At 40.0% G+C, this 121,896-nt stretch overlaps 4 protein-coding genes and 1 long non-coding RNA gene across 22 annotated transcripts; 2 read left to right on the top strand and 3 right to left on the bottom strand.

The window, feature by feature from the left end:
- Positions 1-11,071: 11,071 nt before the first annotated feature.
- On the bottom strand, positions 11,072-55,004 carry LOC308330093 (uncharacterized protein). 18 transcript variants are annotated; one of them, XM_080784770.1, is made up of 53 exons: positions 54,588-55,002; positions 52,809-52,964; positions 52,509-52,685; positions 50,772-50,960; positions 49,909-50,052; positions 49,377-49,520; positions 47,871-47,990; positions 47,649-47,759; positions 47,222-47,269; positions 47,108-47,134; positions 46,242-46,373; positions 45,982-46,140; positions 43,754-44,854; positions 43,058-43,189; positions 42,798-42,956; positions 42,502-42,609; positions 39,903-41,906; positions 39,109-39,183; positions 38,936-39,019; positions 38,486-38,575; positions 38,240-38,323; positions 37,825-37,911; positions 37,635-37,715; positions 35,812-37,227; positions 35,298-35,387; positions 35,040-35,126; positions 34,617-34,703; positions 34,084-34,146; positions 33,712-33,777; positions 32,807-32,851; positions 32,679-32,726; positions 32,474-32,521; positions 31,983-32,024; positions 31,781-31,828; positions 31,651-31,692; positions 31,472-31,540; positions 20,879-20,920; positions 20,555-20,593; positions 20,064-20,111; positions 19,830-19,904; positions 19,707-19,748; positions 19,548-19,616; positions 19,355-19,402; positions 19,193-19,234; positions 18,544-18,588; positions 18,409-18,459; positions 17,594-17,638; positions 17,435-17,494; positions 17,204-17,242; positions 16,773-16,814; positions 15,128-15,172; positions 15,015-15,044; positions 11,072-14,883 (listed from the first exon to the last, which is right to left on the bottom strand). In XM_080784770.1, the coding sequence occupies exons 1-53, from the start codon at positions 54,595-54,597 to the stop codon at positions 14,804-14,806; spliced, it is 8,415 nt and encodes a 2,804-aa protein (XP_080640896.1). In that variant the 5' UTR covers positions 54,598-55,002; the 3' UTR covers positions 11,072-14,803. The 18 variants fall into 18 exon arrangements, with proteins under 18 accessions (XP_080640896.1, XP_080640897.1, XP_080640894.1 ...); XM_080784771.1 differs by having other exon boundaries at positions 33,712-33,774; positions 34,084-34,143; positions 38,936-39,022; XM_080784768.1 differs by having other exon boundaries at positions 34,084-34,143; positions 38,936-39,022.
- Positions 55,005-58,865: 3,861 nt separating this feature from the next.
- Positions 58,866-78,736, bottom strand: LOC308329847 (uncharacterized protein; the record flags this gene model as incomplete). Its single annotated transcript, XM_080784349.1, has 13 exons — positions 58,866-59,036; positions 59,173-59,247; positions 59,404-59,508; positions 59,760-59,828; positions 59,921-60,009; positions 61,331-61,563; positions 61,694-61,856; positions 62,572-62,681; positions 62,813-63,014; positions 74,684-74,903; positions 78,235-78,340; positions 78,426-78,480; positions 78,673-78,736. The coding sequence occupies 13 exons, from the start codon at positions 78,734-78,736 to the stop codon at positions 58,866-58,868; spliced, it is 1,662 nt and encodes a 553-aa protein (XP_080640475.1).
- Positions 78,737-85,590: 6,854 nt separating this feature from the next.
- fyna (FYN proto-oncogene, Src family tyrosine kinase a) lies at positions 85,591-109,614 on the bottom strand. Its single transcript, XM_080783677.1, has 13 exons — positions 109,464-109,614; positions 99,163-99,239; positions 96,317-96,573; positions 94,537-94,633; positions 92,691-92,789; positions 92,320-92,423; positions 92,047-92,196; positions 91,436-91,600; positions 90,801-90,980; positions 90,120-90,196; positions 89,786-89,939; positions 88,119-88,250; positions 85,591-87,510 (listed from the first exon to the last, which is right to left on the bottom strand). Exons 3-13 carry the CDS (start codon positions 96,561-96,563, stop codon positions 87,302-87,304), a joined length of 1,614 nt encoding a protein of 537 aa, XP_080639803.1. The 5' UTR covers positions 96,564-96,573; positions 99,163-99,239; positions 109,464-109,614; the 3' UTR covers positions 85,591-87,301.
- A 4,745-nt stretch (positions 109,615-114,359) lies between these two features.
- Positions 114,360-117,545, top strand: LOC308329090. The gene is made up of 6 exons (XR_013965362.1): positions 114,360-114,443; positions 115,435-115,574; positions 115,720-115,915; positions 116,008-116,086; positions 116,237-116,313; positions 116,491-117,545. It is a non-coding gene; the product is annotated as an uncharacterized lncRNA (long non-coding RNA).
- Positions 117,546-118,982: 1,437 nt separating this feature from the next.
- Positions 118,983-121,141, top strand: marcksb (myristoylated alanine-rich protein kinase C substrate b). The gene is made up of 2 exons (XM_080783974.1): positions 118,983-119,311; positions 120,295-121,141. The coding sequence occupies exons 1-2, from the start codon at positions 119,225-119,227 to the stop codon at positions 120,829-120,831; spliced, it is 624 nt and encodes a 207-aa protein (XP_080640100.1). The 5' UTR covers positions 118,983-119,224; the 3' UTR covers positions 120,832-121,141.
- The last annotated feature ends 755 nt before the right edge of the window (positions 121,142-121,896 follow it).

Genomic DNA, 121,896 nt, shown 5'->3' on the forward strand with positions numbered 1-121,896 from the left:
ACCCATGCTTTTTGAAATTTTGAATTTTCTTCAAATCCTCAAAAATGATGAAAAACGGCGTGCTATAGTATGCCGTACGGTAGGGGCTATAGCCCATGTTCAAAAATGATGAAAAATGAGGATAACATTTTTTTCAAAAATTCAAAAAACGATGGGCTATAACCCATGTTTTTTGAAATTTTGAATTTTCTTCAAATCCTCAAAAATGATGAAAAACGGCGTGCTATAGTATGCCGTACAGTAGGGGCTATAGCCCATGTTCAAAAATGATGAAAAATGAGGATAACATTTTTTTCAAAAATTCAAAAAACGATGGGCTATAACCCATGTTTTTTGAAATTTTGAATTTTCTTCAAATCCTCAAAAATGATGAAAAACGGCGTGCTATAGTATGCCGTACGGTAGGGGCTATAGCCCATGTTCAAAAATGATGAAAAATGAGGATAACATTTTTTTCAAAAATTCAAAAAACGATGGGCTATAACCCATGTTTTTTGAAATTTTGAATTTTCTTCAAATCCTCAAAAATGATGAAAAACGGCGTGCTATAGTATGCCGTACGGTAGGGGCTATAGCCCATGTTCAAAAATGATGAAAAATGAGGATAACATTTTTTTCAAAAATTCAAAAAACAATGGGCTATAACCCATGTTTTTTGAAATTTTGAATTTTCTTCAAATCCTCAAAAATGATAAAAAACGGCGTGCTACAGTATGCCGTACGGTAGGGGCTATAGCCCATGTTCAAAAATGATGAAAAATGAGGATAACATTTTTTTCAAAAATTCAAAAAACGATGGGGTATAACCCATGTTTTTTGAAATTTTGAATTTTCTTCAAATCCTCAAAAATGATGAAAAACGGCGTGCTATAGTATGCCGTACAGTAGGGGCTATAGCCCATGTTCAAAAATGATGAAAAATGAGGATAACATTTTTTTCAAAAATTCAAAAAACGATGGGCTATAACCCATGTTTTTTGAAATTTTGAAATTTCTTCAAATCCTCAAAAATGATGAAAAACGGCGTGCTATAGTATGCCGTACGGTAGGGGCTATAGCCCATGTTCAAAAATGATGAAAAATAAGGATAACATTTTTTTCAAAAATTCAAAAAACGATGGGCTATAACCCATGTTTTTTGAAATTTTGAAATTTCTTCAAATCCTCAAAAATGATGAAAAACGGCGTGCTATAGTATGCCGTACGGTAGGGGCTATAGCCCATGTTCAAAAATGATGAAAAATAAGGATAACATTTTTTTCAAAAATTCAAAAAACGATGGGCTATAACCCATGTTTTTTGAAATTTTGAATTTTCTTCAAATCCTCAAAAATGATGAAAAACGGCGTGCTATAGTATGCCGTACGGTAGGGGCTATAGCCCATGTTCAAAAATGATGAAAAATGAGGATAACATTTTTTTCAAAAATTCAAAAAACAATGGGCTATAACCCATGTTTTTTGAAATTTTGAAATTTCTTCAAAACCTCAAAAATGATGAAAAACGGCGTGCTATAGTATGCCGTACGGTAGGGGCTATAGCCCATGTTCCAAAATGATGAAAAATAAGGATAACATTTTTTTCAAAAATTCAAAAAACGATGGGCTATAACCCATGTTTTTTGAAATTTTGAATTTTCTTCAAATCCTCAAAAATGATGAAAAACGGCGTGCTATAGTATGCCGTACGGTAGGGGCTATAGCCCATGTTCAAAAATGATGAAAAATGAGGATAACATTTTTTCAAAAATTCAAAAAACTATGGGCTATAACCCATGTTTTTTGAAATTTTGAATTTTCTTCAAATTCTCAAAATTGATGAAAAACGGCGTGCTATAGTATGCCGTACGGTAGGGGCTATAGCCCATGTTCAAAAATGATGAAAAATGAGGATAACATTTTTTTCAAAAATTCAAAAAACGATGGGCTATAACCCATGTTTTTTGAAATTTTGAATTTTCTTCAAATCCTCAAAAATGATGAAAAACGGCGTGCTATAGTATGCCGTACGGTAGGGGCTATAGCCCATGTTCAAAAATGATGAAAAATGAGGATAACATTTTTTTCAAAAATTCAAAAAACAATGGGCTATAACCCATGTTTTTTGAAATTTTGAAATTTCTTCAAAACCTCAAAAATGATGAAAAACGGCGTGCTATAGTATGCCGTACGGTAGGGGCTATAGCCCATGTTCCAAAATGATGAAAAATAAGGATAACATTTTTTTCAAAAATTCAAAAAACGATGGGCTATAACCCATGTTTTTTGAAATTTTGAATTTTCTTCAAATCCTCAAAAATGATGAAAAACGGCGTGCTATAGTATGCCGTACGGTAGGGGCTATAGCCCATGTTCAAAAATGATGAAAAATGAGGATAACATTTTTTCAAAAATTCAAAAAACTATGGGCTATAACCCATGTTTTTTGAAATTTTGAATTTTCTTCAAATTCTCAAAATTGATGAAAAACGGCGTGCTATAGTATGCCGTACGGTAGGGGCTATAGCCCATGTTCAAAAATGATGAAAAATGAGGATAACATTTTTTTCAAAAATTCAAAAAACGATGGGCTATAACCCATGTTTTTTGAAATTTTGAATTTTCTTCAAATCCTCAAAAATGATGAAAAACGGCGTGCTATAGTATGCCGTACGGTAGGGGCTATAGCCCATGTTCAAAAATGATGAAAAATGAGGATAACATTTTTTTCAAAAATTCAAAAAACGATGGGCTATAACCCATGTTTTTTGAAATTTTGAATTTTCTTCAAATCCTCAAAAATGATGAAAAACGGCGTGCTATAGTATGCCGTACGGTAGGGGCTATAGCCCATGTTCAAAAATGATGAAAAATGAGGATAACATTTTTTTCAAAAATTCAAAAAAACGATGGGCTATAACCCATGTTTTTTGAAATTTTGAATTTTCTTCAAATCCTCAAAAATGATGAAAAACGGCGTGCTATAGTATGCCGTACGGTAGGGGCTATAGCCCATGTTCAAAAATGATGAAAAATGAGGATAACATTTTTTTCAAAAATTCAAAAAACGATGGGCTATAACCCATGTTTTTTGAAATTTTGAATTTTCTTCAAATCCTCAAAAATGATGAAAAACAGTGTGCTATAGTATGCCGTACGGTAGGGGCTATAGCCCATGTTCAAAAATGATGAAAAATGAGGATAACATTTTTTTCAAAAATTCAAAAAACGATGGGCTATAACCCATGTTTTTTGAAATTTTGAATTTTCTTCAAATCCTCAAAAATGATGAAAAACGGCGTGCTATAGTATGCCGTACAGTAGGGGCTATAGCCCATGTTCAAAAATGATGAAAAATGAGGATAACATTTTTTTCAAAAATTCAAAAAACGATGGGCTATAACCCATGTTTTTTGAAATTTTGAATTTTCTTCAAATCCTCAAAAATGATGAAAAACGGCGTGCTATAGTATGCCGTACAGTAGGGGCTATAGCCCATGTTCAAAAATGATGAAAAATGAGGATAACATTTTTTTCAAAAATTCAAAAAACGATGGGCTATAACCCATGTTTTTTGAAATTTTGAATTTTCTTCAAATCCTCAAAAATGATGAAAAACGGCGTGCTATAGTATGCCGTACGGTAGGGGCTATAGCCCATGTTCAAAAATGATGAAAAATGAGGATAACATTTTTTTCAAAAATTCAAAAAACGATGGGCTATAACCCATGTTTTTTGAAATTTTGAATTTTCTTCAAATCCTCAAAAATGATGAAAAACGGCGTGCTATAGTATGCCGTACGGTAGGGGCTATAGCCCATGTTCAAAAATGATGAAAAATGAGGATAACATTTTTTTCAAAAATTCAAAAAACAATGGGCTATAACCCATGTTTTTTGAAATTTTGAATTTTCTTCAAATCCTCAAAAATGATGAAAAACGGCGTGCTATAGTATGCCGTACGGTAGGGGCTATAGCCCATGTTCAAAAATGATGAAAAATGAGGATAACATTTTTTTCAAAAATTCAAAAAACGATGGGGTATAACCCATGTTTTTTGAAATTTTGAATTTTCTTCAAATCCTCAAAAATGATGAAAAACGGCGTGCTATAGTATGCCGTACAGTAGGGGCTATAGCCCATGTTCAAAAATGATGAAAAATGAGGATAACATTTTTTTCAAAAATTCAAAAAACGATGGGCTATAACCCATGTTTTTTGAAATTTTGAATTTTCTTCAAATCCTCAAAAATGATGAAAAACGGCGTGCTATAGTATGCCGTACGGTAGGGGCTATAGCCCATGTTCAAAAATGATGAAAAATGAGGATAACATTTTTTTCAAAAATTCAAAAAACGATGGGCTATAACCCATGTTTTTTGAAATTTTGAATTTTCTTCAAATCCTCAAAAATGATGAAAAACGGCGTGCTATAGTATGCCGTACGGTAGGGGCTATAGCCCATGTTCAAAAATGATGAAAAATGAGGATAACATTTTTTTCAAAAATTCAAAAAACAATGGGCTATAACCCATGTTTTTTGAAATTTTGAATTTTCTTCAAATCCTCAAAAATGATAAAAAACGGCGTGCTACAGTATGCCGTACGGTAGGGGCTATAGCCCATGTTCAAAAATGATGAAAAATGAGGATAACATTTTTTTCAAAAATTCAAAAAACGATGGGGTATAACCCATGTTTTTTGAAATTTTGAATTTTCTTCAAATCCTCAAAAATGATGAAAAACGGCGTGCTATAGTATGCCGTACAGTAGGGGCTATAGCCCATGTTCAAAAATGATGAAAAATGAGGATAACATTTTTTTCAAAAATTCAAAAAACGATGGGGTATAACCCATGTTTTTTGAAATTTTGAATTTTCTTCAAAAATGATGAAAAACGGCGTGCTATAGTATGCCGTACGGTAGGGGCTATAGCCCATGTTCAAAAATGATGAAAAATGAGGATAACATTTTTTTCAAAAATTCAAAAAACGATGGGGTATAACCCATGCTTTTTGAAATTTAGAATTTTCTTCAAATCCTCAAAAATGATGAAAAACGGCGTGCTATAGTATGCCGTACGGTAGGGGCTATAGCCCATGTTCAAAAATGATGAAAAATGAGGATAACATTTTTTTCAAAAATTCAAAAAACGATGGGCTATAACCCATGTTTTTTGAAATTTTGAATTTTCTTCAAATCCTCAAAAATGATGAAAAACGGCGTGCTATAGTATGCCGTACGGTAGGGGCTATAGCCCATGTTCAAAAATGATGAAAAATGAGGATAACATTTTTTTCAAAAATTAAAAAAACAATGGGCTATAACCCATGTTTTTTGAAATTTTGAATTTTCTTCAAATCCTCAAAAATGATGAAAAACGGCGTGCTATAGTATGCCGTACGGTAGGGGCTATAGCCCATGTTCAAAAATGATGAAAAATGAGGATAACATTTTTTTCAAAAATTCAAAAAACAATGGGCTATAACCCATGTTTTTTGAAATTTTGAATTTTCTTCAAATCCTCAAAAATGATGAAAAACGGCGTGCTATAGTATGCCGTACGGTAGGGGCTATAGCCCATGTTCAAAAATGATGAAAAATGAGGATAACATTTTTTTCAAAAATTCAAAAAACAATGGGCTATAACCCATGTTTTTTGAAATTTTTAATTTTCTTCAAATCCTCAAAAATGATGAAAAACGGCGTGCTATAGTATGCCGTACGGTAGGGGCTATAGCCCATGTTCAAAAATGATGAAAAATGAGGATAAATTTTTTTTCAAAAATTCAAAAAACGATGGGCTATAACCCATGTTTTTTGAAATTTTGAAATTTCTTCAAATCCTCAAAAATGATGAAAAACGGCGTGCTATAGTATGCCGTACGGTAGGGGCTATAGCCCATGTTCAAAAATGATGAAAAATGAGGATAACATTTTTTTCAAAAATTCAAAAAACAATGGGCTATAACCCATGTTTTTTGAAATTTTGAAATTTCTTCAAAACCTCAAAAATGATGAAAAACGGCGTGCTATAGTATGCCGTACGGTAGGGGCTATAGCCCATGTTCAAAAATGATGAAAAATGAGGATAACATTTTTTTCAAAAATTCAAAAAACAATGGGCTATAACCCATGTTTTTTGAAATTTTTAATTTTCTTCAAATCCTCAAAAATGATGAAAAACGGCGTGCTATAGTATGCCGTACGGTAGGGGCTATAGCCCATGTTCAAAAATGATGAAAAATGAGGATAAATTTTTTTTCAAAAATTCAAAAAACGATGGGCTATAACCCATGTTTTTTGAAATTTTGAAATTTCTTCAAATCCTCAAAAATGATGAAAAACGGCGTGCTATAGTATGCCGTACGGTAGGGGCTATAGCCCATGTTCAAAAATGATGAAAAATAAGGATAACATTTTTTTCAAAAATTCAAAAAACGATGGGCTATAACCCATGTTTTTTGAAATTTTGAAATTTCTTCAAATCCTCAAAAATGATGAAAAACGGCGTGCTATAGTATGCCGTACGGTAGGGGCTATAGCCCATGTTCAAAAATGATGAAAAATAAGGATAACATTTTTTTCAAAAATTCAAAAAACGATGGGCTATAACCCATGTTTTTTGAAATTTTGAATTTTCTTCAAATCCTCAAAAATGATGAAAAACGGCGTGCTATAGTATGCCGTACGGTAGGGGCTATAGCCCATGTTCAAAAATGATGAAAAATGAGGATAACATTTTTTTCAAAAATTCAAAAAACAATGGGCTATAACCCATGTTTTTTGAAATTTTGAAATTTCTTCAAAACCTCAAAAATGATGAAAAACGGCGTGCTATAGTATGCCGTACGGTAGGGGCTATAGCCCATGTTCAAAAATGATGAAAAATGAGGATAACATTTTTTTCAAAAATTCAAAAAACGATGGGCTATAACCCATGTTTTTTGAAATTTTGAAATTTCTTCAAATCCTCAAAAATGATGAAAAACGGCGTGCTATAGTATGCCGTACGGTAGGGGCTATAGCCCATGTTCAAAAATGATGAAAAATAAGGATAACATTTTTTTCAAAAATTCAAAAAACGATGGGCTATAACCCATGTTTTTTGAAATTTTGAAATTTCTTCAAATCCTCAAAAATGATGAAAAACGGCGTGCTATAGTATGCCGTACGGTAGGGGCTATAGCCCATGTTCAAAAATGATGAAAAATAAGGATAACATTTTTTTCAAAAATTCAAAAAACGATGGGCTATAACCCATGTTTTTTGAAATTTTGAATTTTCTTCAAATCCTCAAAAATGATGAAAAACGGCGTGCTATAGTATGCCGTACGGTAGGGGCTATAGCCCATGTTCAAAAATGATGAAAAATGAGGATAACATTTTTTTCAAAAATTCAAAAAACAATGGGCTATAACCCATGTTTTTTGAAATTTTGAAATTTCTTCAAAACCTCAAAAATGATGAAAAACGGCGTGCTATAGTATGCCGTACGGTAGGGGCTATAGCCCATGTTCCAAAATGATGAAAAATAAGGATAACATTTTTTTCAAAAATTCAAAAAACGATGGGCTATAACCCATGTTTTTTGAAATTTTGAATTTTCTTCAAATCCTCAAAAATGATGAAAAACGGCGTGCTATAGTATGCCGTACGGTAGGGGCTATAGCCCATGTTCAAAAATGATGAAAAATGAGGATAACATTTTTTCAAAAATTCAAAAAACTATGGGCTATAACCCATGTTTTTTGAAATTTTGAATTTTCTTCAAATTCTCAAAATTGATGAAAAACGGCGTGCTATAGTATGCCGTACGGTAGGGGCTATAGCCCATGTTCAAAAATGATGAAAAATGAGGATAACACTTTTTTCAAAAATTCAAAAAACGATGGGCTATAACCCATGTTTTTTGTTTTTTTCTTCAAATCCTCAAAAATGATGAAAAACGGCGTGCTATAGTATGGCATGAATTGAACAAAGGCCATTGTTCAATTCATCAAAACATTTAGAGACAAACAAATAGACACTTATATGTAGTTAAAGCAACAGAGTTAAGCAACAGAAACAAACAACAATGGATTCTACAGTGTAAAGACACCAATTTAATTATAAATGTCAATAAAGTTGAATATCAAATAATATCAATTTAAAATGTATTATCCAATACAAATTTCCTTACCATTTTTAATGTTTTAGTTTTGTATTGCTATTTTTATTTGCTAATTGTAGATTGACCTACTTTTTGTTTCTGGCATTCCGCTGCTTGTTATTTTTTATTTTATTTTCATGTGAAGTACTTTATGCATTTTATGTATGACATGTGCTATATAAATAAAGTTTAATATGTGAAGTACTTTAGTTGTCAAGGATGCAGACAGAGTTGAACCCAGGAGCAAAGTCACAACAAACTAGAGTATAATAATAAAGTATTTAATAAAGAATTACGAGATATCTTACACAGGGGAATGCAGGTAGGAATCAGGCATGAATCAGAATGACATCAAAGTCAACACATGAACAGGCAGGACATCTGTGACACAGGTTATGAACTGACAATGAGTGTTTGTACTGAGTCCAGTTTTATAGTGAGCAGGTTGATTGGAGAAATGTTCACTGCTGGGCTGATTAGGTAGTTGACAGGTGTGTAAATGGAACTGGGTGTGCTGGAATGGGATATGGGAGGCCAGTGTGGAGACTGAGGGAGAGACAGAATGTGACAGAGTTGCATTTTATGTATGAAATGTGCTATATAAATAAAGTTTACACCACTGACTGTCCCTCCATATAAAATAAAGGCGAAAGTCACAAAAGAAAATTGATCAGTTACAATTCCAGACTATGAAGAATCATTTAATAAAGGAATACTTCCAGATTCAGTTAAAGATTAGCTACAATAATTGTGATAAGAGTATACAAATGGAACCAAATTGATCTGCCCTATCTTCTACAGAGCATAGGAGCAATACATTTCTAACTGTTGTAGCATTTGGCCTATATACAGCATCAAACTCATTTTACCCATTATAAAATGTTGCCTAGTTTGCCATTATCTAGGACCTAGATAATGGCAAACTAGGCAACATTTTATAATGGGTAAAATGGGACATTCACCTAGATTCTAGGTGAATGTCCCATGCACCTGTCATTAATGGCTATGAGTCATTGAAAATTTGATTGGGGTCAGGGGACCCCCAGGGGTTCTTAAGTCAGTTCCAAGTGGTCCCCAAAATAAATATAGCCTACATCAGAGCTATGTGAAAATAACCGATCTACAAGCTCACAGTGTTGGGTGAACTATTACAGGCAGGGTGGAACAAAAAAAATAACATGTTAATAGACCAAATCTGCTATGTGAAAATAGCCAATCTACAAGCTTCTAGATTTGATTATTATAGGCTATTTGTCTAGCATGGACAGCCTGTAAGAGATGGCACACAATTTATAGCCTATTATAAAAAAATCCCAGGTTGATATAATACACAATCCTCTGTGATCACCAACTCACCAGAACATCTCACATTAAAAACGTTTGGATTGTCATGTTTGAAAGTATTCTAGTAATGCAACACTGAGCCTGTAAACTGTGTGATGCTAACACGCTAACACCGTTAGCATGGTCTGCCTTGGTCAAATAAAAAACGGGCAATCTAGACACACAAGGTTACATGAGTTTATAATGTTACATCGTGTGTTTCTGTGGTAAACAACTCACGTTAAGTCTGCGCACACTGTACGTTGCTATGGTAACCACTAACCTGTCATCAAATGCTGCTAACGTTGTGGTCGCCATTGTTAGCATTTGTGCTATCAGGCAAAAGCTGAGATAGATATAAAACTACTGGCCAAAATGTCATACAAAACACAACACCTAAAATCGGATTGTTATTGTGACCCATTGAGCACAAACAGACCATCACGATTTGCTTGCTGGACCTATAAACAAATAAACTCATACAGTTTTCCCCCATCAGCCTGGGAGTCATACGGTTTTCTGTACCTCATTTGACCTGCTGAAATCCGGTTCCATTTGTACACTGTCAAAGTCACTAACTAATACTATCAACATCCATCTATTCTATATACCCTCTACAACAGTGGTTCCCAAACCCCCTTTCTTGTCAAGGATCCCAGAATTTACACTTTATTAGCCCGTGGAACCTAACCCTAACCCCAACCCTAACCCTAACCCGGCTATAATCCATGGTCAAAAATGATGAAGTGATTTTGTCTTTTTTACAAATCCCCGTTTTTACAGGCCATGGGCTATAGTCCATGGTCTCGGAGTGATTTTCGTCTTTTTTCAAATCCTCAAAAATGATGAAAAACGGCATGCTAGTGTACCCTAACCCTAACCCGGCTATAATCCATGGTCAAAAACGATGAAAAACGAGGATTTGAAAAAAAGACAAAATCACTTCCTGACCATGGGTTATAGTCCATGGTGTCGGAGTGATTTTCGTCATTTTTTTCAAATCCTCAAAAATGATGAAAAAACGGCATGCTACAGTACCCTAACCCTAACCCTTGATCGTAGGAGATAGTAATGTAGGACTCTACAGATCAAGTGCTATCCAGTCATAAAGTTTGAACACTTGAAGAAACTTATACAGAAAACTGGAAACACTGCATCCTATCTGTAGGAATGAACAATCGACAGCAGGGGAAAACAGAAACAGGACGGAAGACAATGAGGCACAAGTGTGGCCTACATGGGTCACATATAATTCGCCCAGCTGGTACCCACTTAAGGCCCAATCAGATCCCAGTTCAAACCCATATAGGCAAACACAGGTGGCGCACACATGGTTCTGAAATAAAATGGCCCATTTGGATACCACCTAAGACCCACTTAGAAACCCGCAAAAGCCCATATGGGCTAACACGGGTGGGCCCTTTGTGAAAACTGGGTGCACGGCCCACTCGGAACCCATGCCCATAGCCCATGTCAAAACCCAAGTGGGGCCCAGATGGACATGTTAGCTGGGGGGTGAGGATATGAATACCGTATTGTTACTCAATATTGCCACCAGCTGAGAGCATAGCTGTACTACACTTTCCTACCTGTAACTGATGAGAAGAATAGAGAAGCATCACTTGCATTCATGTTTATTAATGTCAAAGCACTATTCATACACAAACAACACTAGTCAAAAGAGAGTATGGTACATATATAGTGGGAATTTGATTTGATTATAGTTGACCACAATTTCATTGGTATTTGTTCAGGGATAAAAAATATATATTACAGACATTATTCTGTATTGTATTAGAAATTTTGGCATCCATTTTACTATTTACACAGTTCTATGACAAGTGTATGTGTATGCTATGGATATTTTTACACTTACTCATCAATAATATTTATACCACAAATATCTTCTTGGACAATTAATAGTCATGCTCAGACTTTTGGTGTCAACATGTTTGAGCTTCAGATGGAAAACAAAATATATCTCTGACATCACAATGTTTGATGACAGAAAACATAACAAGAACACACATCATGCATAGTAGTTTCAAGGTCAATCAGAGGTCAGACAGACATACAGAGCTATGACCATAAAAATGATCTAAAAAGGTTTTTTCTGTATGCGCTTTCCTCATTAAGGTGACTCTGTAGTTCAGTGAATTTGTCCAAACTCATAATTCAGCCACATGAACATGCACAAATTGTCTTTTGTTACACACATATATCACATAATCAATATTTAAATACAGATGTTACGATTATACATATTTTGGGACCACCACTTTTAAATAACTATCAGGGACACAGGAACATTAGCAATCATTATCCACAGACATTGTGACTGCTGCCACAGATCCATTTAAAAATCAATGCACTATACAGGTTGGTTATTGAGGAATATAGGCATTGTTCACCCATTTCACTCAATATATCTATTAAATGCAACAAGCTGTTATAACTGCCTTCTACACAGCATATGGAGCTAATTGTAAAGAGCCATGTAAACAACAGCTGGTACAGACTCATTGAGAAATATTAATGCATCCCAGATTTGTACTCAGATGAAGTCACCTGTTCGGCTATTCATGATTAAATGACATGCAGAGAACTTTACGATGTTGTGTAAATGTTTCAACAATCATTGTGCTTCGACATCAATATTCAATTTGTCAAATAAACATTGACAAGTTGACCACTGTCCACATACTTGAACTGGACTATCACAGTAAATGGTAAATGGTGCATTTATATAGTGTCTTTATCCAAGGCGCTTCACATAGATTGTTCATTACATTCACCCATTCACACACATTCATACACCGATTGCGGCAGAAGCCATGCAAGGTACCAACCAGCACATCGGGAGCAATGTGGGGTTCAATGTCTTGCCCAAGGACACTTTGACATGTAGACACTAGACAGGAGGAGCCGGGATTCGAACCGCTGACCCATGGATCATTGGACGACCTGCTCTACCTCTTGAGCCACAGCCTCCCCACAGTATTCTGAACATCACAGTATCCACAAATTTGATACGACTTTTCCACCTTTTCAGTATTTTGACTTTAGTTCAATAATTATTAGTATAACTATACTTTATTTGTATAGTTATAACTTATAATATACACAAGATATCTTTTACTAAATAGATATGAAGTATTATACACTGATATTTAATAGTCAAATATTTTTCCTTGAATAGACAAGGAGACAAGGTTAAGAAATTGCTTCATTATAGTAGTAGGTAGTCTAGAAAAAGGTCTTCCGTCTTCACTATAATTGAGAAATATTTATTGGAAATGTCCCGATCACGTGTTTTTGCTTCCGATCGAATTCCGATCATTTGATTTTGAGACATACCGATCTTTCCCGATCCGATCTTTATATTTTTATATAACACTTGCCATATCACAATAGCAAATATCCTAATGTAATGTCTGTGTTGCCTTTCAATTATTGAAAGGCAAAATGTGACTATACTTTTATTAGAATGACTGTCATTGTGTTCTTTTTCTTTCTATGAAAGCATGGAATCATAGATGTATCAATAATGATGTATTAGTTAATATAGAACTGAAGTCAATAAAGTGTGACTAGTCTTTGTTTGATGATCTCTGACTGGGACCAGAAGGAAAACAACTAGCATAAACACAACTGTTTTTACAAAATCTCATTGCTTATACATCTTTCTTTGAGATTTACATTAGACAATTAAAAATCAGATATTTTCTCCCCGATTCCGAAACATTTTGATACACAGACCTTCATCAGGTTGGTGAGATTATGTGTACCGAATTGTCCCCAATAAATATTTCATTTTATTCTACGACGCATCTGTTGATCTACAGGTGTGCTGTTCTGTTCTTTTATAATGGTCTATTCTCTGATAGAAAAGTATTCGTTTTTGCATTGTGCACATGGACAAATAGCCCATGGCTAATGTCCTTAACGAAAACATCTTTGGTCTATCAATGAATAGCTGTTAGCCACAGCAAATATCCTTTTTGATTGACAATATTTCATCAGATGTGCCCTACTTTTCATGTTTCAGTTCCTAAAACACTGTTGATTACATAATCATAATACAGTGCAAAAAAGGACTCCACGTGTCACATGCTGTACATGACATGATCAAAATGGGTTACATCAAATTCAAATAAGTTCTGTAAAGCAATTGGCACAGGTTATAGGAAACCATTTAAAACAAGTTTGCAATACGAAATTAATTTGATGCTTGAAGTTTCCCACAAAAAGATAATAATAAAGTTGATCTCATACCTCATTCTGAGAGATCAGACACCATAATGCTTAAAATTAGCACCCTTACCAAAATGAGGAGCTGGTGCTGTACACTTGAAGAAATGGTACAGACTCATAAGACTTCAACACACCATCTCTGAATCTCTCACACAGTGTGAGGTAGTCAGGTAGTACTGGTCTTGTGTTGTTTGGGAGCTCTAATAGACAGTGCTAGGTCATTCCTTTCAACTTGTAAAAAAAAGAAAAAAATAAGAAAAAGTTGGTACTGTAAGAAGAGGAACAACTTTGTAAAATGACAATGAGTTTTCCTTTGACCAACAGCTCTAATTCCCTATATTTACAAATGCAGACAAATACACAAATAAATGAATTAAAATTCATAGAAATTAACAAAATAACATTAGTAACAATGGAATTATCAGTTATCAATATGAATGCTCAATTTTAACTGAAGGCCATTGAAAGCATGTATGAAAGCATACTGTAGGTAGTGTGATTCAAGTCTCAGTAAAGTAAAAAGACACAAAGGTAACACTCTAAACCGCCTTTCAAGTATTTTCAAAAGTTGGAGAATTCCCATCCTCTACCCAACCTTTGTGGTGAATCATATATGTATGTACAAAATAATGGATGCTATTCTGTTTGTTGGTTGAAATTATGTTGAGATATTAAGAAGATGAATGAATTCTGAATTGAATTACCGTATTATATGCAAGTACATAGATCCCCATAAATAAATGAAGAAAAGAAAGACACAGAGAAAATATAAATTGTTCCATTCAAATACTGATATGCCTGCATAGCATGCATATACACTTTTCACAAGATTCACAACAAAAAATAAAACAAAAAAATGGAAAGGAATGACACTGGCTGTCTGTTTTAGCTACGAGAGCTCAACCAATGTTGGAAAAATCAATAATGTGACTGCCAACCAAGGTCACCTGTCATACTCTGTCGTCCGGGACTGAGACTACTGTGGGACAGCAGGCTACACTTCAGCAGCAGACGTCATAACTAGGCCTTGTTGACAGTAATAATCAGACTCAACACTAAAGGTTTCGTCCCAACTTGTCCTGTGGTTCCTCCAGACTCACTGCGGTGAGAAAGAGTAGAAGGGAAACTGGCCATCATCCTCGTCCACGAAGAAGCACTGGAAATAGGGCATGTCATCTGTGGAAAGAGCCCGTTTATATACATTATATAGACATTGTTTTCCTTGTTAGACATTGACAGAAATGTGTGTGGTAATGAGACTTTTCAGATTTCTGTGTAAATATTTTCCATGATCAAAAGAAACGCACCTTCCATGATATAGGGGTCTGGTGGAGGAACTGTTTTAATAGACAAAGATTAAGGATTAATGTGGCACATTGTCATTGGGGATTTTTCAAAGAAAGGGTAATTCCTTTCTTACCTTCTAGTTTCTCTTCTTTAGTTGTTTTCTTCGCAACAGCTTTTTCTGTAACAAACATAACAATTTAAATTAATACATTTTTATGTTGGTCTAGGCCTCCAGGCCTAGAGATTAATAAATTCAATATGCACATATTGTCGATATTACTAATTAATTCATGTTTCTTATTATTCAACGACAGGTACCTTTTCTCAGACACTTGTTTCTCTTAGTATTTTTCAAAACAAATCGCCATTTTTCAGTTCAATTCTGAACGGAACCTTCTGTTTTACTTTTTCTTACCAATTACATGATGAATGAACATTGGATTTGACTTAGGGCTAATCGTTTTACATTATGCAAAACACATGCCTCAGGTATTAGTAGTTGCATGTTGAGACACATTTAGCAGCTATAAAATCTGACAAGACAGCATGATGTATTATGCTGGGAATAATGACAGAGAATGATAAACGATGTGATCTTCAATTGTGATAATTAATGTGGCCTTGACAAAAACGTAGTCCTTAAAAACATGTTTGGTATGACAGAAAAAAACCCCATGGCACCTTTCTTCACATCAGTTGTTTTGACTTTCTCTTTTGCAAAGTCAGTTTTTGCGCCTGAAGGTCACAGTTTACTATGAAAACCTGAATCTCCCGTCAGTCACGCATCCATATATGGTCACGCCTCGTGACATCACGCCTCCATATATGGTCACGCCTCGTGACATCACGCCTCCATATATGGTCACGCCTCGTGACACCATAATGGCCGCCCCCGGCCCCCATATATGAAGATCACGACACTGACCTCATCAAACCCTGGATAGCCAATCATGGAGAAGGCTGGATCATCACCGGTCCTAGATCATTCTGCATATATGGAGCCGGCCAGCAACTCTACATCTGACCTCAAAACCTCAAGCCCTTAGATCTCCATATATGGAGCTGACCTGTTCTGACATTCCATATGTTGATCTGACCTCATCAAACCCTGTACACTCAAGACACAATCCATATATGGCCAGACCTCATCAAACCCTGTACACTCAAGACACTGCCCCGCTGCCACCCTTAGATCTCCATATATGGAGCTGACCTGTTCTGACATGTTGATCTGACCTCATCAAACCCTGTACACTGAAGACACTCCATATATGGCCCGTACAGAATTAATTCCATATATGTTGATCTGACCCCCCTTGCCAAAGCGCCAGCGCTCGCCGTCAACGAGGCAGATGTGTGGACACCAGCTTTAGGGCGAGGTATTCATGGCATGGAGCTTTAGGGCGAGGTATTCATGGAATGCCATTCAAGGTATTCATGAAGACCACTGCTTTGCACAGGTATTATTGCTTACACAACAATAAAAATATTACTTAAAATCCATTATTAACAGTGGTAAATAATCCCTTCAACACATATTGAGATAATGCATGAAAAAACACGAGTTGATTATTTAATCAACTGGTATTTTTTCATGCATTCTCAATATGTGTTGAAGGGATTATTTACCACTGTTAATAATGGACTATAAACTGATTATTTACCACTGTTAATAATGGACTATAAACTGAATGGATTATTTACCACTGTTAATAATGGACTATAAACTGATTATTTACCACTGTTAATAATGGACTATAAACTGAATGGTAGTTTACCTTTCTTCACTGTGCCAGGTTTGGCCTTCTCTTTTGGCATTTCTGAAAGACAAAAAGTGGTCAAACATGGCCCAAAAGCACAAACAACCATAGATGAAAAACCACAGCTTAGTGTTTTCACCGGTGACTATCTAATATATATTGCAATCATGGTAGTATAAAAAATAGCATATGGATGGTTTTCAATTGTTAATAAAGGCCACCAACCACCACCGGTTAATAGCTCGCCTTCGGCAATGGATTTGCAGCTCCACAGCTCAGAAACATCATGATAGCAATGATCTGCTTTCAAATAAGCAATGCGCAATTTGGGCCAAGAGTGACTATATGATTATTTATTTTAAGTCTAAAGTAGCTTGCAGGACAAAAAGCATAGAGAGCTCAAAACCAGTTAATCAGCACTCTTTCACAGTGGCAAAACACATCTGTACCTCTCAGAGTCACTGGTTTGGGCAAGTCTTCTAAGGGGTCTGTGCAAGAAATAGTGCAGATTACTACAACAACTGCACGTATTAGCATTCTGTTAATCTAGATTGAGATAATTTGTAATTTATCCTTTGCATCATTAATGCAAATAAAAAAATACCCAACTGATATTTTGTTAAGTAAATAAGAAGCAGAATACTGACTAATGGATGTGCAGTATTTCATTACTTTTGTACCTTTCATCTTTTTTCTTTCCGGTGATTTCACAATTGGCTTCGTTTTTGGCTTTTCAGCTTCTGTACAAATACATCATGGATGTATGAAGCCAATTCTTTTACATTTACGGAACAGGCTTTGTACATCTATCTCTATGATTAACAGCAAGAGAAATTTACCTTTCTTCTCGGCAGATGGCTTAGCCTCTTTTGAAGCTTCAGGCTCTAAATGATGAAAGAAAAATATAAAATATTACATACTCATAGTCATAAATAAAAATAACCGAATTATTATGTGAAACATGCTATTCTAAACTGTATAGCTTTTTCAAAACCACAGGTTTGTCCTTCTCTTTGAGCACCTCAGCTACTCAAACACAGTAGCATCTAAAATACTGTAGAATGCATTGAGCCATTCACTTAGTTGAGACATACAACAATCACATAATCATGTGCAAAAATCCTACTTTTATTTGCCGTTGTAAATGTGGATGTCTGTTATCTATAAGCTTGGGTTCTGAAATAATCACATGAGTAAAAGAGAACATTTTCAACAAATGTCTTGCATTGGTAATGGCAAGTGAGGCCACCTCCACTGATTACTGTCCCCATCCAGAGCCATAGAGTAAGACAGAGTTAGGACAACTCTGTTCACGTCATGGGGCCAGTCCAATGGTGGCTCTTTTACATAGACTTCTATTGGTTAACCGGAAGTTACGGAATGCATTGGAGTCTATGGGCTCGCGAGTACTTGAACGATGTTACCAGGCTGTTTTCTGCCCCTCAATGTCGTAACTCTGTCTTACTCTATGGCTCTGCCCCCATCCATGTAATTCTACAGAGCACTGAGATGCATTGCTTTATCTCTAGTTAAGCAAGTTAGTTACTACATAAGATATGCTTTCATACTAATGTTATCACTAATGTGTCACCATCCTGTAGTGCATTTATACAATATTGCAAATGAGCAATATCACACTTGTTGTGTCATATACCTTTTTTCTTTTCAACAGCTGAGTTAGGCTTTTCCTTGGAAACGACAGGTGCTACAGTATTACATTGATAATTGTTTAATTCAACATAAGGACAATAAATTAACAATCCAACAGAAACATCCAACAGAAACAAACCTTGTGTTGGAGTCACTGGTTTGACCTTCTCCTTAAGCTCAGGCTCTAAAGACATAAAATCAACAAATCATCAGTTAATTTGACAACAATCCTCCTAGTCATTGCATAATATGAAAGACATGAACTGTATATACCGGTATTCAACATTTTATATATGCCATTGTCTGCAAAAAAACAATATGTTTTTTTCCACAATAATGAATCAAGCATTGATGCTTTGATGCATCCCTCCTCAATGTGCAGGGTTTTGATTTTTTAAGGGCACTTTTATTCTACCTATGAGGGTGGATTCTGCCAATGCATTTCGATGGGAATGGAGCGTTCTTTTCAGCAGCAAACTGCGCCATTCCCATTGAAATGCATTGGCCGAATTCGCCCTCATAGGTAGAATAAAAGTGGGGTGTGAGCCAATGTTTTTGTTGCCATCACAGTGTAGCATATATGCAATATAGATGACATATATGACATAATACAATAGAATAAGTAGGATTTAGGCTTTTACAATAATATAACTAGCAACTTAGGCCACAAGCTACTTGCTACAACAGGTATGTACTCAGTAATGTTGACAGTTTGTGTATTACTGCATATAGTGCATTTGTACATTTTCCAAATTAGCACTACATATCACACGTGTCGTATACTTTACCCTTCTTTTCTGCTTGAGGCTTTTCCTTGGAAACCACAGGTGCTAGAATATTATATTAATGAATGTGTCAACCGGATTGCATACAATGAAGTAATGATATAAAACTGATTAACAAGGAAAAATAAAAATATTTGTAAGAATCAACATTGTGTTCAAACAAACCTTTTGCTGGTGTCACTGGTTTGACCTTCTCCTTAGGAACCTCAGGCTCTAAAGACATCAAATCAACAGCAAATTCAATAATCTGGTTTAATTACGAATGGTATATTACGTGAGCTAAATCAGAGGTGGAATACTACTCCATTGGTGTGTCTGTGCATGTGAACACTGAATTTGGTGTCACTATCACACATACCTTTTTTCAGTGGCACAACTTTGACCCTCTCCTTTGTTAGACTAACATTTTTCGGTGGGACTTTAACCTCTGCAAAAATGGATACAATTACCTATTGTGCACTTGCAAAAAATACAATTAAAAAAAGACCTAAAAGTTACTGGATAATGTTCCCTGTACCTTTAATCACTGGGGTTGGTTTTGTCCTCACCACTGGTGCCACTAGATAATTGAATTTCAATATTATTGCACATAAATCATAGCCTAGTAGAGTGAATTCTTGAAGCTGAATCGATCAATTACCTTTCTTAGCTGGAGTTGCCTTGAGCTTCTCTTTTGTGACAGCTGCTTTAGGCGTTTCCTTGGAAACCACAGGTGCTAGAATAGTATATGAATGATTGTGTAAACTCAAATGCATACAGTGAAGTAATGATGTCACATATATATTACCATCAAAGGTGTGGAAAAAAACACCTGATTAACAATAAAAGGAAAAACAAACAATAATAGAATAAGCAACATCCTCCACAAACCAACCTTTTGCTGGAGTCACAGGTTTGGACGTCTCCTTAGGAACTTCAGGTTCTAAAGTAATAAAATCAACAAATGCTGAGCTCATTTGATGCAACAGTAAGCCAAGTAATTTTGATCAGTTAACATAATTTTACAACATAGAATCTTTGCAGGAAGGTTGAAAACAATTAAAGTTTGAATAATTTGAAGCATCGCAGATATAGATTATATTAAATCTTTACATTCATTGTATAGGTTTTACTGTGGCGTTTATCAACTTGCAGTTGGATTAGCATAAGCTACTTATCACACATTTTACAAATTAGCGTTATAAATATCACACATCATCGTCTCATTACTCTCATATACCACCTTTCTGCTTTTCAACAGCTGCTTTAGGCTTTTCCTTGCTAGAAAAATATTAAAGATTGTAACTCATGCAGTGAACTGATTAACAATAAAAGAGAGAGAAACAAAACATGTGTAAGAATCACCAACATCGTGCCGAAACAAACCTTTTGCTGGAGTGACCTTCAGTTTAGCAACCTCGGGCTCTAAAGACAAGAACTAGCTGTCAGTCAATTTGCTGTAACAATGTTTTACAAGCTTTTCACAATAATTTCAAGCACCAGAGATGTGTTCACTCACTCTTGTATTGGTTTTAGATACAGACAGACAGACAGACAGACAGACAGACAGACAGACAGACAGACAGACAGACAGACAGACAGACAGACAGACGCACATGCACACACTTTTTACTATTTATAATGTCTCAGTCTGACATATGACAAATGACAAAATGTATGCATTTAACAGGTTTATGTTTTAGTATTGACCTTTTGCGGCAGGTTTGGCCTTCTCTTTTGGAGAAACAGGCACTGGAACAAAAATAATCACAGTGTAAATAACTAGTATATATAAATGATTTCAAACAATTTAAAGATTTTAGTATAAATAACAAACAAGAATTAATTTAAAGTAAGTAGCCTACAACAAATTAAACTTTTACTGTACATACACACAATATGTATTAGGAATGATGCCATACTCATTGTACTGTATACCAGATAAGTTATTAGAACAGTTTATCTTCATAGATCAATCCACAAAATGTAAATATATTACAGACCATGGCAGTAATTGTGATTTTCATCACATTACAGTAGCTTGCCATTTGCCGGCTATTGAGAATCATACTAACTGCAATTATGGTCAAACTGTATCATGTAAGATTGTCATCTTTGACAGACCGATAAAATTAAGCCTAGAGGGTAGACATCTGGGCAGCTCGATGTAAAATTGTCTATTTTGTCCAAAATTGAAAACAAAGAAATATTAAGTATTTTTTAAAGTACGGTAATTGGTAATCCCACATATTGGTAGCCTATTGGTAGCCTATCCCAATATTGGCGTGACGCATTTCACTTGAATAATGTTGTGTGCGCTCGTGCGGAGAAATACAGTTATTTAATGAATCGCATGATGTAAGTAAGTGATTCGCTGTGTCAGTGATATTTTAAATGCAGACATTTAGAAGGAATAAGCAAAAGCGTGAGGCTCCAATTCCTCTTCCTTGTTTCTCTTCTCCTGCGTGATATGAGATTCTGAGACTGTGAAAGCTAGTGTGGGCTGAGAGCTAGTGACGGGTGAGCACATGTTGGCTCTGATTGGCTAGTGGCCAGATTTTATGATGGGCACATCTTTTCATTGGCTACATGGGCACAGAGCGACATGGGCACAGCCACGTGACAACTTTGCAAATGTTTAAAAAAAATAATATATATATATATATATATCCTGCTACCCTAATAGACAGGGGTACATGAGCACCTGGCCGTTCATTCGTGCTCTATCTCCGACCAAGCCACACTTCCACCACACATCTCTCTATGCAAAATAAAACCTGCACACTCCCACAAAAGACATAGACTACATTGCATTCGCCAAAAATGTCTTCTTTACTGTTTAAATATTACTTTTCTGAAACACGCTATTCTTGCTCAACCTCAACAGCCTACGTCAGAATCGTCATGTTGGCGTCTACTACGCCAACTACGTTCACTTAATGGGGCCAGTCCTTCACAGTGACACACGCGTTAGATCAACCACGCGACCGGGATGGTTTCTACCCCTCAATGTCGTGCCTACTCTACACTGCCATCCCAAGTCCCCTCCCCCTTTCACTGCTCCTGTGTGTGACCTGTGAACTACTCTCTGACTGCACTGTGGCTTGATTTATATGTGCGAGGTTGAAATGTAATGCACATAAATTAATTATAGGTCCAGCAAGCAAATCATGATTGTCTGTTTGTGCTCAATAGGTCACCATCACATTCCGATTTTAGGTGTTGTGTTTTCTATGACATTTATTTGGGCCAGTAGTTTCATATCTATCCTTTTTCCGACCAACACAGAACATGCTAACGGTGTTAGCGCGTTAGCATCCATCTTGCTTTTGATTTATATGTGCGAGGTGGAAATGTAATGCACATAAATTAATTATAGGTCCAGCAAGCAAATCATGATTGTCTGTTTGTGCTCAATAGGTCACCATCACATTCCGATTTTAGGTGTTGTGTTTTGTATGACACTTTGGCCAGTAGTTTCATATCTATCCTTTTTCCTTTGACCAACACAGACCATGCTAACGGTGTTAGCGCGTTAGCATCACACAGCTTACAGCGTCAGTGTTGCATGAATACTTTCAACCATGACAATGCCGACTACTTTTGCTACACACACTTCCCAAGGATTATGGAGATGTCTTTATTTATTTTTTAAGGTTGAGAAATGAAATAATTATGGTCGTTTCTAATCTCAGCATTTCACAAGAGAAAGACGTGGATGCCTTTCGCTGCGCTGTTGGCGTTGCCATGTCTCATAGAAACAAGTAAATAGGTCTTTAAAAAGAATCCCAAAACAAGCGCATATAACAGGGGTCTGTAACCTATTTTAAATGAAGTGCCATGTTTTTATTTTCTAGATAGTGAGTCAGCCACAAGCTCACATCACAACAATAATCCATGTAATAATCACAATAACAATACTAATAATAATAATCATAATAATCCTGCTACCCTAATAGACAGGGGTACATAAGCACATGGCCGTTTATCCAACAGCTTTCTCCGACCCAACCACACTTTCACCACACATCTCTATATGCAAAATAAATTCGGCACACTCCCAGAATACATATAGGCTACATTTCATTGAAAGAAATGTCTTAATTACTGAATAAATATTACTTTTGTCAACCACGCCATTGTTGCTCAACATCACCAGCCTACGTCAGAATCGTCATGTTGGCGTCTACTACGCCAACTACGTTCACTTATTGGGGCCAGTCCTTCACAGTGACACACGCGTTAGATGAACCACGCGACCGGGATGGTTTCTACCCCTCAATGTCGTGCATTTGCTGCGCCCTTCTAATGCTGCGCCACGCCTACTCTATACTGCTCCATGCGACTCGAACAGCGTCAGCAGCAGCAGCTCCGAGCCTCCGTCAGAAAGGCTGCCCACAGCACTGCACAGCCCCACACCCAAATGAATCGAATGAATGAATAAGGCGCTTATATCGCTATTGCTCAGTGGATGGGACATTTACATTAAAAGCAATCGGATGGACGCGTGGATAACGGCATGGTTGTGTGCAATCGGAGGGAAAGCTTCCATAATCCATATAGCTTCCATGCTAGCTGCTTCAGACACAGGGGAGGGGAGGGAGAAATAGTGCGAAATAGCGCTTATGCAACAATTACCCTAAAACACAAACACCTCAACTCGATGTCATTGTGAATAAGAATTTCGAGCGAAATAATAATTTTTGGAAGGACACTTTCACCCAGTATGAAGCTAAATGTGGAAGCCGTGTGTGTCACACCAAAACGGCTGACCTATAGAATCCTGTAACCAGCCTCTCGCACTGCCTGCGAGTTGGCTCCGTCTAAGGCTCCGTCTTATGAGCAAATTTAGAACTTCCGGTCTGACAGCTAGCAGATTTAAGACATCCGGTTGCTTTCAGAATAAAATAAGATTATTTAATTCGTTAATTAAATAATTTTTACATTACATTATTAGTATTATTATTACATTACAGTTATTGTAAAGACACACATTATGTTTCTGTGTAAAAATAAGTAATTAAATAACATAAAAAAGTTATCTAAATGGATAAATGCTATTCACTGGAGTGCATGGACTTTATAAAGTGGACACTGGACAAAAGACGGCTCCGCCAGGCAACTATCTGGACATACCCACGCGTTTGGGAAGATGTCCTCTACCACCCCACAGTCTCCGCTAAGCGGGAGAGGTGTAAAATTCACAGCAGCAGAGCTTCTACTGGGGTCAATGCAAAAAAATGTACCGTTTCCGGACCCAGAATGGACACTGGACAAAGAGGCCTCCGCGAGGCAACTATCTGGACATACCCACGCGTCCGGGGAGATGTCCTCTACCACCCCACAGTCTCCGCTAAGCGGGAGAGGTGTAAAATTCAGAGCAGCAGACCTTCTATTGGGGTCAACACTCAAAAAAGTGCCGTTTCCAGACCCAGAATGGACACTGGACAAAGAGGCCTCCGCGAGGCAACTATCTGGACATACCCACGCGTCCGGGGAGATGTCCTCTACCACCCCACAGTCTCCGCTAAGCGAGAGAGGTGTAAAATTCAGAGCAGCAGAGCTTCTACTGGGGTCAATGCAAAATAAATTACCGTTTCCGGACCCAGACTGGACACTGGACAAAAGACGGCTCCGCGAGGCAACTATCTGGACATACCCACGCGTCCGGGGAGATGTCCTCTACCACCCCACAGTCTCCGCTAAGCGGGAGAGGTGTAAAATTCAGAGCAGCAGACCTTCTATTGGGGTCAACACTCAAAAAAGTGCCGTTTCCAGACCCAGAATGGACACTGGACAAAGAGGCCTCCGCGAGGCAACTATCTGGACATACCCACGCGTCCGGGGAGATGTCCTCTACCACCCCACAGTCTCCGCTAAGCGAGAGAGGTGTAAAATTCAGAGCAGCAGAGCTTCTACTGGGGTCAATGCAAAATAAATTACCGTTTCCGGACCCAGACTGGACACTGGACAAAAGACGGCTCCGCGAGGCAACTATCTGGACATACCCACGCGTCCGGGGAGATGTCCTCTACCACCCCACAGTCTCCGCTAAGCGGGAGAGGTGTAAAATTCAGAGCAGCAGACCTTCTATTGGGGTCAACACTCAAAAAAGTGCCGTTTCCAGACCCAGAATGGACACTGGACAAAGAGGCCTCCGCGAGGCAACTATCTGGACATACCCACGCGTCCGGGGAGATGTCCTCTACCACCCCACAGTCTCCGCTAAGCGAGTAAATGGGTGCTTATATTTCTATGTGAAATGTGGTGATGCTGGCATCACAATAGATGCCAGCATCACGCTGCCTCCGTCTAATAAGCACATTTACAACTTCCTGTTTGGAAACCGAAACAGATGCTTCTGACATTTGCCTGTGCGTGCTTAATCGTTGTACTTCTGAACACATTTCCCAAATCTCAGTGATTTATCCACACATCGCTCTGTGTGTGTGTGTGTGTGTGTGTGTGTGTGTGTGTGTGTGTGTGTGTGTGTCGCGTCGCCCTCCAGCTGCAATTGCGAGTGTGCGCTGTGTGCAGGGCACACTACTGAGTTTAAAACCACAGCTGAAACATGAAGTGGAGTCTGTCAATTCCCGCAATTTCCTTCTTCCCATATTGCGCTGCAACGACACTAGGATTGAGCCCCCCGAAGGGGGGCGAAATTCTAGTATATATATATATATCCTGCTACCCTAATAGACAGGGGTACATGAGCACCTGGCCGTTCATTCGTGCTCTATCTCCGACCAAGCCACACTTCCACCACACATCTCTCTATGCAAAATAAAACCTGCACACTCCCACAAAAGACATAGACTACATTGCATTCGCCAAAAATGTCTTCTTTACTGTTTAAATATTACTTTTCTGAAACACGCTATTCTTGCTCAACCTCAACAGCCTACGTCAGAATCGTCATGTTGGCGTCTACTACGCCAACTACGTTCACTTAATGGGGCCAGTCCTTCACAGTGACACACGCGTTAGATGAACCACGCGACCGGGATGGTTTCTACCCCTCAATGTCGTGCCTACTCTACACTGCCATCCCAAGTCCCCTCCCCCTTTCACTGCTCCTGTGTGTGACCTGTGAACTACTCTCTGACTGCACTGTGGCTTGATTTATATGTGCGAGGTTGAAATGTAATGCACATAAATTAATTATAGGTCCAGCAAGCAAATCATGATTGTCTGTTTGTGCTCAATAGGTCACCATCACATTCCGATTTTAGGTGTTGTGTTTTCTATGACATTTATTTGGGCCAGTAGTTTCATATCTATCCTTTTTCCGACCAACACAGAACATGCTAACGGTGTTAGCGCGTTAGCATCCATCTTGCTTTTGATTTATATGTGCGAGGTGGAAATGTAATGCACATAAATTAATTATAGGTCCAGCAAGCAAATCATGATTGTCTGTTTGTGCTCAATAGGTCACCATCACATTCCGATTTTAGGTGTTGTGTTTTGTATGACACTTTGGCCAGTAGTTTCATATCTATCCTTTTTCCTTTGACCAACACAGACCATGCTAACGGTGTTAGCGCGTTAGCATCACACAGCTTACAGCGTCAGTGTTGCATGAATACTTTCAACCATGACAATGCCGACTACTTTTGCTACACACACTTCCCAAGGATTATGGAGATGTCTTTATTTATTTTTTAAGGTTGAGAAATGAAATAATTATGGTCGTTTCTAATCTCAGCATTTCACAAGAGAAAGACGTGGATGCCTTTCGCTGCGCTGTTGGCGTTGCCATGTCTCATAGAAACAAGTAAATAGGTCTTTAAAAATAATCCCAAAACAAGCGCATATAACAGGGGTCTGTAACCTATTTTAAATGAAGTGCCATGTTTTTATTTTCTAGATAGTGAGTCAGCCACAAGCTCACATCACAACAATAATCCATGTAATAATCACAATAACAATACTAATAATAATAATCATAATAATCCTGCTACCCTAATAGACAGGGGTACATAAGCACATGGCCGTTTATCCAACAGCTTTCTCCGACCCAACCACACTTTCACCACACATCTCTATATGCAAAATAAATTCGGCACACTCCCAGAATACATATAGGCTACATTTCATTGAAAGAAATGTCTTAATTACTGAATAAATATTACTTTTGTCAACCACGCCATTGTTGCTCAACATCACCAGCCTACGTCAGAATCGTCATGTTGGCGTCTACTACGCCAACTACGTTCACTTATTGGGGCCAGTCCTTCACAGTGACACACGCGTTAGATGAACCACGCGACCGGGATGGTTTCTACCCCTCAATGTCGTGCATTTGCTGCGCCCTTCTAATGCTGCGCCACGCCTACTCTATACTGCTCCATGCGACTCGAACAGCGTCAGCAGCAGCAGCTCCGAGCCTCCGTCAGAAAGGCTGCCCACAGCACTGCACAGCCCCACACCCAAATGAATCGAATGAATGAATAAGGCGCTTATATCGCTATTGCTCAGTGGATGGGACATTTACATTAAAAGCAATCGGATGGACGCGTGGATAACGGCATGGTTGTGTGCAATCGGAGGGAAAGCTTCCATAATCCATATAGCTTCCATGCTAGCTGCTTCAGACACAGGGGAGGGGAGGGAGAAATAGTGCGAAATAGCGCTTATGCAACAATTACCCTAAAACACAAACACCTCAACTCGATGTCATTGTGAATAAGAATTTCGAGCGAAATAATAATTTTTGGAAGGACACTTTCACCCAGTATGAAGCTAAATGTGGAAGCCGTGTGTGTCACACCAAAACGGCTGACCTATAGAATCCTGTAACCAGCCTCTCGCACTGCCTGCGAGTTGGCTCCGTCTAAGGCTCCGTCTTATGAGCAAATTTAGAACTTCCGGTCTGACAGCTAGCAGATTTAAGACATCCGGTTGCTTTCAGAATAAAATAAGATTATTTAATTCGTTAATTAAATAATTTTTACATTACATTATTAGTATTATTATTACATTACAGTTATTGTAAAGACACACATTATGTTTCTGTGTAAAAATAAGTAATTAAATAACATAAAAAAGTTATCTAAATGGATAAATGCTATTCACTGGAGTGCATGGACTTTATAAAGTGGACACTGGACAAAAGACGGCTCCGCCAGGCAACTATCTGGACATACCCACGCGTTTGGGAAGATGTCCTCTACCACCCCACAGTCTCCGCTAAGCGGGAGAGGTGTAAAATTCACAGCAGCAGAGCTTCTACTGGGGTCAATGCAAAAAAATGTACCGTTTCCGGACCCAGAATGGACACTGGACAAAGAGGCCTCCGCGAGGCAACTATCTGGACATACCCACGCGTCCGGGGAGATGTCCTCTACCACCCCACAGTCTCCGCTAAGCGGGAGAGGTGTAAAATTCAGAGCAGCAGACCTTCTATTGGGGTCAACACTCAAAAAAGTGCCGTTTCCAGACCCAGAATGGACACTGGACAAAGAGGCCTCCGCGAGGCAACTATCTGGACATACCCACGCGTCCGGGGAGATGTCCTCTACCACCCCACAGTCTCCGCTAAGCGAGAGAGGTGTAAAATTCAGAGCAGCAGAGCTTCTACTGGGGTCAATGCAAAATAAATTACCGTTTCCGGACCCAGACTGGACACTGGACAAAAGACGGCTCCGCGAGGCAACTATCTGGACATACCCACGCGTCCGGGGAGATGTCCTCTACCACCCCACAGTCTCCGCTAAGCGGGAGAGGTGTAAAATTCAGAGCAGCAGACCTTCTATTGGGGTCAACACTCAAAAAAGTGCCGTTTCCAGACCCAGAATGGACACTGGACAAAGAGGCCTCCGCGAGGCAACTATCTGGACATACCCACGCGTCCGGGGAGATGTCCTCTACCACCCCACAGTCTCCGCTAAGCGAGTAAATGGGTGCTTATATTTCTATGTGAAATGTGGTGATGCTGGCATCACAATAGATGCCAGCATCACGCTGCCTCCGTCTAATAAGCACATTTACAACTTCCTGTTTGGAAACCGAAACAGATGCTTCTGACATTTGCCTGTGCGTGCTTAATCGTTGTACTTCTGAACACATTTCCCAAATCTCAGTGATTTATCCACACATCGCTCTGTGTGTGTGTGTGTGTGTGTGTGTGTGTGTGTGTGTGTGTGTGTGTCGCGTCGCCCTCCAGCTGCAATTGCGAGTGTGCGCTGTGTGCAGGGCACACTACTGAGTTTAAAACCACAGCTGAAACATGAAGTGGAGTCTGTCAATTCCCGCAATTTCCTTCTTCCCATATTGCGCTGCAACGACACTAGGATTGAGCCCCCCGAAGGGGGGCGAAATTCTAGTATATATATATATATACTAGAATTTTGCCCCCCTTCGGGAGGCTCATCCCAGTGTCGTTGCAGCGCAATATGGGAAGAAGGAAATTGCGGGAGTTGACAGACTCCACTTCATGTTTCAGCTGTGTTTTTAAACTCAGTAGTGTGCCCTGCACACAGCGCACACTCGCAATTGCAGCTGGAGGGCGACGCGACACACACACACACGCCCACACACACACACACACACACACACACACACACACACACAGAGCGATGTGTGGATAAATCACTGAGATTTGGGAAATGTGTTCTGAATGGGCCTGAATATATGTGTGTAGGCTGCAACAATGATTTCATAAAGTGTAGTTTAGTTTTGAACAGGCAACTAATGTAGTGATAGATTAATTGAATGGGCCTGAATAGATAGATAGATAGATTTCTTTATTTGTGTGTCATGCACCAAAGGCGCCCAGCCCACATGGGCTTACAGAACACACCATATCATTGCATTCAATATTGCATTGTGTACAATAAACAGATATGTTTTGTTGATATTCCCTTTTATTTTTTTACACAAACAAAACATTCTGCCTTATTTCCCACGCCCTGCATAAAAAGTCTGCCAAAGCAAAAGTACCTTTCCTAAAACATAATTCCAGTTTTTCATAGTCCTCCAACCAGAAAAAGTCTGCACAGATGGTTGTCATTTTACAAAATAATACATGTGTTAATGCTTCATATAATGGGCAGTAAAACAAAAGATGATAGATTGAACAGGCAACTAATGTAGTGATTGATTAATTGAATTCGGGGGGCTCATCCTAGTTACGTTGCAGCGCAATATGGGAAGAAGGAAATTGCGGGAGTTGACAGACTCCACTTCATGTTTCAGCTGTGTTTTTAAACTCAGTAGTGTGCCCTGCACACAGCGCACACTCGCAATTGCAGCTGGAGGGCGACACACACACACACACACACACACACACACACACACACACACACACACACACACACACACAGAGCGATGTGTGGATAAATCACTGAGATTTGGGAAATGCGCACGCAAGCACAGAATGCACGGCGTTACAGGACTCTATAGGTCACCAGTTTTGGTGTGACACACACGGCTTCCACATTTAGCTTCATACTGGGTGAAAGTGTCCTTCCAAAAATTATTTTTTCGCTCGAAATTCTTATTCACAATGACATTGAGTTGAGGTGTTTGTATTTTTAGGGTAATTGTTGCATAAGCGCTATTTCGCACTGGAGTCCCGTGAGCCGGGCCATCTCCCTCCCCTCCCCTGTGTCTGAAGCAGCTAGCATGGAAGCTATATGGAACCTTTCCCTCCGAGTGCACACAACCATGCCGTTATCCACGCGTCCATCCGATAGCTTTTAATGTAAATGTCCCATCCACTGAGCAAAAGCGATATAAGCGCCTTATTCATTCATTCGATTCATTTGGGTGTGGGGCTGTGCAGTGCTGTGGGCATTGTGACGGACGGAGCTGCTGCTGCTGTTCGACTTCGAGTCGCTGTCTATGGAGCAGTATAGAGTAGGCGTGGCGCAGCATTAGAAGGGCGCAGCAAATACGACATTGAGGGGTAGAAACCATCCCGGTCGCGTGGTTCATGTAACGTGTGTGTCACTGTGAAAGACTGGCCCCATGAAGTAAACGTAGTTGGCGTAGTAGACACCAACATGACGATTTTGACGTAGGCTGTTGAAGTTGAGCAACAATAGCGTGTTTGCCAAAAGTAATATTTAAACAGTAAATAAGACACTTGAACGGCTAAAAAATGGCCTATGTAAATTTTGCATATAGAGATGTGTGGTAAAAGTGTGGTTCGGTCGGAGAAAGATTTTGGATAAACGGCCATGTGCTTATGTACCCCCTGTCTATTAGGGTAGCAGGATATATATATTTATCACAGATGTGCGCACTTTTATTATTGTGTGTTGGAATATTACTGTAAAAACAATAGTACTATCATACCTGTTTTCAGTGGTCCAACTTTGACCCTCTCCTTTGTTAGACTAGCATTTTTCGGTGGGACTTCAGCCTCTGTGAAAAAACAAATGATCAAGATATCAATTATCTCTTGTCATGTTATTAATTATCCCTTGATGCTCAGCAAAACAAGGACTTAAATTACTGGATTTAGTTGCCCTTACCTTTTATGACTGGGCTTGGTTTTGTCTTCACCACTGGTACCACTAAATAATTAGATTTCAGTTTTATTATTGCACACTATAAATCATAACCTTGTACAGTACTTTCCTTGAGGTTGAATAGATTAATTACCTTTCTTTGCTGGAGTTGGTTTGAGCTTCTCTTTTGTGACTTCAGGTTCTAGATCAAACATACATTATGATGACCTCTGCTCAAAGTTGAAACTCTGAATATATACATGCACATTTTTGGTCCTTGAAAAATGAATACACTGGAATACACAAAGGACCGAAATAAATCATTAATTCAATACAAATTGAATCAAAAGTTCTACCTTTCTTCACAGGGACTGCTTTCTCTTTGGGAGCTACAGTTACTAAAAACAAAATATTAAAAATATTAAATTGAGAATTAAATATTAACATACTGTACATGTTTTTGTTGTTGAAAGGACTAGGTAGATTAAATTAAATTTACTCTGAAGATAAATGTTTGACTGAGAGACTGTCATCGCTCAACCTCCAGCTTTTTTCCAGAGGAAAAAAACGTTTTGTTCCTTTTTTATCCAAAATGAGTTAATAGCATAGACAGACTCTTCACATACTAGAGAGCATGTCTGAAATACTTGTCAGAGCTGAAATCGACATGTAAATATGAAATAAATGCTTAAACATGTAGCTAGGTGTAATGTTAGAGTCCACAGAAGTGAACCTTTCAAGCCTGTTTTCTCAACTCGCTGTTTCTCTGCAAGACATTATTCTATAAGCCAAAACTGGTTGGTCAAACTGAACAACCAATATGTCAATTTGAGGCAAACATCCTTACCTTTCTTAGCAGGAGCTGGTTTGGTTTTGTCTTTGGAAGCCTCTGCATCTACAATAGGAATTAACATGGCGGTTGACAAAAGTCCCTCATGAGCATAAAGCTGCTTTGTTGTTTTATTGGTGGAAATTGGTAAACATAATAAAACGTTTGACAAAAATAACTGTATAATAATAACTGTCAATTACAATCATAATGGCTGCACTACCTTTCTTAACAGGAGCAGGTTTTGCCTTTTCTTTTGAAACTTCAGTTTCTAAAGGGGAAAGTAATATGTAATGTGTTGCTTATGCTGTTTATTATCTAACAGTTTGAAAATGTGTTTAATAAGCATACCTTTCTTTGGAGTTGGTTTGGTCTTTTCTTTCAGTGCATCAGTGTCTGCCGAAAAAAAGACTGGTAAAACAATTGTAAAGTAATACATAACTAATATTATGTACTTCACTAATAAGACTTCCAGCAGATGTGTGGAGATGTGGAGAATTGTACATCTTTAATGCTTACAGCTCATTTATTCAGTTATTAGTGCCAGCAGCTGGCAAAAAAATAGAGTTCTCAACAGGCCCGAAAATTAAGCCCCGGTCCTACCTGGGCCCTCATCAAACCCTGTACACTCAAGATACTGCCCCTGCTGCCAGCTCCATATATGGAGCTGACCTGTTCTGACATTCCATATGTTGATCTGACCTCATCAAACCCTGTACACTCAAGACACCCATATGGCCAGAAAGGTTTCTATTTTATTCTATTCATAAAATGTAATTCTAAATAATTTACTTAGCATTTGTTGAATATTGTTAAAGTATTCTCAATGGTATATTGTATTGTGTATTAAATTATGTCGGAATACCTTGGCGTCTTTCTTTTTCAGTGGTTCAGTTTTTGGTTCTCTCTCTTCTTTCTCTTTAGAAACCCTGTACACCTTGCACACTCAAGACACTTCCCCCGCTGCCCCTGCTGCCACCCTTAGATCTCCATATATGGAGCTGACCTGTTCTGACATTCCATATGTTGATCTGACCTTATCAAACCCTGTAAACTCAAGTCACGCTCCATATATGGCCAGTACATAATTCCTTCCATATGTTGATCTGACCCCCATGCCAAAGCGCCAGTGCTCGCCCAGCAGTCTGCCGTCAACCAGGCGGATGCGTGCACATGACCTCGCCCTCAGGGCGACTTACTGGTATACCTTGTGTCTAATAAAAAAGATCATGTTTACTGTAGTGGTAGTACTGTACCTTTCTTTTCAGGCTCAGGTTTAGCTTTCTCCTTGGGTTCTTTGGCCTCCTTGGGAGCTGCTACTGCTGAAAAACCAGAATGAAAATGTTTTTCTCGCAAATATAAAACCTTCAGTATCGAATAATATTTATACTGTTGTTGTAGTACTACTACTACTGTACTACTACTGTAGTACCTCACAGGTCCTGGTGTATAACATTCATATAATATCCAGGCGTAATGACAATAAATTGTAATAAAAGGGTATGTGGCAGTATAAGGTTTTCTTTTTTAATGATTTGGTTCAAACTAACATATGAACAAAGTTGATGAAGAGCAACTTGAAATAAATAAAAACCTAAAATATTAAACCTGTTCAGACAAGGAAATACCTTTTCTAGCCGTTTCTGGTTTAGCTTTCTCCTTGGGTACCTTTGGATCCTCTGCTGCTTCTGCTGAGAAAACATAAATCCTCAACACTCATCTGGAATATGAAATTACATGGTAGGCTATATAATATATAGGCTCCATTTTAGTTTTTACAAGTCTGACAAACAAACAATGTACCTTTAATAACATATTATTATTATTCTAAAAAGAACTTTGCTTCTCAAGTATTTGTTTGCTTTGCTTCTCAAGTTGGTTCTAAATGCTGGTTTTTATATATTTTAATAGTTAATTGCCCATGAAGCCCTACTGTATAATATATATTTTTTCCTTTTACCAGTTTTTGTAACGTTAAGATGTGTCTTTTTCTGAACTGTAACAGCTTCTTTCTTTTCAGCTAAAACAAAAACACAGCATTGTTAATACATCAATAACTTCCTGCTGTTTTGTTAGAAAAAAACATCCCTTGCCTATGAAACAGAACCAAAGTCTTTGTTTGGATTATGCCAGAGGTTGTTACATTTCAAGTTACCCTGACCTGCTTTTTTGATGGTTGTTCTTTTCTCAGGAAGCTCAATCTTCTTTTCTTTCTTCACCTCTTCCACGGGTTTCTTTTTGGCCTCCACTGTAAAGGCAACCAGATATTAAAGACTGTCATATTGACATTTCCCAAATGGAAAACCTACAATCACCGTCTGAGTGTTTAAGTGATATTTACTAATATATGCCTTTTTATTATTATCATATCTAAAGTTTAAATAAATAACACTGAGGTATGTAACTTAAATGTTTACTCAGTAATACACACCATTATCATCTTGTGTGTGTGTGTGTGTGCGTGTGTGTGTGTGGGGGGGGGGGACAATTGATTAAAAATAATAGATGAATAAATAATATGAATATGAATAAATGAACTGCAGTTGGCATTGTGATTAGATCAGTGTTTCCAGTGTTATCTAACCTGCTTTTGTAACATTTAGATGTGTTTTTTTCAGGACAGAAACAACTTCAACTTGAACCACCGTGTCAGGCTTCTTTGGTACATTGTCTGAAATTGGGAAAATATTAAACGGTTATTTTAGTTATAACAGTGGATTTTATGTTTTCGGTCATCTGTTTAAAAATTACCAGTATAATAATTCCAATATATTTTGTACAATGAGAAAAAGTTAATATTCAAATAAATATTCAAGTATAGATTTATTTTGTTTCATTCTACCTGTTTTCTTCACGATTTCAGCCTTCTTTAGTGGTTTTTGCTTCTTTGCTTCATCCTTTTTGACCATCTCCTTTTTGGGTTCCTCCTCAGCTTTTAAGGATAAGAACAAAAATAACATTGCATGGATGCACCTGGGACGTATCCTCAGTGATGTATCCCAAGGTCATTGGGGTTTCGTGTCTCGCAACATCATACCCCTCACTCAGAATAGAATATTCCAATAAGACTACTAGGTTTACATTTATCAATTTCCTTCAAATGACACAAACACAATTACTTAAAGAAAGTGGCATTAAAACAGCAGTTAACAATTAAAATGGAAGAGTGATTAACTGAAAAGACATCCCTGCTAACTAATTCAAAACTCGGTGATAAACCATTGCTTGTTTGAGAATGCAAATGACCCCTATGAACCTTTGTTATCCAATTTACATTCTTCCATTTTCATCAGAGGCGGATTTACCATTGGGCTAGGGTTTACAAATTGTTAACATATTCAATGATGTCGGAATACCTGTGTTGGTGTCTTTCTTCTTCAGTGGTTCAGTTTTTGGTTCTCTCTCTTCTTTCTCTTTCGGAGGCGGTGATGGTTCTTTCCTCATTAGAGGTTTTTCAACCTTGGAAGGCTTCTCTAGCTCTTTCTCTGCTGCTTTGGGAGGCTTTGTTGGCTCTTTCTTCTCTTTAGAGGGCTTCTTTGGTTCTTTCACTTCTTTTTCAGGCTTTTTCACTTCTTTCGCTTCCTTAGGTGGCTCTGTTGGTTCCTTCTCTTCTTTGGGTTGTTTATTCAATTCTTTCTCTTTAGGAGTCTTTGTTATGTCTTTGACAACCTTGGAGGGTTTCTCTTGCTCTTTCTCTTCCTTAGGAAGCTTCTTTGGTTCTGTATCTTCCTTAGAAGGCTTTGTTGGTTGTTTCTTTTCTTTGGATGGCATTGTTGGTTCCATCTCTTCCTTGACAGGTTTCTTTACTTCTTTCTCTTTAGAAGGCTTTGTTGCTTCTTTTTCAACCTTGGAAGTCTTATCTGGTTCCTTCTCATCTTTAGGAGTTGCCATTAGTTTTCTCTCTTCCTTAGAAGGCTTCATTGGTTCCTTCTCTACCTTCAATTGTTTCTTTACTTCTTTCTCCTCTTTAGAAGGCTTCTTTGCGTCTATGTCACCCTTTGTGGAAGGCTTCGCTGGTTCTTTCCCTTCTTTAAGAGATTCCTTAGTCTCCTTTGTAGGTTCCTTCTCTACTTTGGAAGGTTTTTTCACTTCTTTCTCTTTAGAAAGCTTTGTTACTTCTTTTACAACCAGCTTCTCTGGTTCTTTCACTTCTTCAGGAGATGGCTTTGGTTCTTGGGGTTCCTTAGTCATCTTTGTAGGTTCCTTCTCTACTTTGGAAGGTTTTTTCACTTCTTTCTCTTTAGAAAGCTTTGTTACTTCTTTTACAACAAGCTTCTCTGGTTCTTTCACTTCTTCAGGAGATGGCTTTGGTTCTTTTTCACCCTTAGACAGCTTTGTTGGCTTCTTTTCTTCAATTTCAATCCTTGAAGGCTTTGCTGGTTTTTCATCTTTTGGAGGCTTTTTAGCTTCTTTCTCCTGTTTAGGAGGCTTTCCTGGCTCCTTATCTTCTTTGGGATGTTTCTTCACTTCCTCTTTTTTAGAAGGCTTCTTATCTTCTTGTTCTACCTTGGAAGACTTCTCTAATTTCTTCTCTTCTACGGGAGGTTCCATTGGTTCTTTAACTTCCTTCGAAGGCTTTGTTGGTTCTTTCAATTCTTTGGAAGGTTTCTTCACTTCTTTTTCTTCCTTTGAAGGCTTCACTTCTTTTTCAACCTTGGAAGGTTTCTTTGGTTCTTTCTCGTCTTTAGAAGGCTTTGTTGGTTCTTTCTTTTCTTTTGAAGGCTTCTTTACTTCTTTTTCTTGTTTTTTCTTGTCCTCCATTGGCTTTTCATCTAAAGAAAAACACAAAACAAAATAAATAAATATGAATCCATTTACTTTACAAAGATAGCCTGATGAAGGCCGCACAGGCCGAAACGTTGCTTTTTCCCTATTAAAAGTTGGTCTGCATTTGAAGACAGTGTGCGGGCATTTGTTCCTTTTTCATTGTTGGGCACCGTACCCTCTCCTACGCACCTGTCGCCTGTAGGTATGCAAAAGCCTTGCTTTTTATTTACTCAATTATAAAAATCCATTAGAACCTTTTCATCGTTGATATACAAGATTGTATTTTATATATTATATTAAAACAGATTTGGTTACGCTACATGTGCAAGCTTAAGTCAAGTTATTGGTTCTAAATGTTGGTTTTGATAGGCTTTCTGTAAAGGTCCTACTATAAATGTATATTTTTCTTTTACTGTTTTTGTAATGTTAAGATGTGTCTCTTTCAGGACAGCAATAGCTTCTTTCTCTACAGCCTTCACCTCCTTGAGAGGCTCTAAAACCAAAATACAGCATTGTTAATGAATTCCCTTGCCAAGGAAACAGAAGCCAAAATCTTTGCTAGCATTATGTCAGAGGACTTTACATTTCTAAGTTACCCTGACCTGCTTTTTTGATGGTTGTTTTTTTCTCATGAAGCTCACTTTTCTTTTCTTTCTTCACCTCTTCCACATGTTTCTTCTCGGCTTCCACTGTAAAGACAAACAGAATTAAAGACTGTCATATAGTTCCATGAAATTTTCCAAATGGCAAACCTGCAGTCACCATCTGAGTAATTTGTTGTGTGATATTGTGTGATATTTCACTACAATATGCATTTTTATTTGCATCTGTTCAGGTTAAATAAATAAATAAAGTATTATATTAATAAATAGTGATGTACAGTATGTAGGTTTACTCAAGAATACACAATATCATATTTGAAGAAAAAAAAGAAAAACAATGCATTCAAAATAATAGATACAAAAATAAACTGCAGCTGGCATTGTGATTTAACAACCATTTCCTGGGTTATCTAACCTGCTTTTGTAACATTAAGATGAGGCTTTTTCAGATCAGAAACAACCTCAACTTTAACCATGTCAGGCTTCTTTGGTACATCATCTGAAACAAAATAAATTAGGAAATTATTAAACTGTTCTTTTAGTTATAACAATGGATTTTATGTTTTCGGCCATCTGTTTAAAAATTACCAGTATAATAATTCCAAACTTTTTTGTGCAATGAGAAAATCTTCAAATAAATATTAAATGAAATTGATTTTACCTGGTTTCTTCACAATTTCAGCTCTCTTTAGTGGTTTTTGCTTCTTTGCTTCATCCTTTTTGACCATCTTCTTTTTGGGTTCCTCCTCAGCTTTAAAGGATAAGAGAATAGAATATTATATTCTACTACTATTATTACTACTAAATTTACATTTCTCATTATCCTTCAAATGACAGACATGAAAACACAATCACTTAAAAGGGAAATGACCTTTTTCTCTTTTGATTACTCACCCCATGGAGACTTTAATTCCATGGATATTATCTTTTTGGATTTGGGTAAAGTGGTGATGCAAGTATCTGACTATATATAGTCACAACAATACCAACATGAGACAGAATTGCCTTGTTTTAAAATTATGTGGTTTTACTAAATATTTTTGTTTGTTTCCTGAAATGGTTTACATTTTGGATTCAACTGGTTTCTGCTCGATACGACTGACTGTCCTACCTATCTTGTTAGCCTCTTCAGCCTTTGTGGGCTCTTTCTCCTCCTTGGGAAGCTTCTTAAGATCTCTCTCCTTTTTGGGTTCCTCTGCTAAACACAATGATATAGCATGTGCTTATGGTTTTTTCATTTTTTTGTACAATAATGAGAAATCCAATGTGATATTTTAATTTTACCTATCTTTGTCATGTGTTTTTTCGGTTGAGGTTTAACTTCTTTCTCTCCCTGTTTCTCCTCTTTAGGCTCCTCTTCTGTAAAAAATGTAAGAACAAATATCAAAGCAAGCAACACTAGAAATTTGTGTATAACTTGAAATAACATCAGAATCAACACATTGCAATGCAATTGTTCAGTGAGATCAGTGTGTTATGGCAAGGCTTTACAGTAGGGCAAGTATAAACTAAAGCTTTTAATGAAGCATTAATAGTATAGATGCTTTATAGAGCATTCAAAAACAACATAAATGTAAAGAATAGTTCAATAATTTTATTAAATGTTTGTTGTTTATGAAAACTTGTTTTGATGCTCTAGAATGCATTTTCACTGCATTTAATAGTTAAATTATCCTTTTTACAAGATTACAAGCATGTATAGTCAATGTTTCACTTCCAAGGTTATTGGGGAAAAAAAGTTGCATACTACATTGCTTGAAAATGAAGAGATTTGTTCCAAAATGAGAATGCCTCCATTCTCCTTATAAAATGATGCTGCTGACACTGGGGTGCTGATCTACACCCAGCCCTCAGGCTTGTGGCTACTACCAGCACCAATGCCAGAACCTCTAGTAATTGTTGCACAATGTTTAAGGAAAATATGGCCTCAAATTATGAAATATAGACATTTGCATTTTATATTATATTTTGGGCAGCATTTTGGAATGAAACCCTTCACAGTGCTGACATACACAACATTCACAACATATGGATGCACTGCTGGGGGAGCTCAGCACGTTATTTTTCTAGCAGGAAACCTTTTTGTTTTATGTCAACAGTGTCTTCCTTCTTCAGCTTGTCAGCCTTTTCCTTCAGTTCTTTCTCTAATGGTTCTTCCTCCTTTTCTTTTTTAGAGGGTTTATGTGGCTTTGTTGGTTCCCTCTCTTCTTTGGGTGGTTTCTTCATTTCTTCCTCCTCAGAGGGCCTCTTTGGTTCTCTCTCGTTTTTAGGTTTATTATCCCTTTTCTCTTCTTTTGAAGGCTTTATTGGTTCTTTGTCTTGTTTTGGTAGCTCTTTCTCTTTAAGAAGCTCTTTTGGTTCCTTTACTTTAGAAGGTTTTGATGGTTCCTTCTCTTCCTTGGGAGGCTTCTTCTCGTCTTTCTCTTCTTTAAAAGCCTTTGTTTGTTCTTTCTCTTTAGAAGGCTGTAATGGATCTTTTTCTATTTTGGGAGACTTTTTGACCTCTTTCTTCTCTTTAGGTGGTTTTGCTAGTTCCTTCTCTTCTTTTGGAGGCTTAATTGGTTCCTTTTCCTCTTTAAGAGGCTTTGATGGTTCCTTCTCTTCTTTGGGAGGCTTCTTCAATTCTTTCCCTTCTTTAAGATGCTTTGTTGGTTCTTTTTTCTCTTTAGAAGGTTTTAGTGGTTCTTTTTTGTCTTTTGGAGGCTTTTTGACTTCTCCTTTGTCTTTAGGTAGGTTTGCTGGGTCTTCCCCTTTCTTTTCTTTTGGAGGCTTTGTTGGTTCTTTCTCCTTTTTAAGAGGCTTTAATGGTTCCTTCTCCTCTTTGGATGGCTTCTTTACTTCTTTCTCTTCTTTAAGAGACATTGTTGGTTCTTTCTCTTTAGAAGGCTTTAATGGTTCTTTTTCTTCTTGAGGAGGCTTTTTGAGTTCTCCCTTTTCTTTAGGTGGTTTTGCTCGTTCTTTCTCTTCTTTTGGAGGCTTTGTTGGTTCCTTCTCCTCTTTAAGAGGCTTTGAAAGTTTCTTCTCTTCTTTGGGAGGCTTCTTGGCTTCATCTTCTTCAATGGGCTTTGTTTCTTCTTTCTCTTTAGATGGCTTTAATGGTTCTTTTTCTACTTTAGGAAGCTTTTTGAGTTCTTCCTTTGCATTAGGTGGTTTTGCTGGTTCTTTCTCTTCTTTTGGGGGCTTTGTTGGTTCCTTTTCCTCTTTAATAGGCTTTAATGGCTTTGTTAGTTCTTTCTCTTTAGAAGGCTTTAATGGTTCTTTTTCTTCTTCTTTCTGGGGCTTTTTTACTTCTTCCTTCTCTTGAGGTGGTTTGACTGGTTCCTTCTCTTCTTTAGGAGGCTTCTTCCGTTCTTTCTCTTCTTTAAGAGGCTTTAATGGTTCCTTCTTTTCTTTCAAAGGCTTCTTCACTTCTTTCTCCTTTTTCATAGGCTTTGTTGGTTCTCTTTCCTCTTTAGAAGGTGTTGTTGTTTCTTTTTCTTCTTTTGGAGAAGTTTTGACTTTTTCTTCCTCTTTAAGTGATTTAGTTGGTTCTTTCACTTGTTTTGGAGGCTCTTCTGGTTCTCTCTCTTCTTTGTGAGGCTTGGTTGGTTTTGCATCTTCTTTTTGGGGCTTTGTTGGCTCTTTGTCTTTTAGAGGTTTTGATGGTTCTTTCTCTTCTCTATGTGGCTTTGTTGGTTCTTTGCCTTTTGTAGGAGGGGTCACTGGTACTTTTTCTACTACTTTAGATGGCTTGGATGGTTCTCTCTCTTCCTTTGGAGGCTTTTTCACTTCTTTCTCTTTAGGTGGTTTTGATGGTTCCTTCTCTACTTTCTGAGGTTTCATTGCATCTTTATCTTCTTCCTTTGTTGGTTCCTTTCCTTCAATAGTAGGCTTCGTTGATTCCTTTTCTGCTTTTGATGGCTTTGATGATACTTTATCATGTGGAGGCTTCCCTGCCTCTTTGTCCTCAACAGAAGGTTTGTTTATAGGCTCTTTCTCTTCTTTGGCTGGTGTCTTCAAATGTTCCTCTCCAGAAGATGGCTTCACCGGTTTCTCTTTAGGAGGCTTTGTTGGCTCTTCATCATCTTTGGATGGCTTTTGTTCTTTTAAATACAATCACAAATTAGCAATTATTTGTACCTGAAGAATATATTGAATATATTTGATTTATGTTGATGTCTTTCAGTGTTTTCTAAAAGCTACCAATATAATACAGGTTTTGGTGTCATAATAGTAATCAAGACCTTTATTTTTGTCTAATTTGAACCAAAATGCTATAGAGGATATAAAACAACTCATACAATAGATTATATATTAAATATTGAAAGATGTGTTCTAAGTAGATGAATAATTTACTATTACATTTACTATTACAATTTATGCATTTATAATGGCCATTTAATTCTGAATGATGTGTGAGGCTTGACAGAGTTTGTAAGCACAATAATCCAGTTAGAGGCAATCATATCAGTGTAACAATCCATCTTTACTGACACAAGCACTGGAAGTCACATACATACTGCAAATGAATGCATATGAATGGTATTTGGGCCATAGTCATGAAGTTAACAGTAATGGAAGAGTAAGTACAGTAATTTCACATTCATGTTGTCAAAGAAATGTGAAACATGTAATGGCAGTGATATTTTCACATTTTGAATGTATATGTCATGCATTCATTTGATAACCAAGCGTTACCTTTGGGTTCCTGCTTCTCGTGCTCCTGCTTAATTATTTTCTCTGCTGTTTTCTCAGATTTCAGCTTGTCTTCTTTTTTCTCTTTTTTGCCTTCTGTGGCCTTGATGTCTGTAATAAACGATAAAGAAAATAAATCCTCAGCTATAGTTGAATACACCAAAACAAATAAATCACAATTTAAATATATATTATAATTGGTATAAACAAATGCATGCTTTCTCAGATTATCAACACACGTCATTCAATGACAATTGAAAAAATGATGAAACATGGAATATCGACTGTCAATTATATACCTTTCTCTAGCTGAATGTCTTGGTCATCTTTGGTCATGAGGAGATCTTCCTCTTTGAGGCTCGCCCTAGTTCCCATTCTCCTGAGCTTCTCATAAGGTATCCGAACATTCCTCTGTCGCAATGCTTCACGTTTGGTTTCTTCAATGATGGTGTGTTTCGCTAGTGATGTGATGACAGCAACACATTTAGAGCCTGCATCGTTTTTATAATGACAATCATCACAGAGGAACAAATCATGTAAAAATCTGTTTTTCAAATACCATCGTCTTCTTCTGACTCTTTCACAGTGGCCTTGATGGGCAGATCACCCTTCTCCTCCTTTGTGTCTGGGGTGACACTAGGCTCGGGAGCAGTGGCGACTTCTTCTTTTGCAGCATTTATGATCTCTGCAACTGCATTATCAAGCCAAGTCACTTCTTTTACAAGGTCTTTACATCTTCAGCATTTGACACAAAGTTGCAGTTATAAAAGAGTTTAAGGCGGTTTGGGTTAAGGACGCGTGCACACTCACGCACACACACACACACACACACACACACACACACACACACACACACACACACACACACACACACACACACACACACACTTCGCTGGATTAACAGCTGCTGGTGATCTTATCAAATCTGTCTGAACGAAATGATATCCAACCGTTCCCCCCAGTTATGCCTCATTACATTACCCCCAGTAGTTCTTATCACCATTATGGATACACTTGAAACCTGAGGTGTATACAACACATTTGATTCCATGCAAAGACAAATGAAGGCAAACACAATACATTCAGTTAAAACAAACAAAATAATAAATATATACACAGCAGAGATGATTATTGTTGAAGTTCAGTCACAGTCAGTCATATTACTCATACATAAGATGCTTGGACAATGCACTTATGCATTTTCAACTCACTGAAAAAATGATGAAACATGGAATATCGACTGTCAATTATATACCTTTCTCTAGCTGAATGTCTTGGTCATCTTTGGTCATGAGGAGATCTTCCTCTTTGAGGCTAGCCCTAGTTCCCATTCTCCTGAGCTTCTCATAGGGTATCCGAACGTTCCTCCGTCGCCGTGGTTCAGTTCTGCGGCTCTCGTTGTTATTGTTGTTTTCATCATCATCATCATCATCAAAGGTTTCAGAGTATTCATATTCATCTTCATCAGAAACATGCGGTAAGGTCGTTAGTTCATCCTCATCAGTTTCAGAGGTGAAATCAACATGGTCAAGCTTTTCAGTCGTCAGGATTTCAAGATCTGTTTGCTCGACTCTGTTCTGCTTTTTGAGGCCATCCTCCTTGTACTTTTCCATTTTCTCCTCTGGCTTCTCTTCTTCCTTCATAGCCTCCTCTATCTTCTCTTTTTCTTCTTCTTCCTTCTCTACTACCAGAGCCTGATCTTTTTCCATTTCTGCAATTTGAGCTTCTAGATCTTTGACATCAGCGCCATCAACCTTGTCCTCATCTTTCTCTTCATCACTATCAAGATGTTGATCGTCATAATCTCTGACCATGACATCTTCTTTGATGGCAGTGACAGCATCAGATTCCGTTTTTTTAACCTCAAGATCACTGTGCTTGTCCTTCTCATCAACGTCACCTCCAATAACATGCTTGGCCTCCTCCTCTTCATCATTAGCATGTTTTCCTCCATCAGTATGATCTCCATCAATGGCTTCAGCATGTTTGCTAGAAAGGTAATCTTCATCCCTCTCTCCTTCCTGCTCTTCTTCAGTGGTAGCGATGTCCTTTTTCATCCCCCCTTCCACCTCCTCTACAGACACCTTTTCACCCTGTTCAGCCATATCTTCTGGTTTCATCAACTCTTCCTCCTCCCCCTCTTCAACGCTCTCCTCTTCTTCAACCTCTTCCTCCTTCTCCTCTTCTGCCATGATCTGTTTTTTAACCTCCACTCTCTCCTCCTCCTCCTCCTCCACCTCTTTCTGCTCCTGGCCCTCCTCTTCCTGTTGTGGTGGTTCTTCGTCCTCTTCATTCTCCTCATCGGAATGGTCCAGCAATGCTTCACGTTTGGTTTCTTCAATGATGGTGTGTTTCGCTAGTGATGTGATGACAGCGACACATTTACAACACATTTGATTCCATGCAAAGACAAATGAAGGCAAACACAATACATACAAATACATTCAGTTAAAAAAAACAAAATTATAAATATATACAGCAGAGATGATTATTGTTGAAGTTCAGTCACAGTCAGTCATATTACTCATACATAAGATGCTTGGACAATGCACTTACAACTAGAAACAAAATTTCAAGATGTTTTTCTGGGTGCCTGAAGCTCGCCAAGTCTGTGCAGCATTTGACCTGGGCTATGCTATGCAAATGCAACCACTATTGAAAGTTAAAAGCACACAGACTCAGTGAGAGAACGTATGTCTGAACAAATTGCTCTATCGCAAAAAGTAAAAGTCGAATGCGATTTTTGTTTTTGCCGTGAGTGACCCGAGACATTAAGGTACGCCGTGTGCAATCGTGGTATTGGTACGATAAAAAACGTGGTTATAAGAAATTGTTAAGAGTTAAGAAATTGTGTTTGTGATGAAAAAATTGCTGACTCATTCACGCAGTTAACATGGAGTTTTATGACACATTATGATGGTACACCTGTCGCTTTCAGGGCTGTAGTTCATGTACCGTATGTATCTGTGCTGTGGTTGTGACATTGGGTGAAAGAGGACGAGTGTGGCTACAAAATTACCGAAACACATGCGTGAATATTTTTTGGATCTAATTTCTTTATTCAATCTTAAATTTAGTGCAAAATCTATGTGGTGTCAAATTAATGTATTTCGAGATCATCATCAAGTAACCAGTGAAATTAATTGCATATACTGTAAAATATACAGTATATAAATGTATATACGTAGATTATGTGAATATTCAGTTAGTTTTAATCAAAGTAAATTATGTTAAGACATTTGATTGGCTCCTCACATTATTTTTTGTTACACATCATTGTTGGTAAAAATATATTCAGCATGCTATATCCAATATGTAGTGTCAAATGCATGATACAGGGCTACTTGAAAAGCAGGCCACAGATCCTTAAAAAACAATGTTAACAATGGATGATAAACAAATGCATGCTTTCTCAACACACGTCATTCAATATGACAATTGAAAAAATGATGAAACATGGAATATCGACTGTCAATTATATACCTTTCTCTAGCTGAATGTCTTGGTCATCTTTGGTCATGAGGAGATCTTCCTCTTTGAGGCTCGCCCTAGTTCCCATTTTCCTGAGCTTCTCATAGGGTATCCGAACGTTCCTCTGTCGCAATGCTTCACGTTTGGTTTCTTCAATGATGGTGTGTTTCGCTAGTGATGTGATGAAAGCGACACATTTAGAGCCTGCATCGTTTTTATAATGAAAATCATCACAGAGGAACAAATCATGTAAAAATCTGTTTTTCAAATACCATCGTCTTCTTCTGACTCTTTCACAGTGGCCTTGATGGGCAGATCACCCTTCTCCTCCTTTGTGTCTGGGGTGACACTAGGCTCGGGAGCAGTGGCGGCTTCCTCTTTGGCAGCATTTATGATCTCTGCAACTGCATTATCAAGCCAAGTCACTTCTTTTACAAGGTCTTACATCTTCAGCATTTGACACAAAGTTGCAGTTATAAAAGAGTTTAAGGCGGTTTGGGTTAAGGACGCGTGCGCACGCACGCATGCACGCACACGCACACACACACACACACACACACACACACACACACACACACACACACACACACTTCGCTGGATTAACAGCTGCTGGTGATTTTATCAAATCTGTCTGAAAGAAATGATATCCAACCGTTCCCCCTAGTTATGCCTCATTACCATACCCCCAGTAGTTCTTATCACCATTATGGATACACTTGAAACCTGAGGTGTACAACACATTTGATTCCATGCAAAGACAAATGAAGGCAAACACAATACATACAATACATTCAGTTAAAACAAAACAAAATTATAAATATATACAGCAGAGATGATTATTGTTGAAGTTCAGTCACAGTCTATTACTCATACATAAGATGCTTGGACAATGCAGGAGGGGATGACAATGACTTCGGAAAGGAAGGAATGCACCCACATAAAAGGTAGATTATTCATGCCCAAAACATCAAAAGAAACCTGGACAGCTTATAATCAAACTAGAAGACAGAAAAGGAGTGCTGAGACATGCATGAAAGGTCAGAAGTTACAGTCAGTGTGTGATAAACTGTGAATTTATGAGTGTAATCAACAAGTCAATGCACTCTAATGCTGGTCAGCGATATTGTAGCATACTTACGTTTTTCTTTGGGTGGCAAGAATTCTCCTAAAAGTCAATAAAATATGACAATCAATATCATTTCACACACAAATACAAATATATTACCTTGCGATTGTTGACAGAGATGCTTACCTTCCCTTCTCACCAGGTTTAGGTCTGCTGATGGAGCTGCAGGTTCATCTAAGCAAAGAGAAGAAAACGTTAAACATTTTGTTTTCATTCATACCATATAGCATTTTCCTTTGAAGGAAACCAAAACCATGATTAAACATTCTCTACAGTCCATATTTATTCAGTATGCATCTTCTTCTTAACCCATTCTGGGCGGGAACCCCTATTGGTATCTTACCCCCTCAGGCCGGGCACCCATATTTGGGTTCTGTACAGTATGTACAGTATTCAAAATATTTGAAGTTTTTCAGAAAACTTAGGTCAGGATTTAGAGGCGTTTTTAGAATCGGCCTTAGGCCTGAAAGGGTTAATTAGGATTCTTAGAAATATATTGAATATTGAAGTGCAATGGATACTTTAGTTAGCACACCAGTTATGATAAACAAACCTTGATCACCGATGAGCATGCCTGACATATAACCCAACACTTCCTTCTTGTCCGTCATCTCAACTACAGCATCTGTGACAATTTTCATGGGGTCAATGTCAACTGTAACTTCTGGAATAGAAAAAAAAATGTTTTCATTACTTCAGGCATATGAGTAAACAAATAAAACTCTATTTGGAAAGATTCAGAGCTAGCTGCCATGGTAAAAGAAGGGTACAGTACCTTCTTCATCAAACAGCAAATCTGAGAAGTAGCCCACAAGCATGTTGATCTGTTCAGTGATGATTTCGATAACTCTACTGAGAACACCCATAGGATAGAATCCCAAAGCGTCCTGAATACCTGATCAACACAAGGAGGACATCATCAGATTATACTGTTCACTCAGAAACACATCATAATTGATCTAATCATAGATTTTTTAAGCATTTATTGCAACAAAGTACAGTACTGGCACGTGGCTCAACTCATAAGATGCTCCCTGAATTAGCAAAGCAGTTGCAGCTAAAACAAGGAGCATGATGTAGAATCCCCCATGGGCATACAAGAGCAGGCCAAAAGCAAGACATGGCATTTCAGTTTAACCAAACCTAGCATTCCTATTCTGGGACAAACATTCAGCAAATACAGCTGATCTACAAGCTCACACGGCATCGCAACACGATGCATTGTGAACTTTTAGATGAGCTTTTTTCTGCAAAGATATTTCAACAGAACGGGGCCTAGTATAGAGCACTAGGGGACTCCGGTCAACTGTGTGGTCACATTCTCAGCCATGAGAGACTGAACTAGAATGGTGGAGGAAAAGCAGCAGGTGCAGCAGCAGCATGTGTGTGGCAGTGTTGGTGTAGCAGGGGAGATTATAGGAGGGAGCCATATTTAAATAGACCGCCTTGTTGTCAGTGGGCTGTCATCTGGGGTGTTAGAGCTGGGGTGTGTGACTTCCATGTGACCATGTGTGTCCTCCTGACTCCTGCATGACCTAAGGTGCTGCTTTGTTTCAATATTGGGTAGTCATGGTTGCGACCCGGCCAGGCAGAGCTTGATAGCCCTACTGTATATTCATTCTAGAAAAGGAGCATGGGGTTTGGAACCTCGAAACCAGTGGTTGTGAGTGGTATGTTGGGTTTCTATGTAAACGTGATAAATTATATATGCACTGCTAATTTAAACCTTGCCGTTTCAGGATGGTATTTAAAAATGTTGTGTCAAGGTAGATGTACTTTTACCAGCTCAGTGGCCTTGTGGTTAGAGTGTCCGCCCTGAAACTGGGACGTTGGGGTTCAATCCCCGGCCGGGTCATACCATACCATCAAAAATGGGACCCAATGCCTCTCTGCTTGACACTCAGCATCAAGGGTTGGATTGGGGGCAAGTCCCTGCGACATACTAGCGTCATGTCCAGGGGGTGTACTTGTACATCAAGCTGCCTCACGCTACAGAAACAGGAGATAGGCTCCTGCTCTATGGGCCTCATGGCTCGGCAAGGCTACTTACATGTACTGTAATGTTTCCGCACAAAATGACAGATGCTGTGTGAGCATTCAACTTTGCTCATTTAAAAAAGCAAGCATAAGAGCTTAAAGTTCATTCTTGGTTAATGCTACTTGATTATGTATGTAAGCCTACTATAGCCTGTGGCAAATGTTAATTTATATAGTATTAAACAGATAATGTAGCATGTTGCAACAAGAGCTAAGATCATGTTAAAGCTATATGTGCATATACCTTTTAATGTATCCAGTACTGTGTCCAAGATAACACAGATCACATCCCGGATGTAGCCAACTATTGCACCCACATTGTCATTAGTAACACTGAAGATACTTCTGCCTATGACCACAGGGTCCATGAAGCTAATGTCAGTGGTTCCTGAGAAAATCAAATAGATTTAGGAAAAATATATAGTATAATTGTTTAATTAATTAGACACATCATGTTACACAAATCAGACAACATACCCGGTAACCCATAATGGAAATAGCCTTCATTAGTGACTACTATAACAAAATATGAGATTTACATAATACATTAGTATTAGTCATCGTTATTGCATACATTTATGCCAATCAATTTTTTTCTTTTTATGAAGCAATAGCTTTTGTTCAGCATTCATACTAATGAGAAAATGAATCCGTTATATTTTGTTTGCAAGGTAGTTCACCCCCCTTTCACAACCAATAGTTATTAATAGAATTTAACAGAAATAGATTGTTACATATTAGAAAAAGATTTGTAGTTTTTTTTTGTGTGTTGATACCTTTTTCTACATCCAGTATAGTATCCATGATGGAACACAGAACATCTTGGATGGAGCTCACGATTCCATTCACGAAGTAATTTGCTTTATTAAAGCCACTCCTGCCAATGACCACAGGGTCCATGAAGCTTATGTCAGTGGTTCCTGAGAAGAGTAGATCATTTAGGGCAAAATACAAATCTATTTAATAAGTGAACACATTTATATGTCATAATATATTACAGCCAAACACAAATTACCATAATATTGACTACTGTGCTGTGTATGTTGTATTTTACTCAAAATGTCACTAGGCTAAAATTAAAAGATTTTCAGAATGTTCACAAATAGTGAAAATACAATAGCAGAATAAATAATACAACAATAAACAAACAAACAATAAATAAATAAAGCAAGAAGTATAAACAGGGCTTAATTTCAAACTTGTTTTTACAGAATAAATAATCAGTTTACATTATGCATTATTTCTTGACAGAATTTAACCACTTAAGCCATTATAATTATATACTTTGTTTGTTTACCCCAGGAATCCATCCTTGACTCTATCCTTCCCCTCTACACCACATCTCCTAAGAATAGTGGATCTACAAAGCCCAAGCTGTTCAAGTTGTGAGCTTGTAGAATTGCTATTTTTGCCAAATGTTCACTATGACGTGCCCAGATTAGGGATGCAGTTACGTTTGTTTTAAGCGCCGACAGTAATAGATTCTCGGTTCTTCTGTTCTGATTATGTATGTAATTCAAATGGTGTTCAGATAATACATAACAGCATGGTGTAATTTAATGTAAGCGAGGCAGATTAATTAAAAAGACACATCATGTGTCTATTAAAATGTAATGAGATGGATCATGGGAGTAAATACCTGTAGTAACACTCTGAATGGTATCCAAGATGGCACAAAGCACATCCTGGACGTAGCCCCCCACTGAATCAAATATAGCACAAAGCTGGTCCCTGAAAGAGCCTAACAAGTCAGTGATGAAGTCATCGGTGGAATGGAAGAGTCTTCTGCCTATGACTACGGGGTCCACGTAGCTGAAAAAGAAGTTTCCTGACAAAAACAAAATAGTATGAAACTAGAACTGCACTCTGTCGAGTGCATACTTGCTTGTTGCACGCGCAAGCAGAGCATGCAAGTACTTTTGACCGCTATACAAACTGTCAAATCTCAGTAATGACTACTTGTGCCTGATACGGCAGTGGTGCCAGATTACATACATGTATACATAGGAGCATTACCTTTAATCCTCCCAACACTAAAACATATCGTCATTACGTCACCACCATCGAAAACCATTGGTTTTATACATATACATAGTATATGTATAACCAGTAAGACGCGCAAACGCGGGAAGCGAACGCAGCTCGTACATATTTAAGTTAAGTTATTTTTAAGTTAAGTTTTTAACTCAGCCATAACCATATAAGGAGTCCCCAAAGCAGCTCCATATATGGGCACAAGTTGGACCACGCCATCACACTCATGTCACCATGACTCAGCCATAACCATATAAGGAGTCCCCAAAGCAGCTCCATATATGGGCACAAAAGCGTGACACACGGACAGACAGACAGACATGATCTGCTAGGTCTCATAGTAAGTGCTCACTGCGTTCGCAACTAGCTCTCAATGATTACGTAATAAAGATGTGGATTAAAGGACCCAATGCCAGAGTGTAATTGGTTTTCGAAGGTGACGTAATGTTAGTGTTGGGAGGATTAAAGGTAATGCTCCTATGTATACATGTATGTAATCTGGCACCACTGCCGTATCAGGCACAATTAGTCATTACGTCATTTGCTGGGACGGTGCATACGCATCAAAATTGGCGGGACGGCTGGGACGGTGCATACGAGTCCCACTCCCAGGCGAAACTATAGTACTTGCGCATGGTTACATTAGCAAAAAACTGGTAAACTAGCAGGTCTGCTAGCTCAAAATGCATCACAATACACAGTGGATCAGCTATTTTTATGTGGAACCATTGTATAACAAAACAGGTTATAAAACAGTTTAAGTGGTTAATCAAAGTAATTGATTTAGTTGATCAATTATATAATTTTGAGGGGCCCTCAATTTTGAGGGCCCCTCCAATACATATAGTTTTTGAAGATTACGTCATATGGCAGCCAAGTCTATGGGATTTTTATGATGTGAATTGTTTGCCAGCCAAGTCTATGGACAGTGTTGTTTAGGGCAATTATAGCATAAATCTTACCAGCCAAGTCTATGGACTTTAATGTTTTAGGGCACTAACCGACGTCATGTGGCCGATATAAATCAACAAATTTTGTTTCAAACAAGAATCAAACCAGGGTGGATAAAGGAAAGAAACATAAAAATAAAAAGTATATATATATCAGAGGACTAATCTATCAGAATGATACAGTAGCCTACTTTATTCTCAAATTGAGTTCTGTTGGAGTGGACTGGAGGAATTATGAACTTTTCTGCTACTTCGTCATGCTGCAGCCAAGTCTATGGACCCCCCGTGACGTACAAAAGCAAAAAAGATGCGGCCCTCACTTCACACGAATGTGATTTTTTCAATTTAAATAATCAAAAAAGTAATTGATAGAAATTGCAGTCCTACTATACCTTCATCATCTGAATAGTAGTCGACCAATCCATCTCGTACGTGTTTTATTTCATCAGCTGCGTAAGTGGCTGCAGCCATCGGGTCACTTAGACCTTGAAACTTTTGGTACAGTTCAGTTACATCATCAACAACATCATTTACAGCTTGGACCGGATCCAAAATTATTTCCTGGATATCTGAGGGGAGAATAGGCAGACATATTAAAAGGACTATGTAGACCTTAAACAAAAAACACAAAAATAGAAAATAAAGAAAGAGAAGCTGATTCAACAAGAAGAGACAAAAATGTGAAGACCCACCTGGGACCCCTTTGTGTTCTACAAAATCAAACATCCATACACCTACAATGACCCAGGACAAGAGAGCAGCCAGTGCTACCATCAGCTCTACAGAGAGTTTCAACTTGCTGAGCAGCCCACTGGGTGCAGAAGAGGAAGGGGCTTTCACCCCTATCCCTAGAAAATTGGACAGAAATGGCTGAGTAACAGTACAAACACGACCAGACTGGTCCACATGTCTATGTTGAGCCTATAGCAAAAATGTCATGCTGCAAAATAATATAATGTAAATGTACTTATTGTGAAATAGCATGCTGCTATACTCTACTACAGTGGTTCCCAAACTTTTTCCATTCAAAATGAGCTGGATTACAGTATTTGTCACAATCACAATTTTTCACATCTCTCAAGATGTTTCGCAATGTCATTCTGAGGTAATGAGCTTGTTGATTGGCTAGCCACACACACACACACACACACACACACACACACACACACACACACACACACACACACACACACACACACACACACACCCTAAAATATAAGATATTTGAAACTTGCTGTGTTACACTCAAAGTCAATTTAAATTAAATTAGTTCATACAGTATCTAAATATAGTCATACATTCTATATAACTGTTGTTCATAAGTTTTTACCAGCATACTGTAGTTATGATGATTATGAAAGTATAGTAAAGTCATTGGTCAGGATGGTACAATTATGGTCATGTGTGGAAAATAGTTACATTTCCACATCATCTACAGACCGGTAATAATCCATGGCAGCTGAGGGATATTTTCCTTGGGGGATTTTAATATTACAATGGTACATCATCCTGTAAATCAGACCATTGTGTTACATTTCATTGAATGGCTTATGCTATAGGATACCATTCACACTTCATACATTCCCTCCCAGTGATAGATTAATTTCCTTGATGTCAAGTGATTTCTAGAAACATTGTCAAGACTGAATAATAATCTGTAAAAATGCTAATTTATATTAATATGAAACGTCACCGGGCAATATTTGATTACATTAGGTAAACACCAAAACATATAACAGAATTGCATCTTCTCTCAGGACCATCATAAGACACAAGTAACCCAATCACATATGCGCATGATTGCGCATGTTTATTTATTACACTGGAAAATGTTGGTCATGGCATTTAGTGACGCTCTTGCCATCATCAACTATGTTGTGGTGAGGCAGGCGTGAAGTAGTGTATGGTGCCAATAAGGAGGAGTTGGTGACACCTGCAAATCAGTTTTGGGTGTCCCTGCACGTCACATAAATAACTTCCTCACAAACAAACCATAGATGATAAAAAGGCAGACATTCCACAGATGGTGTCACCCTTTTACCATAAAGTGTGCTGTCACTGCAAGGCTTACACAATATATTGAACTATTATTTTATGCCTTGTGGCTCTGTTAAATTAATTAATTAATCCTGAAACATAAAACTGATGTTTTTTATATTGTTTACATATTACATAATAAGCCAGGAGATTTAAATGCCACGGAAAGTTTTCGAGTGCTTGTAGAGCCCAGTGATCTCTCCCAGTGGCAATCAGGTTACAAGAGACCAATGCTAATGCTCTGGCTACATGATATCCTGTATTTATAGCAACCAACTTTCACCACCTTTCACAAAGGGAGGGTATCTCAAACAACATGGTCAATTATTTATTAGAATTCATTCAATAGTTTATATTGGTATATTATATTAGTAGCTATAACATGCTGTTAATCTCATACAAAGTGAACAAATATACTGGTGTGAATGTCCTACCTTCAGCCATGATGGTATGAAGACTTTATGTCAGGAATAATCCTTATGCTTGGAGGCAATGCCGCAACATACAGAGGTTACTGTAGGAAATATACAAAGCCTTTGGAAATCCAATCAGCATCCGCTATTTACTAAAAGCACCTGGTCAATAAATTATTCCAATTGTTCTTGGTGAATGCAGTGAATTGTCTTCTTTCCCGGCCCATATAATCCACAGGTTGAACTTCTCCCAGGAAATGTAGAAATTGGGAAATAAAACCAAGATTCTGTGTTCATAGGGGGCAGGTAATTTGGAGCTGCTGTTGCGGCATTGCAGGCGGGGGTCTGGGAATGGTGGGGCAACGAAGAGAAAATTAGCAGGGGAAAAGGCCAAGCGAAGCTAGAGCTGGGTATGGCAGAGGGGGGATAGACCAAGCTGATTCCACACAGTGTTTTTGGTGCCTCACATGGGTATAGGTCAGAGCCATGCGCAGGGAGGCTTCAAGGTAACCTTATCCTCCAGAACTTCTAGGTTATTCTTAGCTGGGATTCTGCACACCAGCCACTCTGTCAGGCCCTTTTTGGGCGGTTGAAAGTGGGCGTTTTGAGATCACTTGATGTAATCACTAAAGGTCACTTTGACAGATACAAATTATGTGACATGACTTGCTATTTTGCACTTTTCAAGAGTCTGACGTGGAAACAACTGTTTCTCTTTAATTAAATGTGAGAAGGTGTTCTTCTAATTGGTGGGTTCACATGACAGCTTCAAAATAAACACGCCTTCTAAAACTATAAATAATGTTGCCACAGAGTTGAGCCAGCTTCACATTGGGGGAAGAAGCGAGGTACATTGAGGTGCATACCCTGAAACATTGCATTCTTGTTCTCTCCCTAGTACCCATCAATAGCTTGGTCCATTTGGTTTCATATGATGTCACAAGATGTCTGTTCAGCTACAATTAAATTCAGTTATATTAAGGCACCAGAATGACTTAACTGTGTGTGTGTGTGTGTGTGTGTGTGTGTGTGTGTGTGTGTGTGTGTGTGTGTGTGTGCGCGCGTGCGTGCGTGCGTGTGTGAAGTTAACTTAACTACAGATTTAACAGTGCCCATAAATCATGCCCATACTACAGACATGCATTGTACTACACTAACTACAGGCATCGCAATGTTTTATCACAACATAGATACGGTAAGTAAAAAAAATAGTATGATGATATGATTTCAAATGTAAATACAATACTTACACCTGGACCCAACTCACCCAAGTATAGCAGTCAGATCCTCTAGACTAGGAAGGCCATATGATAGAAATCCAACTGCTAGGAGGCTAGGAGTAACAAGAGAGAAACAACAGGAATGGGTCAATTAAGCAGGTAAAGAGAAGAGTGGGATAAATATACCATGAGCTTCAGATATATAGTGCTAGTTTTGGTTCATGTCTGACAACCTATTCCGTCCACAGCGGCTTACCTTCTCGGACGGATCTTCGGCGCGGGCGCTCGCTCACCTGGCTCGCTCAGGCACGCCTCACGAGCCTCAAGGCCTCACTGTCGGTGCATCTCCCATACCAAGGCAAGAGTTCCTCTTCTTCTGCCATCCTAGAAAAGAAAATATTGCAAACTGCACACCTCGTAACTTGCTAAACATGCTGTACCTACAGATTGCACGGAGAAGCCACAACATTAAATGCTTAGTTTTTCCATTTGATCCAAATATGGTGTCATTTGGTGCAGAATTCCATTACTGTCTACTGCAGGGGTGCCCAAAAGGTAGATCAATTTAGATATAAAAACTATTTTTGGCACCTGCCACTTGAATTAAGTTGTAGTTCATAAGTTTTTACCAGCATACTGTAGTTATGATGATTATGAAAGTATAGTAAAGTCATTGGTCAGGATGGTACAATTATGGTCATGTGTGGAAAATAGTTACATTTCCACATCATCTACAGACCGGTAATAATCCATGGCAGCTGAGGGATATTTTCCTTGGGGGATTTTAATATTACAATGGTAATCATCCTGTAAATCAGACCATTGTATTACATTTCATTGAATGGCTTATGCTATAGGATACCATTCACACTTCATACATTCCCTCCCAGTGATAGATTAATTTCCTTGATGTCAAGTGATTTCTAGAAACATTGTCAAGACTGAATAATAATCTGTAAAAATGCTAATTTATATTAATATGAAACGTCACCGGGCAATATTTGATTACATTAGGTAAACACCAAAACATATAACAGAATTGCATCTTCTCTCAGGACCATCATAAGACACAAGTAACGCAATCACATATGCGCATGATTGCGCATGTTTATTTATTACACTGGAAAATGTTGGTCATGGCATTTAGTGACGCTCTTGCCATCATCAACTATGTTGTGGTGAGGCAGGAGTGAAGTAGTGTATGGTGCCAATAAGGAGGAATGGGTCAATTAAGCAGGTAAAGAGAAGAGTGGGATAAATATACCATGAGCTTCAGATATATAGTGCTAGTTTTGGTTCATGTCTGACAACCTATTCCGTCCACAGCGGCTTACCTTCTCGGACGGATCTTCGGCGCGGGCGCTCGCTCACCTGGCTCGCTCAGGCACGCCTCACGAGCCTCAAGGCCTCACTGTCGGTGCATCTCCCATACCAAGGCAAGAGTTCCTCTTCTTCTGCCATCCTAGAAAAGAAAATATTGCAAACTGCACACCTCGTAACTTGCTAAACATGCTGTACCTACAGATTGCATGGAGAAGCCACAACATTAAATGCTTAGTTTTTCCATTTGATCCAAATATGGTGTCATTTGGTGCAGAATTCCATTACTGTCTACTGCAGGGGTGCCCAAAAGGTAGATCAATTTAGATATAAAAACTATTTTTGATTCGATTGATAAAAAAGGGACTGTCAGCTCAAACCCATAATGCAATACTTTGTTTTCAAGAGTGTTGCTGCACACAAATGTCGGTAGAATTACAAATTAAATACAAAATCTCTAATTCCATTTCTCCCCCTCCATTTCCCATTCCAAGTGCATTTGTCATATGTAATGCCAGTGCCGCTATTCCAAAGCCATTTTCAGCAATGGTATTATGTTTTCGGTAGTTAGATCTTGTTGAGCTGGTCATTTTGAAAGTAGTTCTCAAGTCCAAAATCAAATTTCTCCTTTCATTGTCAATGGCAAATATTGAGACGTGCGAGAACAAAAGCTGTATATAGGAGGCCCTCAAAAAAGTGTGGGCACCCCTGGTCTACTGTATGTACTGTACAATTCCTGTACCCCACATTGAGAACTTATACCCACTTAACTTACTCATATAAAATGAAAATGATCTAAAATAATATATTTATATATGGAAATTCTTTATTGTGAATATTAAATTATAAATGTATTATTAACCCATTTAGAACTAGTGTAACCTACATTGTTTTGCCTTTTATGCCGGATGTGCCCTCTGTATCACATAGCCCTACACCTCTGCGTCTCATATAGCAACATAATTTATGTTTTAATTTTACTTTTTAATAAGAATGACGGTTTTCAGAAAACCTTAGGTTAAGTTTTAGGATGCGTTTTTATTGTCGGCCTCAGGTCTAACATGTAACAGAGCACCCCACCTCCTCTAGTCCAGTGGTTCTCAACCTGTGGTTTGGGACCCCCAGGTGGGTCCCCACTCCCCACATGATTTTTGGGGGTCCCCAGTTTAGAACTTTTTAATACCTCAAAAAAAGAAAATTACTGCAAAAGTAATTAACAATGTATACTATACAACTACTCATATAGCCTCGGAAACCCAGACGTTTGTATTTCCAGGGGGAAAGAAAAAAAAGTCTGGGGCCTACTCCACTTCAATACGGCATACAGTAGCACAAACGTCGATCACTCTCTGCTGATTTCTGATCATCTGTTCTGCACCTTTGTTAAATTGACGCACACACGCACACACTCTCTCGCTGTCGCTCTAATTAATTAGTCTCATGTCGCGCAGCTGCGTCTAGTTTCTCGCTGCCTATGCCATAGAAAGCATAGGTGGACCCCAGGCTACTACTCCTACAGCTTTTGTCCAAAACCCACACAAATCGGTACACATTATCTCTGGAGTAATGTGATAAACATGTATCATTAAACATTTTAAAATTCCATTCTGATTCACTTTAATTGCCTTCCAAACTTTGTAGATATAGGGCCAAAAAAAAACTTTATTACATGAATGACTGACTCAGATAAGTGTGATTAAAGTAAACTGGATCTCTGATGGTGATTTATCAATACTCAAAATAAACAACAGAGAGCATTTTACAGTGTATTTGCAACATTAGAGGCCACAGGTCTGATAATGAGGGTGAGCTCCATGGGTACAGGTGGAGCGATGTATCTCTCCTCTCCCAGTAGCCGGAGTAACAGATCCTCCCTGTCCTGGGGCCAGCGGTACACACGCGTGTTCTGGAGCCAGCCTGGAACGTGCCTCTGCAAGGGATGAATGTGAATGTGAGAAGGAGGGAATGTATAGCCAGGTAATAAGAAGATTAGATGAGACTATGTTGGTGGTGCAGTAGACAGGGAGACCATTTTCTGGCACTGCACCATTTTTGGCTTCTCTCACCTGAGTTGCATTGAGGAAGAGAACAGGAACAAATCTGAAGTTCAAGCTCCCTTGTTGAATGAACTCATTCTGCATCTGGCCAAAATGCACCGTAAAATCCCTGATGTTAATATTAAATGGATCAATTAGGACTGAGGATTTTACCGTGTGTTGTATATCCCATAGCACATATTAACTGTCACCAAATCTGTCTTGTAATTATATTATTGTGCAGGAAAACTCGTTTCTTACCATTGAGTAGATGTATTTGGTGTGTAGACCATGTTTGTCCTGTCCAGATCCTTCAATGTCCAGCTTATACTGGGGACTGATGGCAATGATAATCAGGACAGATTTCTGTAACAAAACATCAGAATCAAACACACCACAGAATATTTAACATTGGTGTCAAAATAAACAAAGGAAAACATAATCTGAAATTAATTTAGTGATTGTTAGGTGTTTTATGTATTATTTATTAACGAGATATTTGTACACAATCAATCTTGTTTGACTGAACCACTCTACATTACATACTGTAGAGGTCTACTTTAACAAAACTGCTGACACAGATTAAGAAATAATAAATGGGTGCATGCAATACTTGCATCTTTTAGATAGCTGTCCATCCATTTGTTGACATCCATACGTCTAATGGCGTTATTGAATATGTCAATCTGTGGACATAGACAGGCCCAGGGGCTTAAGTAGACTCTTACTGCTCAAGATGTCAATGATTACATATTTGTAGTATGTTGTAATAACTCACTGCTGGTCGAAAACCTTGCTTTGAAAGGAATTCTGCAAAAGGGACCATTTCTGAGGCTATTTCCGTAGAATAGGTCACAAATATGTTTCCTAAAATAAATAGCATAATTTCAGAGAAAACAAATATTTTTGCCTAGGTATTAACTGTTTTAAGTATTATGTATGTAGACATATAATTCTATAGTGTATAATTATAGTTTCATTGTACAGATATTCTACTGTTAGGGCCGATTCATACTCCTATTTTAGAGCAGAATAAAAGTCAGTTCGGCTCTGTAGAGCCTACAATTTGACGGTTCGGGGGGCGGGTACCGTCCTAAACTCGGCTCTTCAGTGCTACTGAAAATTTCTGACGAGCCGAAATTTCCGGCACTACAGCGCAGAAACAGCGGTAAAATAGGAGTATGAATCGGCCCTTAGACGTATGTTAGGTTCTTAGCTTACTTATTCTACAGTATGTATTCGATGTATTACCATGTGTTGTTCTTGCTTACTGTAAATAACTCTGGATTAAGAGAGTCTGCTAAATGCCTAAATTGTTAATGGCACTCCTAGACACAGATTAAGCAGTCACTTGAGATCAAGAGTTCAGTAAATGCCCCACAGGTGCAAGAGGTAAATTCTCCGGAAGTCAAGGCTAGGTCAGGGTTTTTCAAAGTGTCATGGATCCCCAAATTGGGCCACAATTTCAGGGGACCTGATATGAAATGATGATTTGGGGTAAATTATTGTACATAGATTTATAGCGGTGATATTAAAACAATATAATAATTTTAACCACAAACCCTAGCATCTGTATTCTGCGGAAAACCTTTACGGAAAATAGCATATTTACAAGCCCAAGCTACTATGTAGAGCAACTATTTCCAGTGAAGATATTTAATGTACATTTTACTAGTATAGAGACCTGGTCTATGGTATATGGAGTCTGGTCAATCAAGTAGGCTACAGCATTGGTTCCCAACCTTTTTATACTTACGTACGACCTCAGAAGATATTTGGCTCTCCATGTACCACCATAATAACCAATGTTAAAATACAGGAGCGTATACCCGCCCTTTTTGTTCCATACCTAAGCCAATAATGCTGCCGCTCTGACAAAACTCTGTCTAATCACTAAGCAGCACAACTGCTGATATTTCTAATGTGATTAATCCGTTCTCAAATGTTCTGTTAACGGCTAGGTGTGCTGTCATGCTCATTTCAGCACGGCTGGACAGCCTATTTCAACCAATTGCTTCGTCAGAAGAATTACCTGTAGTAATATAAATATTTAATTCCACTTTTGTCCCTTTTCTCCTTTTTTGGGCGACTCCTGAGTCCACTGTGTACCACCAGAGGGGGGCTCAAGTATCACCAGTGGTACTAGTACCAGTGGTTGGGAAATAAGTGATAAGAAAAGGCAACTCACTGCATTCATCAGGTAGACTGATAGTTTTCCTCTTTTTATGTGGATCTGAATTAGCCCATGCTTCTGGTGGGCCGGTCATACCTTGCATACACAGGGTCTTCACACTAAGCTGAGACACACCCTCTATAGGGGCTATGGAGAACTGTGGCTCATTAACGGTAACGTTGAAAAGTTGGCTTGAGTAGTCGGCTCTAGGCAAGACTTCATTCATCAACTTGTTATGAGGCGGATCCCTGGAAGAGAGACAATATTGAAAAACATGAAATGGAAGAATCAACCAAGCTATTCTTTTTGAGTTCAGTACAGTAAGTAGAAATAATTCGGCAAATATGGCTTGTGTTGTTTATTTTCCTGTGTGTTTACCAATTTTCCAAGTACGGCAATGGCCTAGCATCTTGACCAGGATTAGAGAAGTGATATGAATGGGGTGGACTCCCATAGGCTTGATTAACGTAGCACATACTATCTCTGCACTGACCCTTCCCTGCAGGGTGGTAAAATCTGACATCCCTGGCGTGAAGATAGTCTGTGGAAACAGTGTAAGAATAATACATGATACATAATATATGTGTGCATAGTGATTTCATGGTAAGTGAGTGAAGTGCTATTGACTAACAATTCTCTGTTGATGCGTGATAGATCTGTGATGAAATCCATATATATTGATTAGTTATGGATAATTTAGTTATGATGACATCCTGGGCTATTTTAGCATGCCATCTAGGACTGACTATCCATTTTTCATGCGTCTATCAGGGCTTAAAATCAAGGCTTGTCCGACAAGTAATAAATCTTTCCGGACAAGTGCATCAACATGTGATGTGATTCTTGGTTTCACGTTTTCTGTGATGCTCCTAGCAGCCAACAATATTGTCTGCCATTATTGTCTGGCTTTCCAATATAGCCGTAGAATGTCTGTGATCTTACATTGATTTAATTCATTCCAAATACACAGCAATAGATTGGTCCTATCCACGCACGTTTAGCAGACTGACCATGTCGGCATTTATAGGGTTTTAAGTGATTAATGAGTATTCTAATCTCTAACTGTTGCACTACAGTTTCACGTTTGCAATGAGAAGCTGTGCGAGTATATTGTCTAGTGCCTCAGTCAGTCCCTGCAAAAACTCAAATAAATATAGCCTACAAGTTTCTGTAGGGTTTCTGACATTTTCTTCTACCTCAGTTCAACACTCATTAGCCATCTCTAAATAATCAAACACAAAAGCTATTTTCCTTACTGTATGGGTGCATGTAGTGGTGGTGGGGAGGAGTGGGGCTGTATTGTTGCCATCCCATATCAGATCTCAATGGCAAGGGTGCCTCCAGTTCCTCTACCTCTCTCTCAAGCCTAAGTATTAAGAAATGGATAGATTTGTATACAATATCTTTCAAATAAAAACATATACCGGTACTCCTATATCGTATCCGTTTCATTCCTCTGAAATAAAGTATCCAGCTTATTCTACTCATTTACTGCACCCAGTTGTGTCTCTCCTCGCCAGCTCTCTTGGGATACACTGGTTTGGTTCACAATCACCACAGCTGCAAGGTCCTCTCGTGCCCTGCTCTCGTGCCCTGGCCGCAGCAAAAGCACAATGGTCTTTAGTGGGGTGTAGTTGAAAGTGTATCGAGTTAGGACTCATTCCTCCTGGTGTGGGGTTTCTGTGCTGTGCTGATAGGTCTGCATGCCACGGAGCATGAGTGAACGGGTTACTATGATTATGAAGTCCTCTGTCAATATGTGGCCCATGCGGAGCATGTTCACCTTTATTTCTGCTTTGAGAAAGGTCTTTAACATCTCTGCACTGGCTTGGTACTGCTGCGTTATTAAGACTAGCTGGTGAGATTTGATTTACCGTCATTCCAAGGACTACAGGTGGGACACCATTATAAGTTATGTTGTAACAAATGTCCAGTTCTGGTGCTATAAGAGATTCCTCCATTCCAGTCAAGTTACTTCCTCAGGCCAGGCACCTTTGTATAAATAAATAATACAAACAATACATTGACACACACACACACACACACACACACACACACACACACAAACACAGTTTTTAGTGTATTCTCTAGATATGTAGTTTAATTTTGATTTCTTAACTTGCCTTTGACATCTTTTGTTTGTACATTATGTAACCCAGTTCTAAGCCAGCCTAACCTTTTGGTGAGCAATTTGTGCAAGACAAAACAATGCAATACATTTGTTTTCTCTTGAAAATGATGGATTTAGAAACATTTCACATGAGGTATTTGCAACAGTCACAAGAAAGAACACACCCTTACTGACTGTAAATAAACATATTAATAGTAACAATAACCTACCTGTTGTTCCGTGTTGAATTCTTCTGAAGTGATGTGGGTGCATAGGCTTGCGCTGTAGCTTATGTTACAACCCGCTGTATGCAAATGCTCCACTGGTTCTAGGCATCCAATCAGTTACGACTCAAGAGCACAGTCCTTTCCAGGAGGTTTTGTAGACCAGTGCCAGTCAAGGTCATACATGCACTATCGGTACAAAACATAGGCTATAATGTGGAAGCTGCAGTGTTCCTTTTTTTGAGGGGCGTTAGTCCCTCCTATATCCAGCTTTTAGTGTATGTTCACAAACTTTGTCCTACAAACATTCAATTCCCATTGACAATGAATGGAGACTTTTACGTCAGTGTCTGAGCAAATTTAGGGCTATACTGTATCTGGGCGCCACCCCTTAACCCTTAATATCCCTAAACGAATTTGCCATTTTTTACTATTTAAAAAAACGTTTTAAAATAGTTGAAATAGCCGATCTACAAGCTCACAATGTCTTGATGTAGATCGGTTAGTTGAACTATTTTTAAATGTTTTTCAAAATAGTAAAAAATGGCAAATACGTGTAGGGTTAAGGGTCGTGCAAGATGGAGCCCATCGTGTCTATTTTGTAACCACTTTTTTCACCCAGTGTCAATTGTCAAATGTAATCCTGGGCGCTACACTCCCTCTGCCAACCTGGGGAGAGAAACGGACTGACCTCATGTTTCCTTCAATGCATGAGGAGTCCAAGCCGCTTCTTTTCACTTAAGGGGGGGGGGGGGGGGGGGCGGGCGGGGGGGGGGTGGAGCGCGTGGAAGGAACACGTTATTCCAACCAGTTCCGAAGCAGTGTTCCATTGTGTTTTTGTAGAGCAGACCTAAAGCTTAAAAAGGTTAATCACATAGCTTACAGTTTCTGACACGGCCTGCTGTCAGTATGTGTGTCAAAGTTGAATTGTAATCAATCATCATTCCACGCACAAGTGAATGATTTGCATATATCCTTTGTACAGAAGTGATTTGCATGTATCCTGTGTTCGGTCATGCTGTCAAGTTTTAGCCTGAGGCAACAACAACTTCAGGGACTGGTTCCACCCTCGAATTATCATAAACACAGCACAGACATTTAACCTGATGATGGATTTACAGTTACACTGTCCATAAAATAACAATCAAGGATTTATTTATGTAATTCCATTTAGCACAGAGAACGGGGCTGGTTGTGACACTACTCATATCTTTCTTCCCATTGTTCAGCGATGTTCGTATCATAATCTTCTGTTTTGGGTCAGAGGAAATCCATTTGGTTATTTTGTGAATAAGCCATATAATAAATCATTAAATTGAGATGAGAGGGTTTAGTCCTCATGTCTCCAGGTATAGCTAGTTAAACCCTTAAATACATCATCTGTTCAATAAGTACATCCATCCAGGAGGTTTAAGGCCCATTTGTGCACATATATAGCCCAAAATTCAAGCAATTCAAGCAAGCTAATGTGGCACACCCTGCAATCCCATTCACACAAGTATGGCCTACTTTGGTTACTAGGTTGCACAGAGCGCGCAACCTACTGCTGACTCGTGTCAACTTACTGTCCGCCCCTCTTAATATAAAACATTAAGATGAAAGCCATAAACAAACATTTAAAATAAAAACACCAATAGAAAACAAAATACCTTTCCTACAACTGTCGCCACAGACATAAAAATACCAAAAATACACAATCCCTGATTGGCCGAGTGACGCCAATGACCTACGCAGCCGAAAACAGTACCGCACGGTCTGCTCGCGCAAGTAATAATCATCCCTACACGTCACCTGTAATCCCCCAGAATTCCACATCATAACGTACAGTAAAAAAGCTACTTCTATGCGATTAGATTGTCTTTAAATTTAAAACTGTAAAGGGAGTGCTTTGTTGCCAGTTTACAACACGTAACAACAACAAAATAATCTCTATTGAGGACATTAAAGAAAGTGGGAAAGGGTTGCCCACACTCACACTCACTTATAAACCCAGACCTGGTGTACCGGTAATTGAGTATAGTCACTCACAATCAGGCAGAAATATGGCAATGAAGGTGTATTTTGATCCGAGTGAGTTCACAGGTAGATTAACTTGGAATAACGTGAGGTAATGCTCAGAGAGTCAGTAGAGCACAAAACAAAACAAAGTTTCAATCAAGCATGTCAATTAGCAGTGCCAGCATGGGTGCCTGAAGAGCTAAGAACAGGAAAGCTGCTGGCTGACTTCTGGCTATCTGATCCATGCTTCCGATATCTACTTCAGCCATGTTGAGGTCTGAGATTGATTTGGTGGTTTCTGCACCCAAGGCAACAAACCTGGCATGTGTTAGGGCCGATTCATACTCCTATTTTACCGCTGTTTCGGCACTGTAGTCGAAATTTCCAGTAGCACCGAAGAGCCGACTTTAGGACGGTACCCGCCACCCCCCGAACCTCAAATGACATCACATTGTAGGCTCTACAGCGCCGAATAAAATATAAAAATAAGAGTATGAATCGGCCCTTAGTGGTTTCAGTGTTGGATTGTTCTTTGACCATTGGAAGAGGTAAGGAGCTGGGGTTTGATACTTCAGAAGAGGTGAAACTTCAAATCATGAATGCAGCATGCAATTTCCGTGACTTTTTACACACACATTCCCACATTGGCCTGTTATAGCTCCACCAGCAAATGTTTTGCATAACACTTCTATTTTTTGAGTGGTGCAACCACTCCTATAGACAGCTATGCGTGTCCATGGGTCCCTGGGTCTGTCCGTCCTAGCACGAAAATAGCGTTATAGCGTTTGTTCACAGTGTCAAGGTTGCACAGCCTAACACACAGACGGGAGAAGGGCTTGTACAGTACAGTACAGTACAGGGACTGATTTTTAAAACAAAATGCCTCTAATCATGAACTATTGATTGATGACTATTTCAGATTACAGTGAGGCTGATGAAGAAATGGCAACCGTTTCACTTTGGCCTATGATAGTGCCACCAGGAGGCCACCTGTGCTCAGAGGAGCACTTTTTTCCTTTTTCTTAGAAATTCTTGTTGGTGGACGAAGGAGGAACAGCTCCTGGATTTCCTGAAACACTCAGACAAGGTAAAGCAAAGCCAGGCCATGTCTCCTGGCTGCACCGCGACAATCACAGCTCGTACTTGTTAGTCGAAGGACACAACAGGGACTGCCCATAAGTTAGAGTCAGACCTGCGTGGCCCGGTGCTGCGGGTGAAAGAAATAATCACCCATGGCTTCCTGTGGGTTAGGTCGGGAGGTCGGACCAATGACATGTTGGGCACAACTGGGGCCAACTATGCCAAAGGAAAATTGCATTGTCATTTGTGATGCTGTAAGACGTCAGAGGGAGTGCCCATCACAGCTCAGGATTCGTATATATCTGTGTTAGATGTGTTGGTATGCGTCATAGTCTCAAGGGTGTGTGATTGAGCTGTGTGATTTAGGAGTCCCTCTCGAGAACTAGATACTATATCTCAATGGGGCATTCCTAAATAAAGAATTTCAAACAAACAACAAAACAGCTGCACTGAATATGGTCCCCGTCTCTGTTAGTTTAACCCAGAGAAACCCCGGGAGTCGGGAGATCTGGCCATAGAATAGTACTAAATCCAGAGTGGTGTAAAGACTATACTTGATCATCAACCTCACAGATATTAGAATACCGCATTGGCCGCTGCTGTTCATCGGAGTGATGTGTCAGCACAGCTGCCATATGGGTAGGCTAGGCTTACCGTAGCACTTGCCCTAGCCTTGATGACCTTACTTACAGTACAGGCATATGCAAAGGCTCAACTTATGTAACTTAGTGTATATGCATAGTTTAATTATATAGATATTCCACTGTTAGGTTCTTAGCTTACGATTCAGGCATAATTCCTCAGTCAGATCAGTTGTGTTACATATATGAAATTGGCTGGTGTGCGAAACGGCATTAACCACCGTTGCCGTTAAGTATTTTTAATCTTTTTTTGAAGTTTTGCTTCGCTGAAATTCTCTCTCCTCTCTCTTCCTTGACTTCCTTCGCATTGTACCGGGACATGGGAAGTGAGGAAGAGAGAATTTCAGCGAAGCAAAACTTTAAAAAAGGTTTTTCCGCACACGTTGCGGCGGTCTCCTAAAGCTGTTGTATGCATCTTTGAAACATCTCACCAACACTCAAGCGACCGAGCAGGTCTCCGTGAACAGACACTGGGTAAATCTGCGTCCTATGGAGGGTGGAATAAGCTACGAGGGACCCTAGGGTATCGCCGACCAAAATTCAGAAAAGGTAACCGAGGGTTCCAAAAGGGGCTAAATGGGGCTCTAGACTGTATCATGCCAAGGCGTCAAAGACCCCAAATTAATATGCATTGCCCCCCCCCTACAAATATTTGGTGCTACAGACCCCCATATCAGATTTGTGTTACAAAGAATATTCAAATGTTTAACTTTTTTTATGATTTTCATTTGAAAAGAAAAAGCTCAACACATCTTGTGCGCTATTTTCATGTGTATGTATGTATGTATGTATATATATATCACTCATTCTTGAGATGAGGGACAAAAGTGGAAAAAACATGTCCCACACATAAGAGCCTTATTTTATGTAAAAAATAAATTAATTCATAAAAATAAAAGCACTTGCAAAGTTAAGTGTAATACAGTTGTGTATTATTGTGCCCTTAATTTCATTATAATTGTTTTCATATTCCATCTGAATTAGTTAAAAGCAGGCCCTGTACCCAAAAAGGCCTGTATTTAGCCTGTCCCCAGCAAGTGGCCACAATTTCAAACTGCCAAAAAAGTGTCTAATACTGTCACAATCACATAAATATACATACTAAATTAAAGTAGATTGTCAACAACATAGCAAATAATATACAGAGTTAATTTTAATTTATATTTTCTATTAAATATCTCATATCAAATGTTCGTCCCACGTCTCCGTCAACTCCGTCAGGTTTTTTTAAAAGTCTTAAATTAATCAGAAAATATTGTCGACAGATTTAGCCTGAAGACTCCTTTTCCAAGTCCCATTTATATTTGTTGCAACAGTGGAGTACCTGGTCTGACAAGCATTCAATTGTTTGATATTTTAAACAAACAATGTTGATAACAATGTGGTCACAGCTTTTACATGTCAACTCCGTCTGCACATTTTTATGATCTTTGTTAAGAATTCCAAAATAATGTTTATTATTTTAGTTTAGGGGTTAGGTTTAGCTAACAAAATTAAGCAAAAACAAAATGGCTACATTGTACTAAAGAGGGTTAAGATGAAAACAAATGCCATTTTGTCAACTCCGTCAGACGTCAACTCCGTCAGATTTTGTGTCTGACGGAGTTGACAAAAGTGTTCCTAAAACAATAAAATTATTGTTTTTGAATAATGGGCAGTATTCTAATTTGGCACACAGTTAGAGCATGCCTTAAGGAACATTTTTGGCAATGGGGCCATCACAGATTTGTCTCGTGGTGACCATGGCAGCCATATTACAAAAGAGCCGCCACCTAATGTTATTTTACAATAACTCAAGTTCTACACCACCTAGGATCTTGATTCTGGTGACTAAGACCTCATTTTCAAGGATGAGGGATACAGTGGTACAATTTAGACTTTCCCTGTGACCATGGCAGCCATTTTTCAAAATGGCCGCCACCTGCTGTTATTTTACAATAACTCAAGTTCTACACCACCTAGGATCTTGCTTCTGGTGACTAATCATACATTTTCAAGGATGTGGGGTACATTGGTAATATTTAGATTTGTCCTGTGACCATAGCAGCCATTTTTTTTCAAAATGGCCGCCACCTGCTGTTATTTTACAATAACTCAAGTTTTAGACCACCTAGGATCTTGATTTTGGCGACTAATCATACATTTTAAAAGATGAGAAATACAGTGGTACTATTTAGATTTGTCCTGTGACCATGGCAGCCATTGTTTTTCAAAATGACCACCAACCTGCTGTTATTTTACCAATAACTCAAGTTTTAGACCACCAAGGATCTTGATTCTGGCGACTAATCATTACATTTTCAAGGATGAACTTTCTCTGGGAGAGGTAAGGGCTTATTTCAGGTGCAGGTTGAGTTTCTACTGACAGGACATTAAAAGGAGGTGGGCTTTCTGGCCTTTGACTTGCCCATTTCAGGTACAGATGCACAGTTTGACTTCACTGGCCACTGCAGGGAACTGTGGGGGAGAAACTTTGGTCTCTTGACACCCCGATTAGGTTCAGGGTTTTTTTTGGTGGAGACTTGCCTTTCATGACATCTTTGCTGCAGCAGTTGATCTCCTTACTGCCAGTGGTGGCACACTCTGGGTCTCTGGGGCATTGTATCTTGGTGGCCTCCTGCCAGTGTTTCTCCATCCTTCTCCTGAGCTCTGTGTTCTGGGGCTCTGTTATAGTCAACTTACATTGTCTTGGCTGGAGATTGCTTTCCTGCAGGGTCCAGCCCAGTCTTGTGCAGATGGCTGCTGGCCCACCTGGAGGCCCCAACCTCACTTGTTCGGTTGGTGTGATTAGGTGGGGTGGTCTTCCCCAATCAGGATGAGGGGTTTGACCCTTTCAAACGGCAGTCTGGCCAAGTGTCTGTATTTAGTTGTGAGTTTAGATACAGGATACGATTGCTCACCCAGCCCCAGGTGACATGAGGTGAAGGCTCCTTTGATTTGGTAACATTGCTTTGGTTGACATGCTGGGGACACAGAAAGACACTGATGCCTTCAGTGTCTGCACATCCTGCCTGATGGTCCTGAAGCCAAATCTTCTGTCTTCAGTCTTTCGCTCACTGTTCACTGCTCACTGTTCACCTCACCGAATTTAGCCCAAGGAGTTTGACCCCTAGTTTGGCCATAGACCCCCTAGTTTGGCCATAGCCACTTGCCCAAATGTGCCGACATGTGCTGACCTCATCACATCTGTGATGATGGCTATGGCCGTTTTTAGCCAACGTAGTGTTTTTTGTGCAAAACGAATGCTTGGAATGGATCCAGAATCATGAAAAGCCCCTAGTTTGACATGCCACATGCTACTTAAAGCATAATGAAATTTAGAACATTTAGCCTTATATTGGTTGTTGATGGTACCCAACTTTCAGCAGCTGTCAAACATGCCCCTAGGGTGGTCAAATAGAAACCAATGTGGGATATGTTAGTAGACACCTTTACAAACATTGGTGAAGAAAATTCTTGGTAAGAAATGTATTCACAGATTTTATATTATTCTGATAATATTCCCTGAGTAAATTGGTAAAATAATAGCAGGTCCACCATTTTTGAAAATGTCTACCATCCATGGTCACAGGATAAATCTAAATAGTACAACTGTATTCCTCACCCTTGAAAATGTATGATTAGTCACCAGAATCAAGATCCTAGGTGGTGTAGAACTTGAGTTATTGGGAAATAACAGAAAGTTGGCGGCCATTTTGAAAAATGTCTACCATGGTCACAGGACAAATCTAAATAGTACCAATGTATCCCACATCCTTGAAAATGTATGATTAGTCACCAGAATCAAGATCCTAGGTGGTGTAGAACTTGAGTTATTGGGAAATAACAGAAAGTTGGCGGCCATTTTGAAAAATGGCTGCCATGTTCACAGGGCAAATCTAAATAGTACCACTGTATTCCTCATCCTTGAAAATGTGGGATTAGTCACCAGAATCAAGATCCTAGGTGGTCTAGAACCTAAATCAGTTAAACTTGTCAACTCCGTCAGATGTTCGTCAACTCCGTCAGACGTTCGTCCCGTGATGTTTTTGTTAATTTCCAAAGAAATAGAAAATTTGCTGTCAAATCTTTTGTGCTTATGTATTGAAACACCAACTGAAATGATACGTAATGATGATTTTTCTTTTTTTTTTACATGGTTTTCATGTTATAATATTGAAAATAAAGGTTGAAATGACGGTTTTGAGAAATTGGATATTTCATAATAGTGTGATATTGGAACAAAATAATATTAAAAGATTTGTATTACTTAACTTGATTACTGAAAGCCATTATAAGATAACTGAGGACTTTATATTATTGTTGAAATGATAAAATTCAATTAAAAGGGATTTTAGTGTGTCTGACGGAGTTGACATGAATCAGGTATTAAGTGCATAAATGTCCCATTTTAGAAAGAAATGTTATGCGAAAAACCTGTTCCTTCTCAAGATTGGTAGTTGAGACCTGTGTCTACAAATACATCTATTTGATTTTAATGTATCTTATCTTATTTTGTCCCTTATCTCAAGAATGGGTGATATATATATATATATATATATATATATATATATATATATATATATATGTGTGTGTGTGTGTGTGTGTGTGTGTGTGTGTGTGTGTGTGTGTTCGTGTGTGTTCGTGTGTGTGTGTGTGTGTGTGTGTGTGTGTGTGTGTTCGAAACCCCAAATCAGAGGTCTATGAAAATAATATAAAGCTCCAAGTGTGCCCCAGCCATTCTGACAAAAAACAAACAATCGGATAGGCAGAGCTAGGATAGGCCTATAGTCCAGGCAATCTAGCCCATTTTAGACCCAAAAATCAGACTAATTCAAATAGATTTTTTTTCAACAGATATCATTTCTATGAGGTGTCTAGAATAAGATACCAAAAGTCCTAAGAAATCCTAGATGCGGAAATATGTTTAATTCTCATCAATTCAAGATGTGTGCTAATACCTCGAGAAAACTAAACACCCTAATGGGCTTTCCACAATGAATCTTAACATGAAAACTAAACTTTTTTGTATTACAAGTTTCTCTGAAACTTAATTTGAATACCATATGCAAATTAGCTTAAAGGTCCGCTGACATGCCCCGAAATTAATATGGGTGGTACAGCACATCACGTGGTCTGACTGAAAACAGTTTGAAACAGTTTGAAACGGGGCTACGGCGCTAGCAACAAGTGGCTATAGGTCAGGCTAGCGTTTTTGACGGTACATTTAGCGTCATATTGGCTATAAATGTAATTGAAAAAAAATATTTTTTCGCCAGAAATGCTTAGTTTGAATGCAATTGAGGTTGGCGTGGGGTTTTTTAGGGGAACTGCAGCACAAGCGCAAATTTTGGACTGGAGTCCCATGTTCCCCCGGTCGCCAACACCCCTGTCTGCCCGCTCTGAGACCTCTCAGCCCCGCAGCGCGACAGTCGCGACTACGGACGGTCTGCTGTTGTCTGGCCGCTGTGAGAGCAGCGCGACTACTGTTCTTTTCCCCTCTCAGCCGCAGGCTGACATGTACACCCTCGCTCTCACTCTGTAATACCGTAGTTAGTTACCACAACATTGTTCAAGTGAACTATAGTGTGTTTATGTTTGTATTCATTGTAATAATAAATATCGCTATGCCGAGGCATAGTCTTGCGGACGAGATCATGAGCCTCTACGGGGGACTGGGCATGTGTGTACACACACACACACATGCAATGGCACGGAATCTCTTCCCCGCTGTCATGCACTATAGCCACGGCTAAAAGTTGTGTGTCTGTGTGTGTGTGTGTGCGTACACACATGCCCAGTTCAATGCGGGGACCTGACCAGAGACTATACGTCCGTCCGTCCGTGTGTGTGCAGCCTGCATCTGAGACGGGCTAGACTATGTTGTCATGCGGAGCGACGCGGCGATAAATAAAATAATCATAGCGATATTGATTATTACAATGAACAAGCATAAACACACAGTTCACCTGAACAATGTTGCGAAAAAATAATTTTTTTAATGAGACTTTCACCCAGTATTCAAGCTAAATGTGACACCAAAATAGTAGCATAAGTTGCTATGCTACCACGGCCACCAAGCCCGGCGAGCCCGCATAGAAGTCGTTGGGGAAAGCTTTCGCCACTCTGACGTCAGAATCATGATAGCATTGTTTGATAGCAGTTATTAGCTCCCGAGGGGCGTGTCAGTCTTCCTTTAATATATATTGAATATGCCCACATTTGCATATCACGAAAATTACTTTTCCCCAAAATGTATAATATTTACATTGTTGTTTGTTAATGATATCAAACACACTGATCAGACTTTCATGAACCATTTCATCGAAATATTGTGACTTCATAGAATAACATCAAAAACGCCATTCATATGTATGACAAATGCATATATCCGTCAAATCCTCCTCCAACCATCCTACTGCTAATGGTTGATGGCAATGCTGCTTTTGGACTGGCCTCTAACCTGAAACCTGCCGGGCTTGGTTGTACCTACCGGGGGCATAACCCCCACCGGTATAGTCCTCAGGGTCACAGAGGCACACAAGCCTCCCCACCACGACAAGGTAGCAACAGGGGAGGTTCTTTTTGTGTATTTTTGTGTTTTTTGTTTATTTTATTGTTCAAACGTGATCCTCAACTCCTTTTGTATGATTCTAGTCATCAGAAAAATCAGGCAACTGGGAGTTGCTAGTGCCAGTTGCTTGCTAGTGAGAGTTGCTAGTGCCAGTTGCTAGTGCCAGTTGCTAGTTGCTAGTGAGAGTTGCTAAAAAAAACGGTCGGAAAATGAATCATCGTTGCAGCAGGTGAAAAGGCTCTAGTCTCACTGTATGGGGTGACAAAGATGAATCGCTGGATATGCTGAGACACAGGTGATTCTGTGAGAAAGTATCGAAGACCACATCTCCAGTGGAACCTCAAACTCTTCCACCAACATCATCAGCTGTGAAGTTCCACAGTCTCCGTGTGTTCTACCAGATCCATGAATGGAAAGGAACAAGTGAAAGCATGAGTCCAGAAGACTGGGGATGGCATGTTATAGGTGGTAGATTCATGCCAATAATGACTGATCAGCCTGCAGGACCACCAGAATTACTTAATGTGGTCTGCTTTAGCTGCAAGAAAGACTGCAGTACGAAGAGATGCACATGCAAAAAACATGGACTCCCTTGCACTGCCATATGCGGAGAATGTCGTGGTACTAGCTGTACAAATTCCCAGTTGCCTGATTTTTCTGATGACTAGAATCATACAAAAGGAGTTGAGGATCACGTTTGAACAATAAAATAAACAAAAAAGAAAAAACAAAAACACAAAGAACCTCCCCTGTTGTTGCTACCTTGTCGTGGTGGGGAGGCTTGTGTGCCTCTGTGACCCTGAAGACTATACCGGTGGGGGTTATGCCCCCGGTAGGTAGTACAACCAAGCCCGGCAGGTTTCAGGTTAGAGGCCAGTCCAAAAGCAGCATTGCCATCAACCATTAGCAGTAGGATGGTTGGAGGAGGATTTGACGGATATATGCATTTGTCATACATATGAATGGCGTTTTTGATGTTATTCTATGAAGTCACAATATTTCGATGAAATGGTTCATGAAAGTCTGATCAGTGTGTTTGATATCATTAACAAACAACAATGTAAATATTATACATTTTGGGGAAAAGTAATTTTCGTGATATGCAAATGTGGGCATATTCAATATATATTAAGCTAATTTGCATATTCAAATTTCAATCAAAGGACAAAAGAATAAAAAAAAGCCCATTAGGGTGTTTAGTTTTAGTGAGGTATTAGCACACATTTTGAATTGATAATTAAACATATTTCCGCATCTAGGATTTCTTAGGACTTTTAGTATGTTGTTCTAGACACCTCATACAGATGATCTATGGTGAAAAAAAACTATATTTTAATTAGTCTATCTGGAAATGCTACTTTGCCTGGACTACTAGTCCTGAAACATGACTGTCAGTTTAGCCCATGGTTTAGCCCTGAAACATGACTGCCATGATGATTATCATGACAGTCATGAAGTAACTGCACCCTGTTTTTGGCGATCGCTACATTTACAACGTTTCCGTATATAAACATTCGGAATTCAAATATAAAGTAGGCCTACTCACAATTTGTCCCACGGGTCCCACACAATGTTTATATATACGGAAACGTTGTAAATGTAGCGAGCGCCAAAAACAGGGTGCAGTTACTTCATGACTCTCGTTAGCCCCGCAAGCAGAACCCGAATGTAGTAAAGTTTCTGACACTTTTATGACTTTACTGCATTGGGTCCTGCTTCAAGTGGGGCTGTCGCAAGTTACGCACAAACAAATACAATGTACACACGCCATGAGACGGACTTCTGCGCGCTTTTACCATGGTTATTCATGTATTGACTTACGAATGTGCGAACTATAAGTACCTTACATACCATACCGACACATCTCCTGTGTCGCGGAAGCCGTTAAGTATTTTTAATCCATGATTGATTAAAAATGTCGCTTCTTCCTACCTTGTTTATTGACACCTCATTGTACCGCCTATCTGGCTAGCTAGTGGTGCTACAGCTATGACGGAGCAGATCAGAGGAAGGGACATAGCCCGCAAAGCCAACCGCACATCGAGAGGCGGTACAATAAACGGTAAATAAACAAGAAGAAATCAAAGCGACATTTTTAATCAAACATGGATTAAAAATACTTAACGGCTTCCGCGACACAGGAGATTTTATCAGAGGTATGTAAGGTACTTATAGTTCGCACATCCGTAAACAAACACAATAAAAAGCGTCCTAATTCCGCGCCGATGGACTAAACGATGAGTTTGTGTATATCCGCGTCCCAACAATCCCATTGAAAAATCTTAGCTTGACCAGGAACCCTACGGGTCAGCCCGGTTCGGTTCGGATTGGGCTGACCCAGGGGGTTCCGAGAGGGGCTAGACTCTCGTATGAATACGAGAGTCATGAACCATGGCTACTGTCTGTTGTATTATAGTGTTCTGATACTTGGTACTGTGTTCGGATACTCGGTACTGATACGTGCAATGTACTTGTATGTATGGTGTACTGCCTGCCTTAATGGTAACATAAGAGTGGAGCTGTGTTAGAGCACGCTGAAGGCCGCGGCTGGCGGGCAGTGATTGTGATGTCTAGTCTGTGACGTCATTAGGACATGAAGTATCCAAGATATATATGCTGCTGTAAGTGGAATAAACCGTGTGAACGTTTTGATGTGACCAAGTCTCGTGTCATGTTAATCTTCTCCCGGGCCGGCCTGTCTGTCTGTCCGCCGCCGAACCATGGAAATGCCAACCGGGTCATCACACACCAGAACCAGACGAGGGTCCAATACGTAGAATACAGTTATCATAACAAATGGTGTCAGTTTAGTGGGACCAGATGCAGGAGGTGAGTCACTTCATATTTTACTCTTCATCTAGAGAAAAAGTGCCTCTCCTCTTGCCTGGTAACATATAGGTTATGATGCAGGGTTTACCTTAGTTAAACCTTGTCTTTTTTTTTCGTTCCCACAAGATTACATGCTTCCAAATTTCATTGGTATAGACCCTAAGTGGTAATTTAACATTTAAGTGACTTATACAGTTTTTGTTTTTTTTTAGTGATGTGACAGAGTTAAGAGATAAGACTGTTTGGGTTCAAGCAGCAATATGGTTAGAGTCCATATATAAGCCTAATGAAGTTCATTAGCAAAAGACTGCGTAGAGTTAGATACGCGCAGCAATATGGTTAGAGTCCATATTCAGCCTGACGTTTGGTACGCCAGCAGGGTTTATTACACTCTCCTTGTAGTAGGTCAGTGGTCCTAGTGCATGCCCACATGCTAGGATTAACAAAGCCGGACGAATGCTTCCGTCCGCACAACAGCTGTGAGTATACGCTGCAGTCTGTTGTTTTTATAAATCTGTTAGATGTTGTCTAACAGGGTACGTCTGTGAGATAAGCGTACTAAGCCTGTGGTGGGTTTCCCACAGCAAACTTTAGTTACACTCTGGTCATAGTCAAAAGTCACTGCTAGATTTAGCTACCAATTTCAAGGTAGCAGAGATAAGGGCTGGTGTGTGAACAGACATCGTTTGAGCATTCCATGTGGTTGTCCATTCTTTTGTGTTGTGTGTTATTTGTCTTGTCGCAAATGGAAAGTCAAAGTTAAGCTACCCCCAGAAAGAGGGGTGGACATGTGCAAGTAACGTGACGTTGTGTTTCCCAGTCACGCTTTAAGAATACACAGTAGTTGCCACATTCATCCAAATATGCCATGATGATATTGAAGTGGGCATATAAGAGTGTTTTAACGTGTTATCCCTGGGGTTTTCATATAACACTGGCATGCTGCTGAGCTACAATCTGTGTATTGAGTTGAATGTTGGCGATTACAAAGTTAAAACAACCCCTAACCTAAGGGGGCTGATGGATTGAATAAGTGAAATATTAATCAGTATTCAGTGAGACAACGGCGCATTTCTGTTTCATTTCACTTAAATGAGTGTGTAAAATAGCCGACCTACCAGCGCTATAAATAGCCAAATACTCAGTGTTAAGAAAGGTCTCCAGCCTATTAGTTAGAAGGCAGCAGAAGCTGCTATATATATATTGGTGTTTATATAAATCAAATATAAGCGCTGGAGAATCAAGTGTAAAATGTACCTTGTATGGCAGAAATATAGTAATCTAATGTTTGATTAGTGTAAAGTGTCTATTTAGCCTGCCCTGGGAGCTGGAAAAGTCAGTACACCAAACGTACTCGAAAGAAAAGGAAGGCCTTAAAGTAAGGACCAGAAGCGCATAGAAAGTTCTGAGAAAGCTGTAAGCGTTTTTGGTTGGTAGAGCCCGTTAGAGACGAGTATTCATCTTTTCTGATCAACGAGCCATACTCTCGCGACGGGAGAGCGCAGAGGCTTGCGTAACCATAGCAACTTGGTGATTTCTTTCACCAGCACACTGGCCTTATCAGAAGAGGAGAAGCTATCTCTTTTCTCACTGGGCCAAGGGAGGAAAGCCGAAACAGCAGTGTTGTGAACTTGTTTATAAACCTCCCCCACAGCAGTCAGCTAGTAAGAATCACTCCCTCACGAAGCCCAAGGTCAATATGTAGCTCTCAGTATGAGAGCTAATAATCACTAAAAAAGCAAATATAGGCCTGGTATGATTGGGCACATGTATTGTGCGTATAGTGAAATAATATAATAATAAAAAGTGATCCTCAAAATAAGGATAAGAAGTGCTATAAAGTTTTTTTGAGAAAAAAGTTTGCAACTCAGTATGAACGCTGTAGCATAGAAGACGTAGAACTCATCTTTTCTGTCCCGCACCTCGGGCGCTCAAGATGGCGTAGCCATGGTAACTTGTCGAGACCTTATCAGCAGAGACAAGCATTTCTCTGACCCACAGTGAGAAGAGAAATTCTCAATGGGCCAAGAGAAAAGCCGGGAGAGCGTTGACGCAGCCAACTGTTTATAACTCACCACACACAGCAAATGAGTCCCTTCACGGAGTGTGTTATCTCTTATCTCATTAAGCCAAGGTCATATACATGTAGGCTCAGACAATAATAGACCCTTCATTATGCCAAGTTAGGAGACTGAATGGAATTCAGTCAAGATATTAAATGGGACAGAAGAAAACACATTATAGCCATAAACATGAATAAGGTGACAGTATTAATGATCCCGCCTTAAATGTATAGGGCTGAGATGCGTAGGCACGAGTATTGTGACATGACAGAAAAAAATAACATATAGTGGCATTAGGCCAAAGAACAGAAGTGGATGAGACATCATCCACTGGACATTAGTGAAGCAACCAAATAAAAGGAGTAAAATAGATCTGCAGTAAAAGAAAGTTGGAATGGTAGTTCTTGTGACTTGACAGAGTTTGAAAAAAGACTGCGTAGTTAGATACGCGCAGCAATATGGTTAGAGTCCATATTTAGACTGACGTTTGGTACGCCAGCAGTGATTATTACACTTTCCTTGTAGAGGTCAGTGGCCATCAGTGTTGCATCGCAGCTGAGGTTATAAGCCGGATTAATAGCCTACTTTGTCCGCACAACAGCTGAGAGTTTTGCCTGTTGTTTTAATTAATCTGTTAGATGTTGTCTAACAGGGTACGCATGTGAAAAAGCACAGGTTGTGTACTAAGCCTGTGGTGTGTTTCCCACAGCAAAACTTGGATTCCACTCTGATCATTTGTATTAAAAGTCACGGTAGATAGAACATATTAGGGACCCAACTGAGGTATCAGTAGAGAACTAAAAATAGCAGATCTACAAGCTCGATAATGGCCGTAGGGCCTCTTTCACTAAGTGTCATAGCTCAAAATTGGCCAGGTTAAGTACATTTACGTCAAGTTTAAGTAGTATGTATCAAGAAATGTAAGCCAATACAGGAAGGAAAATTAGTCATTATTCTGTTATAATGCAGTAATTTGGTGGAGTTCCAGTCAAAATACAATCATTAAACAGCTTTTTAGGTTGCACCAAATAAGATCCCAAATTTAGTGTCCCATATGGAAGGGGGTGAGTTGAATATGAATCAGACAGGCCTGAAACAGATAGGGAGTTTATCAACCTAAGTAGAGACCATAATGGAAATGACTCAGGGAGGTCAGGTCATATCTTATGTGTAGTTCAGCCTGTTAAGTGGATATTCGAGGCAACAGTCAGCCTTGGTAGGTCAGTTCATATTATAGGTGCAGTCAAAGCACGCCATGTGTGTACATTTCTCATACAACTACACACACAAACACACTAAAAGGAAGTGTAAGTTTAGTCAACATTTATGTTCAAAACATTTTAGTAAAACTGCCACATTCAAATATATATATATATATATACCCAGTGTATTAAAAATATTTATAATTCCCATTTTTTGTCACATCTAAAAGCTGAATCGTCATCTGCCCACCCAGCCAGCACCCACCCAGCCGAAGGGGGGGTGAACTTCAACCAGAAAGACAATACAATGACTTTTTGTCCTAAGAGTGGATGCCGAAAGACATTTTGTGGAGTTTTACCACTGAACATTTGTTTTTGGCACTGAACTTTGGGGACATGGGTGTTCGGGGGACACATTGATGTCATGCGATGGTTTGTGTGTTGAGCACACAAGCGATTGAACTGAACAATAAACCTGGACCTTTTCTTTTTGTACTAAGAGAGGAAGCAGAATGACATTTTGTGGAGTTTTACCACTGAACATGTGTTTTGCACTGAACTTTGGAGTGTTGTGTCGGGGGGACACATTGATGTCATGCGTTTTGTGTGTTGAGACCACACTAAATTGAACAATGAACATTTGGGGTTTTTGCATCTCACTTCTGCATGTCACTTCCATCACGTGACTACAGGAAGTGTTGGGGTCATATCTACAGCAACAGCGGAGTACGATGTGGAATGGGAATCTTAAATATTTATTTTACCAGTTTTATGTGGAATTCGGAAAAACGTGGCAAGTTATTTTTCACATTTAGAGGTAGAACAGCTCAGAGGCGCATACTAATGTGCACACACGCACACACGCACGCACACAGAAAGATAGACAACAGGGTTGTTTGGTCTAGGAAGAAGTGCCTGTTCAAAGGGAGGTACGCGCGTACGTGTGTGCATCAGGGTAGAATTGACATTTTCAGTATTAAAAGTCAATAAATCAAGTATATTATGACTCAAGTAAGGAAGGGCTAATTCATTCTTTAAACAAGAAGTGTTGGTGCAATTTATAAGCTCAGCGGTAATCCATTTGGAAGGGAACTCCAATAATAAAATAAAATATAAAACCAATACTGTATAGATCCTAGGCCCAGTCAATAGTGAATTACAAGTAAGTGTGTCTCATTGGGTTAGACCAACTTTAGTCCTATAAAGTCTGAATAAGTAAGGGAAAATGTGAACACTAAGGACAATAGAAAAGTTTAAATTATGACCACAACATGTGGACAATAGACAGTGTTTTAAAATGTAATGCAGTGCTGCAGCACAGCACACACCCTATATTTATATAACAGATACCGGTAGGTCCCATTCAGTAGATACACCTGTGAAGGAGCGGATATATGCTCACGAATAAATCGATCTTGAGACAGACGATTTTGTTTTGGTGTTTTGGGACAATGTTATGGTAAGGTTAGACAAAATAGGTGTGTAAGCGTTTGTGTAGTAAGATAGTCAGTGCACTAATCTAGTCAACAAGCCTGAAATAATTTGTATTAAACATTAAGTGTGGTTAGGAAAAAAACCCAAGTCGAGTTTATTAATTACTAAGTTCAAGTTGTTAGGGTAACCCCAGAAACGATGCTCAGCAGAGTAGGCTGTAGAGTAGGCTGAACGGGCGCTTCTTGTCAACCTACAACATGGACGCATGTTTTGTGGGAGGAGTGAGAGAAGGGTGCGTATTCGGTTCAAATAAATAAAGGATTTAAATGAAGTGTGATTCAGCATAGAAAAGGCCAAATTATGAAAGGTCCGTCAAGCTATAAAGGACCAGGGAAAGAATATGGTCAAAAGAGTTGGAGGTATGGACTGGTGTGTGTGAATTGTTCATTAGATATTTTAGGGGGGTCCACCATGTGTAGTCCTTAAGAGTGGACTGTCTACCCTAAGCTAACCCTAATATATTTATATTTCCACAGAAACACACAGGAATGCAGTCATGCTGAACCAGGATCTGCGTCAGGCTGAATAACTATCATTCATGTTTCTATCTCCCCAAACGCCATTTTTGATGAAATGTGCCTGTGTAATTGTCTTGCAAAGAGGGCAAATATTAATTTTATTTGCATGTGCAAGAGTGACGCAAATGGTCTGAAAGGATTAACAAATTAACCCATAACAATTGAGTGTCTGTGCTTGGTGTCTTGTTGTGGTAAAGCAAGGCCCAGTGGCTTATCTTGTTGTGAGAACACAGAGAGCTCTGTAGAAATTGTTTACACAGAGCACACAGAGCAGGTGGCCCACATGGAGCGGAGGTGCAGGAAAGCACCAGTGTCAGGGGTCATTCATGTAAGTATAGACACGTCACATGCTCAAAAATACACATTTAGAAATTTTAATTGTATTATTATTCCCCTTGGATGGGTGATTGATTGATTGGCGGAATATTGATGAAGTAAAATCAATATAGTATGAGGATGGGATATGAAGCTCCCACGCACACACACACACAGTATGCGTGTGTATCTTTGTTCTGTTTGGGGGGGGGGGAACCCAGTGCTTTTCAGTTTTGTCCACAGGAGACGGACAGCAGACGGGAAAATACAGAAATTGAGTGGGTTTCCGGCCCCAGGACTGGTGTATCACCAGGTCCAGAAGGCCTAAGCGGTCAGCCGGGGAAGGGAAATCGCCTCGGGCATAGAACAGCAACCAGGGCCCGACCAAGGGACTGACAGCAAGGCCTGCGCACGGCCTACAGCAGGGCCAGACCACGGCCTACAGCAGGGCCAGACCACGGCCTACAGCAGGACCATCACATCGCCACTACGGCCTACAGCAGACCAGCATGACGGTACTGCAGACCCCCGGTAGGTCTGCAAGGGGGCCAGACCAGACACCGGACGCAGACCGCGTCCTGCAATGGTCTGCATCTGACAGGTGACTCAGGTCACGGGCCAGGAGGGTCTGTGTCGGCCTAGACCGCAGTGACGCAAGTGTGCCATTTGAACAACGTCCTATGACCATTTTCCAGGTCTTGAACTCATGAAGGAAATAGGAAGTAGTCACATTGTGACGAAGACCTATTTTGCTCAGACAATATGAGACAAGCATGGATACTGATCCTGGATCAGAATGAGCGCGAGATTTGTTTGCGCGCGATGTTTATGGAGTAAGCGGGATGCTATATCATCAACAATGCACGGCCAGGTCTATATGACGCATGCTGGTGCGGCCAGGGCCATATGCATCTGCGCACTATCTGATGGATTCGGTACAGGACAATTGCGCGCGGTCGCCGGTATGGAGAACTGTTGCTTGGGCTCTGTGCCATATCGGTTCCAGTGGAGTAGGGTCGTAAGAGTGGACTGTTGGAGAGTAAGTGTTGGACTGGTGGAGTAAGTCTTGAACACTTTCTGTTGAGTAAGCCAGTTCGGGAACATTTTCGGTTCGGGAACATTTTCAGTTCTTGAACGGATGGAACATTTTGGAACATTTTCTTTTTATTATTTAATGACTGGTTACTGGTTTCTTGTGTCTCAATGTCAAATATGTGTTTATTTGCTGGTATTATACACACTGTCCCTATACATGACACCCACACATTCCCCTGTAGGAAAGAGGGCCTCCAGAGATACGGGAGGCAGGCATACTGCAAGTGTGGAGTGGCATAAAAGAGTGGTTAGATGTAGGGGCAATGGTCAGTTATAAATGTCAGAGATGGTTGCCTTGGTCCAGTCCAGGTAAAGACAGGCTGTACTTCCGTCCCAGACAGATCAACAACATGTGCTAGACTGAGAGAATAGATTAGAATGAACTAATCCTGTGGTGTTGAAATTAAGTGTGATTATTCATTATTCAGTGTGATTATTCATTAGTTAGAAATGAACTAATTTAAACATAATCAGTGATTTCAGGATGATTTCAGGTTGAGTGTATATTTTTATGTACCCTGTCCTATCCCCACGTGTATATGTTGTATATTATATAGTATATATTATATATTGTATTTATTGTTGATTTCTCCTCCTCTTTTCTTTCTGTGTTTCCTATTTTATCTCTCTCTCTCTCTCTCTCTCTCTCTCTCTCTACACCTATGTCTGTGTTTCAAGTGTACAATCAGGTGGCGTGCGCGTGCTTGCTCAGAGATTGATCAATGATTATTGATTAAGCAAAGAGATCACATAAACGAGAGGCTTGATACAATTTCCCTGGCATTAAGGCCAGGTTTTTTGGTATCAATACGTGATTGTACACTTTTCCGCATTATAAATACAGTATCAGATGACGTTGTCCTTATAGGACAAAAGAGTGGGCTGTTGTATTATAGTGTTCTGATACTTGGTACTGTGTTCGGATACTCGGTACTGATACGTGCAATGTACTTGTATGTATGGTGTACTGCCTGCCTTAATGGTAACATAAGAGTGGAGCTGTGTTAGAGCACGCTGAAGGCCGCGGCTGGCGGGCAGTGATTGTGATGTCTAGTCTGTGACGTCATTAGGACATGAAGTATCCAAGATATATATGCTGCTGTAAGTGGAATAAACCGTGTGAACGTTTTGATGTGACCAAGTCTCGTGTCATGTTAATCTTCTCCCGGGCCGGCCTGTCTGTCCGCCGCCGAACCATGGAAATGCCAACCGGGTCATCACACACCAGAACCAGACGAGGGTCCAATACGTAGAATACAGTTATCATAACACTGTCAGTCATGATTAAGTACGAGCGTCATGTGAACCATGGCTAGTATATTAATAGGCCCTACCATGCAACCAAAAGCTACTTGAGTATGAACAGCTATAAATTACCTAGGCTATGTTGTTGACATTTTAAGCCAACGTTGGCCTACATAGTTAACGAGCGTATTGTTGTTCTGTTGTTCATACGTCTTACCTTTAAAGACGTGTCATCTGCAAAGTGCAACTACTGCGCTGTAGGCTATAGTGTTTACTACTGACGTCAGTTGTTCCAATCAGGTCCAATAAGTTCCAATGGTAGGCCTACATTGGACATGAATGACTGAATTCAGTTCCAGTTGTAGACAGTGTGCGTCTATCCATCAATGCCTTGGCGTGCTAGCCGCCTGCAGTAGAGCATTGCCCTGTAGTAGGCCAGGTGTAGGCATTAGCAATCAAATTATCGAAAAGGCTTAGTTTCGACACCGTAGCGAACATCTGTGAGAGGACAGATGGCGGACAGGTTACTACACTGCCCCTTATGGTCGGGGGGGGGGGGGGTCATCCCTCAGCCCTATGTTCCCTCAGAAGAAGCATTGGTCCGAGGTGCGCTGGGGGTCGGGAGAGGGTGGGTGGTTAGGTTTAGGTGTCTGCCCTGGGGGAGGTTAGGGGTAGGTTGTCGATCGGACCGTCGGCATATTGACGTGGACCCGAGGGAACATAGGGCTGAGGGAACATAGGTACGGTCCCGAATAATAAAATAAATCTATTTTTCAAAGTTAATCGTTTCCTTTCCGTTTTCCCCCCTCCATTGAGTCTTGAGATTGACTTCATGACAGATTCAAATTGAGAGTAAACTGACAACCATGAACCACACCTTCTCCACCTAATTTACGTAAACACAAAAATATGATACTAAGATTGTTTATTTTATTTCAAAACCAGTTGTGTACAATTAACAGACAGACAATAAATAATGTAGACCAGAAAATAAAACATACATTTCCTGTATGTACTTAATGAAGTTAAACAAATTGATACAAAACATAATTCTTCCCACTTCCTCAACAAGTAACACAGACAAAAACAAAACAAATACTGAGTCCTGTCCTGGAATGTACCATCTCATCCAGAGAGGAAATGTTCAGTACTTCAGGATAATAAGGGGTTGAGTGCCACAGTTCCCTGGAAAAGCCATCATGTACTGTATGTTAAACAACATATAAGCATGGCAGAGAATGTTGAACAAATAAATATTGTGAAATTAACATGTTTGGTCTAATTTTAACATGTTATTTTCAAAAAAAGATTATGGAGGGAGAAATACAGGTATGCATCCTTATTCCAGTTGTGAAAATGGCAGTTTGTTTGGCCTTAGAAGTAAAAAGATGACATGTATGTTCAAAGCATAATTCTTACACAGCCTGCTGCCATACAATAAGGTAACATACATATTAACATATTATAATAAGCAGTCCGCCAAACAACAGTTGCTGTTTAGTGGGGCTTGTTCATCCCTCTTTACAACTTCAAGAAGCCATAATGAACTAAAAGTTATACTTTAAGCTGATTTAAATAAAACCATTGGCTGAAGCATGAATACAATGAATGCACTTGGTTATCAGTGCAGATGCCATACAAGTGTGGTGAGGAATCCATGATGCAGTAGGCGTTTAGTTAAGTGTATAGAAAGCATGAAGGCATTCCTTTACATTATAAGAATATTACATAAAAAGGCAAGAACGGGTGCTATAATACAGCTAGGTTCCTTGAGGATAGCAATATCATTATATTAACCTTGTAAAAAAGGTCAGTGGATTCCCAGAGAAATGTCTGAGATATTCTGGTCCACAATTTCTAACTATTACCATTCCTACAATTGTCACGGTTTGTTACCAACTGTGAGCTTTCTACAAGCCTTAATTCTCAAATTATCTTGACCTTGGATTAAAAAAAATCCACACATTTCCAAAATATCAAAAGTAATATAAAAAAAAAGAAAGACAAAAACAAACAGGGATAAATAAACAAGCAATTTGTATTTACACTAAGTACAGTTTACACAACACATTTCAACTCTTTCATCCACAGCAGTCATTTTCAATTTCTCTGTCATCATTAAAGCCTGATTTATACTTCTTTGTGCGCTGGTGTTGAACATTGAAAAAAGCAAATCTACAGGCACTCATGACACATTGTGACACTGACAGGTTGTGGGCTTGTAGATCAGCTTTTTTCTGCACAGACACCAGCATGCAACAAATTATAACAGGGCTCCCCCCACCCTCACTTACACAGACCATCCTTTGAATTCAATCAATGGAAATCATCAAGATGGCACCGATGAAGTAGTCGTTGCCTCTGAAAAATCACCCTAACCGTTTAAGTAAACTGGGAAAAAAAACATCCCAAAGGAGAACTGGAAGTGTGGAAAATGACAAGAGTCTGTCTTCTGTTTTCTTCATCATCACTGTACCCCCATACAAAGCATGGCAAGTCAATCAGTCTTTGAATCATCTGACCAATGCAGGATGACACTGAATTTGTGATGTATGGCCCCCTCTGGTGGCCTGCATATGAATAACAATAACTAATAATCATAGGAGATGCCAGCAGCACTCAGAGATTGTCGCCTGGCTGGTACTGAGGCTCTGTGGCAGTGAAGTAGTCTTCTAAGAAGGCCTGCAGGTATTCAAATGTGGGCCTCTCCTCTGGGTCTTTCTTCCAGCACTGTACCATCAGCTCATGCAGGGAAATAGGGCAGTCCTGAGGGCAGGGCATCCTGTATCCTCGCTCCACCTGCTCCAGCACTTCACGGTTGTTCATTCCTGTCCAGGATAACACAGACATGAAGCAGTAAGATGGAAGGCAAATTACAGAGCAAAAGCAAACATAAATGATTTCTCCTCACAATGTATAATAAATGCACACATTATTGTTTCACAGGTTGTTCTGAAACAGAATTTTAATTAAAACATGTTAAGACTGTTGACAGTGGACACACCTTTGAACACAAACATATTGACTTTGCAACCTTTTGGGGACGTTGCTTTGATTTATATTTATTCAATGTCACTTTGACTATATGCATGTACCTCGCGGTACAGAGTCACTACTTATACAGTAGATAAGGATTAGTATTTATTTGTTTCATGCTTGTTTGTGCAATATGTTGTGTATCATTCTATGTCACAAGGTGGACCACAATGGAAACAAGCTAAGGGTTTTTTGTGTATAGTCCGCATTGGCTTTTCCTGATGATACTTTTTTTAAACTGCCAATAAAGTATTCTATCCATCTATCTCCTCACCCTAACCTTAGCCATAACTGGTCTAACGCTAACAGATGCATAAGGCCAAGTGTAACAAGAAAAAAGAAACACAATGTACTTCCATAATGCGTAGGGTTATAATTTTCAGATATAAAGCCTTCTTACCTGGGTAGGGCACTCTGCCCTTTGTCACCAGCTCTGTCAGAAGGATACCAAATGACCACACATCAGACTTGATGGTGAACTTCCCATACAGCGCTGCCTCAGGGGCAGTCCATTTAATGGGAAACTTTGCACCTGAGAACACATTTAGAATAATCACATGACCTTGTAAGCATATCGGGTTTAAGAATTGACAGCAGCGGGTCTGAAATGTTTATCCAGGCCCAAAACAGAAATAAGTCAAATAATTGCCTCTTTTAAGGAAGGATAAGTAGGGCAGTCTCCACTGTGTCCTATGTTTCTTTGACATCAGCAATTTCATCAGCCCACTGACATATGGAAATAATAACAACCCATGGGGGAAAAAGGAACAATTACATTATCTTTTTCCTCCCTCTCAGTTTGGGCTCAGACCAGGGCAAGGCACTGAAGCAGTAAACATTTCAAACACTAACAAAAGAGTGACTCAACATGTTGACAGAATAACAGAGTCTGGACGTTCTCCAGTGTACTCCCAAGTCCCGACTCCCAGCTCACTGACATACTGGGAGGACCAGTCCAATCACCTTCCATCCTACAAGATGATTCATTGTGCGTCTCTCTCTCTCTCTGAAACCCATCCACCAGTGACATCATCGTTAGGCAGATTTTTATTATCGTGAAAACGATGGCTTCCATTTTCGCATTGCAACTTTTCAGGATTAGAAAGCCTGCAGTTTCTATTAGCTTGGATTCTCCATTGATGATGTCACTGGTGGAACGGGTTTCTGAACTGCCCACAGCCCGCCTATGAGACACAGACTGAGTAGAAACATGTTTTTCTTTTTATACATTGTTTTATCCCACGATTTTGTAACCCATTTTTCACCCCTGTGTCAATTATCTAATGTGATCCTGGGCTATACACACTCTCCGCCAACCTAGTCCCCATATATGGGGGACATGGGGAGAGCAACGGACTTGAACTCATGCTTCCTTCATGCCAGAGTGTCCAAGTTGCTCCTTTACACCTGACAAGGGGGTGTTTCCCTGGTTGAACGTAGCGTGTGGAAGGAACACGTTATTCCAACCAGTTCCTTTTCCCTCCATCAGGCGCCCCGGCTAGCCAGGGGGAGGCAGTTTAGAGACCAGGATTACTGCATGTTTTTTGTGAGGGTACCTACCCTAGGGGACACGGGGAGAACATGCAAACACAGAAAGGCCCTTTCGCCAACCCCGCCTCGGGTATGGGCACTGATGACGCGGAGGAGGAAACACGGAGGGAATCGAACCCAGGACCTTCTAGCTGTGAGGCGACAGCACCAACAACTGTGCCACCGTGTCCCCATTTAGCTATTTTATTATGATCATTAGTGAGGACCAATTATATGAAGATAGGTTGAAAAGTGGTCCTTCAAGTAGTCACAGAATATTTATCTGCAATTCGATCGATCCCACGGTTGTTGCTAAGACGGCGGCTTTCGCTGTGGTTTTTGTCAAAGCAACCATCCTCTCTTTAGTTATGGTCGAAAATTGCCAGGAGAAGACATACAGCTGCTTTCCCCAGAAAAAGAAACAGGAAGCGAATGGCGATCACGTGATCATTTTCTGCAGTAAATACAAAACAAAGCCAGCAGAGTGCAATAAAATCTATGATCCAGCTCAACAATAAAATACAACTAGTCCATTACCTTGTCTTGCTGTGTATTCGTTGTCCTCGATCAGCCTGGCCAGACCAAAGTCAGCAATTTTACACACTTGACTGTCTCCTACAAGGATGTTGGCAGAACGCAGGTCTCTGTGGATGTAGTTCATCCTCTCAATGTATGCCATGCCTGCTGCTACCTAGATAATGGAGTTGGTATCATTTCAGTATAATTCACATAGATGAAAATAAGTTTGGAAACGGCTGTAGATATGCATCACTGAACTAAAAATGGCGGGCTCTTATAAAATGCATCTCTTGACAGAGACACTGGACATACATTTTCAGTGTGTTAAGGATGATGTTCAACTTCAATGTACCTGAGCTGCCATGTCCACTAGATTTGGAAGCTTAAGACCCCGTCCTTCTCCGTCCTTCAGGAAATCAAGCAAACTTCCTAAGAAATAAAACGGAGAAAATGAGAAAGGGGTTTACGCAACCAGATGGTCAATGTCCTCTTCCACTGCCAGATGTTAACTCTGATTTACAGCAAAACTGACAGCAACTCTAATACATCCATGCAGCAACTATCTTGTAGCAAACATGACATCAATTCTGGGATGCCAATTGCCAACAATTAAATCATATTTATCCCAGATATTTATTTTTGAGTTATTGCTGTGTTAACTCTACCATATGTTTAAGATAGATGACTTCTGTCTTGACCACACTATGTGGGTGTGAATGACTGCATAATGAATTGTGTTTCCATTAGTCATGGAGGAAGTGGGAATGAGCCCCACAATGTAATGCAAAATGCAGTGTGTATACTTTGGTTGCATCCATAGCTACTGTACTTCACATTATGTACAGAGTGAAATAGAGGCTGGCTTGCGAGACTACATTATGCATAATACCTTGGAATGAGTGTGTGTGTGTGTGTGTGTGTGTGTGTGTGTGTGTGTGTGTGTGTGTGTGTGTGTGTGTGTGTGTGTGTGTGTGTGTGTGTGTAAGCTACACACATACTGTAGAACATGCAATATGCTTCCAATGTGCTCTACCTTTGTTCATATACTCAGTGACGATATAGATGGGTTCCTCTGACACCACAGCATATAGCTGGACCAGTTTATCATGTCGAAGTTTCTTCATAATCTGGGCCTCCTCCAGGAAGGACTCAGGAGACATGGTACCTGGTTTCAGAGTCTTCACTGCTACCTTGGTGGTGCCATTCCATGTGCCTGAAAACACCACAACATGGCAGGAATATTTAGGGACAAATGTTCCTTCAACATATTATTGCAAAGTTTATTTAAACGTATTTTGGCTAAATTCACAGACATGTGAACCACAACTTTACTTAACACAACTTGAAATCACATGGAAAAGTAAATATATCCAATAAACTGTCCCTTAAAAGTTAACTGAATGGTACAGAGAAACTATTTGTATGTTGTTCAACACATAGACTGTCATGACAAGTCCAGCATTTGAGACCTACAGTATATGCCCATCAGAAGGGTTCTACCAGTTGTAAAGTCTTTATCTGGTCAAAATAAGCAGATATTTACGATTCTCCAGATACGCAAATCGGACCGAGCTTACGACTTGGAAGAAGGTTCTGATTCTTCCAGAACATTTGTTTTCCAACATTGCTCACAACAACTGTCCATTCCAAAGCACCACTGATACATACCCATCCAGACCTCTCCAAACTGCCCATTGCCCAGACGCTTGATAAGCTGCAGCGACTCTCGTGGGATCTCCCAAACGTCTTTGGTTTTGACAGACAAGTCAGCCAGACGTGGCATGCCTTTGTGGCATGGGACTATCAGCCTGCAACACAGTCCTGCAGCCCTGGCTAAATTGGAACACAAGGTTTGGATCAACTTGTAGTATGACGCAAGTGTCACAAAATAGTACTTGTTAAAGCTGCAAACCTTGATTTATGTCCATCGCAGGATCCAAACTCAGAGACCCAGTTTCTACCACTAAGCTACGACTGATGCCCATTTGGGCAGAAGCTCATACTACTAGTCTACATTTATAAATAGAAGAGCAGGAAGACCACCTCCAACCACTGCAGATGTGTTTTAACTTTTATTGTACTTATTTTATTATACTCTACCATACAGATTGGTCAAAATAATATTTTATTCACTAACATGTTCTGGATTTCAGCTTCTAAAATGGATCCCTCTTTGAACTAAACAAAATCTATCTATGTTTCAAGTAACAGAACTGCAAATAAAAACCTTTCAGGCAGAACATTTTTGAGCAATCCTTACAATTGCTGTGGAATCTCACCGGAGTAGTGCTGTACCAGCTGCTGTAATGTCTCAAACTGAGCTCGGGTAGTGATGTAATAGCCTCCGCTGTCTAATTTGCGAATCTTGTAGTGTTTCACATGGTCACCTTTGATATCATCCCAGTCCTGGATGGACAGGGAGAATGCCCCTAACACATCAAAGAGACACAGAATTACACTGAGAGGAAAATAAACGCCCCAAGTATATATTTATTGTTTAAAAAAAAGAAATTGTCTTGTCAGTTTGTTAAGACACTATTTTGTCTAAGTACCTTTGGTTGTTTCACTCTCACGAATGAGGAACGTGCCTCTGGGGTTCCCATTGGAGAGGAGTTGCCTCTCCGCATCCTTTCGGCCTAGTTTACCAAAATACCAGCTGCAGGAAGGGATGGGAATAATCAAACATTGCTGTTTAAAGTGTTTTGGAAAATGTTGCTCTTTACTATTGTGCCACATTTTACAAGAGGCTACATGACGGCTTCTCAAACATTAGAAGCGATGACATTTTTCCCAGTGATCTTTCAAGCATGTTGAAATGACTAAAGCTAGACGATCGCAACGTCATTCTGAGCTAAAGAGCTTGTTGATTGGCTAGCCACACACACACACACACACACACCTAATACTAAATACTTTTACTCACTCCTCGGCTTGGATAGAGTCCACTGGAGCCACGTAATTACTGGGAATATAACCAGTTCCTCCCGTAGTGAGAGAACGAGCTTCCCACCAGTCACCCTCACTGTCGGAGGCGAAATAGAGGAGAAAGGGGACAGGGGGGGAGGGGGGGAGAAATATAAGTAAGGCATAAATATGCACACAGTACAGATAAGAGGACAAATTCAATGGATGTTGCAAAACATATACAGTGTTTCACAGAATAATCTGTATATAGATAGATATAGATATATAGGACCACAAGAATCATGGTGGCTGCCTGGAAAACTGACAGCATGCAGCGCTTTTTTAAGAGGAAATCACAATGGGAAATGGTTTAGCTTGAGAACGGGCATTATCGAATGTAGATACAAGACATGCTGCGTCCGCAAGAGCGGCGACCAAGTGCGACCAGCTACTGAGTTGCCACTGAAGTTTTGTTCAAGCAACATTGTGTAAATGAAAAGGGTAGGGTTAAATAGCACAGGAAAATGGTTAACACAATAACGAGTTATTCTTCCTTTTACAGAACTAGACTGGTGCCCGGCTGTAGAGTGCAGAGTCGGTAACGATGGAAGTTGGAGATCCATGCCCCACCCGGCAATACCCGTTGTACCCGTGTCAGAATACCTGTTCCACTCAGTCCCTTTTATGCCCATATATGGAGATTTCTGTGTCAGGCACACCCAAATATTTGTGTTGTGATGTCAGAAGTTAGAACAGGCCTGCTCTATACTGTATATGGAGATATAAGGGGTGATCATGTCCAGAGCCAGGGCAGAGGCATTTTGTGGCTGTTCTGGACAACCGTGGGTCCGACCGACTCGACACCAGGCAATGGCAATGCACTCTCTGTGGGGGTGTGGAACGCATGTGTCGAATTTGAAGTCGGTGGGGCGCACGCACGCACGCACGCATGCACGCACTCACGCACACAGACTTGGTGCAACGAAATAATTCGTGATTGACACTTGCTAGATCGGAATTATTTTGTATAGGACATCACACCACTTCATGTTGTTGGCTTCCATTAAAAAAGACTTTTAGCTGCTGTGTACTTAGTGTACATTGTCCTCCGTGTATATGTGTATAGGGCATGGGCTGCTAAACTCTGTGAAAACTCTTCAGTGAGTTAAAAGAGCTGCTGCAAATGGCTGCGACGACAGCTGTGGGCTTTTTTGTGTATTACTTGGCAGTAACTACAATATAGCGACAAATGTGCCAGTGCAAAAAAAAAGAAATAGCCCTCAGCAGTGATATGTGTTTGGCCATGCCAGGCCAACTACAATACACAAACATGTTTATTGTGCTATGGATTTTAGTTGTGCATGATGCGTGAGTGTGCAGCCACGCACTCTACAGGGAACATTACATAGCCTGTTGCTTTGTTGGAATTGTCGCTCCTACTGTGAACACAGAGCACAAAAAAGGCATGCATCCTGGGGACATCTCATTTGTCAAAGCACCCGAATCTTAACCACTTGAACCCCACATGCCTATTCTGGGTGGAACATCCACAAAAATAGCAGATCTACAAGCTCCCAACTTAAAGTTTTGGCATACAGATTAGGTGGAAGTGATTAAGACTACCTCCACCTCTGTTCAAAGAGTTGTTTTTTTTTCGTGTCGGCAAAATTAAACCGGTCAACCATTATTACTGAGAACTGTGACGTGACAGATCTGTCTGGGGTCTAGCATAACCAACGGATCCATACCCTCATTTGTTATTTCTGTGAAGTCAAAGTAATTCTAAATGCAGAGAGAGAGAGAGAAGAAGAAGAAGAAAAAAGCCTGCGCCCTTCATGTTGTCATACAGATGCTTTCATACTTACGTGCTATTAAGGATCTGGAACTTCTCCCCCTTTCTGAAGCTGAGGTCATCTTCAGTCCTGGCTTCATAGTCGTACAGAGCCACAAACAGAGTCACCCCTGCAGGATGCAAATTACAAATGGCTGATAAGCTCTTAGCCGCAATTTGCAACTATAGATTTTTTTATAAAGGGATGAATCTAGAGTTGCAATAGCCTCCATTGACTCCTTACTACTTATGGCGTTTGCGATCTGCTTGTATTAAACAACGTTAAACTCACCAACATTGCAGCTCTAGACCAAGCTTGAATTATCCTCTTTCAATCTGCCGAGCTTGTTTTTCATAAAAATCCCCCGTAGACATGTTATGAGCTACTTTCTGTCAAGTGTTTGGAAGCACTCGTTTTAATTAACGAGTCGCGCTGCTGCCTCCTGCATTATGTGCAAATTCGAAACAGGTGGTACACAGGGCCGTTCATTGACTTACGACGAGTGCTTCCAAACTCCAGCACTTAAAAAAAGAATCAACTGCACGGAATTTCTTGGGACGTGGCACATTTATAGTAGGATGGAACTGATTGGCTTCAGAAAGGGATTTTTTTTTCACCTGAAGGAAAAACTTCTCTATGAGGGTTTTCTCTTGGTAATATTGGTAGAGGGCGCAGTGGAGTAACTAAAACATTTTTGAGTGGTGCTACCACTCCCTTACGGAGCTGTGTGTGTGTGTGGGTGGGTGCGTGCGTCTGAGCACGAAAACAGCACGGTTGTTTTTCACCACCTGTGTGCAACCTACAGTAACACACACACAAACACACTTACATATTAACTGTATATATGGTGATTTTGAGTGTGCCAGTACAGTACAGTACAGTGACAGTACAGTGACAGTAGGCCTACAGTAGAGGGACCCCCACACGGTAACTATATGTCTCTGATGTCATGGTCACTGGGCTCACTTCCTTCCTGTCTTACTGAGACAACATGTAGTCCAGGAAGTAAGTGAGCCCCAATGTCCATGACATCAGAGACACTGGGCTCACTGCTAAAATCAAAAAGATCTAAAACCACATATTACACACAAAGACCCCCAGGAAAGTGTTCTAAATCTTCTAAAAATAATTAACATATATTTTTTTAGCAAAAAGGGAGAAGTGTCCCTTTAAGGCTATGGACCAGAGCTAGACCTTACTGTGAGTATTTTGTTACTATAGTCATCTGGACTTGGATATGAATGCTGCTTCTGACTGCCCTCCTGGAGTTAGGCTATACAGTACAGTACCGTATGTTATTCATCCAAGCTGAATACGGACTCCACACATGAGACGCAAGTACAGTATGTATCTATGCTACCTTCCAAAAAGGCATAGTTTACATTAATTCTGCATATCGTATCTTTGAAATCTGAGTAGGGAACAAAAAACGATCCTTCTGGTCATCAGATGTGGCTTGCTGAAGACAGACAATAATCTAAGTCACTCTGTTTTCCATTAACTTGCAGCTAGTGGACATTCATCCTGTTTAGCTCCTAGAGCTAGGCCACACTTATCTCACACAAGAGAAGATATAAAATAAAAAACACCCATGTTTCATAATAATTGAAACAAAAATAAGGCTTTTAGGTATCAATGACAACAACACAGTATCCTGAGTGTTACTGTTACTTGATCCATTTGTAACTCTGAGTGTACAGATGGAACAAAAAATGACCCTTTCCGGTTTCCGGCTCTCAAGAGTTAAATTAACACTGACTTTACTGTGTACTGTATATCATAAATCCATTCACAACCACAAAGAAGCACAAACCTGTTCCTCCCCGGGATCGAAGAGTCCCAGACTGTGACGATGTGTGGACTCCCCCAAACACAGTCACCCCCTGTGTGGGCACACTGTGGAAGTTGTTGTAGTTGGGGATGGCGGTGACTCCAAAGCTCGGGTACTGCTGCGGCGTGGGATCAGCGCCATAGCGGTACCCCGTGTTTTGTGTAAGGCTGGTCTCTCGTTCATCAGTGAGTTTCGCTGCTTCTTTATCCTTACATTGGACACAGCCCATTCTCTACTGTCTGTGTGGGCAAGAAGCAAGAGCAGAGCCAGAGAGAGAGAGAGAGAGAGAATATGGAATGAGTTGGTACTGTAGCTTGAAAGCCTAACCCGATTCAAAATTCCATTATTGCTGAATTTCCTTTGAGACTTCTGGTGAGCCTCTAGAAAATGTTATCAATTAGAATTAATTAAAATATGGCATGTTATTAACGCATTCAGGCCTGATGTCGAAATAAAAAAAAACGTTCGCTATGAAAGAATATATATTCAAAGATCTGTGCCGCATTTTCACGATTAAAAAAAAATAGCAGACCTACAAGCTCGTAGCGCGCTATGAGCTTGTAGATCTGCTATTTTTCAATAGCAAAAGTATAACATAATGCTTAGTTAAAACACCAAAAGAGGATCCCACCCAGAATGGGTTAAACTCCTATTGCTAACTATACAGAGAAAACTTTATAAAATAGAATGACCGCTGCAGAGTAATGAGTTGTCACTTGGTATAAATTACTTTAGATCTTTGCTCGGGTACTGCTGCGGTGTGGCCATAGCCATAGCGCTGATCCATATGTTTGCTGAACCATATGTAACGTAATGCCTTGTGGGCTTGTGTTGGAAGTTATCCGATTTTGTTTGTTTGTTTTATGTATTGTTCATTTAGATCCCCATTAGCTGTTGGCACACATGGCAGTTACTCTAACTCGGATCCACAAAACTAAAAAACTATATAAACTATACTATATATACTATACTATATAATATATGTAAACATTGTCCATCCTAACATATACTAATATATAAATAAAAAAATGTGCAAGGTTTAATGCCAACAAGCATAATGCAACATCTCCAAATTCGCATCCATCTCACTACCCTCTCCTACTCATAACCCTTTCTAACAAGTTACACACAGTAGTTTTGTTTATGAGCTGGCATTCACTTTATTTTTGTTTATTTTACAAGGAGCCTCAGCCACACACCCGTCTATACATTAACAACACAGGCCCTAAATTAAAATGCACAGAGAGTCCCATAACAACAGACCACTCCCTGGTTTAGTGCTTAATCTATGTGTGCATTTGATCAAAAATGCTTTCTATAATGGCCGAGGCAATCGGGTTGGCCAATTAAAAGAGCCTTACCATTTTAAAGACCCAGTTAGATTAGTGCACATTCCAGCTCACAGCTCTTTAAGGCCTGGAAGCCAGTGTAGCCGGGTAACATGGCTATTAGGAAAAGGCGGCTCATGGCACTGTTGTCTTTAATCAGCATTAGCAGCCAACAGAATTTTGAGACTGGTAATTGAAAACACACTTGTTTACACTGTGACTGTAGACTGCAGACAACCACCACTGAGGGCAAACTCTGGCATCGTTCAACCCCTCTGGATCAACCCAGAGGGAAATCATCACACTGTTCTTGACCCCTGCTACACGTTGTGTCAGGTTTTCAGTTGAAAATCTGTTATTTTCGTACAGCCAAGTATAAATAAGGTTTCAGAGACCCAGTGAGAGCCATGAGTCTAGGTTGGCTTGTCTGTGCTGGCACATCTGTGTCAAAGCTGTTTTATATGCGAGGTGATAATCTAGAATTAAACTGTTTCAGCACCATGCACATAATCTCAGAAAATCTCTAGTCTCGTTAAATCTGACCATTATCTTACTTATTGAGAATACAGTATATTACTTTGATACCTTCAGCTTCACAGAAAGAGACAAAGTTTGAGGGAAAGCGTCTTATATGATAAAAAAAAATATATATAATATGCTTCTGAACACAATACGAGGAATATTCCTGTTTCTATTTTTATCTTTTCAAAATGAGATCCATTCCATAATGCTGCTGAATCTCAGTGGAGAGAAGGGACTGTATATGCCTGAATTCCTTCAGGTCTGCTCTCTGTATTTCATTTACTAGCAAGGAACTCAAAACGCCCACACAGAAGAGTGCAAACAGATGTGTCATTTGCTACATAGTACGTACAGTGGCTTACTTACACAACAGGGGACAAGCAATAGTACTACCGGTAGTTGGACTAAACATCACTAAAGGCTATCTTGCAAAAGGAAATTGCTGATCAAGATTAGCTTATAGTCACACTGTGTATAACAAGTTGGCTTGCGTCACATTTGCCCCCAGTCATTTTTGTGTCCATTTACTCTTATTTGAAACAGTGCCTTGACTGCCTTCTCTTGAGTAACTGACCAACCCAGCTCAGTGGCAGAAAACAGCATTGAAATTTAATATATATATATATATATCTTTTTTGTTTTTACTAATAGCTCAATTTATGGACCAATGACAAAGCCTCAATGAACTTAAATGTCTCCTCTTCAGAACAGAATAGATACAGAGGAGCCAGCAGCCCAGCACTGCAGAGTTTTTCATCAAAACCATGCATGTATAATTTCTTGGTGAACGACATCTAAATACCTCTGTTTTGTCAGCCTGTCACAAAGTTAGCTTTAGCAACATTTACATGTTAAGCCATCAACAAACTATAACATGAGTCCCCCCAACACGTTGTGATCTTATAGATTAGTCTATTTTCTCTGAATGAATGTTTGCACATGGTTCAATCAACAGCTCAGGGCTGATGTAGTACTCACCTACTGTTTGCTGTGGATTTGGTGATTCCAGATCTTTATTTGTTCCACATTGCTTTGCAAACAGTGCAATGGTGCCACTGTGGAGGGAAAGAAGATAATGTAATTCATTATACATACATTCACAAGATTAAATGAACCGGTGATAGCATTAGCCTACTGTCTAAGCTTATATCAAAGCACAGATAGAAATATGAGATAAAAGGCTACCTCGCTGGCAATTCATAAGTTAAGTGATCAAATAATGCACTGGCATTTGCTGAACCATAATAGCAGGTAGTGTATTGACTATTGATTATTTTCTTTGGGATTAATCGAATAATCAAGAAGCGTGATATGTACGTACAGTATGTCGATGTGTGTGTGTGTGTGTGTGTGTGTGTGTGTGTGTGTGTGTGTGTGCGCTAATTGATGCAAAGAAATATATTCCAACATTTATTTATTTTGCAATCAACTAAATTGATAACCCATGAGCCGTATTGTATACTTCATGATTGTACGACAGTGTCACACACACTATCAAAAATAGCCAATCTACAAGCTCACAATGCATCACATTGCTATTTTGAAGATCTTTGCCATTTTTTTTTTAATCTATTAAATCCATTACTTTAATTTAATGTTACACCCCACAAGCAAATAACCCACACTATGAATTCACTTTTATAATACATAGAACATGCTCTTTCTATAATCTTGGATTAGTCAACTGAGGTAAAATATTCAGTGTTCATTCCATTTAGAACTCAGAGTACAAATGTACACTGAATGGATACATTTGTACACTCTGTTAAATTAACAATGTAACTATGTATTGTGTATTAGCCTCTCCCAAAATGTACAAGGCGAAACAGAAGCCAAGACACTGCATCTATGAATGGGGTGTCCAAACTTTTTTCAAAGGGGGCCATATTAGAAAGTTTAGAAACACCCAACTACATAATGTAGCTTCGGATTTAAACGATTCTATTTAATTATCATCATCCATATTTAATATCAATGGTCTTTTGTCAGTTGGGTGCTGTGAACAAAAAGTGTATTTCAGCCTTTTTTCAGCCTTATGTCACATTACAAAATGTAACCAAGCAAGCAACGTAAAAAAAACAAACAATAAATACAAGGACCAAGGAACACTGACAAATTATACTCTGGGAAATGCCCAGGTTAAAAAACATTCATGTAAAAATGTCCCATAATGTTGGGAGGGCCGTTCATAATGCAATTCAGGTATGCAGGCCGTATAAAAAAATCCCCCAGGGCCGCATTTGGCCTGCAGGCCGCACTTTGGACACAGCTGATCTATGAGGTCTTTAAGTGACACTTTATGTAGAATCTGAATCAGAAGTCTTTATTGCCATGAAAACATGTTAGGAATTTGGTTTGGTGGACAGCAGAGTGCAGTTTCAACATTTGGACAACAGAACAAGACAGTGCAAAAACAACATAGTGCAATGAATAGTGAATAAATATAAAGTGCTCATGTCAGTTCAGAGCACAAGTCCGTCCGGGGGTGGAGGGAGGATAGGAGGGGGTCAGGGGGGACACCAGCAGAATTGAGGAGCCGGATAGACATGGGGAAAAATCTGTTTGAATGTCGGGCCTTCATAGTCTTTAGTGACTGAAACCTCCTGCCTGAGGGAAGCGGGACAAAAAGACTGTGGCCTGGGTGTGCAGGGTCAGCCATGATCTTCCTGGCCCTCCTCAAAGCCCTACTCCTAAACAGGTCCTCAAGGGCAGTCAATCACCCTCTCTGCTGATCGTATGACCCGCTTGACCTTTTCCTTGGCCGCTGCAGCGGGGAACCAAGCAGTGATGGCGAGGGTGATGATGGACTCTATGATGGCAGTGTAGAAATTAACCAGCATGGCCCTTGGGATGTAGAATTTCCTCAGCTTCAAAAAGTATCTTCTGGGCCTTTTTTGTGAGGGAGTAGATGTTGGGCCCCCACTTCAGGTCCCGAGAGACTGTCACCCCGAAGAATCGGCATGACTCCACTGTGGCGACTGGAGTGCCTCCCAGTGCCTCTCCACAAATCTTGAGAGGATTTAGATCTAAGTTGTTCTGGGTGCACCAGGTCAGCAGCAAGCAAGTCCATCTCACTCCTGTAGGCAGACTCATCCCCCTGGAGATGAGCCCTACCAGGGTGGTGTCGTCTGCAAACTTCAGAAGTTGCACCGACTGGTGGCTGGAGGTGCAGCAGTTGGTGTAGAGGGAAAACAGAAGGGGAGACAGGACACAGCCCCGGGGGGAGCCGGTGCTGATGGTCCTCAGCTCTGAGATGGACTTCCCTATCTTCACCCGCTGAGTCCTGTTGGACAGGAAGTCCATGATCCACCTGCAGCGCAGAGAGGCCACTCTCTACTAGTATGGGAGGCAAGATGGTGTAGATTAGAACGACGAGCTGAAGTCCACGAACAGAATCCTGGCATAGGTCCCCGCAGTGTCCAGATGTTCCAGGACGTAGTGTATAGCCATGTTGACCGCGTTGTCCACGGACCCGTTGGCTCTATATGCAAAATGCAGAAGGTCTAGGAGAGGGTCTGTGATGGCCTTCAGGTGGGCAAGGACGAGGCGTTAAAAGACCTTCATAACTACAGAGGTCTGGGCGACGGGTCTGTAGTCATTTAGGCCTGTGATCCTGGTCTTCATTGGGACAGGGATGATGGTGGAGGCTTTGAAACAGGCTGGTACCTGACAGCGCTCCAGTGAGGTGTTGAAGATGTTACTGAACACAGGGGACAGCACAGATCTTCAGGATGGAGGGAGAGACAGCGTCCGGTCCGGCCGCCTTCCGGGGGTTCTGTCTCTTAAACAGGCGGTTCACCTCTCTCTCTGAGACAGAGAGTTATGGGCGGGCTTGAGGAAGAGGGGGGCGGGGGTGGAGAGGGGGAGGATGAGTGTGGTTGGACAGGGGTAGGAGGTGGAGGGGGCTGGGAGGTGGACGCAGTAGCAGAGGGGGCAGACTGTTTTTCAAATCTGCAGTAAACTTGTTCAGCTCATTGGCAAAGAGAGTGTTATCCGTGGTCTGAGGGGGTTTCGGTTTATAGTTTGTTATTTGTTTAAGGCCCTTCCAGACAGAGGCAGCGTTTCCATCTGAGAGTTGTTGTTTCAGTTTCTCAGAGTAACGATGTTTTTCATTCTTAAAGGAGAATTCCATGCTAGAAGGCTTTCTTACCTTTATTTGTAGTTGTTACGTCCCCACCAAAGAGGTACAGGTGTTATTTTGTGCAAAAGCTCCCTATTGGCTATTTGCCCTACCATAAGCCCTAAATGAATTGCATTGAATGGGAATATGGGGTGTAATAATGGGGCTATAATGTAAATAATATCCCAAGCGGCACAGTTTACTACTTATTTAGATGGAAATAAGCAAATTAGCACCATAGCCCCATTCAATTCAATGCAATTCATTGAGCGCTTATGGTAGGGGAAATAGCCAATAAGGAGCTTTTGCACAAAAAACCACCTTGACCTCTTTGGTGGGGACGTAACAACTACAAAGAAAGGTAAGAAAGCCTTCTAGCATTCTCCTTTAATAGCTGCCTCACTCAAACTTGTACCTGGCCTCTCTAAACCTGCTCTTGTCTCCCCGCCGCCGGGCATCCTCCTTCTCCAACGTCAACCTTCTGAGCTGGTCGGTGAACCAGGGTTTATCATTGTTGTAACTGACCCTGGTCCGAGTTGGAACACAAACTTCCTCACAATAGCTGACGAATGACAACACGGTGTCAGTGTTGTTTCCAGCCTCAGCCCCCGCCCTCTCCACATACCCCGGGCCTCGTCGCAGCCAGCCCGCTCCAAACAGGCACTGGTTCTCTCTTAGCCACGCTGTTCCATGTTCTGTACGACTTCACCACAGGCTTTGACACTTTTAGTCTCTGTCTGTAGGATGGGATCAAATGGACAATGTTGTGGTCAGATTTGCCAAATGCAGCTGGCCAGTAGCCAGAAAGAACGATGAACAAGATACTGACTTTATGTTCTGTGTAACAGTGTTTTGGGGTAGATACTCATTCAATAGATTATCTGGTCTAAGTAGCACAGAGAAAGAAAAAAACTGGCAACTGGTGTTGAAATAGTAGCATAAGGAGTCATGGCCCCTACACACTGTAGGAGTTGTCGGCGAGTTGTCGGCGAGTCATCAGATCATTATGTATTTCACACTACAGGAATCTTTTATTTTTTAATCGACTGTCATATCTGGGTGGCTTTCACTCTAACCGATTGATAGCCAACTTCGGCATCACACACTGCAAGAGTTCACCAAGATGCGATCCAGACCCGATACATAGGCAGGCTACATGATACATCCTTTGTTTTTTATTCCAATTAATTTTGACATCGTACGTGCAGGGTGCCATACAAGCGCGAGACCCGAAACCGACACAGGACGCCTGCCTCACTCTCTCTCTCTCTCTCTCTCTCTCTGCATGCACACACACACACACACACACACAGGACATGAGGGCGAAATATGGGCAGGATGTTAAATCTTGATTTTCATTAAATAATTCTCTGTCTCTCCACACACACACACACACACACACACACAGAACGATGCGGTTTATCAACATTATTCAATGTTGGGCTCATATAATATAGCTACTATGTACGACACAGGGATTTACCCAAGGAATAAAGGTTACCGGTATATACAGTATATTATATAGAGCCAAATATCAAACCTGCTAGATATTCAGAATCGGTCTGGAAGGTGTCGGCGAGCGCTTTTATCGGCACTGGATCTTCTCGCAGCCCCTCTTACACACAGCGAGCAAAACCTCTGCGATCAAAGCCAGATCTTGCGTCAGATTGGGAGTTTTGTCGGCGAGCGCCAAAAATGAGCATAACAGATTTCAAGAGCCACATTGTAATCAATGATGATTACACAGTAATTTAAATGTGAGAATATACAAATGTAACCAAATGGATTTGGTTACATTTGTACTCTCTCAGAATTACAAATGAATACATAAACACTGAGGATGTTACTGTGCTGTGGTTCCTGATGAAGCTATTTTTTAATCATTCACAGATTTCAACTGTCTACGATCCCAAAATAAATAACATTGGTGAATTAATTTTATGGTGGATACTAGTATCGGACATTGCACTGCATCAAGGGCTATTCCTAGAGGAAATAGAGACTAAATTACTGGAGCTGTGACATCACCATGTTGCCTGTGGGGATTATGAAAAGCTTTCTGCTCTAAAGTAACATGGCCTGGTACTGATGAAGCTTAGAATTATACCCATAGCCTTTTTGCTGCATAGAATCTGGGGCATGTAGGCACTGTTTAGTGTTTACTACATGTACCCATTGTGGTATTGTTGTGTTGACGCAGGGTATTAGCTAAAAATATATTTGCATATGCATGTCTCTTTTTGTTTTAGTCATTGTCTCCTCCAGGCAGAAGGCGTGGCTGAGACTATGCTTTTGCCCTTGTCTGTCCACGTCACCACGTGTGTGTACGCGTGTCTTTCTGTCTGTTCGTCCTTCTGTGTTTACACAGCTAATCTCAGGCACCGTAGGCCCGATCGACGTGAAACTGTGCAAAAGCTATAAAGCTACAAAAACATTGAGCTGGTTTCAACTTCAGATACAAAGCTACAAATATGCTGTGTAGCTTTGCATCTTTGTATCTGCCCGTGTGAACGCAGTATTAAAGCTGCGTTCACGTTAAAGCTCAACTCTATATACTCTCATATGCACTCAAGAGTTAAAGCTCAATTCCATAACACAGGGATGGAGTGATCGGCCATCTTGGAATCAGAACATTCCAAAAGGTAACAGGTTTGATTCCCAGCACCACCAAGTGTTGACGTGTCCTTGAGCAAGACACTGAACCCCTAACTGCTCCCGATGAGCAGGTTAGTACTAGCCTTGTATGATTTCCTCCGCCATCGGTGTGTGAATGGGTGAATGTGAAGTACATTGTAATGTAAAACGCTTTTGAGAAAATCGCTACACTATATAAAATGCAGTCCAGTCCATATTATCTCATATTAAAAAGCTCAATTCCATATACTCTCATATACTCAAGAATTCAAACTCAATTCCATATACGCTCATTATTACGCTGCAATCAATAACTTTGAGGGGGCACGGTGGCACAGTTGGTAGTGCTGTCGCCTCACAGCTAGAAGGTCCTGGGTTCGATTCCCGCTGGGGACGCTGTGGGCACTGGCGGCGTGCTCCCTCCTCCGCGTCATCAGTGCCCATACCCGAGGCGGGGGTTGGCGATAGGGCCTTTCTGTGTGGAGTTTGCATGTTCTCCCCGTGTCCCCTAGGGTAGATACCCTCACAAAAACATGCCGTAATCCTGGTCTCTAAAACTACCTCCCCCTGGCCAGCCGGGGCGCCTGATGGAGGGGAAGGAACTGGTCGGAATAACGTGTCCCTTCCACGCGCTACATCCGGCCAGGGAAATTCCCCTCTGTCAGGTGAAAAGAAGCATCTTGGACTCCTCATGCATAGAAGGAGGCATGAGGTCAGTCCGCTGCCCCCCCAGGTTGGCAGAGGAAGTGTAGTGCCCAGGATTACATTAGATAATTGGCACTGGGTGAAAAGAAAACTGGGTTACAAAATCGTGGGATCAAAATAAAAATAAATAAATAAACTTTTATGACCTACCCGAGATTCAAACATGGCATACAATTCTCAATGGAAGGGTAGGGAGAGCACTTCCAACCCCTGGAGATGTAGTTACAGTATATGTTACCAGTAAGACGCCCTGAGGGAGAAGTGCACGCATCCGCCTGGGTGACGGGCGGCAGACTGCTGGGCGAGCGCTGGTGCTTTGGCATTGCGGGGTCAGATCAACATATGGAATGAATTCTGTACTAAAATGTCAAAACAGGAAGGACGGGTGGGGTAGGATCAACATATGGAATGTCAGAACAGGTCAGCTCCATATATGGAGATCTAAGGGTTTGATCTACGGTCGCAATTAACATACATACTATAACAATACAAAGACAGGCAACTTAACCACTGAAAACCTCTATACTTACTAAACTAATAATTATTTGACTAATGCTTTTTTCCCTCCTCTACACAAATCCATAGCCAAAAATAGCAGATTTTCAATGTGACGCATTGTGAGCTTGTAGAGCTGCTATCTTCACCAAATGTTCCCCCCAGAAAGTGATGCTAGGGTTCAAGTAGTTAAGAGCCTTGTGGCTAATTATCTCTGGCAAAGCAGGACAAAGATTATTGTTTTCTGTTCTATTTCATTCTATATTCATTTTATGACTGATTATCTGAAAATCTGTTATAATCGGCTACCAAGAGAACACAGTTGCATGATAGATTTAAAGCAGTTATCTTCCTGCCAAGACAGACAAATAAGGAGTAGAAGAAGGACCAGTCGACATACAGTACTGACATTGACAGACATATTGTCGTTGTCGTGCTCAGTGCTTGACCCAAGGCTTTCCCAAAAAAGATGATGGCATCAGAGCCAGTGGGGGAAGAGACTCTTGTCTGGGTATCGCATGACGACCACCTCGGCCTACAAGAACACTTGTCATGCTATTTTCAGACACAAATGAACAGCTTGCCTGTGAGAGTAGTCAGAGGACCAAGCTGGCATGATGAACTGTCCAATGGGGACACTATTGTAACTACATAATGTGGTGTAAAAGTTAATAGCATGAGGCTAGTGAGAGGGGGGGGGGAGAGAGAGAGAGAGACAGAGACAGAGAGAGACAGAGACAGAGAAGCACTTGAATTTCACACTCACCCATAATTAGGCAAACAGGCTTTGCCTTAAACAGGTTGACACAAAAATCATATTCAAATTCAATCCCCACAGATGATTTTTTTAACTTTTTCACTGGTTAAGTCCCTTGGGCAAAACCTCTTACTTAGATCCCTTGATGGTGGAAGTTATTGCAGGAAGTTAGAAGATTTAAAGTAAACCACTGAACTAATAATACTCTCTTAAAGTAATTGGATGAGTTTAGATCCACATCAGTCACAGTGAGCACAATAGCAAATTAATTTCAAGAAATGGAAGGCTTTATCGTAATGTCTAGAACAGCATTATGCCTTAATCGTCCAGGCAGGGAGCCATAATGAGATTGCACGCAAAGAGCGCAATCAGGAGATCAATATGTTGAATTAAAAGGACAAACATGTCAGGGTCATGCAGTGTCACACACAAGCATAACATAGGAGCACACTGGCCACCATATGAATAAGGTCAACAGAAATTGGTCAATCCAGAATATATACATCTTGTTGATTCTACGATCTACAACCTATTAAACTGCAAAGCTGCATTAATTCGTAAACCAAGGTCAAAACTCCTACAGTCCTCCTACTTAACATTGGTGATGCAAAGAATTCAGCATATGTCATTATTAGGCAAGGGAAAAAGAAAAGAAAGGTCACAAATACCGGATCTACAATCATGCTTTGCATCGTGATGCATTGGGAACTTTAAAAATGTATAGGGCATAAGTGGTTAAACTTGCCAATAAAGGGTTGTTTTCAGCTGTGTGCCCTTTAAATGACAGTGAACACCTACTTACTATAGTTTCTGTACAGCCTGACAGACAAACTGTTCCTTGTGTCCCATTCTCTAGATAGATACAATATTTGCTTGTCTTCAACAACTGAGTTCATTCAGTGTATCAACAACAAGACAATAACCACATTTCACTGGCCCACAACATTATCTAACAATGAAATGTAGTGTTAGACTTTCAAAGCATTCTCTGAGTAGTGAATGAAGGGGTAGTTAGAAATCCTGCAGCTGGGCCTCAGCCCTCAGGTTTAGTGCAGGTTTAGTCTAACTGTGTTGCAGTGTCACACTGTCACAACTGAGTTGAGTCATGTTAGCTGTTAAATCACTAAATCCATTCTATGGTATTAGCCTAAGTCTGTTCTATGTGGCTTGTGACCAGGAGCTGAACATTGTTAAAAAGGGAGAAAGACATTTCAAAACAAGATGAACTAACATTCCAAACTGCTACAGTGCAGTAGCAGATCAGTTCCTTATTAGTGATGATTCTGGATGTTAGTCGACGACGCTCAACAGTGGGGTGAGATTGTTCTTTCCAGATCTCTTGCCAGTGCAGGGTAATGGTCAAAGTAAGAATCCACTGGAAATTATGATGTGCTAGGCCTACAGTATGCGAGGCTGGAGAGTTTTTGGTGAAAACAAAGAATAATGCTTAGGTTGATGGAAAAGTGTAAACAGGCATCAGAGCTCTGCACCAGATTTGGTTAGTGTGGCATGGCCATTTGTAATCTGAAACAATAACAAGCAGACATAATTTCAAACTACAAAACTAATTATGTGACTATACTTTGATTACAAAACGAATATGGGCTTAAGTTACGGGCATACAAATATCAACTAAACCTTACTAAGACAAATATGCAACTGTTATCAAAACATATTTTATATCCTTGTCCACATGCAAGTCTCCTATGTCTCTCAAGAAGGTTTAAGTCTAGAGGCCCAAGATGAGAGCTATCTGGGGGAAATGGTTCATGGAGCATAATATGCAATGAACTCCACTCCATTCATCCAAACATGATATATATCACGCACATTACTGTAAATGTGCTGTCATTCACATACTGTAGCCTACCGTGAGCAGAATGGAACTATATGTGGCATATTGGCAAATAAGTCTAATGTATTGTAAACTTTATGGTACAGATTTACACATCAATTATCAATGAATAGATTAAGAAAAACCTACGAACCTACAGGATGCTGCAACATAACAAATAGCCTACTGTGGGGTTTTTCTTTTCTTTTTTTACAAGATGGATGCTCACGTACATATCCAGACACATTAACGGACTACTGCAACTTCAATTAGATAATGAATATTGATCTGACTGTTGCAGAAAGTGCAATAGCTAAGGGGGCATATCACACTTATTTTTGAACGAATCAATAGCAAGCATTGTAGCCTCCTAGGCCATCGCAGCGTTCAGTTTTGTGCATAGCAGCACAACACACTGGAAAGCTATTCTGCAGAGCCTAGATCCCTGGTGCTGCAACAGAGGAGCTCCCAATCACAGCATTGCAAAACATCACCCAGAATTACGAGTTCCTTTCTTTTCTTCTATACTACTACTACTCCACTGGCCAAGGCATGTGTTCCCTGAAATAAACTAGTGGGCATCTAATAGTGCATGTGAAGAAGCCGCTGGCTAGAGCGCAGCGCCACACAAACTGTTATTTATCACCTTTCCCGAAATGAATTCATCTCGCAGTCTACAGCGCAAGGGACGAGGCGGGTGCACCAACGAAATTCAATACAAAAAACGTGCTTACCATGGATAAATCTGACTAATCCATCGGATTTCCCAGGGGACTGACGCAGGAAACGCACCGTTATTGTTCTTCTTTCTTTTGGTATTTGTTATTCTTACATTGAGAAAATAACAGTGGCATATCAGTCCTACTCGCGATTCACGAGCCCGTGTCGCCGTGCGTACAGATGATGATGGCGTAGAGCTGATGCGGATTCGCACAAAACGGAGCTTTGATTGGCACCAGTTTCGGCCAATCAGATGTTACAATGTTCAGCAGTCACATCCTCTTCTTGGAGTCTGAAAAACACAACAGGCCCGGCTGCACCCATTCCCTGGCAATCTAACAGCACAGCAGGCTTGGTTTCTGACGTCTACATCTTTCTCTGAGGTCTAATTCTCTGATTTATGGGCTAGTCGATTGAATGTAGCCTATTAGAGAATTGTTCAAATTATTGTTATTTATTGTTATTATACTTAAGTTTCGGATCATCCATCGCCTTGAACGCCTTAGGACAGGCCCAAGTGGCCCTATCATTACACACAGGCCATGCAGAGAGCAGAGACATTGAGTTTAAAGGGAATATTATTTTAAATGTACTGTATCTTAAATTGCATTGCACATCTTTGCCTGGAAAGGAGCCATCTTAGGTGGTTCAGGCATCTGGTTAGGATGCCTCTCGGATGTCTCCCATGAGGGAGGTCCTCGAGGCACGTCCCATGGCCCCACACTGGGAGGAGACCCCGTGGCAGTACGATATATAATACAATATTTTTGTAGAAGAGGCAAACTAATATTGTTTATGCCGTTGGCCTGTTTATGTGTAAACTTGAAACATTATTGTACTGTAAAAGGGTCTCTTTTCCCTTGATCTTTATCTTTTTAGTATAACAGTATTAGTTTACTATAATCAGATTAATACCTTGATCTTTATCTTTTTTAGTATAATAGTATTAGTTTACTATAATTAGATTAATACACGATAATCAACACTAACACTTTAATTTAGAACACAGCCAAATCAAATCATAGTATGTACGTGTTCAATCAATTATTCAATCAAAGCAAACGGCACAAACAATATTAGTTTGCCTCTTCTACAAAGATTTAAGTTACAAGTTACTGTCACATTTTGCCATTAATTTGCTTCTCTGAGGACAGGAGGCAAGAGCGGCAGACTGGGCAATGTCGGTTGGCCAATCAGAGGCAGGCGGGGCGTTACCATGTCTATGCTCGGACGTAGAATAGATATACGTGTGGCAGACCAAGGCGCAGTTGGAGGAAACACATTGACTCACTGGCCTTGGAACGTCTCGGGATCCCTCAGGAGGATGTCACTAATGTTGCTCTGGGGAAGGAAGTCTGGACTGGAACACTCTGGTGGAGCTGTTGCCCCCGCGACCCGACTACGGATAAGCAGTTGAAGATGGATGGATGGATGGAACAAGTTAACAACTATAAAAACTATTGCAATATGTAACTAAATCCCACTTGGAACATAATAATCGTGAATTCGATTAAATTGTATCAAATAGCCTTCATATCATGAGTTGAGTGCAGGGTTAGTATAGTAGCCTATATATTCATCGCCATACTGTCCTGTGTGTATAGTGATTTGGTTTACTTTTATTTAATTTTGATTCCAGCTACTCCTGACAAAGAAGCGGTTAAGTAAATAGCCTAAACTGTAGAATTTGTGCCTTATAATCAGACCTGTGCACAAAAACACATTTAGGCTAGTATAAATCATTCCAATTAATATTTTGACTTCCTCCTCCAAAATAATTAGCTACATGATAATAGGCTACACATCATTATAGACTACACTGTACTGTAGTCACAACAGTATCCAAAATAATCAGATGCTGAATCATATTTAAACTGGTGTTTTACTGATATCTCGATGTCTGAGCAAATTCTTCTTCTTCCTCTTCTTCTTCTTCTTCTTCTTCTAGAAAAAGGGCCTCTCTGGACAGTCTATGCTCTGGACACAGGTCTCCACCAGGCCACGTCAGGTTGTGGACTCCTGGTGGCGCTATAATAGGCCAATATGAAAAGGGTGCCATTTCTTCTTATGCCTTGGATGGCAATTGGATGATTTGAGGCATTTTGTTCCAAAAATGTGTTTTGCAAAAATCCACCTGTTGGTGGCTCTATAACAGGCCAATGTGAAAAGGGTGCATGGGATATATTCCTCAGCCTAGTAGGAATGTCTGAAAGATTTCAAGTAAATTGCACGCTGCGTTCACTTGAGGCTTTTTGTTCAAAATGGGACAATCCTGCAAACTTTGAAAGCCAATTAGCCAATTAGGAATATGAAATATCGGACAGATCAGTCTTGAACACGTGACTATAAAGCGTCGCAGTCCCACCTCCTTTCACGACGACGCCATGCCCAGGAAATAATTCCCAATGCATTTTTCCCATAGACATTTCAAAAAGTATTTATTTAAAGACCTTTTAAGCGTCGTACAAAGCCAACTCGAGTCGTGACAAATCATGACAATAAACACAATATTTTGGACCAAACAAATAATTACAAAGAAGAAAAGCAAGAAAAAAAAATGTTGTAACCTGCCGTTTTCTTCTTCTTTCTAATTATTTGTTCAGCCCGAATCTTTTTTGTTGTTGTCATGGTTTCTCACAACTCGAGTTGGCTTAAAAGGTCTTTAAATAAATACTTTTTGAAATGTCTATGAGGAGGAATCGGGGAATCATTTCCTAGGCTCTGGTAAGGGGCGGGACTGCAACGCGCTATAGAGATTATACTGTGTAACGATTTAGGGGATTCTTGGACAGAATCTGGAGGAGTAACAGCAAAAGAAAAGTTTTACAAAAGTCGGCCTCCTGGCTATAACAGACCGTTCTGGAAAATTAGGGGCAGAGGTTCATCGTTGGCATCCAGGGAGTGTGCATGCTAAATTTGGCATCGACCAGGTTAACGGTGCCGGAGATTAGCTGGTAACGGACGGACACACACACAAACACACACACACACACACGCGCACGCACACACACACACACACACACGGACGGACGGACGGACGGAGTGCAAAACATACTCTCCCCCCATACTTCGGCCTGGTGGAGACAATAATGACCAATATCGACATTAAAGGCCAGTGATGTATTTTAAAGCCATTTTGGAACGGTAACCATGGCGATGTGGGTCATGTGATGTGAGTGAGAGTGTGTAGACTTGTGGCTGCTGGTGGAATAAGCCCTAGTCAAAAAGTCCTATAGGATCTTCGAAATGTCCAATAGGATCCTACAGGATTTTGAAATCCTATAGGAATCCTATTGGATTTTTACACATATCCAACACTATCCTATAGGATTGTGTCAGCACTTTATAAAATCCAATTGGATTTTCCAAAGTGCCAATAGGATCTTATTGGGTTATATCCAACTTTGGAAAGTCCAACAGGATTTTTCAAAGTTTCAATAGGATTCCATTGAAACTGCAGAAACTCCAGTAGGATTTTCTGAAGTTCCAATTGAACCTGGAGCCATGTCCAAAGTTCCAACAGCACCCTATAGGATTATATTGGAACTTCAGAAACTCCAATAGGATTGTCTGAAGTTCCATTTGAACCTGTTCTGTTTCAACAGAACCCTATAGGATTATTTTCCAACAGCCAAAGCCTTTAAACAAAATCATTCAAGTCAAGCCTATTGGAAATATAAGTGTGTTTGCTTATAAAAAAAATCATCCCCATTAAAACAAATGTAGCATTTTTTTTTAATGTAGAACAAATACAACGGTGCTCTGTGGCCTACGGTCGCAACTATATAATCCAGTAAGACGCCTGAGGGCGAGGTCGTGTGCACTGGCCATATATGGAGTGTGTCTTGAGTGTACATGTTTGATGAGGTCAGATCAACATATGGAATGTTAGAACAGGTCAGCTCCAAATATGGAGATCTGGAGGGTGGCAGCGGGGGCAGTGTCTTGAGTGAACAGGCATTGAGGGCACAGGTAGGGCCGGGACTTCATTTTCAGGCCTGTTTAGAACTCTAGTTTTCACCGGCTGCACTCATAACTTTGGAGAAGGCCCGTCTATAGTTTAAATGGACAGGTATCAGATAAAAGGGAGACATCGAAGAGGAAGGACGGATGGGGAACGATCAACATAATGTCAGAACAGGTTCTGACATATATCCATATATTAATATTGATGACATCAGGATCTCCATAGCAGGTCGCATTTACTATATAATCCCTGATTTACTATCATCCCTGATGATGTCATAATGCTGTCACGAGACCTGGGCACAATGTGGGTTTTCCATGTATGGGATTTTGGGTGATGTACGATTCTATAGTTAACCTTTGATAATCATATAATAATAATAATATAATTGCGACCTTCAATTATATTAGGCCTATATTATGTGTGTGTGTGTGTGTGTGTGTGTGTATTTATATATATATATATATATATATATATATATATATATATATATATATATATATATATATATATATATATATATATATATATATATATATATATAAAATATTGCTTATTGTTACAATGGGAGTGATAAACACACACACACACACACACACACACACACACACACACACACACACACACACACACACACACACACACACAGGCGCTGGTGTTACTATGGATGGAATTTATGGGAGATGGGGTGATACGCGCGCGCACACGCATGCGCGCGCACACATACACCTCGGTCTAGAATTTCTCAGAAAACTGTCGTGATTCAAGCAAGACGTAAACGGTCTCTTTGTTTGTTATTGGTTGACACTACGTCACGGTTTCATGTTAAGATCTACAAGCTAACAACTCGTCGCGTCGCAACGCGGAGTGAGCTTGTAGATCTGTTCGTTTTTGACAAGAGTACACCGACTGTCCTTAGCGCGAGCTTTGAACTTTTCAGAAGAGGAAATAATATATAACTGCGTCACGTCTTGGACTGATGCCTGATGGACTCCCACTTTCAGCAGTTTATTCAGCGTTTTTTGAGGTGAGTGTTTAACTGTTTATTAAATAGCACAGGGGAAACTTTATTTAGGTGATTACTGATTTGCTATTTGTTTGCATACTTATACTTGTCCCATAAGTTTAACACATGGAACCGCGGAGGAGGGGTTATTTTGTACCGTGTTTTGGTGTGGTTGCTTTGAAGACGGTGGAAATGGTTGTTTATGGATTTTTAATATAAGCCTTCCATTTAGGAAAAACACAGGCTTTAACTATCTTCGGGTGCAGTTGCCCAACGATATCAGGGCAGGCCCATTATTAATTTACATGCTGGGGACCCATACTCAACATTTCTAACATAAAACCTTGGTGTACTCAACATGTCCGGGTTCACAATGGGGCTCCATGGGCTGCCAAGTAGACTATAGTAGGGCATTGCGGTTCTCAAAGTGGGGCCTGGGCCGGGACGGGGTACAGGTAAAATAGCAAAGAATCTGTTAGACCACTATGTTATACTTTGGCTATTCGAAAATGGCCAATCCTCAAGCTCATAACATTGCATTGCAAGCCAATTGCATTGCAATAGGCTGTGAGTTTGTAGATTCGAGAATCTAAAAATTTGGGCTAGGCTATAGCTATTTTCCTTGAAACTTTGTGAAATGTCCTGATTAATTTTGAATTAATACCACAAATCTCCTATGGGAATCACTGGTGCAAAATTGGGCTTGAGACCAGATATTATGTTGAATAGCCAACATGAGTAATATAATGTTAAGTTAGTTGCTCTAGTACTTATCTACTAGTATGTATTTATTTATTTTATGTTATGTATAACTTGTTGTATTGGTATGAAAGTGATGTATTGGTATGAAAATGTGTTTACATAACACATTGTGAGCTTGTAGATCTGCTATTTTCAGTGAGTGTCAGAATAGGGGCACTTTTCCCCTACTTTCTAGTAAGGGTTTTCTAGTAAGGGATGCATTCTAGTGTTTCTATTCATCTTTAACAACTTGAAAAACTTTGTTTCACAGGATGCCATGCTTGATTCACTGCACAATAAATAAAAAAAAGAAAGGAAGCTACTTGTGTCTAACAAGGAAATGGCACAAATAACAGAAAAATGGACTGGAAGGAAGCGACCTCGACAGCTGAGGTTAATCCAAGCACCATGGTAAAAAATCTGTTTTAGCTGAAAACTAGTCTGTGCCGAATGAACGTTGGGACCTTTATGCTGATACATTTAAAGGTCCAATGTGTGTATTTTTCAACAATGTTATGCAATTTACTTGAATCTGTAGAACTTGTTTGATTTATAGATTGATACAGGAGAAGATGACTCTCAAAGAACATTTGAGAGTCATGAGAGAGGAAACGGAGAAGGTCCGTCCAGACCTAGAGCTCCTCAAGAAAGGTTGACACGAATCAAATTGTACCGCAGAAACTTTGTGTCCAACCACAGCACATAAGAGACGCTCTCTGAGTTCCCATGTCTCAGACTGACTATCCAAAATAGTAAGTACAATAATGTGTCAATTGTCTCCTTATTTAATTGCATGAGTTATGACTATATTTTAGACATGTTTCTTCTACTTTGCCTTCTAAAGCTCGCTTGGGATCTGAGAGATATCACATTGATGTGGACAAACAAATCCTCAATAAGCTCGCTGCGATGGCAGAAAAAAGGTAATGCCAGAATCAAGTAACAAAAACTGACTGATGGCAGTAGCACCCTGAATCACTCACTCACTACTTGACTGACATTTGTTCTCGTGATTTTAAAGGATTATGAAAATAACATTATTATAATAACTTATTGTATATTTTTTTATTAAGGCCTCCAATCGGAAGCAGCAATTCTGCTCTTGCCTGTACTATTCAAGGAGAAACCAGAGTTTCCGTTTGAAGTTGAGGTGAGCCATGAACCGTTCACTAGTGGGAGAAGCACTATGTAATTGAACCACATTTTATTATTGCATTAGTTTTTATATTATCATATGGTTGTTTCTGTTTTTGACACAGTGGCTCTGCAGGAGACTAGCCAGAGGGTGTGTGTTTGTCTGATGGTTAATGGTATTCCCTCTCCCCAGGGCCTAGCTCAGACCAGCACTGAAAGACACCAAAGATGATGCTGAAAGGCTGCAGGGAGGGTCACCCCATGAAATATGACCACATTATGCTGTCGATGGATGACCAGGTAATCACAGAGGAGAGTGTGGACATCTCAATGGCACTGGGACTCAGAATCCAGTACCCTAAAGGACTGAAAAAGACACTGACCTTTTTGGAGTGTGTTGTTCTGAAATTGAAGGATGCAGGCAAACTTCCTGTCACAGTAAAAAGAGTGTACAACTCCATCTACGAGTAGCATGTACGTAGGAGTCAGTGTTCTCTCTCTATGTCTGGAATGGATGGCCACTTGAGAGTCCGCTAAAAAGCAAGGACTTTGCCACTGGACTGGGCCTCTTCTAATTCTGGAGTGTACATTTTGTTTTAGAAATCCTGAAAGACTGTCAAAGTGTCAAAAACAGTCAAGTGTGTTGTTGACCATTATAATGTTGTTTCACAGAGAAGAACTTTAAAGGGATTTTTTAAAACTTTAGCTGTATGAAATACTTGCCATTAATATAGTGGTTGCAACTGTATTCATTGATTGCCCGATTGAGTCCCGTGGTGGGAGTTCTGCTCTGTTTTTGTGAAATATTAAGTTCCGGTCATTTTGTGGGGGGGCACTGGGGCCACGCATTAAAAGTAAATTAATCCACAACATCATTTCTATTGTTCTAAAATATTAGTGCAAAATTGTTTTCCCCTCTATCACACGGAACTATGTTTTTTGTGTCCGTATCACTACACCCAAAAGATAGTTCCATGTGATAGAGGGGTCATAGTCAAACTAATATTTTAAAAAGGTCAACAATAAAAATTGTTAGTTTTGTGGATTAATTTACTTTTACTGCATGGCTCCAGTGCCCCCCCACAAAATGACCGGAACTACTTAATGTTGACAAAAACCAGAGCAGAACTCCCACCACGGGACTCAATCGGGCAATCAATTAATACAGTTGCAACCACTATATTAATGGCAAGTATTGCATACAGCTTAAATAAAATAAAAAAAACAGAATTTCAAGGACCCCCAGTTTGACATGCATATTAGTCTACAGTCCTATTTAATGACATTTCTATCTCTCTGAAACTGAAATAAATTAGCCTACTGTTCGATTGTGTTTGCTTTCATTTCTTTCAGAATTTATTTTCAGAATTCTATTGGATTATAGTCTAGGAATCCTATAGGAATCCAGCAGAGGAATCCAGTAGGATTCCAGTACAAGAATCAAATGGGATCCTATTGGATTTCTTATTGGATAATAATCCTATAGAAGTAAATCCTATGAGAAAAAAATCCTATAAGATTTTGGAACAAATCCTTTTGGATAATTTCTTATAGGATAATAATCCCATAGAAAAAGTCCTATTGGAAATCCAATTAAAAAATCCTATAAGAATTTGGAACAAATCCTATTGGATAATTTCTTATAGGATAATAATCCCATAGAAAAAGTCCTATTGGATTTTTTTATAGGATTATAATCCTATAAGAAAATATCCAATAGGATTTGTTCCAAATTCTTATAGGATTTTTTTATTGGATTTCCAATAGGATTTTTTCTATCGGAATCCTATTGGACTTTTTGACTAGGGAGAGTACTGCAGGCTGGAACAGCCAGTCAGCCACCAGCAATGCTGTAAACTTCGATATAGGTCACTGGGTAGCTCTGCCCCATAGCTCTAATGCGTTTCATTAAATGCAACGCATTAGAGCTATGGACCAGAGCTAGGTCACTGGGATGCTTCACTAGCAACAAGGCAGACAGTCTCACAGTCTGTGCAAGACAGGATAACAGCTAGGGAACTTCTTTGGGGGGGCTTGTGCAGACTTTTGTTTTTCTGGGTGGCACATATGTTGGGAGGCATGGCACAATCACCACAATGGGCCCGGCTGATCCCTCTGTCAGCTGTCTAGGATAATGAATGGTTTGTTTTCTGTGGGCCTACACATAGCCTTCCTATGAACAATTATTTGGGCTATACGTTTTGCTGACTATGTTGGTGTTGTTTGTCTAATTCTCGCACACACATTTTTTTAAACAAATTAAGCACCTTTTGGATGAGCCCGTATTAATGGAAAAATGCTGACATATTCAAAACATCTCTATATCTACATCTTATGCTATCATTCATTATGATATCAAGTTTCTTGAGTTTTGAGGGTGACTATAAAAACAAGTTGATCCCATGTTGTTTCTGTCCTATTGTCCATAGCACCCTCTCCAGTTCACGAAAACAGTCGATCTACAAGCTCACAGTGCGCCGCATAGTGTCGCGTTGGAAGCTTGTATATCTGCCATTTTCGGCGAACGACACCGCTGTACGACGAGGTTAAGGCTTAACCCCCCGCCCCACTTTCTTTTAGTGAGACTTGTGATTGGTGGAGACAGGATTGCTGTGTCGTCATAGCTTGGAATGCCCATTCATCAGTGGACTTGGGCGTTGTACTCCGCATCTCATTTGCGGCGGGGGCAATTTCTCCATTTACAAATTCTGTCCGAGAAAAAAATTTGAAAGAATTTGCGTTCCTTCAATTACATCTTGCGGGATTTTTGCAAGCTTTTGTCGGTTCGCTGTGGCACATTTGTTTTCAAGTCGATTCCTTGGCCAATTTGAGAAGGAAGTGTCCGCGTTTGAGTAGAAATTTGGAAGGAAGCTTGCGGTCTTTGTTCATTCATTTCATCGGTTGGGTTCCTTTGTTGAACCAAAAGCATGGGAGGACAGGCAATCTCCAAACCCGCTGGGAAAGATGAAGTTGCTGCAGAAGGCGCAGCTGTTGCAGCGAAGTCAAACGGACAGGTAAATCGCTTGGCAATATATATAATATATATACTAAAATGTTGTAAAATATCATTGTTTTAATTTTGCGATGTGTTGCGTCAATCATGGCGTGCTCCATGTTCAATTTAGCGCATCCCCACGCTAACCGGCATTCAGTGAAAGTGACCACATGCATCCATTTTCAGTTTTTCACTAGCCACTTTTGCAGTCCGAATCTGAAATGTTTGGGAACGAAACATGGATTTAGTAGCTTGATTCATTGAGGACCCTCGAATAATTTGATTTAAACATTTGTTCTTTGTGCAAGTAATCTCGCAAAAATAGTATAATTCTAGCTCCAATTTTGCGTCACTAATTACATTTCTGTTGTGCTGTTGGATTTGTGAATCTATGAGTTAATAAAAATGATTTTTTTTTGTGGTATTGAGTGATGAAGGGAAGGTTTGGAGCAGCTCACTGGCATGGCCATTTTAATCACGATACCACGCCTTTGTTGCTAGGTTGAAGAAAAGCAATATGTTCAGAGTTCTGAATCGGAGAGTGGTCTGTTTCCAGCAGCATGTAGATTGAGAAGATAAATAATTATTATAAATGTGAAATATAATTTGATGTTTTGACAATAAGGGCCAGTCAAAATTCCCCAAATTCCTGCGTTTCCTTCTTTCACATTATGCCAGAACGCCGCCTGGTGGATCGTGGTAAATGGTGAAGTCTGACTAGCCTACTGCTGGTCTGCTGGAAGCCAGCGATCTGTCGTCACTCTCCTAGTAACAGATGTTGCTGCAGTTTTAGGACTATTTTCTGATTGGCTACCACTCTACTAATTTGATTAAGGTGCACAGTATACCAGATTTGGCAGGGGGCTATATCTTGTGTAAATGTCTTCATAAACGGGCCTCACGGTGGCATCATTATTACAGATGGTATACATCTATGTCTATTTCAGATTGATATTTATGCATGGGTGTAGTATTGAAATGGCCTGCCCTTTTCCCTAATAGGAGAACGGCCATGCTAAGTCTAATGGAGATGCCTCTCCGGCTGCTGAGGAAGCCAACCAGGCCAACGGCGGCACTCCTGGTGATGAGGCAGTGGCTGAGGAGAAGGTAGAAGTTGCAGATGGAGACAAGGAACCAGCCGCCACAAATGGAGAGGCCTCCGCCAAGCCAGAAGAGGAGGGCACTCCCACCACCAGTGAGGATGGCAAACAGAAGAAAAAGCGCTTTTCATTCAAGAAACCTAGTTTCAAGCTGAGCGGCTTCTCCTTCAGGAAGACCAAGAAGGAATCTGAGGAGGGGACCGACGAGGAAGCGGCAGCCCCTGCTGAAGGAGAGAAGGCCGCTTCTGAAGAGGAGGCTCCTGCTTCTGCAGCTGCTGAAGAACAGGCCAAACCAACCGACGCAGCCGAGGAGACAGCCAAGGAGGCCCCAGCTGAGGAGCCCAAACCTGAGGAAGTGAAGGTAGAAGAGAAGCCGGCTGAAGCACCTGTGGAGCCAGAGACTGCCGCTAGTCCAGAGGTCACTGCCGCTGCTGAGTAATCTTGGAACAAGACGCAGAACTGAGGATGAGGAGAAGTCAAAGAACCTGTCTGAGGATGTGAGGACTTGTCTAAAACCAGGGATTTTTTTGGTTGTTTTTTGTTGATGTTGGTTTACTGTTCTACAACCATTTCATTCATAATGGCTGCAATGTCCTTGGTAGTGATGGACAGATCTGTGGAGGCGTTACAGAGGGTGACCTGCTTCGTCACTGATCCATCGGTGTTTGCATCTGTGTGTGTGTGTGTGTGTGTGTGTGTGTGTGTGTGTGTGTGTGCGCGTGTGTGAGTGTATGTTTTATACATGAAACCATTACTAACTGTATTGACAGGTTGCCGAATTTGACTATTTAAATGAAGTATTGGTGCTGGGCAATTGGATGTAGCAGCTAAAGCTGTGTCTGCAAGATTTGACACATTGTGATATTTAAAGGGAAGTCCTAAACAAAGTCTTAATGTTGTCTTTTGCAGTGCAGTTGTTTACAACTCAAGATGCTCCTGTGGACACACTACCATTCCTGAACTAGATTTAGCTAATTGTCAAAAAAAAAAGGTGCTCATCACTCATTAGTTTCCACCATTTCAAGATTCTGTAGTAATGCACGTTGTATAGACTTTGATATTACTGGTTTTATGACTGAGATGTACCTAAATGACTGTTTTTAACAGATTACCCATTGTAAATGAAGTTTTCTTGTTTTTCACCATTTGTAAGATTGAATAAAATTGGGAGATGTTTTAAGCAAAATTTGCATCAAGCTGTGCTGACTACAAAATGAACTCATGGTTTTGATTTAGACTATGAAAGGCACTGGGAAACTGTAGGCAAAAGGCCAGTGCAATCTTAGAAATCATCTTTGCTTTTCTGTGTGTAATGAAGCTTCACCCTATTTGAGAAGGAATGTAACTTTGCCTACAGGTAGAGGATTTTTCTCTGGTGTTCAGCTTTTCCCGTGAGCACTGTGAAATAAAGAAATAACGTTTGAATTGGCACTCTGCTCATTTATTATTAAGGCTTGTTGGCCTATTTTCATTCTGTAAGTCAGGTGTTGGATGGTATAGTTGC

Source organism: Protomyctophum bolini (genome assembly GCF_963924005.1).
Source record: "Protomyctophum bolini genome assembly, chromosome: 15".
Classification (NCBI taxonomy): domain Eukaryota; kingdom Metazoa; phylum Chordata; class Actinopteri; order Myctophiformes; family Myctophidae; genus Protomyctophum; species Protomyctophum bolini.

Coding starts and splice junctions, on each gene's coding strand:
- LOC308330093 (XM_080784758.1), bottom strand. Junction 52,686..52,808: donor AGAACACAAAGGGGTCCCAG/GTGGGTCTTCAC, acceptor TTCTCCCCTCAG/ATATCCAGGAAATAATTTTG. Junction 19,905..20,063: donor ACCTGTGACTCCAGCAAAAG/GTTGGTTTGTGG, acceptor ATACTATTCTAG/CACCTGTGGTTTCCAAGGAA.
- marcksb (XM_080783974.1), top strand. CDS start 119,225: ATGGGAGGACAGGCAATCTCCAAACCCGCTGGGAAAGATGAAGTTGCT. Junction 119,312..120,294: donor CAGCGAAGTCAAACGGACAG/GTAAATCGCTTG, acceptor TTTCCCTAATAG/GAGAACGGCCATGCTAAGTC.
- fyna (XM_080783677.1), bottom strand. CDS start 96,563: ATGGGCTGTGTCCAATGTAAGGATAAAGAAGCAGCGAAACTCACTGAT. Junction 91,601..92,046: donor GCTGGTACAGCACTACTCCG/GTGAGATTCCAC, acceptor GTTCCAATTTAG/CCAGGGCTGCAGGACTGTGT. Junction 89,940..90,119: donor TAGTGGACATGGCAGCTCAG/GTACATTGAAGT, acceptor TCCATTATCTAG/GTAGCAGCAGGCATGGCATA.